This window comes from Chelonus insularis, unplaced genomic scaffold (genome assembly GCF_013357705.1).
Source record: "Chelonus insularis isolate UGA/USDA-ARS -01 unplaced genomic scaffold, ASM1335770v1 contig_330_pilon, whole genome shotgun sequence".
Classification (NCBI taxonomy): Eukaryota; Metazoa; Arthropoda; class Insecta; order Hymenoptera; family Braconidae; genus Chelonus; species Chelonus insularis.
Genome location: NW_023276499.1, coordinates 12,647 through 156,825, shown reverse-complemented (window position 1 = coordinate 156,825; position 144,179 = coordinate 12,647). Strand labels below are relative to the sequence as shown.

The following is a 144,179-nucleotide window of genomic DNA, read 5'->3' as shown; positions in this document are numbered from 1 at the left end:
TATACAATTTGCAATAGTGCGAAAGAAGCGTGGTGATATTAAATCTATCTTTTATCTTTCCGGTTGAATTATCAGAATTTTCGTTTCATCCCTTGGATATATTCACGAGAGCAGGAGCTGACTACAAAAGAGCAGTCTATTTAGCTTAACGAGTTATTAATCGATGATTTAACGCCAGTAAGTTCAATCATGCGAGGAGATATGGTTTCTTCTTCTTATGTATGCTATATCTACTCTCTTCTCCACTAAGAATACTCCAGCGTCATCTGGTCACCCTTGTCGTAACTTTTTTTCCCCCTTTCCACCCTTTTTACTGCCTCTTATTCACCAACCTCCTCATTATCTCTTCTCGAAAGTCTACATGCTGCTTCAATTCGTATACTAATGAGGGTTTTCACTCAAGTTAAAAGTTAAAAAAAATCATTACTATAAGTTTTTATCCTCTCCTGGCAATTTGTGAGAGTTTAATGTTGAATATTATTTTTTTTTCTAATTTTTATTTACCATTGAAAGTAGTATTTAAATTAGTTTTAATTATTTGTAGTCAGTTATTATTTGTATCCTTTTTTTATGAATATCAGGAATTTAATTTATTCAGTTGATGTTATATTTGGGAAGAAGAAATAATAGAGAAGTAAATAGAGTTTCTTTTATAGTCAAGTGACACATTTCGCGAAAATTCTAAAGGTGTCGTTTCCTTATCAATATACAGCTTTAGTGAACTCATAAAAACTATTTTTGCTTGAAGAAATGTATTGTAAATATATAATATCAGAAAATGTAAAAGATATAAATCCGAATGGGTTTGATATTTTTATAGGTAGTTTTTATGTGACTTTTATATTGAAACCATTGTTGTGTATCAGTAAAAAAATGAATTTGATCAAAATGGTTGTTTTATTATTAGAAGATCAATAAAAAATTTCAAAAATTATTATTGGTGCACTAGATATTATCTTCTATGAAATATTTACAATGTTTTCATTTATGATATTGAGTGTTGCAATTTTTTTTATTACTTTTTTGCGTACTCTTACTGTAATATTATTTTTCAAAAATGTATGATTACTGTTTTTATGTTGCCATGGTAACTAGACTATATTAAGATTTATTTGCTTAAAAATAACACAGTTTTTAAAAATGAAATATTTACTTACTTTATTGTACATATAAAGATAAATATTTTAATTTTTAAAAACGAATAAATTGATAACTAACAAAAATTATTGATTGTATGAACTAATTTTAAACTATTAAAGCAAACATGTATTTTTTATTATATGCAATAATTTTTCTTATGAGTGTAGTTTTTTAAAACAAATTTAAGTTGATTAATCTTGCCTGAAAACTTATACATCAAGTTCTCAATTTTTTTTATTTTAAAAAGCGTTTTATGGTTATTTATTCATGACTAATTGAGACAAACTAGGTAGACCATTTCGGCTGTAAATAAAAATAATTAAGTGAGAAGCTTTAAATATTTTTTTAAGAGTAACTTTGAGTCTTCTCAAGTTAATTTCGACAAAAAAGAAAATTTGAAGAGTTAAGATGCTTTTATTTTTGTTCATTTTTTATTCTTGAGAATTTTTTTTTATATTCAATGTATTTTTGTTACTTGGAAGTTTTTTTATCTCGAATATTAAAAAGCAATAAACTTTTTGATCAATCAAAAACTTGATAAAAATTCATTTACCATATTTTTATATTCTGAAAAAGTTGGCTTGATAGTAAAATACCTTATTGTTCGATAACTGACAGCATTAGAATTTGCACACGACAGAGTGATCCAAATGATGTATAAAAAGTTGTTTGAAAACTTATCGAAGGTTTCAAACTATGCTACAACATCCAGAATTCTCACTTCTACTTGTTCGTCATTCTTCCGTGTACCTCGTGAGTCCAAGCGTCAACACTACCTTCTTGCTCTCCTTTCGTACCTCGTTGTCTTTGTCTTCTCTTCACGTATGTATAGTCTATAAACTTTAACCTCCACATAAAGAGATTCTAGACCTCTACGACCTATTGTTGTATCAAAGTAACCTTAGACCGATGCATCTGTTCTCAAGCTGCTGAAACAGTTTGAATTTATATTTAGATTTGATGAAAAGTTTTTTCAAAACTTTTATATTCTTTCATTTTTATCTTTTGTTGCTTCGTTGAAAACCTTGGATATAGAATGATAAAAATTATGGTGAGAATAAAAATCTTGGAAAAAGAATTTTCCTCTTAAGAGGTGCAAAAATATTTTACTTAGCCAAGATATTAATTTAAAATGCATAAAAACATTAAATAACTCTTTTCTCAGTTGTTTGTTTCATTTTTTCTTTTTTTATTTATATTCCATTTTGATAATAAATGTTTATTCTAGAAAGCAGAAATTAATATAAAAATGTATAAAAATGATTTTTAAAAAGATTTAAATTTATCTAATTTAAAACTTTAATTGAAGAATTGAAGTTACGATGTTATATGTGGAGGAGGGAGTGTTGGTGTTTGCTCGAAGCCTAGGATCGAGTGTCAAGCAAAAAAAAATCTAGCACGTATGAAATCGGATGCTCTCGCATTACAAAGTATTCCATATCTTGAAGTTGGAATGAAGGTTACCTATATATTTTTCTTTGGCTGCACTCCAACTTGAGATATTGATGATAGTTTGTATCCTTGAAAGCACAAATGAGAGGGTATTATTGTCTTGTTTATTTTTGGTATTGATGTTTATCATTCCTTGATCGGATGTTAAGTACGTACATGAACAACGAAGGGTTAGATAATGACCTTTTTATTTATATTCCGTGACATTTTGAGTTTGTATGAAAAATTTTACAAGGTTAAAACATTATTGGCTGCTAAATCGAAGAAATAATTCTCCAAAAGCCTTGAAATCTTTCCAAATCCATGTTTTTTTTTTTTATTTTTTCGATAAAATGAAAATTTTTCTAGTCTGGCTGCATTACGATATGTAAATTTGGAATATAAATTACATCTAAAAGATCAGCGGTTTTCTTTACTAGTGATAAAAGATGTTATTGATCAGACATATTTATTCCTGTACGTTAGCCACAGGAAACTTAATCATGTAATATTTTTTTCAAGTACTTAGAGTTTCTATTGTTGGTAAAACAATAACAAATAGGAAAAAAAATGATATTCAAGATGAATTGAGGTAAATCATCAATAATTGGAATTTCTCTAAGGATGGGTTCTGAGATAGTCTTTCAATCATTTGTCCTCTCAATTTAGGAAAAATCATTTGTATCAACATCGTAGCGATTGATATTTACAAGCAAAAGGCGTTCTAGACGATAGTCAATTAATATGAAAAAAATATTCGTATGTTATTTTATAGGTCTAAAAAAATTTAATAGACAGTGATACATTTTTTAAATACTTTGAGAAAATTTTTATGAGAGTATACATCATAAAATTATACGTGACAGCCAATAATGAATCTTATTAAAAATACAAATATTCATAAAGATTATTTACCAGAATATTACAGTTTTAATTTAAAAAAAAGAAGATCAAGTTTAATTATTACATTCGTCTCATTATCATATTATGGAAATACTTTCTGTGTGATAAATTTAAATTTTAAAAATTCTGTTAAACACTATTTGAGTAAGTATAATTAGTGAAATAAAGTTAACTGAAAAAACTGAATACAAAATGTTTGTTATGAAATTTTCTTGACAATTTAGTAAATTAGTATACAATAATGAAATAATAAAGTGTTGAGTATATATTTTACCCAAGTATTATTAGCTAATTTGACTACCATCCAGTTTCTCACTAGATTAGAAAAAACAAAAAGACTATTTGAGAGCACTCGCTCCAAATGTCTACCACCTTGTCAAGTAGTTTGTCTACGTGAGCACTTTCGTTTTCTACCTTCTTGGTGGTTGAGCAACTGGAAACTCCACCAAAGCCTCATCTAAATCGAAAGAACACGACTTAACCTATCTCATGGTCTTCAACTCTGACCTCAAACTTATCTCTCTCGTTACTCTTTTACTCCTCCTTCATCTGACTAATTGAGTTTAGTTCTACAACTACTAACAAACCTCTCGAGTCTTTCGCGATCCTCTTAACTCTCCTCAAAGAGAAGAAAATTTACTTATTCTTATGAATTGTTGAAATTCCACAAATAAATCCTTTTTTATTTTTACAAAATGGACAACAGATCTCATAAATATTTTTTTTTAGTTTGAAGATAAAATAATATTTATCTTGTAAAAATACTATTATAAATATTGCTTCAAAGTGAAATAAATATTTTTTATTGCATTAGAGAGAAATTCATTAACAAATTAATTTTACCTGAATTACATTATTAAAGTTATAAAAAAATTTACTATGTTCAATAGTTTATTTTTAGTCTTAGATAATATTTTTTTTTCATCTTAAACAATACACTGATTAATAAAGTTTTATTATTTTCAGATTCTAGTGGACTCATTGGCGAGAGTACTGTTGAGGTAAGTGGATAAATCAAATTTGTTGCGGTTATTTTGTTCAAAATAACGAAAATTCATCAAAATAAAATGATCAAACTCGAAATTATCAAGTATTTGTTGACGGGAGATATCAATTTCGTGGATGTGCATTGGCCGAGAGTGCTATGTACGCCTCGGTGATTATGGATTACCTAGTGGACGATAGTCACCGGCAGAGATAACTTGGGTTAGTGGTAAATACATATACAACAATATCTCCGTGTTGTATATGCTATTGTGTCGGGCAATCTCTATATAATAGAGAGAATATACGTAACCTCCTGAGGGTTTTAAGCAGCAATTAAATTAAAATATATCCTAGTTATATTTTCATATGGTCAACAAACAGCATATGATATGATAGACAATATTCCTGTTGGATAGATTATTATTCAATCCATTAGCTGTATCTAGGATTTATTGTTGATTTATTTTGTTTTCTACAGTTATTAATAACTATTATAAAAATTAAAGAGGATAAATTGGAGTGATAAACGATTGTTTTTTGAAAATAATTCGGTGTTGAACAAAAAATCTTTCATAACAATTTCACAATTATTTTGATTTTATTTTTTACTAATAATTGATAGTGATATTTACTTGTAAATTCTGTAAAACTCGAGTATTAATAATTTTTACTGTTTTTTACTTACGTAGAGTTCGTTATTTCGAGCTTTCTTTGTTTTAATACAATGAGACTGTTTCTGATGCAGTGTAAAGATGGGTATATTATGCATTTAAATAGAGAACAGCAGATAATAATATTTCTATTGTTTATGAAATTACACATGATCAAAATACTAGTTTTTAAAAATTTCTTTCTCATATAAATTATAAGTGGAACAAAAATATATACATTATGTGTTATTGAAAAGACTATTTAATTTATTTAAAAAAATATTTCTTTCAAATTTATGCTTTTAATGATTTTTTATAATAAAAAGAAGCTAGAAATGATTGAAAAAGAGTTATTTATAGATCGAAGTTTCCTCAAAAGCAGATAAAAAAAAATAAAAAAGACTGAAGATACAACTTTTGTCGGAAATACCACATTAAGTGAATAAAAAAATGAATAATTTTCCTTATAAAAAGAAGTAAATGTCAGGGTATATTAATCCATAATGGCGAAACGATTAGTCAAGGTTGGTGAAACTGGTGTGGAAGCCACTAGTGCTGTGCTGACAGTCACACGCGGGACCTGCGAGTGATTAATAATCATCCCTGCACTGGTATCAGTTGTCTTCCGGTTCCCATTTCCATCCCATCCCCTCTCTTTCCCTTTCAGCAATTGTCGTAGTCACCGAAAAAATTTCATATTTATATCTTTCCCACTGGTAGCAAAATTTTTTAAATTATTTTTCATCAACAATTAATAACAATTTAAATGATTAAACAAGCTAATAATATTGTCACTTAAGAAAGCTTTTAGTAGGTTTGAAAGGTCATCGATATTTAGCTGATATTTTTACTTGATTTTGGGAAAGAGTTTAACCGTAAAAACTGCCTCCATTGTACACAATCTAAATCGTGTTGGTTCGACCATATGTGAAAGGTGTACGAGGGCGGTAGTATCATATAGGGATGAATTATTTCGTGTCTCTTGCACTCTGCACCTCGACACTGACGCCTCTCTCGTTGTCTGCTGTTCCTCTTGGACCCTCTGCCGTTGACAATGTCATCTATAATGTTTGCGTCCAGTTTGTGTCATATTCGTATCTTTTTTGAACCTCCTGTGATAATATTTACTTACGCACCTTCATCAAGCTAATTTTAAATAATAATTTATTGAATATCAACAAATATCAAAATTCCAGTTGAATTAGTTTGTTAGTAGAATTATGTATGACTTTTAAAATTAATATATAAAAATAATCTGATGAAATAGAATCTCTTGAAAATGTATAGATATACTGAATGCATTGTTAAGTGAGATTACTGAATCAAATAATCCACATTTTATGGAATACGAGTGATTAAAGTGTTGGTGGTGTGTAGGGCGATATGAACGTAGGTGATACTTAAATAGAACAGTGTGGAGGTGTGTAGTTATTTCAATATTATTTTTTAATTTTTAATGTGAAAAAATTTTACTTATGAAAAAGTTACAGTTTTTTGAAAGTTCATTGTTGTTGTAACACTTAAAAAATTATAAAAAGCTTTCAGGATTAATTAAATATTATTCTAAATAAAATATATAATAAAAATGATGATTTATAGCATAAAATATCATAGTGTATGATAATAGAAGCGTAATAATAATCACAAATATATCAATTGTTTTCCATGAATTATAATTCTGTCGTATGAAGATTTTGTAGATGATTTAATTAATGACACATATATGTCCGTAATCATATCAATAATGGAAAATAACAACCAAATTAACGTTCCAATAATTTATAAATTATTTCATTGAACTTCGATGTATTAACTGCAAATTTGAAAAATTAAAGTGTTCAGTAATAAATCAGTTAAAGTGTTCAATAATTAAACACCTAAGTGTTTACAATGTTGACCACCATAAATAAACTATAGCATTTTGGTAAATGCCTAAAACATTTAAAATTTATCTTCAAACACTGCTAATCAAAAGTGTTTCGTTTCAATATACTTTATGTGTTTCAATGTAATGTCATCTATTTGATGAATTCCAATGCATTAATAGTGCATGTAATGTAAATCGAATGCACTTTAAGTGCATTTTAGTCCAAGTGTTGAATTTTTGAGATGCCTTGCCTAATATGGGACTTATAAAGGAGTCATTTAGTAATTATTTATGTAATTGGTAACTCATGGTATTTCCGAATTATAATTAAATATTCCAATAATATTACGGTACTTATACGTGGCTATATTTAATTGCTGCCCTGAAAATAATTTAATTCTTGATTAAAAAAAAATGGAAATAACTATGAAATACCTTCTGTAACTTTCTCATAACTGATGTTAACATATTTCTGTGAATATAGAATTTAATAGTGAAAGGAGGCACTAAAGCGTCCCAAAATACCTCATAGATCAAAGAAATATTCTTATGTCGCAAGCCGCATACTCCAATGACCGTGATTTCACGTGGGAATCCATTCGCGGATACCAACGACTAATTTACGAGCCAATTAATTCGCGTGCGAACCACCGAGAAGCTCAAACCCTCTATAGTCCAGGCCATTGGCTAAGTCTGTTGGAATTTCGGGGATGAATACATTTAGGGTTTGAGAGAAAGTCTTTATCTATTTTCGTAAACCGAGTAGTAATTCAAGCCTTAGTCAGACAATGATGTATTTACTAGTTCTTTAATTATTCATCTTATATATATATATAATTCAGGAGATTTGATTTGATTGTTCTAATCATTATTCTATCATGTCTGTTAAGTGATTGAGCTAACGTTTATGCACTTTGCTGGTTAGAATAGATCGACACGTCCTCGTAGAATTAAAGAAGCTTTTACTTAGGCAAGCAAAACATTTTCTTTTCATTAAATTTTATTATTTTTTATTTGTAGTCATTTTTCAATCAATCCTCAGATTTTTTTGGAAAATAACTTTTGTCACGTCATGTGGCACTTCGCGTCGATGCGTTTTTTATTTAAAAATAAAATTAAGAAATAATATTATAATAAATCAAGAGCAATAGAGTTCTTAAATTTAAATTGGCTTTTTAATTCTTTTTTTTGAAGTTACAAATAATCTTATTAATGCTATCCCATCATCAATTTATATTTAAATTAAAGAATAATCCATTATTATTCAAAATACACTTTTCTCTCAAAATTTTTGGAATGTCACATTAGTGGTCGTGGTCATTTGTTTCAAAAAGTAAAGTAGAGTTGGAAGTGAATTTCATCAAGTAAAATAATATCTAATAGTTGAATTCTAGGAGTAGTGTTAATTAATGGTAATGGATGCTCACTTTGTAGACTATTTTATTGTCACTTGAACCACCATGTGAGTATTTTACATTACATCACTGTAACTCTATTGAAAGCTTCGATAAAGTCTTGATGGGATAATTTATGCTCTAATTATGCTTTAATTAGGGCTCAGTGAAAATTGAAAAAAATTTTCTGGTCAACATAGTAACTGTGATCATTTGAGGGAAAATAATCTAGGGATCATTAAACCTACATGGTGTCCATAATAATCCGTTGATTAACTTTGTTGAAAAATAACGAAAAATCTTCTTAAAATGAATTTACCATAATGTCCAACGAAAATGATATCTATATTTTTCAATAAAATAAATATAACTGATAAGATAATTTAAAACGGTTAAATATTTCTATTTAAAAATGTTTTATAGCAACATATTTATGTACTACGAAAAATATGTTTTCCGTTGTTGGTTAAAAGGATTGAATTCACACAAGAGAATAGAGAAAACTATGAGGGAGGAGTCAGGTTTTGTTGTTTTTATTTTAAACTCTCATTTCTTTACTTTACGGTGAGAGGACGCGGTTTCACGAATTACGCTAGAACTACTCTCTGCAGCGTCTGCTTGTTTTATATAAAAGGTCGTCTCGTGGTATCTTTAATCTTACGATGTACGCAGCTACAATAAAAAAAAAACCAAAATTTTTCATGAAAAAAAAATCTGGATATGCATTATTTAAATATTTCTCTCAATTCAGTATTTACCTAGTTATCATTTTCATTAGCATTCCAATTTTATTCACTGAAAAATAAATATTTATTTAAATAATATCAGCTTTCTAGTAATTTTAAATGTATCAATTGATTTTTAATTTTTGTATTTAATTCATTACACTGGACAACATCAATGCTGAGATGTCATATTTTCCATAGCAGAAGTAATAAAATAAATAAATAAAAGTAAGAAATAATTGTTACATTGGAATGAAAGTATTTTCCCAGGTGATATCATGCAATTTCTTCGATCAATTTTAGTGTTCACTTTTTCTGATAGAATAAGTCCCTGTAGCAGAAGCCAATTCAATCTCCAGTGTGGTTTTGGTCACGAGTTTGGTCACGAAAGCCCCTGTTCAATTATCTCGGGCAGTGACCACGTACTCATGCTCGATTTCTTCGACTATTAAGCGACAAACCACCGAGTTCTTTCTTCACTATATTTTTACTACTTCTTACTTCTGTATCCTCGTATCTTACCAAATCCACCAGAAACTCTGCCAATGACAACCGTATAATTTTTACTACAACTCGACTGGAATATTTTGCCATTTTTTGTTGATAGTAAGTTTAGATGGAGTTTTTTCATAATATTTAAATGTCGATTATATTTTATTCCATCTTACTTGATAAAACTGTGAAAGAAGATGAAATAAATGGAAGTGAAAAAAGAAATTTTGCAGGGGAAACTTTGACGAGTATTTGAACCTGGAATGAACTCAGTATAGCTGTACCAATCTTGGAGACAATCACATTCAGTTTAAACATCGTTTTCCTGGCTATTTTATTTCATTGTTAGTATGTTGAATTGCATTGAGTGAAATGAGGCAATTCACTTTATTTAGTTGCATACGACCATTATTACTAAATAGAAATTGGTGAGTTAAATTTTTGTTTTATTTTGATTTTTAAAAAAAAATTTATTTCTCTGAACTATTTACTTTGTATTGATGTTATCTTTTTTGGCTTCCTATTTCATGCAAATGTGAATAGATACGGTATTCCGTTTGGAAAAGTTTTAATAGAAGAGTATCTTCAATTCATCAAAAAGTAAATCTCAAGTTATTTGCATGTTTTCATGCTGCAGTAAAAATTCTTTATTATAAAAAAAAGCTTAAAAAAGCAGTTTGAAAAATGGGCATTGTCATCAGTATCTTGGAAATTTCTCTTATAAATAATTGAAACTATTTCTCATCACTAATGTACTTATATATAATATTCAACCCCATCTATTTTATTTTAATCTTCATTTCAAAATCATTTTAATTTGAGTATTCCCTTTCCCAAATGGTTGGCACGCTTTTACTTTCCCAAATGTGTCTATCGAGTCCACTTCTTCCATGATCCTAAAAATAAATGTCGCAGCTCATCAATTTCCAGAAGACGTTACACGCGCAATTAGGGTAACTCTACTAACACCTGCCACCCTAGTTTGCTTCGGGTGTATTTCAAGTTTTTCCGTGATACAGTTACTTCAGTATACACACCTTATTTATAGTCTACCTGAATTTCTAACTAGTAAAATTTTGCAACTCTTGAAGCGGAAGTATCGTTTGCATTACGTCGTCAGTGTGACGGCTGAGTCGACATTTGTATACTTGTCTATGTTGAAAGATAGACACATATGCTGGTGGCATTGAATCGCATCCAGTTACGGAGGCGAAAACATCTTCACTTTATCACATTTTATTACCTCTGATTCACTGCATACTTAGTTTATTCTAATTCTAGTATTATAAATGATTAATTTTTTCATTTATTATAAAATTTTGCTCAACTTTATTTTTAATTTTCCAGCATATTTAAGAAATAATTCAATCATTTTATTGTATAGTTAGGAAATAAAATTTTAGTTTGCTCTAGTATATGCTTGAAAAAAAGTGAATTTTTATAATATTCCAAACGCATTTCTTTCTATATACCAAAAATGAACGACCTCAGATTTTTCGCGTCCCAGCCACTTGTTTTCTGGCGTTGACGGTTCCGTACGGCCGATTAATTCACAACCGAGACATTTCCTCGGTAGAGTTGGTTTAGGATAAAAAAAGATAAAAAAAATTGCTATACTACGATAAAACAAAAAAATAGAAATAGAAATGAAACTAGAAGTTACTGAGAAAAGTAGTAAAAACCTTGCTACTGTGAATAATGGAAAAACTCGATACTCAAGTCGTCAGTAATTTCATCAGTGGTAGAATTCCATTGGAATTTGTTGACAATACTTTTTATGAACTTCAAACCAAATTGAAATATTAAATAACACAAGAAACTGGATATTTTCTAATTTATTTTGAATAAAAAATATTTTATTAAATATCAAATTTAACTTATGAATAAAGCAAAAAATGATTAAGAATAAAACACCGACATAAATGATTTAATGTTTAAGCAAAGTCACTTTTAATATTAAATAATACTTTTCAATTAAATTATTCAATAGCCAGAGTGTTTCTAAAGCTGTGATTGTTATGCAATTTAGATAATTAAAATTGGAGTAATAAAACCTAATTATTTTTAAATTAAATAAAAATTCAAAATACTAGAAAGTTTAATAGATTCAAGAAGTATGAATATTAATTCATAAGAAGCAGAATTTTCATTGACGATTTATTGATTTTTAAACTAATTTACAGTTTTGTATTGATGAATACAGAACTAAAAATATACATCATGATAGAATATCATGTTTTTCTTCTTCTTTATTTCCAATGCAGAACTTTATGCAAAATGCATTTCCATTTTACAAGGTAGAAGAGTCATTGATACTTCCGTTATGGCACTTAATGCCTCTAGGATATTTCAATGTTCTAGAAATCCATCTGTAAACCAGGAAAATCCTAGTATACGGCTTATTCTATCCTCCTCAGTCTATGTTCTTGCGACTAATGTAGCAATAAACATGCATCTGGCTGAAACATAGCTGGATGAGACATAAAAGACACCCAAACCATATTCTATAAACTTCATTCTGGCTTCTGAATTTTCGCCAAAAGTATTTGGTTTCATAAATATAATCAAATGATGCCACATTTTTTTTATGAATAAATACATAAATTTAATTGTCAATAGAATATTTTAGTGAAGATTAATAGATGCCGATATGCAATGAATATCAATGACTGGAAAAAATTTTTATAATTAATGTAATAATCAAGAGAGAAATGCAGATTAATTGATACATCAATTCACCAACATTGAGGTCGAAATATAGATTCAGTTTACATTTTAGATTTTTTTGTTTATCAGTTAAATTAGTAATATAATAAAATCAACATGATATATCTGTAATTTTATGAGTTTATGTTGGTAACAAAAGAAGAATTATTTGGAGTATTATTAATATATATAATCTATTATAGAATATGATAATTTTAGTTATTTTCAGATGTTTGTTTAGTATGAGTTGATTAACATAACTCTGTAATTGATATTGATTGCAATATTAATGTAAATTAATTGGATTCTACAATAAATATACCTAAAGCCCCAGTATGAATTCAAGTAATTCGTATAGTAGTTTTGATAAAGTTAATATTCAGAAAAAAATAGAAGTCAATAAATAAAAAAAAAACTGACGTGAATTTTTAAAGTTTCTATAGGCTAGATAATGAAGGTTTGAAATTTGAAATTTCATAGAAACTTTGTTTGAGTTTTTCCATTCCTTCTTGATTGGAGTGTAGAGAAAAAATCAATAATTTTTCAAATTCTTCATTTTCTTTAGCTTTTGATTAATAAATCCAGTAGTTTATTAATGTAATTGCATATTGTTTTACAAATTCATCAAATAAATACCTCTATTGCCTGATAAAAAAGTCACTGAAACATAGCTAAGTAAAATCAATTATTTGGTTCAGTTATCAATTTAGTCATGTCTTTTTTCACATTGCTATTTTTCATCAGAGCAAAACGTAGATTTCTTTTTATGTTTTATGTAAAGTGTTGATATTCCATCAGAGAAAGTGATTCTAAAACATGGAACTAAAATGAAAAGGTTCTGATGAATTTCAATTGAACTTTTCAATTTATCAATAACATTAAAAATTGACTGATTAACTGGAAACTCCGACAAAACTACAGTATTTATTGTTCGATAAATGAACCAAAAGTTAAATTTCCATAATACCCAGTACTACAGGAAATAATTAAACAAGTACAAATGATTTTTTATCAAGTTTGAATATCGATGATCAAAGTTTTCATGACAGTATGAGGTAAAGATCCAATAATTTGTCCAATTTAAATTCAGCCGAGTACTTATTAAAACATCAGATGCAAGTTGATCATAAGTCTGGGTCGGGAATTGATTCAGAGTAAGCCACAGGTTTCCATTTGGATGAAACTTGTCGTAGCAAATGCAGATACTCCGTTCTAGTTTCTAGGCAAATAGATACGTCTGGTGGCTGGTATCCTCTATGTTAGCAGTGTATATCTGGTTTGGTGTAGCTGAAGGAACCTTCGAGTTTGGTATACGGCTAGTGTATAGAACAGTAGACTAGTGAGACTACGAAATGAGAAAATGGAGGATTTGGGATAGAAGGAGATGAGAATCAGGACAAGATAGACTGAAGGCAATACCTTCAAATGGGAAACTAAACACGTACCAACCTCGACAGCGTGTTGGGTAATTATGGAAGCTATACCCATCCTCTACTCACTCTTTGCCAGCTCACAGACTCGGTAATGATAGTAATGACCGAAACGTGCAAGTCCGATGGAGAAGAGTGATGAGTAAGGCAAAAGGATCTCGTGTTTCGTATCATTAAATCCCATAGTTGTACTACAATGGTGGTGAATGAGTTTAGAATGAGGATTTTTAGGAAATTTCTAGGTGATACAGTTTATTTCTCTATTTAATCAAGCGAATCGTATTCGTTGGCCGGGGTGATGTAAGGTAAATCGACCAGTAAATAGATGACGCAGGTCGGGTGATGAATGAACTAAATATATAATTAGAGGATAAATTTAATATCATCTTATATATCATAATTAATCTTCAAACTTCTCTTGTTTTATTTTTATATATTTTCTTTTCAACTGAAAAAGTGTTTTTCTTTATAAACAATTTTTTTTGTCAATAAATAAATAAGTAAATTCAAAGAAGGATCGAGTGGATTTGAAAGGATAATATTAATTTCAACTATTAATAATATTAGTATTAATTCAAAGATTAATTGAGGATATCTCAATCATCCCTTAATATATTAATATCAAATACATCATTATCAGGGTTGATTTGAAAACCTAATCCCTTCGGATTTATGTTGTTCAATTGTGATTTGATTTACGAAATTAGCTCAGTGATTTATTAACAGTTTTTCTCATTTTATCATTTTTTATATAAATAAACACAAGAATCACTTCAACTATCTGAAGCATTAAAAATATTTCGTTAATATTTGGATGTTTTAAAGGATGAAAAATGACTCTAGAATGCGTCAAAGAAATGTCTAGAGGGGTGGCAGACAAAGTGCACGTAAATATGGACGTGAATGTGTGTTTTATTTAAAATATATTCTGAATGATTAAAGGGTATTAATTATTTTTTTTTAAATAAGAATGTTTGCTCGGGATACGAAATGTTTAAATAATTTTTTCCTCTATTGATATTCTTGTTAGCCTAGTATATCTACATGAAAAAATGAATTGCTCAATTGGTATAATTAACTCATTGATCATTTGGAAGAAAAAAAAATGCAAACCACGAATTTACAGTATTCAGACCTTTAAAAAATAATTTATTCTATTTCTTGATCAATTTACATTTAAAAATAATTATTAAATAAATAATAGCTTCAATAAATGCATTATAATTAAAATCTTTGAGTATTAAATAAAATAAATATATTTTATATGCAGCATTTATAAATGATAATAGTTCGTTATCTAGTGTAGCATACTATTTGTAGACAGAGGGTAAAAGAAGAACAAGCAGAATATCGTAACGAGTTCGTTAGATGTTGGGTATTTTACGGAAATTCGCCCCTGGCTTCGCTCCTCTTTTCCTCTTCTCTTTTTAACGACTCTAGAGGATCTCACGAGTCTTGATTTTCTCTGCACCTGTTGCAATCCCAACGTACACGTCTTCCCTGAGCTTTTTCCCACTTTTCTGATGTGTTACTAACACTAGAAATAAAAGTATTATACTGTCTAATATTTACAGTTTTATACTTTTTTTCCGTTGCTGTGCAAATCCTCTTCGGATGTGATTTTCACAAGTTTAAGTTTTTTTTTGTCATTTTTGTGGCTATAGTTAGTAGAGGTATTCATTTGGGTTAAAATTAAATAACTACACTGTAAAATTTTTACAAAAGATTGTTACAATTGTTTTAATAATTAATTTAACATTTTTGAATGCTAATGACATTTGAGCTGAAAAAATTCAATTAAAATTTATTTATATTTTATATTAATTGATTCTTTTTATACCAAGTGTATAAAAAAATAAGGAAAAGTTTGATTGAGAATATTTTTTTTTAGTTAAAATAAAATGAACTGTTGAAATCTCTTTTTACATGACAGTTGGTACTAGCAAAAACATTTTCTGCAACTACGATATAGTTTGTCCGGGACAACGAGCTCAACGTTATCAGACTTCCGCGTAATAACACTCGTACATTGCAAGAGTATAGATGCTGTACGGCTAAACGGCTTATCTGTAGACCAATGACTGCGTATACCACCCTCGAAAGGCTGTCGGTATTCATCATCCCTTCTCTTTATGTAATAGTCATTGACAATGGCCGCAATCTCACTCGGATTTTGTTGACATGAATTTTCTTGGAGGAAAATAATCTCGAGATTAATAATCGTTTCTTTTAATATTTACTAGTAATACTGAAACACTAAAGAAAGAGTTTGGATATAGTGGGAGAGTAAGGGGATGTAGAATAGGTAAAAGAAAAGCTAGAAGAGATATTGAACGTGAGAACAATACCGCGTGGTCTGAATTTTAAATTAAAAAAATATAAAAAAATGAAAATATAGTGTATAAAATGTAAATTCTCGGAAAATATGATGGAGGTGGCATTGAAAAATATTTCTTGACAAGAGTATACAAAAAAAAAGAAGTTAACAATAAAAAATGGATACATCTGTACTAACCTAGGATAATATGCACTGCTTTTGTAGTATTCTTTTACTCACCGCATGAATTTGCTATAATTTATAATTACCACACATTATGACAATTGTGATAGTCATTTTTCAAACATAATACGGAGATATGAAAAATAAGCTTATTTATGAGTCAAGAATAATCTTAAATAAGTCGTGTATATAAAATTTTTATCATTACAAATAGTATACATATTTATACTCATCAGAGAAGAAATAATAGTTTTTTCACTTATTTTGAATTATTTATTGACACGAAAATTTTTGTAGTAATTTTAAATTTAATTTCTTCCGAAATTTAAATTAAAGGAAATATCCATTTGATTTGATCCAACATTAATTTACAAAATTCTGTGCAATTTGAAACCAATATATCCAGGGTTTATACACTGAATGAAATTTTAAGTGAAATTTAGTATGTTGACGTCGTAAATGGAGGTCATATCGAAATTGCAACAAAATTCATTTGACTGTACCATAAATTTTAGTGTCTATTACAATTTTTTTTTTAATGTTCTCAATCAAAATAATGGTAACCAATATGATAAATTTTATATAATAACTAATAATAAAATTAAAATATCAAAAGAAAATACCAAAAAATTTTTAAAATAAACCAAATTAAATAATATAATTTTTAAAATGATCGTAAACCTCTCGAGTATATGTGATGTTTTATTAAGTAAATTTTCCTATTAGTAAAACATGCAAATATCTTCCATTTAAGTGTAGATAAAAAATAATAAATATCATTTTATCATGTAAATATCTCTCTTGAAAATCTAAAAACGCATCAGAATAAATCAGTCTATGTTTCAATCTATTTTGCTAAATAAATTCAAGGATTTTAATAGTTTAAATTTCCAATAATTTAACGTCATGTCGAGCGTGTAGATAATAATATAACGATCGAAGATAATTATTCTACTTAACATGACGTGACGTGCACAAATTTTTGGGAATGTTGGTGTTAAAATATCTTCTACTATTAAAATACACAGCAGACAAAAAATTGATTCTTTTCTAACTGTTTGATTTTTCATAATAATTATTAATTATTGATCATTTATTTCTCTCAATACGAAAAACTTCAATTACTATCAAGAGAAATTATTTTCAATGCAATTATTATGATCAATCAAATCCAATACTATTGAAGTAAATAAAAGCTTGACAAAATGGAGCAATTATGATTTTTATCGAATGAAAATGAATGAGTATGAAAAGTGAAAAAAAATTCTCTTGCAATTAAAGAAAATTGTATACAGGTGGGACGAGGGATGAGAGATAGTTTTTGAAAGAGGGAAAAGATACATCTACCGATTGAGCGACCCTTATCTCGATGATACGCGGATATTCCTGGAATCATTATCTCCTCGCGTACACTGGTGGAAATGAGCAAAAAAACTTGGGGAATGAGGAAAGAGTATGACTAAAAGAGGGTTGGATGCAAGGAAACACGCTAATGGCCAGACAATGACCGGTGTTGCAAGCTTTCCGGAGCTACAACTTTAACGATGCGTTTTCGTTCAAAGCTTGCTTGAATGGAAATTTCTAGAAGGCCTCCAGCTACTGTGGGATCAGATAAAAAATCCGGAACTTTGTTTTTTTCTAATGCCTAGAAGTATTTGAATACTGATACCTTTATTTTAGTTTGTTGTGCGTCAATACATTATTATAATGGCCAGGCCTTTCATTTTGTAAGTTTCATTTAGTTTATCTTGTATTAATGCATGCGCCAAATGTGCTCACAAAGTAATGGTATTTAAAAATAAACTTCTGTTAGAGGGAGAAGTTTTTAAATACCTCAAATACAACTTTATCTTTTAAATTTTGTTGGATAGCTTTAAAGTACTTAGAAAAAAAATTGGGTTGAAGTGGGATTAATTGATTCTAAGAATTTTTTTTTCTTAAAGAAAATTTATATAAAGAATTTTGAAGATGTCATCAAATAATAGCTGTTAGCTACATTTTATTATGTTGTTTGCTTCATAATATTATGTAATTATTAAATACATTTAAAATGTCTTTCCAACGTTTCTCTCTCTCTCTCTCTCTGCTGGTATTAAATTTAAACTCCTCGAAAAAATTATTTCATATTTATTTTTTAACTTTAGAAAATCTCGACATGTATGAAAACAACCCTCTACATTGAAATATTCATTACTCACTTTGACTATTTGCATGACTTTAATTCCGCAGTTTTTCTCAACGGCAATAGAAGATTCATGCAAACTCAATTATTAAAAGCTTCAAGAATATAAAATATAAAATCACAGCATATTGCTAGGGATTTTTATTTACATACATTTTTAAAATAAAAATGATTTAAAAGAACATAAACAAGGAGGATTGATCAAAATGTCAAAATGGAAAATAAGCTAAATTATTAAAATTCCATATTTCATATTTTATAGCCATATTTTACATTCTTTTGACTATTCAGTAATATCACAAACTAGTAAATTATATCAAAACTTCTTGAAAAAAAAATAGATTAATTTTTAGATAATTCAATTTACAAGTATTAATTGTATTTATTCAGTTACAATTATTATTCTAGTCATCATGAAATAAAATCCACAAAATTATCATAAATCAGTAATAAAAATAAAATCATGGGTTAGCCCTGTTGTAATATAATCAATTTTACACAAAGAAAAATGCATAGTAACGATTTCTATGCTCTTGGCATTCTCTGCCAGTCATTAGATGACAGCTCCATATGCCTTTGAATCCCATTACATCTGTCTCCTCTCCACTATATGAATGAGTCTCATCACTATTCACATTTGCAGTATAATCATGTAACATAGTGATATCGATTACGTCAGTAGTCAATGTCACAGCTGTAAAATTTTTATTTAACTTATAATTGCTTTTTTTTAAAGTGTATTGAACTCTCATCAATCAATGAATGAACAATCGAAAAATGATCAACTTAATTTTTATTTCAAAAATAAATAAATAATCAATTATTGAGGTAAAAAAACTTGCTTGAAAATTCATAATTAATGCAGAAAAATACTTAAAATGGGGATATTTAAAAATTTTCAATTTTACTAATGAATTACAATAGAATTCGAAGAGATTTATTATTTAGTTCAGTCAATAAGATTTTTTTACAATCATGATCATATTCCTTTTATATTATTTTAATTCATCTGGTACAACGGACTGTTATTTTCCATTGTTAAATTCACCTCATAATTACAGAATAGTTTTTACTACAATATTAATTATATTTTCTATGGAAATAATTTTGTATAGCGAACAATAATGCAAATAAAAATATTCTCATAAAAATAGATCATTGAAAATAAATATGAATGATTTTTTAGTGAAAAACTTGTAATGACAACTATTCTGTTGGTCAGGTGATTAACAAGTAGTCTCTAGTGTTAATTGCAACAAAAATCAGGCGATCAATCATAATTGTAACAAAAAAAAACAAAAAAAAATTCATTAACAAGTAGAAAAATATTTTTATTTTGTTTTTTCATGGAAAAAATTGATTAGAAAATGGTTAGAAGCGATTAATAAGTTGTCTAGTGTGCAACCTACCTAAAAATAAATAGCACCATTGCCACCGGTTGCCGGGACGTGTTTGCAAGTTTTTAAGCGCATGCGTGGCCCAAGTGACTGAGAAAATATCGTCATATCCTACTTGCACCCTCGCGAGTACCTATACCACCCTCTGATAGCACCCTCTACATTAATCTATCTTCTTTGTCTTGCGTTCATGCCCTTTATGTAAGTTTTCTCAATGTTTCCTTGTCTGGCTTCTACATACCAACGTTGAGCGTCGTCGTCGGGGCTTCCCCGCGAGTGAATCGACGCAAGTCGCTCAGTTACTGGTCGAGCGCGACGCGAAAGAGACGCCAAACTACCCTTCATAGTGATCGCAATCGACTGAAAATTTTTTTCTACTATTTAAATAAATTTAAATACAATTTAAATGTCAATTATCGTCAAATCGAATAAATAATTCATTAAAGAATTAAGTGAATAATAATAATAACACATAAGTAGTTATATTGTTAGCTATTTTATTTCATGACTGTTGGAGGTTATGTATAGCCATGTGGAAGGGTTGGAAATAATTGAATTACATCATTTTTTCACAAACATCTAAATAATTGTTTATAAAATAACAATAACCAGTGTACTTATTAATTAATGAATATTATTATTCATTGATAATTTGGTGGCCACCTGTGAATCATTCACGTGATCAGTCATTTTCTTGTGCATATCAGCTATATGAAAAGTAGACTATAAGTGAAATATTTAAGCAATCAATTTGTTTATTAACTCAAGACTTACTGATATGAATAAGCAATTATTGCAATTAAAGTATTTACGTACATACTTATAGTTCATGATTATAAATAATTAGAGTGAAAAAAATTTATCAGAGCATATAATAAATAAAGGGTTGAATTATCAGTGAATCGACATTCTTGCATATTATACTGTTGAAAATCCTCCTTGCCCCTCATCATATTTGCGTTTTTTTTGTGCTTTATCTCTTTCTCTCTCTTTCGAATTATACATGAATGTTTTTCCGATTCATATTACATCGTGATGTCAACCGTTAATGTCACGCAAATGTACTTAGTATAAAGTGATAACTAAGTGTAGTGATAGTAAAGAGTAATTAATTCATCACAATCATTTGTTTTATTTGTTAAAAGTACGTAATATATTTGGAATTGACGTCAATTAAAAGGTATGTCTAATTATTCAAAAATTATTTTAATAATTTATTTTTTAATATACAATTAATTATAGATTTTTAATTATTAATTATTAATGAGCAATAATTAGGCTAGAATGGCAATTGGATTTGAAGATTTGTTTTTTAAACTGTTAATTAACATAAATATGAATAAAGTCTAAATGAATGAAATAAATACCACGAATGTGTACATGTTGATTATATTTTATATCAAAAAAGCAACAGAAATTTCCCTAGAGCATTACAGTAAATGTGAGTTTTCTACTTCATTTTAAATTACATATGTATCTGAATGTTTTGTGGTGTAGTTGACGTTGAAAGCGCAGACAAACACCGGGTGAATCATATAGAAATATTGTTCATAAGAATACTCGTCGTGTCTCGTATCATGCTTGTATTGCAGTTTGAGAGAATTTTATATTGACGTTAAGAGTTTATATTATGTTGAAGTCAAAGCAGGGGAAATGTTCGTTTTCAGGCGGAGCGGAAATACAAAATTTTTTTTTTATTTTATCCGAAAAATACTAAAATTTTATTTTGTCCTTTTTTTTCCTATTTATGTCTGGAAAAATTCCAATATAAGAATTCTCAGCCAATTTTACTTCAATAATTACTGTTATTTTTAGCAACAATTTATTAAAAAAAAATAATTGACTATATTTTTTTCTCATTCTAATTACATGTAATGGAATATTAATTACTAATTGTTTAATTAAAGTTTAACTGAAAAATTTTATCATTTAGTAAGTAGTGTTTTATGATATATTTATTTTCAAGTCAAGGAAAAAGAAAGCATTAGTGTGACTTCTATACCAACTTACTAAAGATATACATTGTTTAACAACAGATATTTATCTTTGAGAAAAGTTTTTAGTTAAATACAAAAAAGAGAAAAAATAAAAAAGGAGAAGGAGGAGGAGGAAGTAGAGCAAACTGATGGAAAGTAGCTGAGACAGAGAATGATTATGGCACTTTCTCGACGACATTCGTTCGAGAAGATACAAGCACTAGACTGAGGTACAAATCCGTGAATCGGTCGCAAGGTATGAGAGCTATAAAGAAGCAATGCAGTAGCACTACAAGTCCGCGTACAAATTTAGCTAACATCTGGTTCAGTCTATTTCGCCTTTAGTTCAACCATCAGATTGGAATGACCTTTTCTATTTATCTTCTTTTCTACCAAAAAATTAGTATCCTTTCTTATCTGTCTTAACGTTTTAAAAAATTATTACCAGTGTTTTCTTCTCTCATTTTTCAGCCACGTTTTTTTCATCAGATCTATTTTTCAAGACCTTTTTATCCAAATTACTTCTTCTAGAAAAATAAACAATTAAATTTTTTTAATCTTGATTCAGCAATTATGCACTTTTCTGCATACACTGTTTTAGTAATATTCAAAATTTAATTTATTTAAATAAATAATTCACCATTTATCTTTTGCGAATAATTTAATTATAAATATTAGTAATGACTGCATCGAAAATATTAAAATATAGATGAGAGAAGTTATTCAAGAGATTTAAATTCACCTCTTAATTATTATGATTCCAATAAATACAATCTTTTGAAATTATTTTTATGATGATATAAATTATGCTATTATATTTGATCATTTATTGTAATTATTAGTAATTAAAATATAGAGTAAAATAGTAAAACATATATTGATCTTGTTTAAAAGGTCCATTCAACCGAAGAGTTATATATATTGTTAGTATGAACACGGTTGAAAATTTCCGTTTGTTATTTCTACGATTAAGTAGATCAAGAATTCTACCGTGAAAAGTCACGAAAAGGGTAGTCGAAAATGTAGTTTCCAATAAAATACATTAAATCTCGTTTAAGAGTTAATCCACTTTAGCATAAACCTCTATGTTGTTTGGTCACACGACGGGATTTTAATTTGAATTTTTTCACTCTATTCAAATAATCTGAAGGAAAGAAAGATTTTTTTTTTTCTAAAGAGCTCAGAAATTCTAGTATATGTAAATGCACTAGGATAAATATATATTTAACTTGCGCCTGCGTCAACTAATCGAACTAATCGAATATGAAGACGTGGGGTTTGAAAAAGTTAGGCCTCTTGAGGTATTGAAATGTAGGAGGCGAAGTCGGAAAAAAAGGAAAGAAGAATGATGAGGAGTGAATTGAGGATGCAGTAAATGAAATAGAGAAAAACTTAGGAAGGTTGGAATGGCAAGAGAAAGCACAAATAGTTGAAGAGAGATGAGGAGTTGTGAACTCTCTGTATAGTCAAACTCAAGAGGATGAATTAATTGCTGGACTACAGGAGGTTCAAATTTTCACTGCAAGGATTAGTTTGAAGCATTCAAACTACTTGAAAAAAAACAATCAGACTTTTATCCATTTATGATTTCATAGTTCTAATGTGTGGGCTTGATTCGTTTTTTTTTTACTTCTGAATAAATAAAAAATATTCATATATATATTTTTTGTTGGTGAATTATTTATCTAAACATCAAAGTATTGCTTGAGGACGTTAGTTAATGGATAAAAAAAACGTTGTAAAAATCTGGAAAATATTCTTGGGCTCAAGGAGGATACACTGAGAGAGGAAGACTATTTTCTTAGGATTTTGCTTCCCTAGGGAATGGCCCAAGAGTCCATGAAAGACTGCTGGCACAATTTGGAAACAAGAACGGGATTTTCTTAGATAAATAGCTATCTTAGATACTTTTTTATCACTATGGCTTTCGATACATTATGCTTTAGGAATAGAAAAAAATGAATTTCTCAAAATTTCTAGATGAACTGTCAACTTTAATTTGATATTAACACGTTGTTCGCCAATATTTCATCATTTGAATATCTAAATAAATAAATGATTGAAGATAACAGCTGGAGTTGAATCAATTTTTTTTTTAATAATTGGTTGAAAATTTCAAACGGAATAAAATAAGAAATTGATAAAAGAAATAATTTTCCTTTATTTGCACTTTTCGTCAGAGGCGTTTATCGAAATCCAATAGAAAGGGCTGATGGTTTCGTCTAGCTGCGGGTCGTTAATCGCAATACATTTATTCGTACATGACCTTCTCGTTTTACATCTCTCAATCCTATCGTGACACTTTTCCCGGCGATAGATCTTGCTATTTTAGCGTCTAAAATGAGTCTAGTAAATTTATTGTTAACACTAGTATGATTAATTTATCTTTACTTCAATGTTGATTGATGTTTATCGTATCCATGCATATGTTAATTATTCTCACAAACTTATCATGAAGATTTATTACTTTTATGCTACATTTGTATAGTAGTGAATATTCTATTTGAATATTATTTTCCCTCTTAAACTCTTAAAAACCCTTTGCTGTCAAATATCTTCAAGTAGAAGTTTCATTTTCATTTGAATTGAAATGTTGTGGATTGGATTTCAAACACACTCTGTCGTTAAAACTTTTGTCGCAAACAATTAACCGATTTTGATATTTGAATTTAGTACAAATATTTTCAATAATTTGATAACAGTTTCAACTGGTATAAATAACTAAATTAACTTTGATTTTTAATCAACATACTTGGAATAAAGTTTTTTTTTTTTTTCAAAATCATTCGATCCATGATATAAATTAATTATTTTTATAATAAATAATATGATGGATAAAAAAAAAAATTTTTTTTATAAAAATATTTTACGATACTTTTATTTGTCTCAATTAAAAATAAATAGCTTAAAAACTACACTTATTAATTAATCATTAATCAATCTAATTAAAAGACTTGATTTAGAAAAAATATTTATAAAAATTGAGGACAGAAAACCACAATAAAAATTAATTAAATAAAAGAGTACTTTAAAATGAAACTAAATGCTTATTTATACCGCAGTTTTATTAATTTCTCGTTTAATTGAACGATAAAAAAATTTAATAAAATTCATTCATCTTCTTTTATAAAGTAATTTAATTAAACATTAATTATTTTAACCACTTGAATGGTAACATTGTTATTTTACTTTATTATTAATGACATGAATGTTTTTACACCACCGTTGCATCGTCTAATCCATTCTCACTACATCATTGTAATTCAACGATGAGAAACAGAGACAACTTAGCCAATGGAAAGTCAGGTAAAGCTCCCAAGTGAGATACTAAATGCTGTTTCCAACTCAAGACATGTACAGTGAAAGGTTACTGGTAACACTGCAAAGGTTGTTTCGTCAGAAAGAAAAAGACAAAAAGAGCAGAGCAAGCAAGAGACGAAAAAGCGTAGACAAGAGAAACAAGAGGAGGAGAAAGGGTTGGTGGTGGTGAAAAGGAAAAAGATAAAAAAGGAAGAGAGAAAACAGAGTGCATCGATTTATGTATATACAGTAAACTTGGAGAAAAACCATTGGATTTCATTCCTATCTACCCTCTCTCCAACATATAGTACTCATCTTCAGTCCTATTTTATCCTTATCTTTCTCACATTCTCCTCAGACTTTACCAATCGATGAGAATAAAATACCTACACTGTTTCGTTATGTTTTGGATCATTTTATTATGTAAAAATTGCTTTTTCTATTAATTAAAAAATAACGTCAATTAATTATTAAAAGTTTTTTTTAATATGTTTATTAGATAGTTTTATTGGTATTGAATTGAGAATAAATTTTATTCGAGTGCTTCAAAATTATTGTGATATTGTTATAGGAAGAGAGAAAGAGAGAGAAAATGAAATATTGGAATCAATATCCAAGTTGCATAAAATGTGATAAATTATTTACTGAATTGTTTCTGTTCAGTGTATCATAATAATTAATTCACAAAAATATTTTCATTGCATTCATTAATTTAATTTAATTTTAGTGATATTATTTTTAATTATTCTTTTTACAATTAATAAACATCATATTATTGAAATTGAAAATTAATTTTTATTCAAACAACTTTTTTACTTGAGGATGAGTCTTTGTCTATTGGTTGATTATTTTTTAACTTTATCTTACAAACTTGAATTTGGGAAAACTTTCGAGCATAAATTTTGGCACAAATTTATTTTCTAAAGACATATGGAGTTTGTAAAAACATTGGAGAAAATGATAATGATAAGAATAGAAGGAATATCTGCAGGGATTTGTGTATGTGTGTATCAAAGAGGTCGGGAAGAAACAAAATGTCGAAATGCCAAAGTGAAGGACTACATATTCCTGTTTTTACTCAACCTTACTCTCCCGGACTCATCCTCTCTTATATTCACCACCCCCTTTTTTTATCCTACCCATTTTTTATATCCTACACTTCAGAGACACCAAGTGTATTGCATTGTTGAAAAAGCCACAACGAATCGTGAAAAATATCGTGAAGGGAAATACCAAGACACTTGAGAAAAGAACAAGGGTGTGCTAGAGAGAAAAGAGGAAACGACGGATGAGAATCTCGAGGGGATGAGATGCTTCTCGGTCTCAACAACTTCCCGGGATACAATGGGCTACGGTTTACCGCATTTACTTCAACCTCTTTATTTTCTCACCTTCCTCAGACCAGCTCGGACACGTTCAATCGTGTGATCCACCTTTTATCTGGGTGGAAATTTTCATCTATGAATTCTTAATTTAATACATTAAACCATTAGAGTAAAGCAAATTGCCATTCTTATCTTTCTATAATCAGTGATTTCGAATGGCATTTTATTAATCATTGTTTCTTAGGAAATCATTTATTATTTCAAGCTAGCTTTTACGTCTGTAAAAACGTTCAAGAATATTGGTTTAGCAATTGAAAATCATTTCACCAGTTAGATTAAACTGTCTCGAAAGTTTTATTTGTAAAACGAATAAAAAAAAGATAATTTTTTTTGCTGCTTTTATGGTATTATTTTACACAAGAATTTTTTTTTAAGTATAAAAAATTCGTTGGCCGACAAAAGTTTGGAATTTCTACTTCCTTACTTCAGCACTTTACTTATTTTTTAGAGATTATCTTGGCTCGAAAAATAATATTGACATTTCCAACTATCATTTTTATGCAGTAACATAAATTACTAAATTTATACTTCAATATGCATTATCTTTTCAAAACTTGAGCTCTCATAAATTACAATTTGATTTCTTGCAACCACAAAGTCAAAAAATGTAATATATTTATTCCACGGTATTTTTAGAGAAAGGAAAATATTTAAATCATTATCTCGATTGTTTGGAAACTCAATTTGCATAGTATGTTATAAATCATCCGCGAAAATCAGTTCGAAATGTCGAAGAGCGTTGTGACAATGTCAATTGGCTATCTATTAGTTAACACAATCTATTCTAGCAACGTTCAAAGCCACTTGTGTCAATACCGAAACGTGGTACACATATGTAAATTGAGGATAGTAGTAGTCTATATTCTGTCTGCGCCCTGAGTCCATTTAGGTAGTTAAACAAGCGTTAGGACTTAAATCCAGTTATGGAGAACAGAAAATAGATCGGTTATCAAATAGGTTGCAGAGAAGGATTAGATCAGGTCTGTTCCAACAACTTTCTGTAAGAGAATCCAGTTGAGAGATAACGGGAAGTGAAAAACCGGATGACCAAGTCAAGAAACTATATGAGTAGGTGGATTGATATTTCTTAGAACATAATGCTAATAAATATTTGATTTATTTACAAGTTTGGCCAAATGAGGAAACGTATAAAATTTATAATACATAAACAATTTTACTTATAAGGTCCATTGATTAAAAAAAAAATTTCCTTTTTCAGCAAACTGATAACATTCTTTGATAAAATAACATTTTTTCATTATTATTTTTTTACAAAAGAGAAATTTTCATTGTTTATCACTTTCATAAATTGCTTTTATCTCTATTAAAGAGGTGAGATTAATAATAATAATTAATATTTATTGAAAAGTTGATGTAAATAAAGTTTTGAAAAAATTTTAAAAATAACTAGACTATTGTGATAACTTTGTCTCATAAAAAATACGTTTTTACGTGGAAGTATGTTAAAAAATCATTATATATCTATATATAAATTTATTTAAATGAAGCTTAATGAACAAAACTTACAAAGGTCGCTCACTACAGTGAAAAATATTTGTAAACAAGTTTGAAACTTTTGGTGTGCAAAAAGCTTTTAAACGATTTAGAAACATCCATTCGGGAGTGCCAGTCGATAAGTAATATTTAGTGACTAACAAAATGGAATATAAAATTAAATGGCATACATTAATTTTGTAAAATACTTCATAAAAACACTAATCTAAATTATTCTTCATTTTATTTCCATTAATAAGGGATTTCTTTTTTCAAATAATTTATTTCTGTAGACATATTAATATTATCAGCATTTACAAGTGTACCTTTTACTCCTATATTACACTTATTGAAACGGTTTAGGTACGTGAATTTGTTGGAATTTATTACAAAAACATTACGAGGTACGTGACGCTAAGGCTTTTAGACTGTCTCATCTCGAGGAATTTATATTTTTCTTTAGCTCTGAGCTTTAGTTTATCTCCGTTCTCTTCTACTGCCACTTACTCGAGTTACGATCTGACGACGAGACGTCAGGGTTAATTTTCTTCCTCTTCTGGGATCCTTCATACAGTCTAGATCTTCCTAAAGCGTTTTCTCGTCAAAATGTTTATAGTTTTTCTACTAAGCGTTTTCATTACCATTGTGAATTCATGAATACAAAACACTTTAATTCTCAATAATAAAAATAAAAAATAAATTAATTCGATTTTGAATATTTATTTATTTTACATCAAAGAATATTCAGTTGGAGAAGAAAAAGTTGAATGAAAAAAAAAGAAACTTAAAAATAAAAAAGTTTTGAGTGGGTAGAGAAAAAAAAAACAAGGGAAGAATGGAATTTCATTTCATGGTACGTAGCTCTATTAAATCTTGTAAGTTTCTTAATTGGATTATTCTCGAATTAATTAGCTTTGTTTGAGTATTTTTTTCATAATTATTAATATTGTAAGACAATAAGAACATCATAACGATAAGATTTTAAAGAAACACATTAGTATTTTGAATGAGGAATATCACTGTTTTATTTTAATATTTTTTGAATTTAAAAATATCAGTTATTATTTATTATTCATATTTACTTTTGTGATTTTTCTCTCAATATTTATACACAGTTTCATCTTATGTTTACGAGCATCAGTTCTTCAGCTTGTATTTAGTTTAGTTTGCCGATAGAGTTTCTCATGGGAAGTATTGATGCAAAGTTCACTCACATAGTTGAAATAATGCTTCAAATAATGGTGTGTGACGCAACACTAATGCGTCAGTATGTACTAAAGTTTGTTGGGTCTTCGATCTATGTATATATGTCTATATATAATCTATTATGTTTGATATAATAACGTCTAACTTATAATAGTTATCAAATACTCTCATAAAAACAACTATGATAATAGTATTTAAATTTAAACTTCTTAGTTTAATGAGGAAATTTGTGAATATCTCTATCTACGGTTGATCATGGAAATTTGGAGTACTAAATAATTTTGCAAAACAAATAATTAGTAGAGGATTGTTGGATAATTGTTGAAATTTAACTAGTGAAAAATTATTTTTAACACTCACCTCAATAAGATAGAGTGATGAAAAAAATTTATATATTATTGTTAGCGTGGAGATCAATGACCTGTGTGATATTGATTATTTTATTTTGCACTGTGATTTTGGCAATTTTATAAAATCAATTCGTATGTATGATTTGTACAATCAGTATAAATGTCAAAGTAACTTTTTTTCAATTTTTCATTTAACTTTTAATTATTAATAAACAGAACAATAGTTGGTATAGAAAAAATTTTTGTAACGAGAAACATTCTCTCAATGAAATTTTTTCTATTGTATTACACATTTATATAAGAGTAGAAATACAACTACTGATGCTAATTAAGCTTATATTTTTTTTTAAAATAAAAATCATAAAAAATACCACATTGTGTTTGGAATAAAAAAATGTAAAACTTTTATTTACAAAAGTAAATTCATTTTCTATCATGGTTTGATTTACTTGATAAATATATCCTCTTAAATATTTAAACTCTTCAACCCTCACTTTTCTTTATCGCGAATGTCGGTTGCATCAATGGCGTCGCATCAGACTCGTTGCCAAATGGACCGCGAATTCATCGATCCTTGTCTGTATACCCTTTAGCTGTCTAGAGATATACAAGAAATGTAAGGAGAGCATAACTAAAAAAATTGACGGTAAAAATGAATTTAAAAAAGTGTAAAAGGAAGACGATTGTATCAAGCGACGTAAATTAAAGTTTGTCCTGAATAAGATGCTTGAAAAAATATGATATTTCCATAATGACATTTCTATTAAGAAGGGCGTTGCTGATGCAAATTTTTCTCCAGATTTCTTCCTCTCCTGCAGTCATTATACCAAGTAGAAATGCTACGGCGCCTGGTTTTGTTGGCAGATCTTTCTTTTCTTCTTCCTCTTGTCATTCCCCTCGCCATCTTCCTTTGGTAACCTTCCAAACGGACTTTTGGCTCGTCTTGGAAACGATTCAAAGCATTCGGGCCATCGATTCTCGTTTAATTCTCAAACTGCCTTCCGTTAATTGTCACTCTAAATTTTACATTATTTAAATTATTTAAATTCGAATTAGACAAGACCGTTTTATATTTGAAGAATTTAACTTCTAAATAATATTCAACCAAAATAAATATTCCTTCTATTTAATTATCCTGTTATTAACAATATTAATAACAGCCTATTAAATTATATTTTACATTACTTTATTATTGATTTGATAAAGTTTATAAAAAATAACTTTTTTTGTTTATTGCAGTAATTATTCGCGATAAAAAATTTTTATAACAAATTTATCATAAATAAGTTTGATTGATTGTCACTTAAATATGTCATGATACGACCATAAAGATAAATAGATGAGATTAACTAAGGATAATAAAAATGATTTATTAATGATTAACTTGTATTATGCAATGTACATATAATTACTAAAAAAGATTTAGTAGTTTATTGTGAAGATGTCAACTGAAATACATCTTATATATTTTCGATCTATAAATTTTATTTTCATAAAAGAAAATTTGTTTATCGTAATCAAAACTTCAATTTAAAATTATATTGTGTAATATCAAGTTATGAATCATTTTCGTTATTTGACTTATTGAAATAAATAAAATTCATTAGTTTATTCTAAAGTTGTAGAATCAAGATATGTGAATTCATTGTTATGCATGATACATATTCTAATCAAAGTCGAAAAACTAATTTTCAGAAACGTATGATTACAGTGTGAGAATTAATTATTTCGAGCTGATTGTAGTCGAGAAGTGAATTCTAAGCAAATGATGAAAACATTTAATTAAAATATATATGTACATATATATTAAGATTTTAACAAAGAAATATATCTATAGATAAAAATGGTTAATGTAGTGATAATGAGGTGACAACAGTGACCCAATACACAATACCCTCATAAACATCAATAATCCATTGTACAAAGTTGTATGAAAATCTTTTGGTGAAGAATCAATTTTTTTTTCTTTAATCCCTGTTTGATGTTCTCTAGAATGCCTTAGGGGCATTTGAAACAAATTCTTCTGTGTTGGTTTTATTAATAAAATTTACTACTTGCTATGAGGTCTGAATGGTTATAAATCAATTTTATTTATTTTAAATCTTGAAAAAAAACTTTTTCCACGTATGTGCTATAAATTGAGCTATAGAATGTCACCAATGCAGTGCTAGAAATCTAGTTTTACAAGTAACAACATTGCTATTATCAATTACTACTTTTTTTTATTCTAGTTTGACTATTATTTATTAATAAATTTTTTTCATTCATCTATATATATTTTGGATATCATTGATAATATCTATTATTAGAATTTTCAATCTTGAACGAAAAAAGCTTCAGCCTAGAAAAAAATGATTGGAAAAAAAATTTACATTCAAGATATTTACGTAAATCTGTTCATTTACTGCTTTGAAATCACAAATAACTATTATCATTATTTCTATTCTAAAAATTCCTTTATTCAGCAAACTATTGCTTGCTAGCATGTTTATGCAATGACGCCATTGATCCACATAATATCACATAACTTATATTAAGCTCTTTCATTTGTTGGTTGCATAAGCATCTAAATAGAATAACGTTCAAAAAGATCACGGACCACTGATAATGGAGTTGTTGGTTTGTTACAGTGGTGAAAACTGGCGAAAACCGGAAGTGAGGGAGCAAGTAAAATTACGCCGCGACCACCGATGGCGGCCGCGAGCTTTCCACCAAACTTTTCCAACGTCGGCGTAATCGAGAACTGGTGAGTCATTTATTAGTATTTTTATCCATTTTCATACAATGAAAATTTTCTCATCATTCTTCCTCGTATGTTCAATATTTGTTCGAAAATAATTAAAATATTCTATTTTTAAGTATATTTAGCTTCGTATAGTTTATTAGTTTTCCTTCACGTTCATTTACTTGTTCATAATAATTTTTTAAATATTTCATTTCATATTAAAGCAAATAAACATAAGCTTATATTCTAGTTTAATCGACGTTTGTGAGTTAGAATAGAGCATAGTATAGATTTAGGCGCCGGCGCACTTTATTTTATCAATTTTCGTCGAGTACTCTTTTAGATATAGATTAGGCAGTGAGCGTGTTTCTAAAGGATAGTATAGACATCTTTCGAGCTTTCGATACAGATAAGCTTTTGTATAAACAAAAAAAAAACAATTATATTTCGAATCAAAGATATACTGAAATATAAAACGTTTTTTTTAGATTAATAATGGACTGTAATTATTATTATAATCGTTTTGGTAGATTATTTCATGTGATTTAATTTTTTTGAAGTATGCAAATAGGCTGAGAAGATTTTTATAAATATTCTCCAAGTGTGGAGCATAAAAAATTTCAACTTATTATCGTAACGATATTTTAGATTCCATGCACGCTTTTAAGCTTTTTCATTGCGCGCGTGCAGTCGAAGATAAGCCGTACTTATTTTCATTCGAATTCGTTGGGAGTTTCTTGGATTATTGTGAACAGTTTCGAATTTTATCTTTTTTTTCGTAATGCTTACATGATGTCGACACACATTGGAATTGTCAATTAATAATAACAATAAAATTATAATTAATCTTTTCAAAGCTTTATGTATTTTTTATTGACATTAAAAATGCTATGATAATAAATAAAAATACATATTCGATTGATGAAACATTTACGAGTAATAAATTGAGAAAAAATACTGAAGAGATAAAGAATGAAAATTTGAAAAAAAAAATGAGGTAAATCAGCATAAATGATGAAATTAGAAAAATAAATTTGCACATGATGAGATATACTTGACGTATTTAGAACTCTTTTCACAAGTCTAAAATATCAGAGTGTGTAATAGCTACGTTATTTTTTTTTCTTATAATGTTACCGAGTTCTTTTAAAAATTAATAACAATAAAGTCCAAAGAATATACTGAGCACATTGTAATCCTTGACAAAAAGAAAGACATTTTATGTATCAACCCCTTGAAAGTCACCTTTCATAAATGAAAAGTAGGTCCTTTTTAGTTTCTGATTAAAGCCTTTTTGCTTTCTACATCATACTCTACTCCATTTTTTTCTACTTCACCATCATTTTTCTTCTTTCATTCCAAGTTCACTCTTTGTTTCAAATCACTCTTTAACGTATACTCCGCTTTATTCTTACACTCAACATTTTTGTTAATTTAAACAAAAAAATTAATCATAAAACTACATGAAAAATCTGTTTGTCTGAAAATTGTATAGTTATTTTATTAAAACAAAATTAATTTATAGAAGGAAATTAAAACAAACAACATTTTATTGTACTTGAATGGTTCAATAGTAATAGATTATTTTTTGGTATAAATAAATTTAAAAAATGAATTTTTTTGATTTGAAAAAAATGTATATGAAGTTATGAAGCGAAGTTGTTGTTTGCTGTCAAAATTTAACCATGAATTGCACTTCCGGTTCGGCCGGAAGTGGGATTTAAACCGACAAGAGAGATTATAGACACATGCATTTTTATACAACTCGATGAAATCTCGGTGTGTTATCCAGTCATTTCTATTGCACTGTTAGCAATAGTTTTCATCGATCCTCAAAAAAAAAAATACATCAATATATCACTGCTAGTACTTTTGAAGATTTGTTCAAAAATATGGACCATGGAAAAATTAAAAATAATTTGAATAAATAAATTCAGAATTACCAGCTATAAATTCATTTTAAAAAATTCTGCCAATTGCTTGATGAAAAGTACATATATTTGATTGATCAAATAAATATTATCTTTCTTTTAAATGTCATTTAACAGAAAAAAGTACTTCCAGCTTCAAATCACGTTGAAAGAAATTTTTTCCAACAAAACGTCAATTAGTTCAAAAGTTTATTGATTAAAAACAAAAGAAAAAAGGATTCAATATAAACCTCAAATTGGATGAATGATTGGTTTAACCAGTAAAAAGCCATTTGTAGCCTCAAGTGGTTAAAAAAAGTTCATATGATCAGACATATCAGCCAATGAACTGAATGCTTCTTCATTCTTATACCAATAAATAAAATAGAATATGTAATAAAAAGGGAGTAAATAAAAAAAAGAACTAAAGTTTAAAGGAAGTTGATGAACGGAATAAAATAAATAATAAAGTAACCTTTAAATGGGATAATGTAGCAAGAAGAGTTGACAGTAAATGTGGAAAATTAGTAGATGAGCTTGACAGTGACAGTGACGGCATATAGAGTAGGATAATTTGGACAGTTCCACAGAGACAGCAGAGTAGCCGTTAGCATTAGCGTGTATACTAACTATGAGTACAGAACTATGGTATAAAGTGTAGGTGGTGGCCACAACTATGCGATGCTTGGGGTATAATAAATTGACATTGTGCCAACGTGAAATTAGCGGTATCAGTTTCTTTACTATATGTATACTTATTTTCAGTTATTCATGGAATGTTTTCCTATTAAAATCATTTGGCATCTGTTTGTTACAATTGTGTTTATTTATTTTCATTTCATTTACTGAATTGATCTATTTTATGTCTATAGTACTTTTTATCCAATCTACGAGTACATTGAAAGAACGAATAATTATTTATTAACATATAATTAAATAAATTCACGGAAATAAATTTATTTTATGAATACTATGAAAAAAATGATTGAATCTTAATAGAAATATTTGACAGCTGTTGGAATAAAACTTTACTATTTCAATAAAGAATCGTGTATCAACTCTTGACAGTTATTAATATTTTTTGTTATAAAAACTAAGCGTGTGTTTATGAAGTTTACAATATTAACGATAAACCAACAAAATAATGTGTACAAAAGCCCCCCTTTTTAATTGTCTTCATTTAGACTTCTTGTTAATTAAAATCGTCGAAAATTTAATTAATTTTATAATGCTATTATTTAAAATTTTATTTAATTAGATTTACTGTTTGTCTAATTTTTGTTAGGATGCAAATTACTATTAGAGATCATTAACGGGTCATTCATGACTCATAGAAAGGTCAATTTATTGTTGGTTAATTTATTTGACGTTGGAATAATTAATCTAACAATTCAACAGTCGTTATCCAATAATTATCATCATCAACTAAAATAGATATATATTTTTGAATGATAAAAAAATAGTTATACATCGTTATTGTTTAAATAAAGAAATTGTTCTTTTTTATTCTTATTCTTCATGAAAAATATTGTAGTTGAAATTTTTATTCTACTCGACTGCAAATATAATTACATTTTTTCTGGATAGAAAGTATCTGTATGAAATTAAATTATTTTATTTTCTGAAAAGTTCTTAAAAAGTTTTTCCTTTTTTTTGTTAAAAATTTTTCAAAGTTTCATTACTATGCCATTGATTTAACATTCTATCATTCATAGAAAAAAATATTCTTTAAACAGTTTATTGCATCTTTAAAAAACCATGAGGTTAATGATGAAATGAACCATTATTAGTTTTTAATTAATTTGAATAATTAGTTTAATATATTAATTTATCATTAAAAAAGAATACTAGTCTTTTTTTTAAATTCATCATGTATTGAATGAAATTATTATTTCATAAAATAAAAGAAAATTATTATTAATAACAAACGAATCATTAAACTTATACCAATTTTATTTTAAGGTTTAATTTCAATTTCTAATGAGATGAATAATAGAATATACGTCTTGGTAAAAGGATAAAATATTGATCAAAAAGGATTAAAAAAAAAATTAAGAAAGATTTCAATTCATACTGAATTTCAATTAATGAATTATTTTTTAAATAACCAGAAAGTCAATATGGATGAAGAATCTGTAATTTGCACTGAGATAAAAGAATTAATCAACAACCTCAATATCACCGCAAAAAAACATTGAAAGAATCAATAATTAATATGTAATGATAATTAATGACAAACATCAACATTAATGAGAATTTAAATAGATTATTTTGAGTAGATTCACGATAAATACATACGTATATGTGTATCATTGAATGTAACAGAATATTTTACGTATGAAGTAAACAGTGTACTATGATGATACGTTAAATAAAATCTCTACACACTTTCATGTGTATGCATAGTTCTTGTTGGATGTATCATCCAGATTTATTTAAAGAGAGAATGGTGGTAGTTGATGGACAATTATTTATTTAATTTTATTGCACAATGTAATTGAACATTCCACATTACCGAATGCTAATTCAAGGGATTACCATGACTAAACTCTCCACTGTCTGAAATTTCACATTTAGCAGTAATGCGATGGAATTTTTTTTTTTTTTCATCCCTTATAATTCACTCCATTAACGATATCTGTTATCACTGTTATCGGATTAGTATTATCCACCTATTAGTTTTTTCATTGAAATTAGATTCAATCGATTTACTAATTTTGTTGAAGATATCGGAAACACCTTAATGCTTTCTTGTTTTTTCTTTTTTTCAAACTATTAATTTTTATTAAAAGAGAAAAATAAAAATGACTGGATTTAAAACTAATTTATCAAGTTTTCTCCATTCTAAACTTAATATAATTTATCAAGAAAAGTTAAACTGTTGGTACTATTTTCACTTTTCTTTAATTAATTTAAAAAATAATTAAATAATGCAGGATTTTTTTTCTATTTTTGTTATTTTTCTGAGTGATGGGTAGTTTTCTTATTGTTCAGAAAACCATAAACAATAACTTTATCTCGAATTTGACAATGTGCAATTGATTTTATTATATCTATATTGATTCTTTTTTATATACGACAAAGTGGTGTCATAAGTTGAATAACTTTGTCGATTTTTTGTAAACTGACAATAAAAATGTAAGTTCTACTTCCCTGAGAATCAATCTTTCTGACTTTTCTGGCAGTTTTTGTATTACTCTACAGATGAAGCTATTCAGTAGTGATGTCATTGTCCAGAGAACCAATAAAAAATGACCAAATTCGATGGAATTCGATAGCTTAAGGAATAGCATTGTCGAATAGGTCATTAATCATAGTTATTATCAACTAAAATACTCACTATTACTTAATAAAACTTTTTTCTCTCCAACACAAATAATTCATAATTTATCACTACCAACAATTAAAGAAACATTACTGTGATATTGATGTTGTAAAATAAAAAAAATTTGATTGAGTATTTTACTGAGTAATTAAAATTCTCAAGTGCATAAATGAGTGATAAAAAATTGATAGCTTCCAAAAGAGAAATAAATTCCAGCTAGTTAGTGGTATAAATGACGAGAAATTAAAAATCACTATCAAATTTAATCCCCAAATGATCGATTAAGCAGGAAACAATGAGACACGAGCTAAGTTTACAGGTAAATTGACTGAAATAATTATTCCACTAATTCCACCCTATACCTGTCGAATCCCATGTACCTGTATGTTACCCCATCTATTTCTTGGCCCCTCGGTTGGCGCAAATGTCCGAAATGGCGACATGAGAGCACATCGGTCGTTACCAGGAACTCTCTCGGTAAGCATTACGCCGACCAGAGCACGAGCAAGTGGGTGGAGATGTCATTATAGCTACCACTACCGATTCCCCTCTTGTCCGAATGCCGAATAGACGCCATTGGTTTCAGGAAACATTCACCGGTGGTTTTGCGATCCTAGTACCACTCAACCCAAGCCTTCTCTTCTTTAATATGCCCTTAAAGATTACTAAATGCACACTTGATCATTTTTATTATCATCTGGTCGTAGTTAAAATTATTATTTTTCTTTTTAAACATTGCTCTGATTTCAAGCAGATTTAGTGTTATTGTTGGAAATACAAAACCAAATTTATTCTCATGTTTTAAAATAGGTGGTCATCGGAATAAATTCATAGTTAAATTAATAAACATTTTTGTATGTTGAAATATATTTTTAAATACTAAAAGAGGATTTTTTTCACTTCACTGAGATATTTTTTAGTTACTTAGCTGGCTATAAAAAGAAAATTTATCGAATGACATTTTTTTGAAATAATAGAATAATAAATAAAAAGATAAACCTTTTAAAAATGATTAAACTATAATTTTAGATGGAAATTTAATAATCGCTAATCTCGAATCGACACCGATTTCATAAAGACTTTATAAATGAAATACCAACTGTTAATTCTTTAATCGATATTAATTAATCACTCCATAAAAAAAGCAATTAATTAAAAAAAATTCAAAAAGAAAAAAGATTTACATGTCAAATTTATGAAGTAACAATTTTTTAATATTATGGAAATATTTTCGATAATTATCGCTGTATCGATCGATACATAAAGGAAATTATGTAGAAAATGTTAAGTGGTAAACGTCAAATAGTAAACGTCGTTATGTATACGATCGAAATCTCTATCGGACACGCATTCCGGCATCACGCAGAGTGCACCACCTGGTACGATGTCTGACACGAGTCAGTATTTTACTACTACTCCGGTTTTATAGTCGGTTTTTTTTTCGTTCTTTTATGACTATCGAATTTGTATAACTATTTTTAAATTAATATAATCATTGAGTTTCGTCATTCCATAAATTCGAATTGTCTAATTTTCTCACTGGGAATTAATTTTTTAATTAGGTTTATAATAGAATTAAATCTAGAAAGAGTGGAAGTTTTAAGGAAAATAAGTTAAGAACCCTTTAGCAGTTAGTTTGAATTTTTTCCGCGTTCAGCATGAAATTGAATGAGAGAAAAAGAGTGGAAAAAAAGAGAAAAAAGGTAGCTTCAGGTCTTACTGGTCGTTCTTTCTCTCTTTCTTTTCGTTATTTTCACATTCATCTACTGAGAATTCTCTCTGGTCCACTTGATTTTCCTTCACCCTGTTCCTCTCTCTCTCTCATTCTTTCTCCCTCTCTCTTTTTTTTTATTCTATTGAAAATAAAAGAAAAAGAAAGATTTAGTTTACATTCGTAGAAACGATTTATGTTTACAGAAATTTATCGCTTCAATTTCCGCGATATTTAAAACCTGGGGATATGGCTTTTGGAGTTGATAAAAAAGCACTCGGGTGTGAATGAAGTTCACACAATAGAGGGGTTAGAAAATGATTATTTGGGGACATTAGTAGAATGATTAATTAAGACTGATTATTATTGTCTCATAAAATATAGGCGAAATTGTGTTAGTAATTTTATTACACCAACTTTCGCACACAATTAATGCTCCATTTCTCAATAATAAAATGGAAAAGTTTTGTATATTTTTAAAATTTTTCACTGAAATAAAATAAATCTTGAAATTATTCTTTATTTATTAATTTTCGTTTTTTCGAGCAGATATTCAAATATTTTACATGGCTTTTCACTTTTCTTTATAGCTGATGTGAAAATAACTTTTTCCTATTTGAAAAAAAAAATTACAAAGTGATATTTTAAGCAAGATTGATTTTCAAACATTAAATGTTTAAAAAGAAAGACTAAATAGAGCAACCTTATTCATCGCTTTTGAAAGGGTAAATTATAGAAAATAGTTTATTGCAATTTTTAATCAAAAACAAAAAGACCAAAAATGGAATTATTAATTGCTAGCTACATTTTATCATCACTTGATGTAAATAAAACTTGTATCTTTTATAATAATTTAATATTTTACATCCATTATTATAATGAAAGTATATTAATCTCATTTCTCGATGAAATTGAGTTTAGTCAAACTCAATAAAAATAAAATATCTAAAAATATACATACATTAAGTATATCAAAGCTTCTTTTACTAATTAATACCACAAATAGATTTTTTTTATATGATGACTCCAGTCACTTATACATTCAAAAAATGTTTTATTTAAATAATAATTAAAAATCTTTATTCGTATTTATTTACTTATCTTGTTCAAGATCATTAATTTCTAATAAAATTCTCGATATATTCCATACGTTTAGAATGAATCATCCGGAACAAGTCAGTCAATTGGACAGTAAAAAAATTGTTAATCATTAGAAACGTTGGTAATGGTGAAGAGAAGGCTGGGAAGGTTAATTTGTCTATTAACGAAACTCAACTCCATATGTAAATGACTTTAATGAACTAATAAAGTTATGTAAATTAGAATTAGAAAGGTCACTTTAGAATATTTATTTGCAGTTAAGGATATTGTTTAAATAATACCAACTCTACTTGTAACAATAAAAATGCGTTAAATGTATTAACATTGATGATAAAGTAAAAGTCAACTTGGTTGTGTACAAATAATGTCAGTATGCAGAGAAAGGGGTTGTTGTAACATCACACAATTCCAAGCAACGAAACATGATGTTAATTTAATGTAGTGCTTCCGTCTCTCTTGAAAACTAAAGCGGTACTTGAGAGAAATGTTTAAGAGAGTTAAAATATCAATGTAAGAAAGGGTTAAAATTTCTTGCGAATCTTTTCTATAAGTCAGTAATCAATAAAATATGTCTGTCGATTACTTTCTTGGATATTTTTTTTCCCAATCGTCTAGTTTCTTATCAAAATTTATGCAAATGTCTACTTCAAATTTTCTGAAATAGTTTCAAAGATTTAATTAAACATTCTTGATAAGTGTAGTGGTGAGTTTAATTAACATTTTTCAAATTTTTGATTCACTTAACATTTTTGATGACGTATTGAAAGTTTTTAACTTTTAAAATTCTAAAGGAATTTTTTTGTATTCAATTTCGAAAATATTGGCAATTTTTTTCATTAATGTTCCATTACATAAATAAAAAAAAACTATTTTATCTTAATAAAAAATATATTGATCCTTTAAAAGTCGTGCTGACCTCGGAAGAAAATAAATTTTTCAAGTTAAAAGTGTAAAAGTTATTGCAAAAATCATTTTTATTGCATACTTTATTATTTATTTTATTATTTATAAATAAGAATTTCTGTATATCTCCAGTATAAATTTATTGGCTGAGTAATTGTAGATACTGATAGCCATATCACAGAGATTAAAGAAAGGCAACCCACCTGTTAAAATTAAATACTTTAATTTGTCCTGATCAAGATGTTACTTTGATTTCTTCTTGTTTCCTTAATTAAATTCTACTTAAGCTGGAAAAAAAAATTCATTCTTTTTTTCCCTCACAAAATAATCTACTTTACTATTAATTTTGTCAAGAGAAAAAGAACACAAGGTTATCAAACCAGAGATTGAATTGTAAATAATTATTTTCTTGTTATAAATAAATCTAATTTTAATCGCATATAAATTTATACTTTGACGTGAACATTAGTCAATGTTGAATTATTTAGTACGGTTTTTAATCAAAATGATGAGCAATATTATCAATATACATAAAAGTTACTTTCAAAATATTACAAAATATTTAAAGAACTTAAATCAATACAAAAATGATCCAAGTAATGGCATAATATAGATTTTATTCTGAGTACTAACATTTATGTATTTCTAACGGATGCACTTACATATATAGATCTTTACCATGTTCTCTCGTTCCTTCCTGTTCAATTTCTCGGAAACTCAAAATCTTTGAATCCGATAATACCAGGTCAGAGAGTTTGTACAAGAAAAAAAACCAAATGCAAATCTACGGAATTAAATTCTATCGAAAGATTAAGGTCCATTACTTATTCAACTGAAAATTACTAAAAAAGTAATTACTGAATAAATTAAATTTTTAATAAACATTATCTATAAATATTTGAGAGTAAAAAAAAAACAATAGTTTTTATATGAAAACAATAAATAAAAGGAATAAGTCGAGACACTTGAAAAACCGGATTTCTGCATGGAACGAGCGAGTTGTCTTAGCTTTCTTGTTCTATTCGTTCTCTGTCTCCAGTCTCAACTCATTCTCCAAACCGGACATTGGACGTACAGACGCAATTCAATACAAAGAGACGTGGGCTAGAAGCCTTTAGAGTCTTTAGAGTTAAGTTTCGCAAGAGAACAACGAGAAACTGCACTTCAGACATCATGACGCCCACTGATGTAACAATCAAGTTTTCCCGTTTATTTCTCATTGACCTAATTGATTTGTGTTCTTTAAAACTGACCCGGAAGTCAAATTCACCTTTCAGTTTGCTACGAGATATCTCATGTCAAGAAAACGTTTGTTACTTGTTCATAACTTGTTTTACATTGCAAAGATGAAAATATTTAATTGTGTTTTATTGAAAGAAAAGATCAAAATCTTATTTGCTGAAAAAAAAATCCAATCGAATAAAGAATTAATTCCAATGACTTTGAATAAATTATCGATAAAATAATTGATCGTTAATATATTTTTAAAATTAAGAATTTGATTCGATTGATTTCATTGTGAGAGTGAATTTATTAATTAAATCGGATATTGTAAATAGATTCATTGTGTCATCGAGCTTGAGTTTATCAATCACTATTAGTAGGTTAAAATAATTACTATTTTCTAATTAGTACCTGATAACTTTCATTGTAAAGTCAATTTATTATATTTATATTATCAAGGGATCTAAAAAAAACAACAACAAAGCTTTAATGACATTGATAGAATCATTTTTTTTTATTATTTTTGACATTAAATACAATTTTCAACTGATAATAAATAATTATTATTGTTAATTACACGAATGATTAGTATAATGACTGTTTTTAATATATAACATGTTAATAATTAATTGGTGTTCTAATTCTAATCATGATTCACCAGGTCTCCTTCACTGAGACTTTTTCGATTCCTTAATTGCGTTAATATTTCATGAAATGTCACATGAGTACTCAGAGGAAATAAATCAATAAATAAACATCAATTGGCTTGAAACAAATGTTCGAATGTGATGAGATAATCTACATATAAAATAGATAAGAAATAATGAGAATGAGAATCCCTGTAAGGACTCGCATTAGTACCAAAGGGTACGGATTGTAACCGTAACATCCGTAGCGTCGCTGGTATCACCTTTCCGTTCTTCCTCTTTTCTTTTATCCATTCTGTGCAATAAAATACAACTAAATAAAACCAACTCTGTGACCACTACACAACTACAAAACTCTATCACTATCTCCTTACATCACTATCCTTACCAATCTCTTCGTCATTCCATCTTATTCACCATCTCTGTCTTGATACTCTCCCTCTAGTTCTCCAGCCTTCTTTTCTTTCACTACTTCCCTTCTCTTTCTCTTTCTCCCTCTCCACCGATACCCCTCCCCTCGATGAGTCCTAGTGTAGGGGCTGAGGCACAGCTGCAACACAAACCAATCCGAGACACCGACTGGCAGCCGAGAGAGACGCAACCGACGCCGTCCGCTCTCGACTGCTTCCGAGTTTCTCATCAGGAACTTGCTCCAAGAACGTCAATAATAACGTTAATTATTTGTGTACGAATTACTCAGTGTCTTAATTAAATCCCATCATTTGTCAGACTGTCAAATAACATTGACATTCAAGCAAAAACGTCATCATTTATTACAGTTTGTCTTAAATCAGTGGAATCTAATCCTTTGTTTCAACTGATCGCGCTCAAGAAGAAGAAGTTTTCAGATAGATCGCATGCGCAGTTTTAGTTAGTCGGTTGCTCACCCCCAGTGTGTCAGGCCGCCGGTTCAAAGCATTTTCATCAGAGATTGTTGTTGTTTCTGAGTGTACATATAGTGGCAGGAGCTGTGAGTAACCTTGAACCTGTGTTTATGACCCGTGGAATTTAGTGTTTTATTATTAAGCATCAGTGATTACATTTAAGTTTTATCACACGGATATGTTTCCCTACACGACATTTCCAGCTGTAGGGTAAGCTATATAATTATTCTATTTTTTGTTCCGTCAATTATTTATTCATTTGATTGACAATTGTTTGATGTTGGTTATTGAATAATTATACACGTGATGATAACAATTGTGCATGAGTCAGTGAGAGAAATTAAGACGTAGTGTGGGTATACGAGTAATATAAAGCCTTCTTGTGACCATGGCAACGCGAAACAAGCGGCCAAACTCCCGGTCAAGCTGACTAGACATGAAGACAGCGAAAATACACGCTTCCTTCGTTGCTTAGTAACGCATTTGTCCTTTTTTTCAATTCCTCTTCTTCATTTTCTCTCCTTCACGTTCTCTGTTTTTTCTCGAATGAAGGACAAACGTAGAAATAAAAACGACATTGTTTTCGAGCTCAAATAAAAGTCGAAAGAATATATTGGAAACAAGAAGAATCAAGTGGAGAAGGTAGTAGGTTGAGTTAGGTTATTGGAGAGTTTTGGTGAGTTAGGTAAGGTTGGGGAGTTGAATGATCATTCGGCAGACATCAAAGATTACAATTAATACTCAGTAGTTGATTAAAAATTATCTTCATTAGTGATATACATATAACTAATATTCATTTGCATTCTCACTATTTTATATTGAATGCTTTGCTACGAATTCAAGCTGAAATGTTCACTGGTTTAGGTCAGGAACTGACAACTTCAAAACCGGTTCATAAACGGTTATAATAAATATAAAGATTTGTAGAGTGCATATCGTTCGAACAAAACCTATCTTAAAGTCATTAATATGTTAAGTATTTTATTATCATCTTTTAAAATTATTAATAAAAATATATGTTGAATTTAAATTATTAGTAATTATGATTTTTTCAGTTATTGAAACAAAAAATATAAGCAAAAAAACTCATTCGTTTTGTGAACAAAAAAATATTTTTTCATCGTTTTAAAATCCGTGAAAAAATTTTATTAGATTATATTCCATCTTCCATTGATCCTCAGAAAAAAATGAAAGAAGCTATAAGCCAGGAGTAGAATCCAGGATTTTAGAGGCCAATAAAAGACATGCAGCTTTATGGAATTTCTATTCAGATTTTGGTGGAGTATTCGAAAAAATTTTTTTTCTTTATATTCAGAATTCTAGAATAAATTCCATCATATGACGTATTTCTCATTAGTTTACTAAATCCACTTGTAATAAATTAGCAAAAAATCTCTGCATAATTCATTAAAGTAAAGTCAGATAAATATTTTAGTTAGCTTTAATATAAACCACATTTCCATTTAAAGTTTGACTTTTCAAGCAAAAGAATATTTTATTGAAGCATAATGCACATGTTATTGCATGTAATAATAACGTGACTCAAGAAAACATTTTCACAGCTTATTAAAAATAATAATGTCTATGATTATTGTTTTTATCACTTTAATATTTTTGTCTGAAATTGTTTATTGTTCGATAAAAATGCACTGAATGTTTGTAATTTGCCAACAAAATATTTATTATCAGTATGCAATATTAACAGAATAATTTTTTGTATGCCGCAATGCATATAAATGGAGGTTCTAAAAAAAAAGAAGAGTTGGCAATAAATAGAGCGAATCGCTAAAATTGGCCAATTTGATTAATCTTGCTTCACACAAAAATAAATGACTTGTACATACTATAAATGTTAAGGTTTTAACATTGATCTATTATATGAATATCGTCACAGTGATTTATACCCATTATATTACAAATTTGACATTCGCGTGACGTCCGAAATTTTCGTGTTATGCTTTTCTCGTTCCAACATTATTTTTTTTAATGTATTATAGCAAATTGAAAATTCATCGATTTTACGAATATTTTGAATTTGATTCGACAATTTACATTATAATTGAAGTTAAATAAAAAAGTTCTAGTAAACACTAGAAAATGAGCAACAATTTAAATAAACTGAATTCAAAAAATTTGTTTTTATCTATTATTATTATAATGTTTTGAAGAACAATTTAGTAACAGATTTTTTTATAATAAAAATTAATAAAATTTTATGAATATTCTTTATTTAGGCATTTTATTGCCATTTTCTTTGTTTGAATTCCCTGATCATTTAATTTCTATCTTTATTTATAATTTTTTTCTCTTACTAATGAATTTCCGATGGCGAACCTTGAGTTTCTGTCTCACTTCCATTCTCTTCAAGTCATTCACCTCAGTCCTTTGTAATTAGTTTCTCCATTGAATTGTAGTATTGATTTTAAATGGAAATAAAATCCCATGACTAGACATATTTTCATATTTTTTTCATTACTATTTTTCGTCATCATGCTCATCATTTATATTTTAATTCTTTTTATTGTATATAAATTTAGACTATAGGTGAAAGTTATCATGATAAATTAATCGTCTTTAGCTTGGAATAATTTCTAAGACGAAGTTGGAGTGTAGTGTATAAAGATAAAACGATGTGAAATCTCTTGGAAAACTTAGTCTGCAGTTCACAGGCAATTTTATTTGTCTATTGGAACTTCCGCGTCTTTCTTGTTTTATCTAGAAAAAAATTAGAGATCGTTATGCTTCGTTGATCCACGTGGTTTTCTTAGTCAGCTATTTTTTTTATACATTGTCCGTTTTATCACAAATTTTGATTGGTCAAAAGAGATGTTAGTACTAATGTTACACGTTAAAAAACATCAAATAGAAATGAGGGAAGATTTGTTTTTTCTTTTTCTGTTTGTTTTACTATGAAAAGTTGTCAAATTCTTTATTCACATTTCAAAGTATTAAAGGAGAACAAATTGTAAGAAAGAAAGATTGAATGAGAAAAAGAAAAAAAACGACGTCAGTCGTGGTCTGAAGAAACCGAAGCCAAGGCCGAGCATTCGTTTACCTTCACTTAATTCTTTTTATTTGCTATAAGAAGAAAAAATTAATATTTTAAAGTACTTCAAGTTAAGCATAATCCAGTATGTTCTAACTATTTTATCACTAACAACAATCTTCAAAGAAATTAAAAAAAAAAAATTTTCATCAATACTTTTCCAAGATTCCTTTCCCCAAGAGGTTTATTTCATAGAATATATTTTTTTTACTGCTATGATGCTGATCGAGTTAGCAAAGAATAACGATACAAAGGCATCTTTATTGACAAGTCTCGAGTAAAATTTTTTTCAAAGTTGAAGTTAATAATCCCGGACCTGGATAGCACCGTGTTGAAGACTGTCTTAATCAATTTCTACTTATGATAGAAATATTACATCATTGTTTTTGCTGTTATTATCTTTCATCTATGTATTGATAGATTTTCTAAAAAAATAAAACAACTATAAAATTGTCGTAATTACATAACAACCGAATCGAATTGTCTATTCCAGCTGAACAATTTGATGCCTATTAAATCTTTACAATGTCAGTAGGAATGTTTGAATCTTTCATGCTCATAGAAATCATTTTATACCTCCAGTCAAAAAGGCATTTTTTCTAGTCGAAATCCTTTTCACTTTATATTCAAAAAAGACTCGCTACTTTGTATTAATTCTAGTGGTTTTCAACACGAAAATGTCCGCCAGGTGGTTGTAACAGCTGCGAAGCATTGCGAATGGTTTTCGCCTCTTTTTCGTTCGGTATAGTGTGTATACTATAACTAGAGTATGGATATATAATTGCGTGTTTTCAAACCCTAAAAGTTGCTTTTATAAATTCGTTGCTTACATTGCTTATATTTTTAATTTATATTGCAATCGATAAAATTTTCATTCGTATAGTTTTATTGACTTTTAATAGAATATTTTATATAGATCGTGTATTTTTAGTTACAAAATATTTTTGTATTAATTAATCGGAGCGTGGAATAGTTGAAGAAGTGAAGATACTTACCCTGGACTCTAGTACTCCAGAAATAGACGAGAACATAGCGATGTAATCAGCTCTCGTATTGCTTTCACTCGAATCACGTACCAGGAGGCTGGTACATATGTCTTCTCTATCTGCTCCAATTTTTATTGCCCTTTGAGTAAGCTAAAAAAATTCCGTAAATTCATCGACTCGGAGAGAAAAGTCTATTTTTCATTTGAATGTTTTATTTTTCAATTACTTTCTTTACTATAAATTTATTTTTACTTTTTATTTAAAACATTTAAGGCCTTTTTTTTAATCAATGCTATTGATCAAATCAATCGTTAAAAAATATACTTGATATGAAACTCGTTTAAAAAGCCCCCCATGTATAGTAAATGACCTTTTAACGTACCAACGTTCAGGGAATAATTTGAAACAATGAAAAATATGTTGTTTTATTTTACTGCAGTATCGTGAGAACTCTAGGACCTCGTTATAATTTCCTGACGTCTATTTTGCTATCTCTGTCTTGTACCATGTCTCTTGGGTGCAGCCTAGCTACTTGATAGCGTTCGTATAGAAGAGTTAAGTACTACTTTCGCATTACATAACGGTATTCAGGGATCCAATACATATTACGATACTGTGTATTAAAAGTGTTCATAATTTCACAGAATATTGTAATCCTTTTTCAATATTTATTTTTCTGTCAATATTAATTAACCATTTTTAGAATAATTATTATCCTTTTTTTTATAGACTGAAGAAATACTTTTCCTTTTTACCAATATTTTTTTTTCCTTCTAAATAATTATTTTTGCTTCACTTTAATGACTGATTTTTATTATTTTACTGATACTTTAATTTTTTCTGAGTAAACTAATAAAATAACTGTCTTCAAATTTACCCTATAATTATATTCCGATTAACTCCAAAAAAGTGATTAATAAAAAAACATTCCTTCTACCTAATTAATTTTTTTAAGACATTGTTATATCATTTTTTAATAATATAGAACTAGCAATAAATTTTTTACGCACTATTTTTAAAAATTGTTGATGGATTTATTTTTTAAAATAACAAATTAAGTCTGGAGTAATTTGAAAAAATTTATTTTCAGTGCATAAATTTGAATATAAGTTTTTGAATCATATTACTTAGTTGTTTTTAGTTGAATGTAAATCAATTTGTGAATTATTTTTAATTAAAATTCTCTATCATGTAAAAACATTTAATTAATAGTAAAATTAACTTTATCATAACTATAGTTACTTGGCAGTAATTCACCTACTCTACATCAGTTTATTGATTTTTTATAATAAATGATTCATCATTTCTTGGTACGAATACTTTTCAGTAAACCGATAGCTTGATTATTATTTTTATTGTATTGTTCAATGTTTGAATAGATATTAAAATATTTTATTTTTATTTTTTGTAGAAAAAATTCATCATAATTAAGAACAATAAACTTATGAGAACTAATAAAATATAACTCTAGTAATGATTAAATTTATGTATGACGAAATTAAATTTAACTTTTAACAGCTTTTGTCTTAATTGAAATATAGTCTATAAAGTGATGTCTCCATTTTCTTTATTACTTTATTTAATCGATATTACAATAGAGCTCGGACGAGTTTCGCAATAACTACGGGATTTTTTATCTCTTGTAAAGCCACAATGTAAAGTATTATACATTAATCCCACAAGACAATACGAAATGCGAAATAAATATTTGAATATCTACTTTGAATAAACATAAATAAAAAATAAATGCATTAATCCTGCATCTCTACATGTTAAATTACATTCTTATTTAATATGTACATTCAAAATAAATAAAAGGAATTATTTTCAATGAAGCTAATGGGTGAGAGAGGATGAAAAAATCAGAAAAATTTGATGAAAAATAGTTACTTTTTTTTATCACGACAAAATGTTATTTTCATGAATGTTATTGTAATCTAAATTAGCATCTTTCAAAGTCTACGTACATCCAGGACTAGGATAAATGCCATGTTTAGTAATCGAGAGTATACAGATCGTTAGTGTTGGATAGGAGAGACTAAACCCCTCACTGCATTGTCCATCGAATGCTTTTGTTGAGGAATAAAAGCCAACGGGTGGTTTAGTTTCATGACCCCCTCCCTACCTTCACTGTTGGCTTCCTCCTACCTTTTTTTGCTTCTCTTTTTCTCTTGAAATCCGTGGATACACATTGGTTCACCCCCTGACTATTTTCCCTCTCCCTTAGATTTTTTTTTTTTTTCGGTGATTTTTTGAACGTACAAGTCGTGACACGAGACCTATGCCAACGATTCGAGAACCAGCTGCCAGCATTTTGGGATCATGATCATTTCCAGGATGTCTGGCACCTGGTACTTTGCTCCGGATCTGGGTTTTCTATCGCTTGCTGTATTATAGGGCTTGGAGTTGGAGTAGATAACTTTTTTATAAGGTTTCCGCATGTTTTTTAGCTGGAAATAAGGTAGGAACATGTACGGAAGATGGGGAAAATACGAATATGCTGATAAAAATAATAAATATGAGTGAATAAAAAAGCAGGAATATAAAGTTTTATTTACTTTGTGTATAAAAAAATTTTTGTATCATAAATAGGTGTAAAATTTATATCGTACAATTTGGATAGAGATATAAATTTATTTAATAAATCTAGAACGTACTGTAAATTTTGCAATGGGCAAAGTATGATGTATTGCACTTCATTGAGGAAATATGATATAGAAGTTCACCACATTAATAGACATATTTTTTTTAACCATGAATAAAAGATCTAGATGAATTTAGCTCATATTCTACAAATACTTATTAAACTTTCAGAGCATATTAATTAATTAAAAAAATAACCCTGAACCTTCACCTCGCAAAGGTCATATATTTTAAAAAATCCTAGAAGAGTATCCTTGAAACATTCCTAAGTGTAGCAGAGAGTGCAATTTCTACCTTACACTTAAAAAAATCAATAATAATTTTAGTGTAATATGAAAGGCATAATATTACGAGTTGGAGTTGAGACATAATAATATTATGAGCAGCAATCAATTTGGATACACTATCAGGATTAATCATAACTCTAGTATTTTCTGAGATGGAAATTCTGATGTGATACATTATTCAAGACAATTTCCACCAATATTATAATCTGTTCACATTCTCTATGTTTATCAATCCAAATTAATTAAGAATATTCTATGAAAATTCTCTAGGGAAATAAATGTTTAATTTAATAATAAGACACATGCAATAATTGACAAAGACATATTAAATTTATCTTGGATTGTTGAAGTACTTATTTTCTAAGTAAAATTTATTGGCTTCTTCTTTGAACAGTAGATTTGTGACTATAAAAACTACGTTATATTATGAAATATATTATCTTTGGTGCATCCATTAAAGAAAACTCACCAAATACATCTACGATAGAGAAATGTATATAAAAAAAAACTGGAAGAATAAAGTAAGTTGTTATTTTGTAAAATTATACGTTTTCATATTCTTCAAAAATTTTCTTTAAAATCAGCTACATTTGAAGCATCTATCGTCTGAAAGTGAAATTATCTTTTTCACCGGAAAAAAACAGAATTAGTTTAAAAGAAATATAGATCTGATGACTTGGTATATTTTACATAAAAATATAGTGTGTAATTTTTATCAACTTGGAATAAGTGGAGGAAAAAATTTCATTTAAACATCAACTTGGTTTATGAAAATTCAGTTTCACTAATGTAAACAGTTATGTTAATTGTTATTTTGTTTGATAGAAAAAAAATGAAATCTTTTGTAGACTGCTACATGGATAATTATAAATTAAAATTAGATGATTCTTGAAATAACTCGAGATCATATTGTTTGTTTTTCGAGAGATTTAATTTTTGTGCATTCCTCATTTTAATAAAAGCAGTGAACCTTTGTAGTAGATTTCTACACAAAGATTTTTATATTTCAGTTAACACAATATTCTGCAACTGGCATCCTTTGCTAGTTATGATTATCATTTTTTCTATATTTTTTATTTACTATTTAAAAGAGTTCAAAATATTTATAATAAATGGTTTTTAAATATCACAAATAATTTTTTGCATACATAATTTTCAAGAGAACTCGAGTGAATAAAAATATTTCCGCAAATAAAATACTTCGAATATTTGAATTTCATGAAAGAAGTTATCAAAAGATATTTTTATCCGGCTTCTTGATTATTTAATTGCACACTTCATTTAAAAATGATTTTAAAAAAATATAAATGATTAAATAGATAAGTTATCTAAAATGGTTGATGCGATTATAAATTATATATTGTGGTGCTGTAGAATTTGTTTTCTTTTTTCTTCTAGACTGTGAAAGACAAATTAACACTTCATAAGAATGATTAAATAGAGTTTTATATCATAAAGCATCCTTAACTAAAATCACGTAATTACTGCAGCTGAAGTCAACTAAATAATTTACATTAAATTAATCTTAATACTATTTTGAAGATAAATGAATTATTCAGGTCATAGTAAATATATTTATATCTATCCTGTACTCATTTCTATGCATTTTAATTGAAACTGCAACAGACAACATAAAATTCTAATTATAATGATAACATAGCTTTCATGAAACTTTGAAATAAGTAATATTTTTTTTTTAAGAAATATTCTAAATGAAAATGATTTCAATCGTAATTAAAAATTTTCAATTATTGAAAATAATATAAAAATGAATTTTCTTAGACTGTGAGAAAATATCCAAGATTAATAGACCAAAAGCACATGAAGATTCATTGTGCTCAAGAATTTACCCAAGTTCTTTAGGCTTTAAGAATAAAGAAAAATAGAGAAGAAAAAATTTATTCTCTTAACTAGAATATTTTTAAAAATATTATTTATTCATCATCTTGATAATTATTCACAAAGATCTGATTGTGTGAAGAATATTATTGTAATTTTTAATTAATTTTTTTTAAATTACTTGATAATTAGACAGTTTATTATATTCAACTTGAATTTACTTATTAAAAGACTTTTATATTTTAATATGAAAATGTTGATGAGCAGAGGAGGTCAATGAGTAACAGAGTGAAGTACTGATAATGTCTTAAGAATCTGAAGCTAGAATACAACGAGCTCTCTGTTTAATGAGGAATCATTCTGCAGTCTCCGATTACCATGTCAACTCTCGACAGACTTTACTTCCATTTACTTCCAAAATAGCTTGAGAGCTCCATTACATGCATATTCAAGAATCTCAGCTGTATTTATTCACATTTAAAATTAATGCTTTCACTAATTATTAATTAATCGTTCGCTCAATTTATTTTTCATTCCATTCTTCCAAATAAATTGTTTTCTTCTCCATCATCTTCTTCTTTTTTTTTCTACAATTGTTGAATTTAATTTATGTATAAAGAGTTTTATGTTTTTTATTATTTAAATTAAACTTTAGATGTTCTTCATCCGAGACTTGTTGAATTCTTCAAGAGTCATTCTATCAAATTCCTTAAACTTTTCCAATGGACATCCTTCTGGGCTTAACGGTTTTTCTCCACGCATGAGACGATATCGATTGTCAAGATCAATCATCGGTTCAGGAAATATGCCCCAAAGCTGAAATAAAATTCAAGATTATTTTTATTTTGTTTCATTTATTTATAAAAATGCTGATAAATAGTTTTTGAGGAGGTTGCATCTTGAAAAGAGTTTTTATGTTTACCAATTGCTGTATTAACTTTAGATAGGTCTGAGATAGCTTTACAAAGAGGGGAGGCATTTGATATATAACCGAGGAAAATTCTGTTGCATTTTTTTTAAAATATGTAAACCACATAATCCTGTTTTATATCATTTGTCAAGAATTATTTTATACATTTTTTTTTATTAGACATGAAATGAAATAAAATGTCATAAAAACTTGAAAACAAATTCTCAATTGCTGACTATGTCTTAAAAGCTTACACTTAGCTTCCATAATTCCACCTTAATCGTTTAAATCAAACATTCTAAGCTATTTCATATTCCAACAAATGACTGGAGAAGTAGGTCAAAACTGTAAATGCAACCTGATTTTTATAAAATTTTATTTAATGTACATCATATATTTTATTTTTTTATCTGAAATCTATTTGATCAGTTAAAAATACTTTGATACTTTTACGAGTTTTTTATTGGTCTCAGAGGGCTAAACAATCACCGGAGAATATTTTTTACAATATTTCTCATCGTCAATTTAGAGTGAAAACTTGAAGGAGTCTGTAAGTTACATGTTGGTATGAATTATTTATAAAGATTATTCTGTAGCTCGTAGTATAAGACGTGAGAAAAATATCAAGAAATACAGAAAGATGAAAAACGACTGACGTATGGCGCTTATGCGTAAGTGCCGGATTTCATCGATCGTTTCTCTCTGCTGGTGGAGCTTAAAAATTTTTTTTTTTTTATTCTTTCATATTGTTCGACTTTATTCTCACTACATTATATACCATCTAAGTTCATTCAAAAGCTTTTTCAAGCTTTTAAATCTTTACATCATTCGCGACAAAATCAATTCTATATTTTTCAAAATCAATATTGATCCTATAATGGAGCTTTTACAAAATCCTATTTTTAAAAGCTCAAAACTTCAAAGGAAAAACTACATTCATTTGTTTTTGTTTAATTTATTTTCATTCAAACTGTGTGGATCTGTGATCAAATATTCTTGAGATAGATAGACTTTTTTTTTGTTAGAGTTTTTGTTTCTATTCGAATCAGCTGTATTTTTCCAATAAGAGCTTTTAAAGTCAATACTTGTCTGTATTTTTTTTATCTTCATCTTAAAATTAAAACAGCTGTATTCCTAAAAATTCAACTCACTAGTGAATAATGGAAAATAGTTTTTAACTTAAAATTATCCAACATTGAAATTAATCATTATATGACACGTGTTTTCATTAAAACTTTATTGTATAGCTGTTTTAGAAAAAAAAGCAATTTATTAATGTAAAAATCTGAAGATACAGTTTTAAAAATTTCCAACAATGAATTTTTTTATCATAAATCTCAAGTAAATATGTTTTTATTCAACGAATAGTCTAGAAAATTTTTAATTCATATTTTTTTTGTCTATAGTTCAATTCATTTTAATTAATGCCACTAAGACAAATACCACATACATGAGTGTTATATATTACTCTGCAATGATATCAAGCATTGATGCTTAAAACTGGTTTAGTAATTAACTTTTTTGGTGCTTTAGATATTAATGGTCATTTAACAATCATAAAAAAAATAATTATTGAAAAAAAACTTTATGAAAAACATTATTTACAACTGATCTAAACCTGTATTCTAATGCATCAAAAATAAATGAATAGTGATGGGTAGTTAATAAATTTGAAAATACAGCGAATGTTGAAAAAAAAATATTCACCGTACACAAATTTATAAATAAATTGTGCACATTGTATTTGAAAAAGTAGAAAGAGGAGAAGTAATAAATAAAAATAATCATAATAAAAAAAAAATGCAAACTAAAACGAAGAAAATAATGATTCTGGAATGAGCGAAATATTTCTTGAAATTAAATAGTCATGGAAATATTAAGTTTTCTTTTGTTTAATAATTGACGTCAACGTTGGTAGAACTGACGTTGAACGTTAGGTAACATTCAAACATCTATAAGCGGCTTACTAAAATTCCCTAGTTTCTCCTTTTTATCCCCAAGTATTGAGGCCACCCATTTTGAAGTGCTCTCTTAACTGCTTTTTTCTATTTATTGGTGGCCTGAATCGATTGAAGCTATTGTGATAAGCTTTGCGAAATATTATTATATTCATATGGAGGTTAAATTTAACAATATACATAATAATTTTCTTCACTTCTCATATGCACAATAGAGCTATATTTCTAATGGAAGCAATTGAACTAATTTTTTTTTCCTTTTTTTTTTTTAAATTGAAGTAAAAGAGAGAAAAAAGTGGATTATGAAGCTAAAAATAATTTTTTGTTTAATTAATGGTCGGTGATTTTATTATGCAAATATCACAAAAACAAGTCGATTTGCATGGCGTCAAAAACACCAAGAGTCAAACACTCAAAATTGAATTATGTTATTAGAAGCCACAGGACAAGCAAGACGACATGAAGAGGAAAGCCCGCAAGCTTTGAAAGCTGAGAACAGAAATAAAATATAGGTAGGGCTTTTACCTACCAATTGTAAAGCTCTAATGTGACCTGTATATATAAGTCTTCATATCCATTTTTCCACTATTTTTTTTGTAGGTTTCCTGCTTATTTTTTTTCTGGTTTATTAAATTATTGGTATAAAAATAAAACAATACAAAGTTCTTTTTTTTCTTTAGTTATTTGCTCATCTGCATTCCTTCTGCAGTGTTATATTTTTTTTATTATTCAGATTACTTGCGTGATAATAAAATCTTTTCTATACTTTTGAAGGGTTTATTTGCAACATATTGATTTTTTCATTATTACTCAAGAAATATGAAGCCTTAAACTTTAAGTTAATTTAACGTCAAATATTTGTCTTTTTCTTTTTTTACGGCTGAGAAAAAGAATTTATGCTACAATTTTATTACAAAATATATTATAAAAAAGATTTTTTTAATAATAAATATCATTTTTTATAATATATATATATATTAATTAGTTTAATTTTTTATGAAAGATTTTTAAGAAAATTCATAAATTACTTTCGACGTCTAGTCAAAATAACAAATATTAAATCGATTGGTTGCTACAGGAATTTTATCGTTAGGGTAGTAAATAGATGAGAGCTTTTCACAGTTGAGAAGTAAATTGTTAAACTTAATGGTAGATAATTTATCGATTTTGAAATGTCCGTTAGTTGTCAACGTTTGTTAATGAGTCAGACGTCGAACGAAGAACAAATCGGCTTGAGGGTAAATTCTTTATCGATTTTCCTAGTGCAGAAGGGCGAGAGTTTCCTGTTAACTTTGAAGAAGCTTCAGATGTACGTAGACGGAAAATAGTAGATAGTATAAAAGAAGAGAGAAAAAAGCAAGCATAGGAAAGGGGTTGAATGGGGAATGGTAAGGGGTGAAGAAAAGGTGAGAAAAAGAAAAAAGATGCCTTTGGGTATGTTCTTGCACTCTCTGCAGGCCTCATCGTCTGGTCGCGGTGAGTATTGATCCGGAGGGATGATTTTTAAGACCAAGTTCACACAAACTAGTATAGGTGGCTCCACAGAGCAAGTCGTTAGCCGTTGCATTTTCTCTTCAGGGCCGTAAAATTAAATGTTTAATTAGTCCTTGTAATTTTATACTATTTATTCACATATTTTCATCACTTTCTACTTAGAAAAAAAAAGCTCAAATATTCTATTAATTTTATTTAAATGATTTTCAGATAAAATATTTATCTATTGAAAATTAATTTATTAAAACCTCGTTTTTATTCATTAAATTATTCCTTTAAATCTTAATTTAATATAACATTCTATCTCAGCAAGAAAATGAAATTATCGACAGGATATCCAAGTAATGGAATATTGAATTTCCTTAAATATCCTGGGGCTCTAGTTATTTCTATGACACGCCTGGTAGAATGCTTCGAAACCCAGACCCGATTTGCTACGTGCCATTCCAACTACACTAACAAAGTTTACGTCTCCAGCATTCTATGCCTATTAGCTATATATGTTATCTATACTACAAGAAAAAAAACAAATTACGATACTGATAACGAAAGTTTAAAGTAGAATTATGTTTGAATTCTTTAAAATCCAAGCCTTGTTAATTCGCTAGTCGAATAAAAAAAAAGTTTCCTAGATTCATTTTATTTTTTTTTTGCTAAATTCCTCGCGAATGGTCAGCTTTAATGAAATTATCCACAGTTTTGGTTGGAATTTATTGATAAAACATTCAAAAAGAACATTGAATAACAAGTTGTAAAGAATTTATGCAAAACATTCCATAAAAATGGTAACAAAATGAGAGACAATAGTTGAAGTTAGTAGCACTGGGAGACAATAAACAATAGCAAACGACAGTGCGTTGACTTCTTGGACATAAGGAAGGGAATTGGTGAAGAGGTAGAATCTATTTGAGTTCACGAAAACATGGGGGATTGACAGGAGGGAGAGAGTAAGTTGAATGCAAAGTTAGACAGAAAGGAGACGTAGGACAAGGGAAAAGGGGTTGGATGTAAAGTAAGGGTAGATCAGACGCTTCCGCAGGTGGTTCTCAAACTTATTTCAACCAACTCAATTGAAGCAGTTCTAGCATAAGCGAATTCTGATAATTGAGTATATGCTATACAGTTTGGAAGACTTGGAGAGATAACATTAAAGCATTACAAAACTGTACTGATAGAGAGTCTAAATAAAAACAAGTTGTTTGAGTTTATTTTTATTTATTTTTAATGAATTGATTAAATGGTTTTGTACTTTTGTGTTTATATGCTCAGAGCTATTTGAGACTGATCTTTATCAACAATTAACTTAAAGCATGGATAACATAAATACATCATGCTGGCGTATCAAATATTTAATCGTTGACATTTTAACAGGTGATTATAAGTGTGTACAAATGTTCATGATCTTTTATCATGTAACGTCTTTATATTCATTTAATACAGTATAAGATTAGATTTTTTTTTTATTTCATTTCCTAGACAGAAAATATTGAATACAAATTTTGTTGTGATTTTTTTTATTGGAAAAATAATGGTAGTGGATTTATAGAAGAAAAAAAGTAAAAGATAATCGATGAATATTTAATTTGAAATAGTTTTTTTTTGTTCTTTCGAGTTAACGCGTCTCGTTTTTAATTTGAAATGTTTATGCACTCCCTAAAAGAAACAAAATTCATGATGATAGTCGTGTATGCAAATTCTTGCTCGTGTTCCTTTGATAAAGATGAAAAATATGAGTAGACTTTGTATTCGGTTTAATATCAAAAAAAAATTCTAGTGAACAACAATGATGTAAAAACGATGTAGATACATTTTTATTTAAAGAAAATAACGCTACATAAATTGAAAAGAAATCATTGTTTTTTTATTTTCATGAAGAATAAATATTTGTTGTTTTTATGAATAAATTGATGAATTTATTGTTTTTCTGTTAAAAATTAAAATAGTAAATTAGTGTTTTAAATTGATATCTATTATTGTTTGGATGATAAAATAATATAAATAATTGAGTGAAAACTACAAAAAGAAACCTGCCTTAACCATAAACTATTTTTTGGTAAATTTTTCAGGGTCTAGGATGTCAAGCTCCCCTTAATCCAATCAGTCGAGTTCTGTGCGTGGTTAAATATTCCCAGGGGTAAGAATATGGGGAATTTAATAGAAAAATGAATTTGGCTTTAGTGTTTATATCATAGAATAGCAATTATTACGCACAATAGATTTTTTAACTGTTACCCAATTAACCATATCACACAGTTTTCTAATATTTAAGACTGTTTTCTTCATGTTTAGTCGTAATTTCGATGTTTAGTGTGATTTAGATGTATACAACTAAATATTTCCGTTTATAATATTTTAAACACCAGGGATTTATATAATGGTATATTTACTTAATAAAAATTGTAGCTGAAAATGCATCATTAACCCTTTTAGCCTTTATGGGAAATAAAAAAGAACAAATTTTATTTTATCAGTGGAAAGAAAATTCTATTTGGGAAATGATGATTTTTTTTATTCAACTATCCAAGATTTTTCCTCTTCAAATTTAACCTTATCTCTATCTACGCTTCTGTCACTGCCTTTATTTTATCCTTAATCTCTTATAGAGCACGTAGTATAAAAATTATACGTGATCAGTATTTTTTCGTAGATCTTAACGTCGCAAATGAGTCGTCCTGGAGATTGTTTAAAACGTATAATAATTTGTTAGGTTGTATTTAGTTGCACTGTAGACTTGGAAAACTAATCAAGTAATCAATTAAATAATCATATTAATTAATGCAAGATTTATTCGAATTCGGTAGTTTGTGGGAGTTTTTTTTTCGAGCATTAATTAATAAATTGTAAACCTTGATTTTACAGGAATACAGGCGACTCTCGGCGGCAGAGATTTATTGAGATTCAAAATTTACTGTTGAATTAATATTATTTATTGAAGAATATAATAATAAATAAATAAATAAACAAAATAATCACAATCTATGAATATTTTCTAACATAAATTATCACTTAGTTTCATAAATATATTTCAATATCATTTCAGTGGATTTTTGTTCAATAAATGAATGAAAATACTTGAATAAACAAATACGAGAATTATTTTTGAGTAATAAACAAAGAAAGACAAAGTACGGTATTTTTTCAAGGAGACAAGGCACACAGCAATGGGCGCGAATGAGGTGGAGCAACGTCAAATCTTCATTCCTTGAAACGCGTATAAGTTTCCAGGTAAAAAAAATATAGTCAAGAAAACTAATTAATTAATCATTTAGTTAGTGAATGGAATAAAAGGATAACTCAATTGTAGAAAAATATCAAAAAGTAAGGTGGAATGTATTTAAGTAGTTAGGATTTTTTTCGTTTTTTTATAACAAAAAACGTCAACGTATAATTTTCAGTCTAAAACTTTTAAACTTGATTTTATTTCTTTTACTCTATTAACTTCCTACCTGTCTCTATCATCTTTTTTACATCTTCAGTGTTACCTTTAAATTAAAATGATGAACTTCAACAGTTGACTTGTTGAAAGAACATGTAATTATTAATTAGTGTTCATTAATCAATTATAGATTACTTTTAATTCAAATATTTTTTTTTTGTCAAAGTTGTTAGTGATAAATTTGAAATTTATATTCAATGCCAAAAGATTATATGGCGATAATATTTTATGAAGCTGCTTTAATCTGAATCATAAAATAATCAATAGAAAAATATACTTTATTCGCAGGAATGAGTGTACTTTTAATTAATACAATTATTAATCTCATAATTTATGGTAGAACAATTATTTATGAAGAATACTTTTATAGTTATAAGAGGAATAAAATTTTTGAAAAATCTTCAATTTTATTATATTCAAATTATTACATATGATTTATTATATTATCTAAAGTCATGTATCATTTTTGAGTGGGTGAATTTTCATTTATAAGTCAATTAATTATTTTAAAAATAATTTCATCTCATTATTCAAAGTTGTTAAATATCTTAAAAAATACATAGACCTGTGAGAAATTGATAAGACAAAAATTGATCTCTAAATTCATGGAGCAAAAAAAATTTATGCCAAAACACTGAATTTTATAACTTTACACAAATTATTCATCAGCACGTTTTTTCATAATAATTAAGATAGATATAATCGATTCATAAAGATAAACACAACGAATTTATTGCACTTTAAATGTCTACTCGAGCTCCATATTGATCTCTTGTCTCCTCAACATGTTTAGAAGTTCATAAAATAAACATGTTTTCACCCCTTATTCTGCGGAAATGATGAATCACAATACAAAAAGGAATAAAATCCATAACAAATGAGGATTTTAGTTACCCTCTCTTGTGAAGATAATAAAGACAGAAATTGTAGACACGAACCCAAGCGAAAAAGATCATGTGATAAGTCAGGTTTCTCGAAGCTTCTCCACTTATTGCTATTGAATCTCAAAGATTGTTGATTGAGCATACGCCAATTCTAGATAATGAATGTTCGCTTTCGCAATATTGAATATTGAAAATTTATTAAAACTACTTGAATCTAATCAGTAGAATTCATCTATCAAGTAGTGTCTTTTATGTAGAAGACTCATGAATACTGTTGTACGTAGACAAAAATTTAATGAACAAAAAAATGTGTACTTAGTTTAAAAGAAGTATCCAATTAATTTTTTTGCAACCGTTATTTTATTTGCCATAAAACTAAATTAGTGTCAAGCATTTAAGAAATATCGAAAAACAGTGACAAGATGAGATTTTCAGGTTGAAATTTGTGGGCGAGAAACATTTGAAAATGGGTGAAGAAAGAAGACCAAATATCGTAGTGGAGTTGATTGAAGTGGAATCAATAAAGCAGGCAAGAAATAGTAAAAAGAAAAAATTAAGAGTAACATTTGAATTACAGTTGGCATGTGTAACTTTTATATTATATTATTTATATAAACACATCAATATATCTGACTTTTTAATCATCAATAAATAATAATCACTATGATTATAATTAATTTACAACACAATATAACAGTTGATGATAATCGTTGATTGGTTGGTAGAATAAATAATTTAGTACAATGATAAATAAATAATTCAGGTGTAATGGTAAATGTATTCAATTTTTAATGACAATACGGTTAAATTTTGGAATATGTATTTTTAGTTATTTTTTTTTAAAATATATTTATATTAAATATAGATAAATTAGAAATACAGAGTGACTTAGATGTTATATTTGTTTAATCGAATCAAACTGAAATATTTATTCGTATTTTTTTTGTATCGATCGTAGCATTTATTGCGCGATAGAACCGTAGATATTTCAGCAACTTAAACTGAGAGAAATGTTTTTTAAAGTACTCTATTTTTAAAACAATTTACTTTAGTATTTTTTTCATAGTTTAAAGTTTTTTTTAAGCTTAGAATAAACTGGTTTCATATTTAAATTAAAAAAATTTATCCTAGTTTGTTTGGAATTCTGTTTATGAACATGATATCAAAAACATTTATTATATTTAGTAGTCGTTACTTTGGAGAAAATTAATAGATTAACATTAAAGTTATTTGTTTTTATCAGATATTAGTAAGAGAAACTCAACCTAAATTTGTTAGTTAAACTAACAATGCTATTTCAATTCAGAAATTTGGTTCAAACTCGGTATAAACCACAAAGCCGCGGAATTTTTTACTATACAATTGAAATTCCTGGTTCATGGTATTCTCTAGATGAAAATAATTATTACTCATAAACGGTTTGACATTGTTAAATTTAGCCTTCATCGATAAAGAAGGTCCGTGGCCGGTAAAAATAGATTTCGTCTGATAACATAGTTCTCTATTCGTCGACTCTTTTACCGACAGTTGAGTCGATAACTCTTTTTGATTCTGTTGCATAGAAGTTCAGAGGACGGTTTAAAGATTTTCTGCAAGTTTGACATCATTTTGAATAATTAATATGCTCCGGACGTAATTAATCATCAATTTCCAACATTCATTAATTATGCCATGAATTAATAATTGTTTTTAACAATAAGAGTACCATGAATATTTATTGATCATTAAAATTTATATATAAATTTCAATCGATTGGTTAATTAGTTTAAACTAAAATACGAATGCATTTGAGTATTCACAATAATAATGATAAAATAATCAGCTCTTTTGTATTATTTTGTTATTTTAACGAAACAGATGTTTTTATAGCGTCAATTTTGATAACAGGGATTTGATTAAGTTGGATTATTTATGATAGATAAATTAGAGAATGTTTATGCGTGGGTGAGGTTGTATATTCAGATGGGTTAACAGGGCATAGTGGACTTTCTCTCGGCCATCTGTCGAGGGTGGAACCCCCATAGATTAATTGGAGCCCCTTGTATTGATCCGATAACGTTGCCACGGTTAAAAGATAGAGGGAGAATAATGGCTCGGAGCGGAAATAAATTTGAAAAAAGTAAATACAGCAGAAACACAAAAAAAATGAATAAAGACTTTATTTTATCGATAAAAGATTGTCAATAAGTTTCTAGGCGAAATTCTTTTTGCATTCGATTTGTTAAAATTGATATTTTCTAAAATGGAATTTTAAAACAATTTTTACTGAGAATAAAAAGGGGAAACTTTTTCGTAAGTTCATTGACCGCAATCCGTCTTAATGAGATTTTTTCTCCTCATTTTCATGAACATGTTGTGCGTGTTAATTGTGCGGTTGATAATTAAAAGTAATGTGGAGAGGAATTGAAATAAATGACTGAAAAAAAATAATTAAAAAATGATAGATATATGAAAAGTGATGGTATTTAATATCCTACGGTGGGTATATATTTTTAATGAAAAAAATTGAGATATACAAGCACAAAAAATCTTGTGAATATTTTTGCATGAAATAAAGAATCTAATATATTTATCTACAACTATAGAGAAATCGAAAAAGAAAATATTTTTGTTCTCTAAAAGAGCCGAGACAACAAACAGTACACATTCTCGTTCTCTAGATGCTATTTTTTTAACATTAACATATATTAATATCAATTTACAAAAGTGCTTGAAAAGAAAAAACAAGAAAAACAACTATTTTAATTACCACAAATCTATATTGTATAATTCTATTTATTTTTCTACACAGATAGTACTCTCACGTTTTGTAATTTGTTATAAGAAATCCCATCCGTCTTGACAATAATTTGGCACACTTGATACAAAGAATAAATGTTATTCAATTTGGTCATTTTATTAATTTTTACACTGAATAAATAGGCAAGGTAGAGTTGCGTATTGTGTCGCCACCTAGTGTACGTGCCCTCAACATGAACCAAGGGTTGCTTCTTCTCCCTCTCACCCTCTCTATCGACGAATCTGGCCAACCCCTTTTCTGAATCCTCGCAGGAGCCTCGCCCGATCTGCTAATCAATTCATCCCTCCACGACTTTCACTTTAGAAAATTTACCAAATTTTCACTTAATTCTCCCAAACATCATTTACCAATGAACACAATAAATCAACGATCATTGATCAAATTCATGGACAATTTATAATTTCACATATCCACCAACAACATCTAGGAATATTTAATAACCTGGGGACGCTTCCATATTGAACGAAAGTGACTGAAATCGTTAATCAGAATATAATAATATTCATCAGCATGATATTTTTTGAATGTACACTCCTCCCACCCATGAGGGAGTCGTCCTTATTATGAACCCTCTCACTTAGGATATACATTCGCTTGTTCACTATTACATCCATTTAATTTGCGTGGGTGGAGCGCGTGCTCGGCGAATGTCGTGCTTTTCCGTTAGGGTGGCGACAGGAAGGATTTTTTTTTGCCAAGTACAAATTTTTCATATTTACTTAGTTTTTATTGTTTTACATTATCTTCTCTTTCTCTCGCTCTCTCTCTCTCCCTTTCTCTCATGCATTCAATATGTTACTAATAAAATGTCTTTAGACTTTGACTCAGGCAAATGGTTTGCTCGTATCAAATATCACTGAAACATGGTCACTTGCCACTCATCTGCCAAACAGTGAAATTGGACTTGAAAGCTCTTGGGTTTGATGATAATGATGAATCGCGGACAATGTCCCATCACACCAGTATCTTAAATGTGTACTGCTGTGACAGGACAATATCCACGACGCCATCACGTTTTTTTGATGAAAGCTCCAAGATGTCGCGCAAAGTCCACGAAAGTCATGATTCGCGGAAGGTTCGATTTCTGAAGCGACCCGGTCAAGTGTTCCGACGGCACTGCGTCGCTCGCTGGCGATGTTGCCCCTGCGCACCCTTCTATCATCCCCACTTTGGATTCTCGCCGTCCTGGCAACGCAAAGGGAGCGCCACTGCTCTCGATAGGGGTGTAAAGGAGGGTAAAACGGAACGCAACACCCCCAAGCGGCCAACGAGATATAGCAACTGAAGACCAGAGGGTCGAGGGTGCTGGAGGGTGTATTGATCCACCAGCTGCGTACTCTCTCACCCTCTCTGACTCTGCCCATAAGCACAAGCCGCAGTGACTTGGCCATACCGGCCTTCATTCCTTCAAGACGTTTTCTACGACTTTCTTAGACACCTTTGCTTCCTTTCCACATCACCATGTCCATCGATTTTTAACTATCTGTCCAAAATTATTTCTCCTAGCTCCACCTTCATTATTAAATCATTACTTTTCCCCATTAATGCCATTGGAAGATGATGGATTATAAAAAAGTAACGACTGGTCTAGTTAATTATTCACCAACTATTGAATCACACGACAAAGAAAAGTAGAACCTTGTTTGATTATTATTTTACAGTTTTTTCTGTTTGTTAATTTGGTATATTCATATAACTAAACATAGTTATTATGCTGATAAAAAACTACCAATGTCTGACCTACTAACTATGATACATTCTTGTGTAGTTTTTGTATTTTTTAATTAGAGAGTTTGCTAGTTAGCAAATAAGGTCTTAAAACAGTTTCAGAGTTAATAGAGGGTGATAATTAATAAAAACTTTTTTTTATTTCTCCACCTACTTCTGTCATCTAGGAAGATAACGGATGCCCGTTGGTGAAGGAGGAAACGGCACTCGGTGGTGTGATTCGATTATCCTCGTCTATCTCTCACCCCTTACTGTATTTATTCAACTTCTCTTTCAAAGCTTCTCGGATTTAAGGACCATCCATTTCCGCAAATCGAAACGCACACCCGTCGTCTTTCTATTTCTCTTTTACACGCTCATAACGCGTAGAAATACTCTAGCATAAAAATAAAAGCACATACCTTTAGTCTCCGTGGGCATCTGAGATCAATGAACGTTGGTTTGGATGTCATTTCAAATCGATGACGACCAATCCTATTGATAAATTTTATTTTATTTTTTGACCTTTGCATTTTAAAACCATCTGTGATTTGACACATAAAATACATATTTACTGAACGTCAATAGTAGTGACAAAAAGCCGTTGATATCCAGCATACATTGCCCATGCAGCAGCAGCGAGTTTGATAATTGGAAGTGGTAGAACCTATGAAAATAATTTTAGATTTTAGATTTATTATATGATGAAAATAATTGTATTATCAACTTTGATGAATTATAATAATACCTTGAACAAATGTTAGATTAGTAAAGCTGCGCTTGGATTTGCAGTTAAAAGTAAAAATAGTGCATTCTATGATCACTAATTAAATCGAACCAAAAGCAAAAGTTAGTTTGAAAATAAAAATGAAAAGTTGTAAATTGATTTTGTGTTTTAGCGCCGGCATGGAGGCAGCGAATGGAGCAATAGACCACGACTTTCACAATGCATTAGTTCCAATCAACGGTAGCCATTCAGGGAGCTCCGGAAGGAGTACTCCAAATAGTGGAGATCCAGCACCGGGAAAACTCTTTGTTGGTGGGCTTTCATGGCAAACTAGTAGTGAAAAGCTGAGAGAATACTTTGGAATGTTTGGTACAGTTACGGATGTACTAATTATGAAGGATCCAGTCACACAGGTAGGATATTATTCAAGATAATAGATTTATAATGAATTGCATGGAATTAGAATTGATTTGTATGTTCAAATGGGGGTTGAATATTTCAGCGAAGTCGCGGATTTGGATTCATCACATTTGCCGAACCTGGAAGTGTCGACAAGGTTCTCAAGTGTCCAATTCACACTTTGGATGGTAAGAAGATTGACCCGAAGCACGCGACTCCTAAGAATCGAGCTAAACAAGCGAATCGAACGAAAAAGATATTCGTTGGTGGTGTAAGTCAGGATACCAGTAGTGATGAAGTTAAAGCTTATTTCAATCAATTTGGTAAAGTTGAGGAAACCGTAATGTTAATGGATCAGCAAACTAAACGACATCGGGGTTTTGGTTTTGTTACGTTTGAGAATGAAGATGTTGTTGACCGAGTTTGTGAGATACATTTTCACACGATCAAGAATAAAAAAGTTGAATGTAAAAAAGCTCAACCTAAGGAAGCTGTTCAACAAAGTGCGCTGGCTCTTGGCAAAAGGGTAGTTCTGGGAGCTTTAGGAGTACGTTTAGCACCCCAACCACCTCTTCAAGTTGCAACGGCATCACAAATCGTTGCTGCACAAGCTCAAGCTCAAGTACAAGCTGCAGCAGCTGCAGCTGCTGCTGCACAAGTTCAAAGTGCCGTTGCGGGCTATGGAAAGCTTTTTGCCTCAAGCTACCCAGCGCTTTCTGCATATCGATATGCACCATATCCTATTCCAGCGGCTGCTGTAGCAGCACCTCCTGCTGCTGCTGCACCACCGGCTGCTGCCACGACTGCGGCACCAACAGCTGCAGGTGCTCCTGGAAATCCGTATCAAGGCTACTCCCTCACTAATGTCGATATGTCAAGTTTCCAAGGTGTAGATTGGGGTTCCATGTATGGTATGGGCATGTACGTCTAAATTTGTTTCAACTTCCAATTTCTGCTCATCAATTTTTGGACCAATTACCGCAATTCGGGCAGAACTGATTATAGATCTCAGATTCGGATTCAAGTCTGATTTTTTTTTCGTCTTTCTTCGATATAATTAATTAATTTTCATATCAACGAGGCTTGATTTTAAATTCCTAAATTTTACTCTCATTTAAATCATAACAGTTTCTTTTTTTTTCTTTATCTGGAGAATTTTTAATTATTATTTTTTTTTCTTTTCCACAAAGAAATTCTCCAATTTGTCGTATTAAATATCACTTGAAAAAAACCATTAAGCAATACATTCTGATAATTAAAGAGAAGAAAAAGAGAAAGAAAATTAAAAAAAAGAAGGTTGAATAATTGAATAAAGTGGCGCAGTAAATCGACTGTCAATATTTATGAATAAGTAATAATAATTATATGAATAATAGTATTATATATTTTTTCTTTCGAAAAAATGGAAGACAATATTTCTCTGCTCTCCATCACGTTAGGGTCTTAATAACGTTATAATTATTAAATAAATAATTAATTAAATAATAATGAATAACAATAAACAGTACTAATAGTAATAACAATAAACAATAATCAATGATATTAATTGAAAATAAACAAATCAAACGGCGGCAGGTCGCGCACGAATACAATTATTAATAAAAATTAAGACACAGTAGAATGATTAAATTGTATTGTTACACTCTACAATTTGTTCTATTTTTATTAATAGTTAAGATCAAATTGTTGAGTGTAATAAACATTCTATTCGACTAATCGAAGGTGAGATATTTCGAGCAATAAGCAAGTTACTCAACTATTTATCTATTATTAATTATTAAGTAAAAATTAAAAAATGATGCATTAGCTGTATTCAAACAATATAAATAATGGCAATTAATTGTCAAAATAATTAATAATAATAATTTAATCGAGTAAAAAAAAAGGAATACAAGACGAAAATACAATATGGAAAATCATTTTTTCCAAACAAATAATATCGCTAGTGATATATAATTAATAATTGATCGTTTGATTGATAAAATAATTGAATAGGATTATCTAATTAAAAAATAATGATAATTGAATAAACAACAAGTGCGAGTGATATATACTATAGGTATTTAATATACATAAGTTATTAATAATAATTATTATTATTACTCGCAACTCGAGTATTATTAATTTATAATTAACTAATTAATTCATTGATTGTATACATATTCTCAAAGTCATCACTAACTATACGTACTTATGATTGGCTTGAAAGGCCACTATGAGTGAGATTAATGTGGAGAAAATCAATTTGTAAAATCGAATGAGTGTTTCTGTGTGCTCTTTTTTCATGTCTTGGTATTAAAAATATCGATTATCGATCAATAATACCTTAACTCCCAATATCCACATGACTGAAATCGACATGACGGACTATTATTTATGAAAATTAAATTATTTTTTTATATACATAATGAAACGAAAAAAAAAAAAAAATGAAATTTAAATTATCTTATTATTTCTTTGTTATTTTTTTGTAATTTCTTTAATTTAAAACAAAATTTTTCTTTGTTTTTCAACAATTATCTCCCGCAATACTATCCTCTCCATTCATCTGTTATTCTTTAGTTTTTGACAGTAATATGTAGATTAGAGCTAACAATTTTAGAGCGATGCGTAAAAAAATATGATACATATTAATATTAAATATAAACTATTTTTTTGGTATGCAATGAAAGTAGCATGCTAAATTTATCCATCGATTATCTGGTTTTCCGATTCTTTCTTTATTTAATTTATTGTATTTTTATTTTCATTATTATTATTATTATTATTTTGATTTTTTCTTTACTATTCTTTTTTTCCAGTAATCACGTTTTGATTTAATACTTTTCTATTACACTTCTTTTATTTACTATTGTAATTAAAACCTGTAAAAGTAAAACTTTTGTGGACGTGGAGATTGCAGAATTATTTGTATTGTAAAAAAATTGTACTTTGCTAGATATTAGTATTATTTTCTAAAATTGTGCATTAGTACCATTATTAATATTATGTTATTGTCATTATAATTATCATAATTATTATTACTATCAGTTATATTATTATCGTATTATCATTATTATACTTATTATTATATTATTATTAATATTGTTATTGTAGCTACACAAACACTTAAATGCAGACATTAGACATTATACATTGACAATAAAAATTAAAAATTTTTTAATTTATTTGTCAAAAGTCAACACACGTTCTCGAAAAAAACAAACTCTAAAGTTAAATAAGTCTTTGTTTAATTTTTTTTTTCATTAAAATATTTATTTTTTAAACACGATCGATCGTATAGGGTGTCCCTTGTGAGCAAAGGGGAATTGTTAAGTATCATTCCCTATTTGATGCGCGCGTCGAGTTTCTTGTAGACACCCAGAAAAAATTCCTGTATTAAAGCTTCCATCTAAGTATCTTCCATATTGTCTTTAAAAAAGAAAATAAATCTAAGTAGGGAAGAAAGAAGAATGGATTTTTAATAATCTTCAATGTAAACTGAATATTATCATTTTCAATTGTTTCGATTTCTTGTATATAAATGGTAAAAGAATATGACAGGAGGGGAAAGAGAGAGAAAGTAACATAAGAAAAATGGAGGACGTGGGTTGACTTGATCTAAAAATGTTATTGAATTATTTAACAGTCTTCTGAGTCTACTAGAGAGTATCATGACAACACATACGACACGATACGATACATAACGTAAAGTACAGTAGATAGTATAGTCTCTAACACTTTACAATGACACGAAGCAGTAAATTTAGGTCGATGCCTAGTGAAATTGCCAATAAAGTAGTTTACTAGTAGCTAACCTCTGTGTATCATCCCTTGTATCATCTTTACCCCGAATACATTGATGCATTCTTCAATTTGATATTTCTGTATTTAGTAATTTAGACCTAACTCTTTCTTTTTTCCTATAGTTGATCTTTTAAACGTTGATTAAACATTGCATGCAAAAATTTATCTTTTTATTTACTCACTAAAAAAATGTTTGTGTCATCATGAAAATTTTTTATGATATTTTATAAGATTTATTAGTTAATAATAATTCTTATCGATAACAAAAAAAACATGATGATAACAACTATCAAATATTGAAACAAATTTGATGTTTAATGAACGATTAAGGGATAAATAGTTTTTTTTACTAAATTTTTTTTTAATTAGAGAATAGTAATAAAGACTATTTGATGTATTGAAAAAATGTCTAAGGTAAAAATATCGCAATTTAGCCAATTTTATGGGTTATTTTGGTAATTTTATTTTAGAAAGAGATTTTTTTTTATTCGTTTTTGGGTGCTGTGTTTGCGACATTGGCCTGTGTTTCGATGCCGAGTAGACTGTGTTACATTCCAAGCTAATTGGCTTATCAATATTAATTCCAATTAGCTTGGTTCAACCCTACAAAATTCGTTCTACGCTTTCTGGTTAGTTAAACTAACCAAAAAAAAGTAACTTTACATTAGAAAAATTTTCTTTTTTTCTTTATTTTTATTTACTTTCTTGTTTAATCAATTTATATCTTTTTTTTTTTTGTGTATTATTAAGTGCGGTAAGGCGTTTAAGAACAGCAGGAATTGTGTAGAGCATGCATTAGATTCTAGACTTTTTAACAAAAATAAGATAAAATTATTTTCTTTTGCTATATAAAATACCCTAGACCAATAAAAAAAAACTAACGTTAAATTTAAAAATGTGATTGAAAAGAAAAGATCTAAAGCTCTTAATATTTTATTTAAAAAAGAATATTATAATTTTATTAAAAGTTGACAAAAATTTAATTCAAACTCTTTAAAAAGAAAAAGGAACAACTTTTAAAATTAATTATATAAATTAAATATTGAACAAAGGATATTTTTTTAACTCTTTTCTAGAAAGAAAAACTTTGCTTTAAAATAATTCTCTAACTTCATTAAACAGTTAAGTAGTTATTTAACTTATTGAATAATTAAATTTCGAATTGGATAAACAAAAAAGAAAATATCATTTTAATTCAAATTTCTAAAAATAATTCTTGTAAATACATATCTAAATGTGAAGAACAAAAAAAAAGAGAGAGAAAAGTGATGAAATCTCTCTTAATTTATCATATTTACACAACCTAGACTCTAAAAAAGCTTGGAGGCAAAGTAGATAAAAAAGCTCTTTAAAAAGTTGGTAAACTGTTTGATTCTTACGTCTCTGTTTGGACACACTACCCGAGTGCCTTAACTATTCTTTTACAAAATTTTCTTCATTAATAATAACTAAAAAGAGTATTTAAAGAAAAAACAAAAAACTCAATGAAAAGAACAATGCAACCAATTAGATCATCAACCTTAGTATGAAAAAACAAAAAACGAGAATCTCATAATTAATCAGGTAAGAGTTAAATTTTCCTGTAGAAAATGTAGATTATTAGTTAATTAGATGTAGAAATGGCTTTTATAGCAGTAATCATGAGTCTGTGTCTTATTCCTCACGTAGTGTGTCTATGCTGCTCGAAGTATGGGTTAGGACCCTTCATCGTTGGATATTATTGCAGAACATGAAACGTGGATGGTCAAAAATGCAAGAAGAAGTGGGAAAAAAAATTGACAAAAAATCTTCTCAATGCGGATTTTTTTAGCACCAAAATATTATAGACAATGGCGTCTTTCTCATGAACAGCACGATTTTAATTAATTAAATTTGTAAATGAAATATTCCCAAACTTATTACATATATTTTTTGATTTTTTCACGAGATGTGTTAATTTATGTGTGGTTTATGTACTAGAAAAGACGCCAACGATCGAAATCATTGGGAAATTTATTTTCCTGGATGAATGCCAGGTATTTCTGAGTAGATTAAACCACCGAGGGTGCACTTTGCATGTGTAAAGGAACGCTGCACTAACTGACGGCATCCCTTGCCTGATTGTAAGCCACTTTGGCATTTAGCATGGTAATTAATGTCGAGGGAAAGAGTTGTAATTAGTCGTTTTGCTAGAGTATTTATCAGGATTGCATTATCAATATTATTATCATTGACGTTTGTATTTTACTGACAATGAGAGTGAGAAATTCATATTTCGGTCAATTTCAATGAATGGAGAGAAAATGTTAGGGAAATAGTCAGGGGTGAGATTAATGTTCTAAGTTTGTTTTCAATCATCAACAACAAAAAATTCATTTTTCCTATCATCTTCTAGTCATTATTTATTTATTTATGATAAACAATGAATACAGTTTCTAGGTAATATTAAATAACTTTTTAATAAATAACATAATTATTTTAGAACATTTATCTGCCCCTTAAAAAAATATAGTAAGTGTTTTTGATCAACAGTAGACTTGGGACCGCAATCCTACATTTAATATAAAATAATTAAACATTTCTACAAACTCGTCAAATAGTAAATGAAAAAAAAAAAAAAATTACTATTAAAACCGGTAATAAATCCGGGGATTGTTCTTCCAGTACGATTATATTTAAAGAAAAAAAATTACTTAATAATAACGGGTTTTACGATCTAGTCGTTAAGAAAAGTTTCAATGGTGCGGATTCTACGGATTTTGTGGCTTATGGGATATATTACACGCACCAATCAAGCAGGAGGAAATTTAATCAGGTAAAATTTTTATTCGTGTCAATTCACTTTGTGGAGTAGTGTAGAATTTGAAAAAGTTAAAATTTTGATATAGACTTGAGTCAATTTTAAAACAAAAAAAATTAAATATTAACAACAAACCTACAAATAAAATTAAATGAATGAATTATCATTAATTATAATAAATAGTGTATTAGTGGTGCGGTATAACTTGTACACAAATCCGTTGTGTTTCGTATCTTGAAAATTAAATATCCTGCTCCATTTTTTCGTCCCCAATTTTTTTTCATCACTCTGTACTTCCTCCCCTTAAAAGTAGATGTATTTGTAAATAAATATTTCACGTAAACGTGCGATCATATCATTTTTTATTTTTTTTATTTTTAGTTGAGATAATAGAAGAAAGGGAGATTATAAGTGTTCGAATATTTTGTTTTATATTCTTAAAAAAATACTTTTTATTCAATTAACTAATAAATTATTTATTTATATTTTAATAGATGTCTAGTCATTACTAATGAAACTCAAAAACATTCCACTAAAACTTGGAACTAATAAATATGAGCATAGTCATTAACTGCTCTCCTTTTCTCTAATTCTCAACTAGTCACGTGATTGTAAATAATCTAAACAATGGTATATCAATAAAATATGACATAATATATTTTTTCAATCTTATCGAAACACTCGTTGAGAATCGAAAAAAAAAACCCCTATTTGATTTACCCCTCATGTGATTCTCAACTTCAAAAAACAAACTTTTTCTGATGGAAACAAGTGAGAAAGAAAAAAGATTTGATAAAAGTATTTATTTCTTTTCATAAATCCTGTTCCCATGTGCCTAGGAGCATAAAAAAAATTTTCTTTGTATATAAATTTATTCAGAGAAAAAGTCAAATATAGTGAAAATGTTTTAGTGTATTCACGAAAAATGATAAAAAAAATAATAATGACACTTAACAATAATAACTATGTCTAGATTAATTTAATATCGTATCTAGAATGAATATGTTGATGTTCAAAAAATAAACTTTACAAAAAATTCATAAATAAATGAAAGGATAATAATTAAAATATGAACAATAATAAATGATAATCATCACATTATTATATAAACATTTTGAATAATAATAAATACAAAAGAAAAAAAAATTACTAAAAAGTGGGAATTTTTTGTAAAGACAAATTTTTCGTAACTTCAAATTAGCTTAAATAGCATAGCAAAATCATAATACGTGATAAGAAGATAATTTACCACTAATATCATTAGCTTGTACGTAAAAATAATCCATTGTAGTATTTTTTGAGTTATCATATGCCATGTTTTAGTGTGAAAATTGTCCAGTTTTACCAAAGAAAATAATAAAAAAAAAAAAAAATAATAACAACTAAGCACTAATAATAAATGTTCTAAATAATATTACTTTAAAGAATAAAAACTAATTCTAGTCATTTATAACAAAGTGAGGATTACTTGTCAGAATAAAAAATATTAAGACAGGGCAATTTTCTCACTGTAGTCATTATTTGAATAATTTGTATAACAAGTCGATCATTATTATTATTCTTATTAATTATGTACTGTAATTAATTAATTATTAATTAATTAGTAAACTGTGTAAAAGGTTGATCTGTGTATTATATGTTATTTGTATGTGCAAAAAGCTTCGATTTTAGCACACACCAAGCCCGCCTTTAAAAGCATTAACCACGAGCAACGACTAATTTATTAATCGTGATATTGTGATTGACGAACAATTTTTATTTTCGTTGCTCTATGGTCAATCTTATGTTCGCAGCTAGATAGTCAGTCGAAAAATAGTGATGTACGTAGTTTATAATCGTAATTTATTTTATGGGTTATATAAGAATACATTAATTAATTAATTAATTAAGCATAGTAATATGAAAAATGCTAGAATGTTTCTACGGTGGAATGGTGTTGATTTGATGAGATAATGAGAATGGAATTAAATGAAAAGAGGGAGAGAAAGAAGAAAATTGAGCGAGAGAGAGGGAGAGAAAGGGATAATAGAGCGAGAGAAAATAAAAGGATAAATAGTAGTAGAAAGTGGGAACAAGCGAAAGAGAGATGCCGAGACCACCGTCTTTTCTACAGGTAAACTGGTTTATTGTACCTGTTGTTGTTGAAAACATATTAAAAATACTCTTATTCCATGCTAATATTGCTTCATATATTTCATAATACCTCGTTTATATCCTTTTTAACATTTTTATCCTTCACTAAAATCATCAACTGGCACACAAATTGTCAATCATCTGTTATCATTTCATTTTTTCATCAATTAATAAGGTGCTTTATCCATGTGGAATTGAATTAAATTTAAGATAGATTTATTTGTTAATACTATTTGATGACTATTCTCAATGTGATTCAAAAGAAATATTGTTTGCTAGTTGAGTGATTTTAAAGTGTATTTTTTAGAGTTGAAGAAATTTTTTATTTATATATATAATTGATCCTTTATTTATATAATTAATCATCAAGTTTTAGATTGGCTTATTCCTGAAGAGTATTCAACACATAGTCAAGTAGAAGTTCGTAATAAAAGCAGAATAGACTCTGCTGTATTATATACATATGCCTTTCATTTTTCTACCTACATTCTTCCTACTGCTCCTTTTTCCACTTATTGATTTTTACTTGATACCTTTTAATTAATTAATATTAAAACCAATTCGAACAGAGAACAGACATTAAATGAATCTACACCATGAAATAATAATGACTAGTCCAAGGAGAAGAGGAAAAAAAACCCCAAATTTAATGGTGAGACTGTAAAAAAAAATTACTAAGATTTGGAAAACTGCCTAGAACGTTTAAAAAAATATATTATAGTAGTTAGATAAAACCAGACATACTTGAAATTAAATTAAATTTCTTATGTATTTCTATTACTCTTATTATTATTATTATTAATGTTAGTAATGATGATGAAAATAGATATGTAAAGTATCTAGTGATTATTCTTAGTGATTTTGGGCTATTTTTTTGTCTATAATTATTGCAAGTATTTACTAAGCTAATCTTAATCTATTACCTTATCCATGACCTAAAAATATCTTCAACGAATTACAACGACATTTAGTACTTGAGTACTGAACAAAAAAAAATTAATTGAAGAAAGAAAATTAAAATGTCGACTTTATGACCAAGAAATGATCAAAGACTTATTTTATTACGTCAGGTTGGACTTTTAGTAAAGATAAAAAATAATAAATAAAACAGAAAATAAAAAAAAAAGAAACTAAACAATCAAAATGATATTTGATGAAGTTAAATAAAATTTATATGTATAAATAAAATAAATTATAGGAATGAATATAAATAATGAAATAAAAAATATATGTTATAATGAATATTTATCATAAGTTATAGGAATGAAAAATTTGGCGACATGTAAGTGCTTTTATATATGTTTAATCAAGTACAAATTGTACATAAAAGTAAAATACAATTAAGTAAAAATATTAAAAGTAATTATTGGGTGATTTAACTTTAGTAGTTTTGAGGTCAAGAGATGAAACAACAAAAAAAAAATTTACATTCCAAAGTAAATGCAAATGTAGTTATTTTGATGTCTCTTTAAGTCGTTTGATACTTCAGACCTTAGAGACTCTTAACGTCACCTGAGTGATTGTCAACTCAATTGGTCTTGGTCGGAAGAAGACAAAAGTGGGTGTGACTACTATGTGGATCTGAGAAATAATATCAAGATGACTCGACAGGGGGCGTACGATCGATATTATGAACCCCTGGGGCACCGATATCATCCCTCAATGGATTTAAGTTTTTCCCTCCATCAACCCCTCACCAAATGTCCCAAATTTCCCACTCCTTCTCTTATCATAATGTTACGATTATGCTATGCAATATTGAACTCATTAGATTTTTTTTCCTTCTCTACTAAATTTTGAATAAATTGCTCACATAGAGGGTAAGTACAATTTTTTTATAGAACGTTAGATTTTCATAAGTAATCATTTATAATAAAAAAACACTACTTGGGATTGATTGTTGAAATAGAAAAGATCATTTTGTTGATACATTGATAGTGAAAAGTATGAGTTTAGATACATAATAGTATTTTTGAGTAGATTATTGGATAAACTTGGAGAAAATATAGATTAAAAATGATTGATGTATTATAGAAAAGTACATCAACGGTGATTGAATAATATTTTATTAACAATAAATGATGAATTTATTAAGCTACACATATCTTTTGATATTCACATATAAACTTTGCTGGAAAATGTTTTGAATTTATTATTATTAAATAAATGAACTTAATCACAGTATATTCATCATAATGACATTAAAGTTAGATTAATGAAAATATTGATTAACTACTTGATACTTAAATCAATACTAAAAATGTCAAAGAATTTTCCTGAACAACAAAACACACCCTCATTTTATATAAAATAGAATGCAATAGTTTTTTTACATAAGCAAAGTGAAAGATTTGAGAGAAAAAGGTATATCTTTTGATAAACGAGTTTTGTGAAATAGCAAAAAAGAAAATATTCTTTAAACTAAAAATTATGTAAAAGACTGCACAAGTATTTACAGAGAAAAATTATAATGACAATGGGGTATTTTAAACATTTAATTTTTCGTGTAATTTAAATTCTTTATACTTGAATATTTGATGAATAAAATATGAGACTTGACTATTTTATTTTGAACTTTAGATTTAAATTACTTACATAAAAATCTTTTATCAAAATTACAACTCTTTAAAAACCTTTAAGTATAAATCTTTGTAAACTAGAGTTACCAAATGATTGAAAAAAATGTGTTTCATAATATTTCCTTTTAAACAGACGAACAAAAAGCAGCATCTCTTTCATGAGAATTCTATAAATAAAAAAGGAAATAACAGCTTGATGAATCCATCTGTTTATTTGCGAAGACACGGAAGCTTTCATGCTATAGATCGGCATGTAATTCTGTGGATAGCGTGATCTAAAAGCATCTCAATAGTGTTTTATTATCTATAGGTCCTAAAGAGAAATATATTTTTTTATAAGAATGCATATCTTAGATATTCAAAAAGAAACAAAAGGAATACAATAAAAAAGTAAAAAAGTAAAAAAGTAAAAAAACATGAATTTACGATTGAAAAGAATGACATGGAAAAATTAATAAAATTTAATTAAGATCAAGCTTTTAAGAAGTTGTTTTAGCTTTTGATCCATGAGTTTTTTTTTCTACTGAATAACTTACTTGGAATGCGAGGAACAACCTGAGTACTTTACTGGCGTCTCAACTTTTTCCACTTCACCCTCAACTCATCCCCTATACCTGTGCTTTCAAGTTCCCTCAGCCGCGGTCCGAGTTACATAATGCAGTCGGCCGTATTGAATATTTTTCCCAGGTAAAGTAAAGTGATAAAGAAATCCTCCGGAAGCTTCTCAGGCCTCTAACATTTTTATAAAAAAATATTGAAACTAACATAATCTAAAAAAGACCAGCATTCTTATATTCCTCTGTTGAATTTTTTCACATAAAAAAAATTATTATCCGGATGAATTTCTTTACAGAAAAGCTACATGATTAAAAACCCATGCAATTGTATAAGAATATTGTGCTTTTACACTAAAAGAATTTTATTTAATTTTCATTAAAGAAAATGATAAAATATCTGTCTTTTAGAATATCATTTTTTCTATTTAATTTCAGTTCTTATTAAAAAAACAATGACATTTTTAATATTGAAATTAAATATGTAATTAATTTTTAATTATTAACGAATTTAATTAAAAATTGCAATGATTATTTATTATGAATAAAGATGATGTAGATTTATCGTGATGAATATTTATTAGCAATATTTTTTGTGGATAAATATTACTTATAACCATCAAGAATTAAATGCGAAATAGAGACGAGAAAATGTATGTGGATATTCAATATTACTTTAGAAAGCTCATAGGACATATAGGTGATGCTTTTCCAGTGAATCTGCAGTCTTCCAACGTCGGAATTTACGAAATTTACTGGCCTGTCGTTTCCAGACAGGTTATAAAATTGCATTCGCCACAGGGGATAGGCACAGACCATGCAACTTTCATCTCCCGAGTGTATGTGCCTAGCTAAATAAAATATTGTTTCAGAAAATAGTCTACGAACATTTCAGACAGTTGCTAAATTTTTTTCACTATTTTCGACCATTTTTCTCTTATTTTTTTTTGTTTCAAAAAGCAAAACTTTTTCTACACTGAAGTTTATGCCCTTTTTTTTTTTTAGTTTTCCTTCCATTCTACTGATGACGGAGGGTTGTAAACAGCCCTTCATTAGCCTCATCATGTCGTCCCCAGCCTCTTGAATCTCAAGAAAACATGACTCAGTCGATAATAGGAATTTAGATAGTCTATTATCAGCTCTTGAGGTATCGATTTAGCAGATAGTTTTTGTTTCTGTGCACGAACTGTCTTCCTTCTTTTCTTTCTTTTTTTTTTATCATAGACTTTCTGAGGGGAAGAATAAATTTCTTTTCATTTTCGCTGAGAGAATGAGAGAGCAGATGGTAGACAAAAATAATCTCGGGTGTGGTTATTTGCTTGTTATGTAGTATATGTTTGCACTCACAGGATTTTTGAGGTACACAAATGATAAACTGCCAGTCAAGGGTTTCTAACTTTTGAACAATTGGAGATAAGGAATGATATATTTTCTGAAAAGATGCATACTTTTAAAAATATTCAACTTTATGAACTAAAAGGGGAATATATTTCTCACGAAGATTATTATTTCTCGGCTATAGACTCAGCAGGGTTACTTTCGGAGGGTAGTTTATGATATTCATAAAAGGTATCAACTCTTTTCCAATTAAAACTATTATTCACAGATATCTAGGTTATTGATTCTTAAATAAATTTCTTTAATTTATAGACACTGAAATTTCTGCTTTTTTTTTATAATGATAACAAATCAGAGTTTTATACAATAATTGTATAATAAGATATTATTTAGTTGAATAATAAAGATAAATAATGAATTAATAAATGAAAACACGATTCATGCAGACATGTCATAAATTGGCTTGGGAACAATAGATCACTTAATATTGTTCCCTAAATGGAAACAAATTTATTTGAATACTGATATCAAATTTAAATTTATCAATTAATATTCAACAGTTTTTTATTTGATTAAATTAAAGTTTACTTTTTAGTTGGAAATTTTGAAATAAAATTGGATTATTTTTATGAGGAATATTTTTGAGTATCCTCTTGAAATAAATCAGTAATTGCATTCGGCATTAATAGTTAGTGAATAGTCACTGACTTTCTATACTTTTCATTGACCTATTTTAGAAGAATACCTACATACTTTACAATGAAAAACAAGGTTTAATTTTAATAATAAAGAAGATGAAATTTATCTAAAATAAAAAATATGCAAATGTTGTTATCAAGAATAAAAATTGCTGAGTTTTTTCCAAGCCAAAAACGCATTTCCAAAAATATTATCACGGCTACGAAGATTCACAAGATTTATTATAGACATTGGAATACACGAATCTCTACTGCATATTAAAACACAGTCATAAATTTTAGAGACTACAATTCCGCATTTATTTTACACAATGACAGTAGTACAGACAAGGATTTGGTCAGACAGGTAAAAAAATAATCTCCTGTTTTAACCGACGAATGGTATATCCTTATCTCGAAAATAACCTCACTCAATTTCAATTCAAAAGTCCAAAAATGCTACGAGAAGCTGGCAAGTAGAAGAGCAGAGAAAGTGTTGATACAAAAATCCATGTAACGTGAAATAACTCCTCAACTCTCGTGTTCACCCATTCATGGTGCGTTACGATTGGGTTTCATCCAACTGTTTTATTATAATATATATATTTTAAAACCTTTTCTATCAAGAAAAAAATCCCTCATAATAGACAATTGATTCAACCTTCAGAAGTAAGTAGAAACCGTAATATGAGCGATTTATTAATAAAAGATATATGAAGTAAAATCTATCTTTAAATTTTTAGATGAAAAGTATATTTACTAAATGCTGAATAAAGTTAAAAAACTTATAAATAAATATACGAGAAAATTGAGTTTATATGAATATAATAGCATAATAAAGCACAAAAAAATCACTTTCCAACTCCTTCTGATATCCTAATAACGAAACGCGCAGTCGAGATTTCTTCGTAATGAAAATTAGAATTCTTTTACTTTGGAGGTTGTCACATTCATTTTTTACTCAACGATGATTCTTATTTCATATTTTTTTTATACCTTTCTATACAGTTTTTTTCACTAAATAATAAATAAAATCAATATTTCAACAATACTATATCACGAATCAGCTTTGAAGCTGCATTTGGGTGAAAAAATAAATATAAAAAATGGGAAGTTTAGATTTTTGTAAATTTTATCGCAATTATTATTATTTTTTTGTCTTTGTTTATAATGTTAAAATATTCATTTTTAAGCCCTTATTAATTATTAAATTAATTATTAAAACTCACCTCCCAGTGTTTCATCAATTTCTTTCTAGTATAAAGACCATATTTAAATAGTTTTATTACATCAAAGAAACTATTTAGTGGAACATCGTCATAAGGAATCGTTTTTTTAAACTTTGACATTGTTAATAATTTTTTTTTACTTCAAAGATTATTTATAACAAACTTATTTGGTACTTATTTGATTATATGATAGTGAATAATTAATAAAACTTAAAACAAATTTTTGAATATTTTTGTTAGGTTGCCAAGAGAAAGTAACAACTTTTTTTTATTATTTTGACACATCTTTGAGTTCTACCTTCAATTTTTTCTGAATATATTAAGCATTATTTGAGTTCTAAGACGGATTAGTTTTGGTCTTATCAGGAGAACAGATATAAAGAGAATTAAATTAGAGAATAAATGAAATACTTCTTCGATCATCGAAGAACTGATATTCAACCAGAATTCATTCTATTATTCATTTTAAAAATATTTGCGCCTCTTTTTAGTTAGCCTGATTGCCACGGTGATGACATTTTCGTCGCTAGCATCACTGGAAACGAGGTTACCGAAGAAGCCCCTTCGCCATCCTGTTCAGTTATTTTTAACATTAGATTTCACAAGGTAATGAAATGAACTTGAAAAAGTTATTTACTCTCTTTTTTTAAATAATAATATATTGATAATGATAAAAAATATATTTCTTCATTCAATCTTTCCATTTTCACTCCGAAATAGGTTTGTTAATGGTAGAGTAGAGCTTTTAAATGACTCCATAAGCCGCCAGAAAATCAAGTTGTCATGTTGTTCTGTTGTGACGGTTCTATGTGACAGTTTTTGCATTAAGTTTAAGAATTTAAAGTTTGAGTTAATAAATTTATACAAAACATAAACTTTTATCTACAATACAATTAATGTACTTGATAAAGAGTTATTATAATTTATGAGAAATAAGTTTAAAAAAACATTATCATGAAATGTAGAAAGTGGTTGAATATTATAACCTAGAAGATTTCAACTTCTTAGTTTAATAATTAATTTGTTATTACTCAACAAATGAAATAGAAGAAAAAAATTAGTGGTAAATTCAATAAATCAAACAGTGACCTACTTTTCAAAAAAACTTTAATTCATGATATTTAGAATTAATATAAAATAAATATCTAACAATTTAACTTAGACCATTACATTAATTTCAAATTCAATATTTCTTATGTTTTCAGGTCGATTAAACCTATATATATACACATATATATATCTCTATATTTGTATACACGTCTACATAAATAAAGTAAAAATTGAACTTTTAGAAACATTTTTTAACAAATTTCAAGAAGTAATGGAGTCTTGTAAAGAGAGTGCAGATCAAACAACTCCAGATACAAATAAGCAAACAAAAAAATCTTGGTCAGAATTGAGAGGAGTAGTAAGTGAATTTCGTAGAAAATTATCGGGAGTATCAGATGGATCTGTCCCGGATGCAATAACATTTAGATCATTACCTGATGGCCGGTAAGATTTATATTGTGTTCAATGATACTTAAGATTGACATGATTTATATTTTTGCTATGAAAAAAATATATCTGATTTTTTGGTCGATTTTCCAGAACAAGAATATATTTTTTGGGTACTCCAAGTAACGGATGGGAAACAACACTCCTTTACGTTGATATAGGACAATATGAACAGTTTAATGGATGTAAACTTCATTGGCAACCAATAATTGAAGCTAATTTTCAAAGGTGAGAAATTAAATGATAATAACTAAAAGAAAAATAATTAAAAATTCAACTTAAAACTGGAAGACAAATTTTAGAGTATTTAACGCTGTGTTTTAATTTACCATTCAGTGTTTCAAGTGCAAATAGACTCTCAAGAGAAGAACAGTTACTGTGGGAGAGGAAAAGACTGACAACTTGGGGAATAACAAGCTACGAGATTCATTTGGAAAGTGGAAAACTTGTTTTCCCAGCTGCCAGTAGTCTTTATCAATGTATAGACACAGGATTTTCGGTATTTATTCAAGTCTATTGCAATTTTTCTATGTTTTGCATTATATAATTGCTTTAAATAATTTTTTTCCAGTCAGGACCCTTATTTCCTTCAGAACTGAGAATTTCAACGTCTGGTGCTAAGCTTTGTCCACAAATATGTCCATGGAATAGTGCTTTAGTTGCTCACACGTGTTCTGGAGATTTATATTTATCTCACAGTATAACTGGATCTTCTGTTCGATTAACACATGCCAGAAAAGGGGTAAAGAATCTTGCAGAAGATCCTCTTACAGCTGGAACGCCTTCTTATGTGATGCAAGAAGAATTTATGAGGTTTGTCATCAGTAGAAAGAATAAATTTTTTTTTTAAATAAAACCATTGATAATTTCTTTTATAATTATAATTTTGCATTTAGATATGTTGGTTATTGGTGGCAGCCTAAATCAACTGATGGAATATATCGAATAGTCTATGAAGAAGTAGATGAGAGTGATGTTAAAATATTTTGTTTTCCTTCGTCAACTCAAAATTCTGGTGAAGTCGATGAATTTAGATTCCCCCGAGCCGGTGCACCAAATGCACAAAGCAATTTAAAAATGGTGCAGTTCAAGTTGACTGAAAGTCAACAGATAGTTGATATCGAGATTTTAGAACTTCAATACCCGCTTCATTACATGTTTCCTTGGATGGAATATCTAGTCAGAGTGGGTTGGACGCCAGATGCAATGAATGTTTGGGTACAGTTATTAGATCGAGAGCAAAAACGATTAGAGTTGGTTTTATTATCATTAGACAATTTTTGTGACCCACCACCTAATGTGTATAACTCAGAAAATCATTTTACACCATCGTCAGCAAGTGTTCAAGTGATTTATTCAGAAGAGAGCTCGATATGGATTAATGTCAATGATTTATTATATTTTTTACCTTCTGATGACCATACAGAAGTCAAGTTTTTATGGGGAAGTGAAGAGTCTAAATTTTTGCATTTGTATTTAATTACTTCTAGTATAGCAGGTATAATGTTAATATACATTTTTATTTGTCAAAAAATTTATCTTACATAAATTTATGGCTTTTAAATTCAAACTAGGCCTAAGCAATGGAGTGGAAGAGCCATTAGATCGAATGGGTAGTGTCTATTTCCAACCACGAGTAATTTCTAAAGTTGCAATCACTCAAGGAGATTGGCCAGTACTTGGAAAAAAATTATGGGTCGACACGGCAAATTCTATCGTTTACTTTATGGGTCTAAGAGAAGGTCCTTTAGAGCAACATGCTTATGCAGTATCTTTACGAAGACCTCTAGAAATAAGATTATTGACGAGACCCGGCCATAGTTATAACAGTATATATTTTAATAAAGAATGTACAATGATGGTTGCTGTCTACAGTTCTATTAAGACTTTACCAACTTGCCAGGTAATTAAAGCTAACTATATCTCTACTTATTACAACAATATTCAAAAAGTTCCATTTAATAATAATCTTAACATCTTTATTTATATAACAAAGGTATTTAGAATATCTCAAACAGATTGGACAGTAGAAAGTATAAGTCTAACACCTGTTGGATATTTATTAGAACCAGTAAGTTCAGAAATAGATCTTCTAGCGCCAACCATTCACTCTCACAAAATATCATCAGGTGATACGATATATTCTATGGTATTTAAACCTCACAATTTTAAACCCGGAGTCAAATATCCTACAATTTTGCAAGTTTACGGTGGTCCTGAAGTTCAATTAGTTTCTAATACATTCAAAGTGAGTTAATATTCAAGTTATCATAAAAAATTTACTTACCAAAATATTTGTCGACTTCTGTGTTCACGAGAAACTTTGAAGGTATTGTCTTCCACTGAATCATTTTGTCTTACATTTTTTGCAGGGAATGCGACATCTTCGAATGCACATGCTAGCTTCTCAAGGATATTGTGTGATCTTAATAGACAACCGGGGTTCACACTATAGAGGATTGCTCTTTGAAAGTCATCTGAAAAGGAGAATGGGAACAGTGGAGTTAAGTGATCAAGTAGAGGTTCTAAAATTATTATCAGAAAAGCTAGGATATATCGATTTAAATCGGGTGGCTCTTCATGGGTGGTCATATGGTGGATATTTAAGTCTCATGGGCTTAATTCAATATCCAGAAGTGTTCAAGGTAAGAAAGAATTATTTATAGATTAAAATATATTAATTAATTAGTCTTTTTTCGCTTCCGCGTTGACTAACATTTTCTTTCTTTACTTATTTAGTGTTGATTATGTTGTGATCTTCTGAATATTCAATGTATTGTTTTTAACTAATTATGTGAGCAATTAAATTGTTAATTGCGATTGGATGAATGTTTATAATGGAATAATCTAATTAACCTGTAAAGATAGCTAATTAAACACTTTATTGCAGTTTTCAATTGAGTTTTAATTTTTAATTATTTTCAAAATATTAGTTGGCGATAGCGGGAGCACCAGTTACATGTTGGAACCTTTATGATACTGGATATACTGAGAGATACATGGATCTCCCTCAAAATAACTATTATGGCTATGCTAACAGCTCTGTGTTGACGTATGCTAACAAATTCCCAGATGAAGAAAACCGTCTGTTAATTATCCACGGATTAATCGATGAAAATGTGCATTTTTTCCATACAAGTGAACTTATTAATGCCTTAGTTAAAACGGGGAAACCGTATCAATTACAGGTATATCCAACCGAAAGGCACAGTCTTCGAAGTTTGGATGCTACTAGGCATTATGAAACAACCTTGTTATCTTTTCTACAGAATTATTTATAATCTATTGATTAATGAACCATGTGATTAATTAATTAATTAATTAATTGAAAAATTGATAAATTAACTGTTTAAGTAACGAATTAGAATCTATCTTGGTAATTTTAAAATATTTCTCTCGATGAGAAATATTTAAAATAAAATGAAATACTGCCAATTAAATGTAGGTAAAAGGCTACAAAAGTTAAAAAATATTACTTGAATTTTTTTTTCTCTTTTTTTTGGTACTTTCTCATTTATACTGACAGTTTATCACAATTTGAGATTTTATTAAACCAAAAACATTCTAGAAATTTCGTATAATCATGTCATTTATAAGAGAAACCAGTATTATAACCACACAATGTTGCCATAATTTAAACTAAAAAAAAGATACGCAAAAAGAGGAAAAAAGAATTATTTGAATAAATGAAATTTATCAATATTTATAATAATAGTAATATCGATAATTGAAGTACTAGTGATTTTTTAAGATTCCCAATGAAATTGGGTTATTTTGTTATTAATTATTGATTATTAGTTAAGAACGATAAAGAGTAACTTGGAATGCGAAAGTCATAGAAAATAGTAATGAAATAGTGTTAAATTTTTTATCATTTTTTTCAAGCTTTATTATATTTTTCGACCTGATGATTTTTTTGTTTAATTTTAAATAAATTTGAACTAAATAATAATGTAAAGTTATTGCAAAGAGATAAAAAATATGAAAAAAGAAATAAAATGTGACTATCAATCGTACAGATAATAATTCTAATGAAAATATTTGATGATAGTAACTAAAAAAAATTAATGTTAATTATAATACTCATAAATATCATAAGGAAATATCAAGATGAATTAAATTTTCTGAACATATTATCTTATCCGTACTTATATAAAATAACCTTATATTATTATTAACTACTGTTTAAAATTAATATTATAACAAAGAACGATTCTCATTTTTTTATGAAGATAACAAATATTATATAAATTGTTTTTATCATAAAATAAAATGTATTGTAAATAGACTCATATGAAAAACTATTATGAGAAAAATTAAATAGCAATGAGTATTAAATATAAATATCAAGTATAACTATTACAGTGATATTGATAATGATAACTATTAATTATTTATGGTTATCATTATGAAATAATATTGACCATTTATAGATATTTAGTTCATTGTCAATAAATAAATAAATTTACTATTTTATATTCGCATTTCACTGGTTTTTTTTTATTACGAATCAATATTGCTTAAACAGTAAAGTACTTTTTATGAAGTAAAATATTTTTTACAAACATTTGTAGGGATTTTAAGAATTTTTTTATTTCACATCTTGATCAATAACATTTTTCTCTCTTTTCTCATGGTATAATAATATAATTTATCAATATAAGTATTCACAATATAATTTAATTTTTATTAATAACTATTCACTGAAATAAAAAAAGATATCAATTATTAAGTGCTAAGTTTCTACCATCTATTATTCAATCCTGTTTTTGTCTTATTATTTAAGAATTTATGTAAATATTTGATTCTCTTTTTAATGTCTCTCCATCTTGCAGGTCTTGCAAAAGGAAAGATTCCTTTAGACCAAATTTTTTCTTTTCTAAGAAGGACATGATACTCATCACCTCTAACACCTCTTAACCAAGATGGAACGTTATACAAAACTCTTGTTGGATGAAGATTATCATTGCCTAGAATGTCAATGTAATCATTTTGACCAAACAAAGCTCGTCTTGGAGCCCAAACATTTCTAGGCCGATAAATAGGTAACTGTCGTATTGGACGTGTATCTTCTCGAGGTAAAAGTCCCCGAGCATCTACTGGATCATCATATCCAAATCTACGGAGAACTGGTCCGTTTTCACGTCTTTCTTTCCAGTAGTGATAACGAGTGTGTCTGACCTGAGTTACTTGTGGAGCCCAAAATTTAATTGACGAAGTTAGGGACGTGATTCCTTTACCAATCCACGACATTTCTACTAAAATAACCCTGAAGGTTACATCTTTATTAATTGATTAAATTATTTATAACTTATGATTATTATCTAATAATTTATTGAGATAAAAATAATGTGAAGTGTGGTTATATGAAATATGTAACAAAAAATAAATACAAATTCGAACTAAGAAATTCATGTAAACTTATTTTAAAATAATTTAAGTAATCAATAATGACGTATTTTATATTGCAAATTGAAGAGTTGTATCTGAATTTTATGTATAAAATAGTAATAATACTCAACGTTACCGGTGTAATTTCAAAAATGGAGTATGAGTATAAATAATAAAAAGATTAAATAATTTGGAATTAATATGGATAAATTTAATACTTACTTTTAAGTTGAGAAGAGATCTAATATATTTATGGTCATTAAGTGTTTTAAACCAATGATTATTATTTATTGTTATGCAAAAAATATTAAACAACACCAATTAATTATTCTATGATAGACCGGCCATCTTACATTTAACGCCACTAGTATCAATGTGAAGAACTACACAAAAAAATGAAGATTGAGTATTGAGGTTTATTTAGGATTATTTAATTATTATTAAAAATACTTTATAACACGTGTTGATTTGAATGGAAATATTTAATTAATAAATGGCAAGTTTCTGTAGACTTGTGAGAAGTATTAGAATATCAAAAGTGGGATTAACAAAAAGAAGTATCATGACAACTTCTACAAATGCAAAAAAATTTTTGGATGCACTCAAAGATAACCCATATTTCGATAAATATGCAGGAGCAATTGCTAAATTACAGCAAACTAATCCTGAAGAATTTTTATCAAAGATTGAAGAAAATGAAAAAAAGAAAAAACGTGTAAATAAAAATGGTAAGCTTGATGATTATTCTCATTATTAATTATTTCTAAACATTTTTTGAGTCACTAAAGTAGATTAAGATATATTAAATCTACTTTTTTCATATAATTTGATTATTAATATTTATAAAGAAGATTTATAATCCTAAATACCTAAAACAAGATTTTGATGAAAATTTTGAGTTAATTGGAATTTTTAAATAATGGGAGACAATTTTCCAAGTGAAACAAATATAGGCCTGTGGATTATGTGAATTACATTTGAAGCTGAATAAAAAATATCTTTTTTAGTCTCCTAATTTATTTGTATTATTTATTTAAGACATAAATCTTCGTAATAATATAAATATATGAGAGAGACTTTATTTTAATTTATTATAAGCTGTTAAATTTACTGATTATTAAGATTAATATAAATGTATGATTTAAATCAATGCTTTAAATACTAAAATAAATAATTAACTTACAGATACTCCCCAAGGAAAATCATTTAGCACAGAATTTCCAGCAAAACCATCTTTATCTTCATCATTACAAACAAATACTGCCCGTTTGTCTGATGTGATGAAAATGGAGCTTCTGGAAGATAAAGGCAAGGATGAGATTGCTGAAATTTGGTTAAATTATCATAAACAAAAAGATTGTATTAGTAGTGTTATGGATAGAAAAACATTTGAAACGATGTCCGAAGTTGCATCAAAATATCCAATCTTTTTATTACCTCTTCCTCGAGAAAATGGATATGAATTTATTTTAAGTCAATTTTATGGCAATGAAGTCCATATGACCCCTTTATTATGGTACCAAACCCATCACGAAAATGCTCCTGAATGTTTGAAGATCGTTCACTACATTGATTTGATGGAATCGAAAGAAATAGTTTTGATGAAAGGAGAGTTCGATTCTAAATCTTTGAATGTTCAGGAAGCTCAGTGTCTTGCTAATGAACTGCAATTGTATTATGCTAAAAATAACAAAGAGAGATTGAATTTGTTAGAAATATTTACTAAAAAACCTGACGAATTCAAACACATGGATTTAATTAAGCAGTTGGAAACTATATCATTGATTGCAGAAGATAGAAAAAAGTCAGAAGCTAAAGAGTAAAAAATAGGTTGATAAAATAATTTTAAATAAATTAGTTTCAAAATAAATGCAATAATTTATCATTAATACACTACTAGAGAGTAGTTTTTGATTTAATTCAATTTGTTTCTATGTAAGATTTAAATAAGAAATTAAATAAAATTTATAATAAACTTAATTCTTTTCATTTCTTTTGAGTTTTATGGAATAAACAATTTATTTTTCATTCTAGTGAACAAGATTGTTTTCAAGAATTGGAGAACTTTCTGTGGTGTAGATAAAGTGCGAGCAAACATAAATCAGAACTTTGTGAGAAACTTTAGTGATTATCAAAGGAAAAGCGTCTATGTCACTACTCCAATTTTCTATGTGAATTCTGGTAAAAAATTATTACTCAATGAATATTACAATTTGTTGATGCTTTTTTTCATACTTTGAAGATAAATTAATTCTATAATCAATTTTGTAAAACTTTTATCGTTATCTGTAATAAGCATTCCATTTGTTCACAAGAACTTAAAATGATACTTTTGTATATTTATTGCTATTTTAGGTCCTCATATTGGTCATTTATATACTGCTGCTCTTGCGGATACTTTCACACGTTACAATTTCATGCTTGGTCACGAAGTTTTCTTTATTACTGGAACTGATGAGCATGGTAATAAAGTTCGTAATGCTGCTATAAAAAATGGGGTTTCAGAAAAAGATTACTGTGACAACATATCAAATTTATTTAAGGATATGTGCCATGAGTTTGACATTGATTATTCGAAATTTATTCGAACTACAGATCTTGACCATGAAAAGTCTGTTCATCATTTCTGGGTATGATCATTTATTCGATTGGTTTTATTAATAAAAGAGATTACAATTTTCTTTCAATTGTAATTTTCTTTTATTTGAAACTGTTTCTATAGATGAAGGTTTTTTTTTTAATTCAATTATTGCAGAATACACTTGAGAAGAACGGTCACATTTACTTAGGAAAGTACTCAGGATGGTATTGTACAGAAGATGAAGCCTTCGTACCAGAAACAGAAATAGAAGAGAAAAAATTTGAAAATGGTACGAGTATCAAAATTTCAAATAGTTCAGGAAACACAGTTGAGTGGATGGAAGAAGAAAATTACAAATTTCGCTTGAGTTCATTTCGAAATGACTTAAAATATTGGCTTAAAGATGGTATGGATATAAATTAAGAAAATAAAAAGATAATGTATTCATTATTAATAAGTGAAATATTTTTATAATTTATTACAATAGAAAAGTCAGTTCAACCGTTAAAATATCATAAAATTTTATCATCGTGGATCGAAGAAGGAAGCTGTTTACAAGATTTGAGTGTATCCAGACCTTCTTTTCGATCACCGTGGGGTATTAAAGTTCCCCGTAATGATTCTCAAACAATTTATGTGTGGCTTGATGCTTTAGTAAATTATCTAACTGGTATTGGTTATTCATCGGATCATAAATTGTCCAAATTTTGGCCACCGAGTTTGCAAGTAAACTATCATATTAAATAAATTTAATTGCTAAAAAATCAATTTATATTTTAAATTTATTATTGTAGGTCATCGGAAAAGATATATTAAAATTCCATGGGGTTTATTGGCCAGCATTTTTAATTGCTGCTAATCTAGAACCACCGAGGACATTATTATGTCATTCACATTGGACAGTGGATGATAAAAAAATGTCTAAGTCGAAAGGGAATGTCGTTTCTCCAAGTGATGCTGCTAAAATATTTACTCGTGATGGTCTAAGGTATTTTTTACTTCGTGAAGCTGTTCCTCACAGTGATGCAAGTAAGCTTCAAGTTACTCAAAAACCAATAAATTAATAAGTATTAAACAAGAAAATATTGAAGCGAAGTATTTTTTAAAATTTATCTCTTGAGATTGATAAATGTTCTTGAGTCTTACCAATAGCTTTTATTTTGTAATTATTGTCTTTCAGATTATAATGAAGATAAAATTCGAGTAATATTGAATACTGAATTAGCAGACACTCTTGGAAATTTAGTTAGTAGGTGTATGGGAAAAGCAGTAAATCCGCAAAAAATTGTTCCAGAACCACACATTGATCACATCAACATTTTAAATTCAGATGAAGCTAAAAAACTAGCTGAAAGTTTACACTTGCTATCATCAACTGCTCAACATCACTACGAAGATTTCAACCTCCACCGAGTTGTTGACTCTGTGATGCAAACCTTATTTTTAGCCAACAAAATGATTGAATGTCAGAAACCTTGGGTTCTAGCAAAAGAAAAGTTATCAAACAATCAAGATAGCAGCCGAAAACTAGAAGCGGCTTTAGCACTTGGTTTAGAAGCCGCGAGAATTGCCTCGCTTGTGTTACTTCCCATTATTCCACGGTTGAGTTCTGAACTTTTAAACTTTTTAGATGTTCCAAACTCTGCACGTATGTGGGATAACTGTAAATATTTGAATACGGGACGTAAAAATGTTTGTGAAAATGACAAGCAGGAAAATTTTGCATTTTTTGCAAAACTTAAATAAATAAAATAATTTCTGAGTGCATTTTATTAACTTGTATAGAATTTATAAAGCTCAAATATTGATTTTTTATAAAGATATGATAAACATTTGATATACAAATAAACAATGTTTATAACTCGAAATAAGTTTCTATTTGATTGTGTGCTATTCGAAAACTTATTTTTGTGTTTGAGTAGACTCCTTTATCTAGATACACTGTTTATCTTTAATTCGTCTCATACTATCAGTTATTTCGTTCACACAAATAAGATTTATTATTCTAAATTTTAAAAAATCGTTTTAGTATAAAATCTTACATTTTTTCAACAAAACTAATTAAATTACAATAGATGCAAAGCAGATTCAAATAAAATAACATTTTGCAGTATCGATTTACATTTCTAGTAATCAAGAAAATCAAATTTCCTACTCCCCGTTCAATTTCTAATAGATCTAATCTAAGATAGAGATGATAATGATAAGAACTTCAATAGTCTTTTATACGCGAAATGAAGTTATCTTATATAGTCTTAATTGATCGAAAGAATTAAAGAAGAAATTAATTAATCAGAGTCTCCACTTACATCTTCCGAAGAAAATACTTTTTTTTGTAACTCAGATAAGCTTACTGGAGTGTCAATATTAACAATATTTTCAGTATCCTTCGGGTTATCAATTATTGAAGATTTTCTCCGAGATCTATACAAAGGATTTTCAAATCTCTTGCCTCTACCCACGTTATCATTGTCTTCATTATCTATCTCCAGCATTTCATTTTCCGCTGTTATAGCTCTTGCAAGCTGAACATCACCCTCAGCTAAGTTTTCAAAGCGCGCAAAACCAAAAGAGCTACCGGTATTTGGCGTTCCATCGGCTCTTATTCCGTCCCTTATTGAACTAAAGGCTTCTCTCCCAATTGATATAATGCTGTAAATATTGAAAAATACAATTTAAATTATATTTATTTCTGTTTCACGAATGGTTGTTTGACTGTCAAACGGTGATAATAAATGTCTTATAAATAAAATATTAAGCATTAAAATTTTAAAATAGATTCTCTGGTTTAATACCCACTATTTGAGAGACAAAACTAGATATAAATTTTTAAGTGGTAGTAAACAACATGGTCAAGACGTTTATAGGGAGTTTTATCATCATATTTTTGATGTGATATTTCATTTTAATGAATATTAATATTATTTTTAAATTTAAATTGAAAAATTTCAATTAATTATACATTATTTTTTTTCGTACTTAAATTCATGTATTTATTCATAACTTTAATTTTATATTTATTGGTGGATATTTTTAAAATTTACTTTACTTCATTTTTACTTTGATCTTCTTAAAAATCAGCTACTGAATGATTAAAGACTGGGCAAAATTTAGCGGGCGGGAATGAAGCCCGAGAGATTGTCCAGTAGAGAAATGAGAGACATTCGCAAGTTAAAAGCTAGCTAAATTAATACCTTGACATTTACATTATTGAAGGGATACTTTCTGCATGCTACTCTATTTTTCAGTGTAAAAAATAATATCTACACCTACTTGGCACCTTTCAGAGTTTATTTTACACTCGAGGTTTCTGGGAAACTTATTCAAAGAAAGAAACTAAATAAAACGAGTTTTTTGTTTGATAAGTGCTACAGGTGCTTGCTCATAGTCCTGCGCAACAGCCACATACCTCACTATATAAGAGCCTCATATTCATATAATTGCTTTCATAGTATGAAGTAAGAATGGCTTTAGGGTGTTTGGTGATACACCATAGCATATGTAAAGAGCAGAAAAGCATATGAGTTAAGAATATTAGAGAGAAAGCAAGTTAATCTTGCCAAGTAAGGCGAAAATATTAAGTACCAGCTGTTGCGAGAATTCTAATGAAATTACGAATAGAGAGAATTAGTAGTAGGTGCCAGTCTCTGAAATTAAATCGAATGAGAGGTTCAGGAAAGCGTAGGATTTCATTTTTTCATCTGTTTTTTTATTCAGAAAGATTGATGAGCTCATTTGATGAAGTTTGATTGCTTCGATATTTCCCTCAAAATATTTTACATCGTAACTAGTTCTAGACTTACTGGCGTTATTACTTATCATTCAAAAACTATTAATTCACAATTTAAATGAACTTTTTATTGGCATAAAAAATTGTTCAATTTCAATAAAATCAGTTATAAATTTAATTGGAAACTTGAATGTATATCATAACAATTTTCTATTTAAAGTGTCAAAAACATTTACATTTTATTTTTACTAAACTTTCCATTTTATAAGTAATTAATAATACGACATCAAAATTATATTGTGTTACTTAAAAAAGTAATTATATTGTTTGTCAAAACCTAATTGTCTCAACAACTTGCTCATAACTATTACATGTAACATTAAAAGTTTACTTAATTTATTGAAGACTTAAAAGATAACTTTCTGATGCTTTAAAAAATTTATTAACATTAAAAAAAAAATTATCCGATAAGAAAATAGTTTCCCAGATGCAGACTAAATTTTTTAAAAAGAAAATCAATTCAAAGCGTAGTACTTGAAGAGTTTGTTAAAGTTAATATTAAAAAATGTTCTATTCTTTAGTAAACTAAGAAAAACATTTGTTGGTTTCCACGTCAAATAATTTTTCTTCGAAGTACAATTAATAAAATATTGAACACATGATTACTTACTAATTATATGAATACCCATAATATGGCAATGCTATCAGCATCAAGATGAAGAGAATAATAGGAGTTCCAAAAAACAGTCCAAGTGCAGTTGCAAGCACTGATCCACTCATTGATGCACCCGTGGTCTCAGAATAAATTATAGGAATTCTGTGAGCTATAGAAATCAATATCTTTTGTTAAATCATTTACAACTATTTGAAAAAATATATAAATACAAAAACAGTAAATAAAAGCAACCCATCAATACTCCGGTGAGTTTATCAACGGCTTCCTGACTTTTTATTCCCGAATAAATTCCATTCTCAATAATCAGAACTTCAGACTTTTCACCATCCCAAGATGCTCGAGTATGCAATGATATACTTCCGTAAAAATTTTCAAGTGCTTCCTCTGCTATTTCTTGCAGAGCTGCTATACTAAGTGACTTTGATGAAACTATAACACGTCCTCCACAATAGTCACAACAATGACCTTCAACCTAGATCAATGATATTTTTAAATATTATTATGAATAAATTATCATCAAAATTATTAGCAATTACATTTGTTCACTCCAACAGTTTATTGATTCACTTATCTGACAGCAAAAATTATAATGACCTGTATTGGATATTCACATCCGGGTCTCCCACATTTAGGACGCGCAATTTGACAAATTTCATCCAAAAGATCAACATTGTCTGGTTTGCATAAACAATCAGTTCCACAATATTGAAGTCCACTTAAACTAGACTCATCAAATAATAATATAATGTACTTAATAGAACCTGTGTTTAATTTAGTTAAAAAAAAAACTCACCTTACAGAAATAGGACTTTTTTTAAATTCTCTTCCATGAATCATTGATTTCCAACGCCATTCATCGATTGTTTCTCTTTCACCTATTCTCAATTCCATCACCTTCACTCTAGTATTCGGCAAGCGGATATTCAATGAATGATTCTTATCAGGCAATATAACTGTATCCATACTGCATGGAATTCTTTCTAAATGTGGTGTTGCTGATGATGAATTCCAGTTATCTGGATCTGCCCAATAAAATGGACCTTTCAACTTCCATTTTTTTATCTTTAATTTATTATTCGTGTTTACCAACTGTAATAAAAAAATAACAGAAAAACTGTCATCGTTTCTAGATAAAATATTTTTTATTCACAAACATCAGTTACTTACTTGAAGACTTCCATCTCGTGCTAAAAGTAATCCTCCATCTCTAGGTAATTCAATGCCAGAAACTAGTAAATTATCTGATGGAAGTCCAACAGAATGAAAAAGTTCTAATGGAAAAGATATGCGAGATTTGGATTCTGGAAAGGAATTATCCTCCCAATTTTGACTTGTTGACCACTCAAGATCAGGTAACCATTTCTTAGTTTGTCCAATTCTCCAGGAAGTACACTTATCAGTCAATATTAATTGAATGAAGGTAACGTAAATGATCAAGAAATTCATTTTATTGAGATTTTTTATTTATTTTTGATAATATATATATTATAGACATTTCATTTAATATTCAATTTACATTAAAGTTTAACTAAACAGAAGCTTCTGATGGTGAGTAAAATGAAATACGGAAAAGTTTCAAGATTGTTATGACATAAGGGGGCGTTCTTATCATTAATCTCTAGCGTATTTAAGTTTTATCTGGTCATCCAATTACTGTTATATGTTGTATTCTGATATTAATACAGTTGGTACATTCTTTTCAATGTATTTTCTAATATGTAGTAACAATTAATAACAAAAGAGTCAATGTTAGCTTGATTAATTCATCAAAAAGATGTAGCCACTGTGAAGAAGATTATACTGAATAATAATTTAATTTAAATATGACTTTAACTCTAAAGACTTTCAACTACTTTGTAAAGTCATTTATTACTTTTTTTCTTAATGATTACATCTTTTCAAGAATTACTAATAAATTTTTTAATAACTCTAATGTTCCATTGAAGCTTTTAAATCTCTCAAGACAGGCATTACACATTGATGTTAGAAGAATGAATAACTTATAAAATCTACAAATCCTGTCAATATTTTCTAAGAGTTACAATAGATGTCATTTTATACTTAATGAAAAAATAAAGCAAATGAAGTGATTGTTATTAATACTGATCCCAAGTGTGATCTTCATTTGAGTTCAGAGCATTTGTATTAAAGACATCTAAGTGACCTTTATCTTGATCATGATTATGCATTATTTGACTGCTGTCATCTGTGTTGTCTTTAAGCATATGTCGATCTTCATCAATGACATCAAAGATTTTAGAGCGTTTTCCAATTCCAAAATCATAAGAACGTGATGGTGCACCTCTTTTCATTCCATAATCATCGACTTCATCGTTTTTTAAGTAACTGTTGAATCTGTCACCATTTGATAAGCCAGTTAAAAATCGTAGTGGATGTATTTTCTCGACAAGCCTTTTACCAACTCCAAAAGAATAGGGTGAGTTCCTCTGTGGGAGAAAAGAGAATTTTTACGTTTGTGGTTGTTTTCATTCAATGATGAAGGATTGGATTTTATGTTGATTGATGAATTAAATATTGATTTATGGAATATTCTCTCTGTCATCTTTGTTATGTTTGCAAAAGTTTCATAATTTTCGTCTATTTTGGTCTATATTAATTCTGAGTTCATAAAATCAATAACATAATTACGAAATAATTACTCCTACGCCTACTGGTTTAATTTTATTGGATAAAATTATTGTCTTTTCAAAAATTAGTCTTGTAATAGGAAACAGTGTTCAAGTTTTTTGTTAAATAAAAGATAAATTTTCATTCTGTTGATACGCAACAGACTTGTTATAGTGTAAATTGTTATTTATCACCAAATTTTTGTAACATAAAAATAATTTTTTGGAATGTACTACAAGTCAATTTTAGTGTTCATGAGTTGATTTATGATTCTAGTCGGTTGGCTGTGTTTTGAAAAATATCTGTTGCAAGTTGTTTTGTTGCTCTAAATAAAGCACGAATGCACTAATTAATAGCCCTCCATTCATTTATAGTCATTAAGCTATTATATAACAATGATTTAATAAAGATAATGACCTTATAGTTGGATGAAAGATCAATGATAAGATCATGATGATATTTTTATTGAAAAATTACGATGAAAATATTTTTCTCCTTCTGCTTTAATTAACATTCTAACACAGTTCATTAACTACTCTTAAATAATTATTCAAAAAAACCAAAGGAATAAAATTTTCTTAAAGTATTGATGTAATTGAAACATTAAGGAAATAAGTGAATATTTATACATGTATCACTTTATGGATATTTTGTATAATATTGTATAATAAAATATTGGAAGAGACTATGCTATTGCAAGGAATGCCTGTATATATATATATATCTATTCTTATCACATTGAATAAAAAATTTTTTATAATATGCAACTGTCTGACTACTGTTTGCACTTGTCAAGTGATGTTCAGATACTTGCATTAATTTTTTTTTCGTATCGCATGCCATGTCAAACAATAGATAATAGAGTGCAATAGACTATTTGTTGAGAAGTTCTATATTTTAAAATTGAAATCAGTCGTGTCTTTGATGATCCTCCAAATATTATTCACTTCAATATACTCGTTGTAATATCAGGTATTATGAAGGGTCATGATTGAACTTTCATGCATAGTAAAAAAAAAAATTACCCCGGCATACATATTATTTATTAATAAATAAGCGGTGTTTATGCATAAGCATGACAAAATATTAATTATTTTCATTTTTTACTCGAGTTGATTTATTTCTTTGCAAATAATACAACGATATGGAAAACAAACTTCTTTCATTAAATCAACTGGTTTTTTTTACTCAACACTTTAATATATAAAGCCATGCCATTCTTTATAAATAATAAATAAATGATAAAAAATCTAAATAAATGTATTTTTGATTGTTCTAGTTTTAAAGTTCACTATTTGTGTATTCATTATTAATCATGATAACATCAATAAACTAATAGAAAAAAGTTAAAACACTAATTAATTAATTCATTTATGTTGAACTTTAACAAATCTTTCAAAATCTTTTCATTAACAAAATCACTCTCATTCAACTTTTAGTAACCTAAATAATTAATATTGTCATAAACATTATGTACACTTTTTGATAAATTACTGGTTAATATTAATGATAACTCTTTCCATATTTATATAAACATTATTTATTCCAATTATTTTAATTAAATAATAACTAGTCATATTCATCTGTCAGAAAAGAGCTGATTTCACTTCCTAAAACTCCAGGATATTTTTTTCACAATAAAAATGTCAAATTATTGAGGGAAATCAATTAAAGTGGCTCAACAAAGGAAAATGTGTCTAATTCAACATGCCAGCTTATCGCTATCACAATGCGTATTAACTGAACAAGGAAATAGTTAAATTAAACGTAAAAGTCGAGGGATGATAGTGAATAAATAATGAATATAATAAAAAAATAAATGGTTGGATATAAGTGGATTTTTGGGAATATGTGTTATATAGGAAGAGAATGTGTGGGCTTATATAAGTTTAGTTTTCACTGAGCTTGACTGCCTTATCAACGTCATTGTTACACGTAAATCCTAGGGGTTCTAGGGATTGCGTTTTAGAAGACAATCACTTTATCGAGTCACAGAAAAGATCCTTTGTAAGTGTCAAGTTTATTACTGTGGTTTTTAGGTTGCAATAACAAAGTTGCATTTCTCATGAAAACCAGTACATAGCTTTTGTATTGTCAACGTTGACGTCAATGTCATTCATTTTGATGTTATTAAAATTGGGAAAATACCACATAATACTGCTGGGAATCTATTTATGATGATTGATAAGAATCAATAGCTATGTAGTACATCAGAAATTATAATTAATGTACAACTTGAATTTTTATTGTTATAGATATTATTAAAAAATGATAAGATCTTTAGAAATTAATTATAATTTATTGTTATAAAATTTTAATCATGTCTACGATATATAAATAATAGAAAATGTAGGAATTTAATGAAAAAAAAACTACTCTAATATGAATTCAATGAAAGAAAACTTATTAAAATGATTAAAAAAGCAATACATTATTGTCCTGTTTAGTTGAAAATATTATTGTACGATAAATAAATAAAAAAAATATATAAAAAATTCTGAGAAATGTATCAGTCAAGTTCTTTTTATAAAAATCATAAAAAAAGTAGCAATAATAACTCGTTGAATTTTTTTTTTTATCACAAACTGAATAAAACGTTACTGTTTTCGTGCTGATGCTGAGAAAAATGCATCAGGAGCATAAAATAAACTGCGTTCGCGCTTTAATTGCTACAGATATATCGATGGAAGTGTTCGATAAAAAATTGTTTTCATTCAATTTATTTTCTTAATGTTTTTATATCTATATTTGAATAATTAAAAGGCTCGTGGAATTATTTAAAATGATACTTTCGAGTAATATTTCATGAAAATGTATAATATTGTATTTCAAATGTGCATTTAATGCTCTATTTGTACAATTAGGATAAAAATAAATGTATATGTTTTGTAAAATAATTGTTTCAGTGTACTTTACCTTTATGTTAGTGTCATCGAACCACCTTTTTCCAATGCCAAAGCTATATCGATATTCAGGAAACCGTTTGTATTCAGCGACGTAACGATTTTCAGGTAGACGTTTATATTCCGTGATAAAATCGTAATCCTTTTTCGCTGCACATCCCAAACGCTGCGAAATATCTCTTGCCGACCTTTCAAAAACATTTCTGGAATCTTCCATTAAACCAGTCACAAAACCCAGATAACATATCAGCAGGACGTTAACAAATCTTGTCTTGTTCATTCTTATCACACGTTTGCCTTCTGAAAGACAAAAAAAAAATATATGTATGAATGACAACACACGGAGAAGAAAAGAAGTCTAAAGAGACACAAAGAATATAGGAAATGACCAAATCGAATTTTATATTTGTATCTCTAAAGGTTTACAACAGTCATTAATTTGCACAAATTGAATTTCTCAATAGTATAGTGAACTTAATTAACGCATTCTTATGGCTTTCAAGGGTTTTTCCGTTATTTTTTTATTTTATTTAATATCCTATTGAGTTGATGAACACAATCAACACATTTGTTGGTGTTGATACATTTTTTACTTCAAGTTTATTAGCTTTTTGTCTTTTTGTACTAAAAATGATGACTTTTAAGAACATTCAACAGTTGAAGTAATTAAATTAAAGAGAAAATTCACTCTACAATATATTCTTATTTGTTGACATAATCTTGCTTAACGTGGATGCACTTGTTTCCATTTTGTATTCAATACCATGATCTCATTTATCTTCTGAACATTAGTATTAACGTTCAATACATGAGTTTTCTAAACTATTTCAAACCACCATTTTACTAAAGTGTTTGTATTATTTATCATTCTAACAAATTTTGAGATAATTTTATTTTTTAATTATAGTTGGATTCTTCCTTTAGTAGTATAATCTTTAATACAATTCTTTTGTCTCAAGCTAAAAATTACATATAAAAAAGATCTACAGAGGATAAAGTATCATGTTTGAAATTTCTTTATAATAGGAAGAGTAAAGTTACTCAGAAAAAGAGTATAATATTTCTAATTATATTGTCAAATGAAAATAATTGAATTCAAGATAAAATGAAATTCTTGTTTAATGGCATCAGGACTACTTTGATTCACATGCTGGATAGCAGCCATCATCAAGATTATGTAGTTATCAGTGATGTGTCATTGTCAGCTCTTCTGAGAAACGTTGTTATTGTATCTATTTGTAAGCTGGGCAATCATCATATAATTAATATCAATTGTTGCTATAAATAGACAGGTAAATGATGAGAACTGATGGATATTTTTGATCAACCTTCATACCTGAGGGTGATTGGATAACTTGGTCTTGGAAGGTAGGAACAATGATTTAAAGCTGGTACCATCATAGAACACGCAACGAACTTGACTGTGTGGCATTTTATTGATTTATGCATTTAAATAATTTTTGGAATGAAGAGTACCCCAACTGTTAAACAAGTGACCCTAAATGATTATAATGCAGAAAAAAATTATTCTTAAGCTAGGGTAACATCTGTTGGGAGTAGTTTAATTGAACTTGTATAAAGAAAAAATTATTTTGTGGAAAATAAATTTTATTCCACCATAGAAATAATGTTTCTCTTCAATCAAGAATATCTTGGGTTTGCTCAAGAATTAGGGTAATTTTTTCAATGTATATTTTGAAGTTGAATATTTTTTTTTACTCAAAAAATAAAATTTTATTTTAGAAATTGTGCTTTCTGAAGAAGTTTGGACAAAGAAAAAAAGACATTTGATTAGATCAAACAGAATTAGATCAAAAGTAAACAAAAATGACTAAGCTTATGTATTTTCGTTGTATTTTTTTTATCTCCAATTTTAATCATTATATTTAGTTAAAATTCTATTTAACATATAATTTTATTGTTAGATGTATTTTTTAGATATTTTTTTTTGATATTTTTCCTCAAATTGAATTTCTCCAAATCAGAAACTCATTGATATAACTGATAGTTCTGCTCGAATAAGTTGAAAAAACTTTCACTTTCTATTTTTTATGCCATCAGGTTATTTTTAAAAAAAAAAATTTAATGAATGAATGAATGAATCTTTTATGTTGATAAAGTTGCCCTAATTCGATGTACCTTTGAACAAAATAATTTGAGAGAATAATTTTTTTGTCAAATTCTAATTAGCAAACTTTTCTTTTTAGCTATTCAAATGAATCCTAAATATCAATCAAAACTGATCTTTTATTCTTGAATAGTAAACAAGCGAAAGCTTTTAATTCTTTCCTTCGGAGCAAAGTCTTGCTGATTTTATGAAATTTTATATTTCAAAATTTACATGAAAAATTAATTTCCAAGAGTGGGAGAATAGGTGGAAAAGGGATATGGAGATTGAAGCTTTTAACAACACAATCGAAGCTGTTAATCTCTAAGAATACGGTCTTTCTGGTGGGTTCGTAAATACTTCGAGACACTGAGAGAACCCTTCTATTGCTGTCAAGGGGTTTCATAATTGCCAAGGGAAAGATGTAATCTTCTGGGTGGTCGTTGGAAATATTTTATGGTTTAACTGTCAAGAATTTTACACATCTTATTCAATTATTTTATTAAGCTCATTTATATTTTATTTTTAATTTTTCAAAACAAATTAATTTATGCTTCAATATTCATTTAAATGTATTACTTCCACTTGTCGAGCAAGAATTCCTTTAAAATTAGGGTGGCATTTTAATGAAGTCGAATAATTTATAAGCAATAAGTAAGTTACTTTTATAGAATAAAAAAAAAAAAGAGAAAACTCATGAATTCTATTTCTTGAAATTCTTTTCTTCAGTAGATATGATTAAGTGATTTTTTCCAAGTATTTTTATTATTCGGTTATTTTACTCTTCTATTTTCTCATCTTATATTGGATATGAGATTAACGTCACTTCAATATTCCGTGACACTTGCACATGTCAACTGATGATTTTTATAGATACAAAAAATTGTCGATATCTCAATCTCTTTTAATGTTTCATAAATTAGCAATTTCCAGTTAAAAATTCTTCGACTTATTGTATGTCATTATATTGCATGACGAGAAAAAAATATCAGAGAAGAAAAAAAAATATTTTTAGATAATTATTGTATATTATAAAATTTATTCATTGTCAAATGAAATAAGAATTTTCAAATCAACAAGATTTCTTGTTTTTTTTTTTTTTTAATTTCCCTTGCGTTTAAATTTCGAAAAAAATATTATATTTAAACTTTAATTTTATAAAACACATAAGATTTATATGAATGAATTTTTTTAATTATATTTTTGGATTAAAATAGCTCCGAAAACATAACATAATTTCTAATTAAAATACGATAGAAAATGTCAGATTAATTTGGTACAATAGAGAAATGAATTTGTACAATAAATAAAGAACAAAACTAGGTGATGTATATTTTAGAAGTTAAATTCATACTGTGAACAAATTTGATAAAAAAAGTGGAAAATATGTCAGACAATCTGAATTTTAATTTATAAATCAAATTATATCTGAAGAAAATAAATTTATTTTTTAATGAAAAACAAAGTAAAAGAATCTCGGTTTTTTTCTGTTCTTGAAGCTTGAATTAACTTTAAAGAAAAATAATCTCTTAAAATGATAAAATAACAAAAAATGAAATAATACGTACCTTTAATAAAATAATTAGTACAAAATTATTTTGAGTAATTAAATAACCGAAACAATGATGATAGCATTTCAATAATTTATTCAATCAACCAATAAATAACTGAATTCTGGTACTGCTTTGTCACGGATTATTTTAGTCACGCCGTAGATTAATTATAGCGCGAAAATTTTAAATTAATGAACTGAAAGTAATAAATATACTAATGTGACTATTAATCAGTAAATATAATCTGATAAAATCATCAATCATTTTAAAAATACAAGACATTTTGTTTATTCACTCAATACTGATCGCACTAATTTTTATGTTTGTGAAATAAAACAATTAACTAAGCGATTAAGCGTGAAAATGAATGTCTAAGAATTTAAAAGTTGATCAAACAAATTAAGTGTGCCATAGAAGAACTTTAAGATAAAATAAAATGCTCACCTGTTGCTAGTGCCAACACTGAAGTTGAAATGTCGCGTGTTGCTACTTCGGTAGAAGTACTGAAATTTTTATTATATAATATACGAAATATATTTATTTTGACAGAAAGATCTCTGTATATTATTTTTCGTTTCTTATTTACTTTAAACTGACGTAAATATCAACCGGTAAACAAATCTTTTTATTTCTATAAATTTTTCAGAAACTCACAAAAAGATGATAAAGTGGAGGATGAAACAAATTTGAGTTTAAAATAAAATATTAAAATTTTTTAAGACAACTGAATTCGTTAGTTAATAAGGATTATAAGAATAAGAACTTCGTATCGACGGCCTCTTCCGGGCAAGAATGACGCTGAGGGCGAGTTGGTTTCGCTTCTATATAACAGCAAATCGTCGGCGTCAACGGCGACGGCGTCGTCACCATCACCATTGCTATCACCGTCGTCATGGAATTGAGTCAAAGAATCAGAGCATTCACACAATTTTGTGCAATCTTTATTAAGTCAGCACCAAAATGGGATTGTAAAAATAAGTATCTAAGACTTTTAGGTCAAAACGTACATTTTTTGTGTTATTATCTTCTTTTTTTTTTTAAATAATAAGTTTTAAATATTTTTCGTCAATAGTAATAGTATCATAATAAAAGGGTAGTATTATCATTATTGAAATAATCCCAAAGTATCATTTGATCATTGATAAAAACTTCTTTCTTAGTAATTTTTTGTTGACTATGAACAAATCGTATTAATTTTACTCTCAATAAAATTCTATTTGATTAAATAATTTTTTGTTTTCTATTTTTAGATTCTTTAGAAAAGAATAGACCATTCAAATATGATTTTATTCAATATTTACCTTCCAAAATAATTTACTTCAAAGGGATTTGTTCGTTACTAATAGGATGACTAGACTAATAAATGAACACCACCTACAAGATAAAAAAATTATAAAAAACTAAAAATTAAAATGAACTAGTTAAAAACTACTCAATTATTCTTTTTTATATATTTCTTTTATTAATAAGAATAGTAACTGTTTGTTTTTAATAAACTTTTCTTAATATATGAATGTTAATGGTAATGACAATTAACGATTACTCGAATCACTGAATATCCTAATGACATTCTTTTAATTCAAATTGATATTAGTTTCTCTAGTATTGCTGTACTTTGATTCGATAAAATAGTCGATAATAGCAAAGTAAAAAACATAATGTTGAAAAAAAGTAATATAAAAATTTCAAAAGAAAGGTAAAATAGTGAAAATGATTATGGAAAGATAATGAAATTGTTATTGGATAGTACTAGAGAATTTGTTGCAAATTGCTCATAAAAAATCCTTCATATCTGATTACATGAATTCTGATCTACTCATAAAAGGGTGAGATTCAAGTAGTAAAAAAAAATGTAGTATGTCTGACCGAAACGGGACGTAACTACTGCGGGGAAAAGATTTTATTATCGGCAGGCAGGATGAAATTTTTTTTTCGATACTCTAGAAAGGACATGGATCATTAGAACAGACGATGTTCTCTGTTTTTAACTAAATTTCATGTCTCAGAGATATTAATTAATTTAAATTTTATCGTAGGATCACTCGTCATAGATAATGTTTGTTAATTTATTAATAAAATATGAGAATAAATTATAATTACTTTCATTTTTAAATGAATGCAGATCAAATTAAATAAAATAATTCACCTAATTTAGACATTACTGAATAATAATAATTATTATTTATAAGTTATATCACTAGTCAGTCCATTTATAATATTACATAAATAATTACTTTATTTCGATTTATAAATTCGCTAGAATATTTGTAACTCTTTGTATCGTTCAACATCAATAATAATTCAAATTTATCCCTCTATCACTAATAATAGCTTTAATTAAACATATTTTAAGCATAATTATCTATATGTAACGATTTAATCTCCGTTTGCACTTAATTAATAATTATTACCATTCAATTGTACTTCAAAAGCTCCCAATTCATAAAATGTCAAACTGAATCCTAGTCAGAGAACAAAAAATTGAGGGAGAAAAAAATTGATCAGACAGAAACTTTTAGTTTCTTTTGACCCTTTAAAAAATATTCCATTCTTTTAGTCCCTTGTTGTTCTTCTATAGACAATAAATATAACTAACAATATATTTACACGTGTGAAAGCTTATGGACCTCATGAGAATTCCCAATTGACACTTTCCAGTTTTCCTACCTCATGAATTTGTTTCATAAAACTTAAGTTTATCCCATAGAGAGTTTGATATCTGTATCGATCGATATCCAAAGTTTTAGGTCTCGTCGTTTTATTATTTATCATATTTTTAACATTAATTTATGCTTTTTTCTATCACAATCCATTGTTATGTAAACAGAAATATTATAAAAAATTCTTCATTGAATTCAATCAAATATTTAATCTTTTCCCCTGTTGAACACAAATATAAATATTCAAAAGTAAGGTTTTCCCTTTTTCTAATATTTTCAATTGATTCTCACCATTTTTTAAACCTTTACTATTTCAATTCATTCAACAACAAAAAATACTCTGCTCAAAATTATCAGGAAATGTTGCTTTAGAAATTATTAAAATTATAAATTAATTTTTTATATAGAAGTTAGTTAAAATAATAATATTAAATATTCCATTAAAAGCCAATATATAATGACTCAAATAATAATCTTTTGATGTTAATGTAAACATAACTCGTTAATTTATCTAATCTACAATTTATTTATTACTATTTAAACTACATCATTTTCTCCAGGGAGATCATGATAAATGGAATTAAAATGCGATAAGTTCACATAAGTACAACAAGTGTTCAATTCTCACACAGAGCTTAAGACTATAGTGATGATTAGCATTCGATTAAACTCATATACTGGCAATAATTCAATCACTTTATCTCTTTAAAAAACTATTATTCATTATTTACCATACATTTCTCCGGTAAATTAATAATCATATTACATACTTTCTCTTTGAAATTAAATGCAAATGAATGAATATTTTGGGAATCAAAAATGCAAGAATAATTTTATCAGATATTTCCAATATAAATGCAGTTGTTTTTATGAATTAGCTTTAAAATCAACCGAGTAAATTTCGATTTATAATCCGTGGGCAGTTAGAGAATATATATAACATGTTTTTTTAATAAAATAATACATCATCGCTCATTACTATTCAGTATTATCAGTCATTATTGAACTTTTTGAAATGCAATAATTCATTTATTACCACAGCATATAAGTTAATTGATCAATATTTAATCATTTCAATGAAATATTTCAGGTCACTTGGAGTTTTTATTAATTGAAATAATATGATAGTGAATGTTAAAAAATTGAATGAAAAACATTTTAGTGTAATAATAATTATTATACTAATGTAATGGAGCTTCATTATCTCAAGTTTCATTTCATAACATCAACTACTGATTCAAAAATTGTTCGACAATAATAAATTTTAATAAAAATAAAAAAACTATTTTGCAATGATTTAGTTAGTAATAACGATATACTGTTTTATATGATAATAAAAACAAGTTTAATAGCCAGAGTAAAATGACATTTCAAAAGAGTTAATTGTTTAGTTAAAACAGAACTAGAAACATCCGTAGAACATTTTATTTATATAATGTTTGTAAAGAGGATATGGGCTTTGAATTGATATTAAGGTGAACAAAAAAATAAATTCACGTCGTTGAAATAAATTAGTTTACTTAGATTGCAACTTAATCTTCAGCTACAAACTTCTCTCTTTGTATCTTTGTATCTTAAACAAATACCAAAACGTGAGTAAATAAAAATGCTTTTTACAGCATGTTCTTTAATCTTGAAGATATTATTTTTGTATTAATCTACTGATACTATGACTATATATGGGTCAGGTTTCTCCCTATTACTCTCCCATGGACTTCCTGGTAAATATTTACCCTTTTATTTGTTTGTTTATTTTATTTAAAAATTTTTGATTCATAAAATTCAATAATTAAAATTGGAGGGTGTTGATCAACATGAGGAAATATTCAAAACTTCTAACTCCACTGTAGTCTACAGGCCTCTTATCACTACATGGTATAGTCAATTTGATAACAGATTACCGACATTCCGTAAACACTTTATCTATTATTTCTCTTTGTGATAACTATTTTTGAATTTAAATAAAATTCTTTGATTTGCACAAAGAAATGTAATAGAAGAAAATTATTTTGTTCGTTTATTATGTGCTCAAACAATTGTAGGTGCTTATTGTTATGAAAAAATTACATTATTATTTAAAATAACTTCAACAAGAAATTTATAAATAAATAAATTGAATTTTGCAGGTATTAAAACTTTTCATTGTCATTATTGATTTTTTATTAAAATAAAATAAGATTACTAGATATTTTCTCAAATAAAAATAATCTTATTTAGACACTAAATAAAAAAATAAAAAAATCTAGTTGGTATATTGACATCAAGTTCACCAATAAGAATTTAGTGACAAACAAAATTATTTATTTAAAAAAATTCTCGTAGAAAAGTTACACTTTCTGTTAATAAAAACAAATTCTCTTGAAGCTTTAATAAACAATCCTTGAAAAATATTTTTTTTTTAAATTAATTGATAAGAATGACCGTGAATAGAACAACATCGACGTGGACAATAGAGCTTGACTAAAGACTTAATGTATTTATAAAAGAGAAGCTGGGGCTAGCGGCAGTGGTGCGGCTTCAAAATGGTTGTCAAAGGCTTGAGAATAAAGTCGTTAAAGTAGTTAAACTCTACACAAATTCATTGTTTCAAGTGTTCCACAATGAAAGTGTTTTTATTATGTTCTGTTTGACTAAACAAAAGCTCAGCATATCTTTTGATTCCATGTGTAAAATTTATCTTTGATACATCAAGTGACAATGTTTGGTTTTTGGATTTTTTTAGCTGTTGGAACTTTGGCATTTGATGATGGAACTTGTGTTAAAAATCAAACCTTACTCGAAATTCCAGGAGAAGCTGTTTTTAGAGGTATATGATTCTTTTCATTTTTTGGTTATTCGAAACAAGTTTGTTTCCATTGATCTTTGATGATCAGAAAATCCTCGATTAAAAAAAAAGAATAAATTACATTAAATAAATAGTGAATTATTTCATGAATTGTCTATATCTATCTATTAACAGAAGACCTCATAAACGAGGGATATTTGAAGAAATATATTAAAAAAAAGTTGGTTTCAGTCTTCTTCAGAAAACCATTCAATCCGAAGTCAATTTCTGGAGAAAATTGATTCCATCAAAATAGCCTGAATAACTTCAATAATCTTGTGTCATATTTTAGTATTCGCCGATCTCAATTATGGTCCTTATTGTAATGCAACATCATCTAAAGGCTTCCAAGAATTGACGACAGCATTTTATATAATATCTACCTTAAGTAAGAACGATTACATTTCTGGAATTACACTAGGTATTTACTCTCTTAAGCTATTCTTTATTTATTTTCCATTAAACGTATCGTTCAACTGGCTTATCTAATAACTCAATATGTATATTTAATATATCATAGGTTTCAAAAATAATCGATACTTGTCAAGATTCAGCATTAGTCTTCAAACAATCCGTATCACTATCATCTGAATTAGAATGTGCAGATCAAACCTATTCTCTTGGAATTCTCGCTTCATCATCTTACACTTCAGTTCTTCAGCCATTCAAAGATTTTACTGATATTCCAATCATGTTCTATTCTCCTCAATATATGACTCAAACTTTGATAACAATTGCAGTTTCTTTTATAAGTTCAAGATTTAAATCTATCGATCTTCTGTTGACTGACTCTAAAACGACATTTGAAATATTTGGAAACGAAAGTGCAAAAGCTGGAGTCTGTATTAAGAGTTTAGTTGATTTAGAAGACAAAGATAGTGATCAAGAATCCCTGGTTGTTATTGCTGGTGATGAATTTTATATCAGATATTGGATGCAACGTGAAGAAGTCAAATCTATTCAAAAGACTTGGATCTTTATTCCTCTAGATTTTTCGGATATTCAGGGTAAGATTTTAATTATTTGTTCTAGAATTGAATCGAATAGAAAATAAATAGCTTTGACTTTTGGATGTATGTAATGCAGATAGTTGGTTCAATAGTAGTGAGTGAAAAGCTAATTAACCAGTCCAGTATTTAATCACAATAAGTATGGTAAAGATAGATAAACTCTTGCTATAGGTATTTCTATCTATTGATTAAATACTGATGTATGATCAACTACTGATAAAATTAAATATAATTGAGTCACTTATTAATTCATTATTAATTGAATATCAAAGTCAAAGAATAAGACTTTTTATTGAACCAAAGTTTAAGAAAATATTAAAGTCAGATCTATGAATATTTTATTTAAATGCTGTATTATTTCCATTATTGAATCGTTAATTTTAAATGTAATAAATATTTACAGATGTCATACCCTATGGTTCATTCGTTTTATCAACTGAAACAATTTCTGCTAAGTTGGGAAATCAATCGTGGGAAGGCACAGAACTGGAAGCTATTAAAATTTCACTGCCTTACTTACTTAGCATGGGGAAACCAATCATATCGATCTTTAATTTGTTTGCCAACTTTCAAAACCATAACTGTTCTTATGAATCATGTTCGTCATCATTTTTTGATTATCAAGCTCTGAAAGATGTCTCAGATTCCAGAGTACTTGAAATCCTAGGAATCCCACGTAAATCAAATAAAATTCGTGTTTCTATGATGGGAAAACTCGATCCAGAGGTTGAAAATGTTGAAGAAATAGCTTTTTATGAAGTTGATATGAACTCTTTAGAAATTTTCATTGATGAAAATAGACCTAAACTAAATTATTGTAATGAAAATGAAGCATGCAATGACTGTATTAATTTACAACATTCTGGAAACAAGATAAAAAATATTTCTAATCTAGATCCTAAAGACAAAATAATTGAAGGCATATACTTAATTAGAAGAGCATGGGTCTTTATATTACTAGTACTTATTGCATGTGGAACTATCATTTGTCTTGGAGTGAGTGCTTACATCTTATACAGATTTTTTACTGAAGAGTTTTTAGATGGAAACCCAATTTTAACATATTTTCTGATTCTTGAAGACATCTTTGTACTGTACTCAGTGATTCCATTCTGCTTAAATGGGCATGATCATGAAGAATATCTAAGTTCAATCAAGATATTTATATCAACTCTCTCGACAGCCAGTGTCTTTTCCACCATGTTAGCTAGGTCATTTTTCTTAGCCTTCTCAACTAAAGGGGTGTTTTCCAGCCACATAAATGGATTTTTGGAGGGTCTTATGGTATTTTTTGTTGTTGGTGTACAACTGGCAATGTCCACTATGTTTTTTGTTGTGAATTCAACAGCATCTGGAGATGTTTTGAGAAGTTCAGGATTTATTGCTTTGTTAAGTGAGTAAAAAATTGGTCAAAAATTATCAGATAACATAATTAATAATAAGTAGTGACAGATGAATGGTACTTGAGTAAAAAGTGATAATTAAATTTAATTAGTTTGTAGTTGTAGTCAACCAGTTGTGCGTTGAAACATAGTTTTCCATTAAAAACTCTTCAGTATAATTTTATTTCGGTTAGCTTGATTCAATGTTGTTTATTTTAATTTCGTAATCATGCAGAAGTTAAACAAATATAAGCGATAATAAATTACAATTTTAACATAAAATGAAATAACAATAAGATAAATAGAATGAAATAATATTTATCAATTAATTAATCAAAAGCTGTGGAGTATTTAATTATTCATATTCAAATTATTATCAAAACTATCGGATAAAAGCCAGTTGAAAAAAAAATTTGTTTTTATCTCTCCAGTTATAATGTAAATATAAATAATATAGATGTAACTGCAGCAAAGCACGTAATATTGATTATAAGTTCATTGCCACCCATTATAGTACTAACTTTAATCGTGATTTGTTTTCCAGGCTACAATATTCTACTTTTATTTATGCTCCTTGGAATGTCAAGTCTGGTTTGGAAAATCCCAAGAAATTATTGTGAAGGAAAATGTTTCTTCTTCACAACAATCGCACTTTTAGTGGACTGGTTGATATGGATTGGAACATTTTTGCTAGTTAGAGCAGATTGGAGGGACATCATTGTAGCATTTGGACTAGTGTCAACTGGGTACGTGATAATTGGAGGGCTTTTTATCACAAGAGTTTATTACATGGTGACACATTTGGAGAGAAAAAATACTGTAAGGACTCATTTTGAAAATGCTGATTTAAGAACAGAGCCTCGAAGACGTTCATTTAGACAAGTGAGTGATTGTGGGTTTATAATAAAAGTACCTAATTTGATAATAAATTTATTTTAGAATGAAGAGTATCAATAGTTAATAGACAAAATAGAATAAATATCCATGTATATACCCAATTAGAATTTCCTCCCATTGACCTCGTGAATCTTGGGGCTTCTTTCATATAATAGGGGATTTAAAGTACTTGCTACAGTCAAGGTTAGAAGCTTCAATGTTCTTATGCAGCATGAGCTTTACTTAGTTCGTAGTCTTCCGCATTACAGACGACACGACGGCCTTTTCACGACTACGTGTTACCGATGGAAGGTGTTAGAAATTCATCGGGGAGATTTCCAACAGCGAATCCTAATTTCTACGGTAGTTCTAGTCCTCAACCTCATGAACAACCAGACAAGATTTTAGGCTTTAATAACTATGGATACCATTCTGATATTCATGAAGAGAATCACTATGTTGTTCCAAATGTTCGTGTTAATACTTTAAATGTAAGTAATTTCATTACTGAACTACGTATATTTGAGAAGCATGAAAAAAGTTAAGAAATCATTTCTTAATATTTAAATTAAGAATTTAAAAGTTTTAACCATCATAAATATAAATTGTTAATGATGTTCTGAAGGCAGTGAAAAAGTACCGTAAAAATTTGAAATCAGTTATAAGTTAAATTTACTTTTAAACAATTCCAGAAGTTTCTTGTTAATTAATTCTAAGAAGTTAATACTATTAAGTGGGAATTGATTTTTTAAACCTCTTCAAACAAACGTAGTTCACTTATTTGATCACTAAGTAAAAAATATTTTAATTAATTTTTTTATTATTTACTAGTCTCAGAAAAAACGAGTAAAGATCGAGTCTGATTACGCACAGCCAACATATCCTATTCACGATGAGGAAGATTTTGATCGTCGAAATGATAGAGATTGTATTGAGACTGAAATATATGTTGAAGGAAATCGTCTTTCACCTTATAAAAAAGGACCAAATGAATCATACCCATCACGATGTTCAAGTCCAAGGCTTCATCCAACAGAAGCGACAATTAATGAAGAGGAAGAGGAAATTGAAGAGATGACTAAAGTAACTCGCTTTTAATATAAAATAACATCTTTTAATAAATATAAAACATTTTAAATAGACTTGCAATCAATATAAGTGGCTATATTGCAATGGTTCTTGTCTTTAATGTAAACGAGAATAAAAGGACTTTTCTCTAACAATGATTGAAAGTGATGATTTAACGCGATTGAGAAATTGTGTTACATTGTAATTGAGCAATCAGGACGCAGGTGCAAATATCTGATCGTTAGATATGTGTGAACGGTGAAAAACGTTTTCTACATTTTTGCAAATTATTTTGAAATATCTTCGAATATTGCAAATATTTCTTTTAAATAAAATTAATAACTCTATTTTTGTTTTGTTTAAGAGTTATTTCAATTTTAGCAGTATTAGAAATGTAAAAACATTTTCACTGAATTATAATAATATATTTTGCAAAACTGAATGGAAATATTTACAAATAAAAAATTATAAATATTCAATTTATTTTCATAAAAAAAGTACTTGTACTTATTGTTAGATATATAGTTAAAATAGTTTATAAAGAGTATATCTGATGCTTGATGCTTTCTTCTGTTAAGATATTATATTTAAGTAATATTTAGAAATATTATTTTATTGAAGGAATATATAAACTTAGATATGAAAGCAACAAATAAAATTATAATTTTTTCAAAGAAATAAAAAGTATTATTAAAATTAATAAATGATGTTATAATTTTTTTTTCCAAATATTAGCTGAAACTCATGATCTAAATGATGTGGAAATTCTCCAGTGATGAAAGAATATGATTTGTGGATGCATTACTTCACACTGAGAATTGAATGCGTCAAAAATGTTTTTCCAAACGATGGCTTTGAAGAAATATATACGGCCTTGAGGCAACTTAGTATCCTCATGTGGCTGTAAAAGATAGATAAGTTTTAGATCATGAAATAAATCGAAAAGCCCGCTGATTCGTGAAACTCTTCTTTTCCCTTAACACTCATGGTTTCAAGAGTGTCTATGGTTTTTGCGAGTCTGCGCAAAACTAAGCCCTATAAAAGGATATAAAGGATGTTCACATCACAAATTCTTTCAGTTTAAATGAACTTTTAAAACGACTGTAAAGTTTTTTTCATTCCCTGATGATTTGACAATTTTTTCTAATTTTTTGTATTATGATAGAAAAACCGACAAAAATGCGGATGGTGTTGGTGATTGTGGTGTACCTCAGTCTTTTTTTGGATAACGTTTTATTAACAGTAGTTGGTGAGCCGGAATCTCATCTATTTTATGTCGCATAATATGATAAAAAAATAAAAGATTACTTTTTGAAAACTTTTTTTTCAGTACCAATCATCCCAGATTATCTTTGTAATATTTATAATTATAATAATTCAACTTCTAATAAAGAAGACGATGAAAATGAACGTGTTGGTTGGCTACTTAGTTCTAAAGCTTTGATCCAGCTGATTTTAAATCCAGTGGTTGGAACTTTTACCGAAAAGATTGGATATGCTAAGCCACTTTTATTTGGGAACCTTAGTTTACTTTTAGCTGCATTAAGTAGGCATTACTTACATACTAATAATAATAAGTAATCTTAAAGTAGTTTAAATAGTTGGAAATATTTATGTTCATATTGGGGATAAAGTTAGGGAAGATATTTAAAATAATGATCACCAACATAATTGAATATATTCCTTTATAGTTTTCGCTTTTGGCAGAACCTATGAATTGTTATTTATGGCACGAAGTATTCAAGGAGTATCCTCTGCATGTATTGGAGTATCCGGAATGTCGTTAGTAGCGTCGCAATATCCCGATGAAGAAGAAAGATCTAAAATTATGGGATTTGTTCTGGGTAGTATTGCCCTGGGCGTTCTTGTTGGTTATCCAATTGGATCTATTTTATATGACATTGAAGGCAAAGAAGCTCCTTTTCTACTGATTGCATTATTAATTTTTTTGCCAATCTGTAAGTACTATATTTTTTACAATTAATCTATAAAGAATAATTTTAAATGATTCATTAACGTTTTGAATTTTTTCTCTTTATTTATGAAAAAAAATTAATTTACTTTACTTTGATTCATTATTATGAATTTTTATTAATGAAGCAATTTAAAATCCTTTTTAATTCACTCAATAGCAATAAACATAACGTGTGTAATAGTGTGTTGTAAGTAATCTTCTCGTGACACTTTTTTATAACTTATTTAAGCTGTTTCCATATCACCCCAGGATCTCTTTCATATTTCATTATTATTTAAGTTCCAAGAACTTCCCCTTATTTTCCTATCTTGCTTTTGATTGGTACAATAACACTACTCCAAAGTATCGCTTGCTAACTTCATTTAGTTATCTACACTTGTCACGTAAAAATAATTTAAGCTCATCTATAATGCATTTTATATATTTTTGCCATTAATTATGAATTAAATCTACGTTTAAATCACAATGAATAGTTTTTACTTTTGTCATTTTTGTTTTATATATTTATATATAAATTCATGTGATGATGTCGATTAATAAATAGCAAATTTAATATATATGAAACAAAATAGTCAATTGTGATGATTTTTACAATATTTATTCAACTATTTGATGATAATTTTATTGATTAATACAAAAATAGATAATTAATAGTTGTTCTATTTTTTTACTATTAGGTTTACAAATGTTGAATGTAAATATAGATTTAAATTCATCAACCATCGAAAATACTTCTCATGAAACTCACTGGAGATCACTTCTGACTCGAGGAAGCATTATCATTGTCGCAGGAGCTATTTTATCATCGACCATACCTATAGCAATTTTAGAGTCTTGCCTACCAATTTGGTTACGATCACATATCAAGCCTAAGGTAATGAAATCCCTGTGGTATTCATGTATAGCCATTATTGAAGGTAGTTAACACCACACAATATTGACTTTCTGATGAAAGCTTGAGAGAAGTTTAAGTTAAAAATGCTTAAGTATTTACTGGAAATTATTTCTGAAAAATTATTAATTAACATTATGTGATTTTATTAGTGAATTGTTGATGTTAATAATATTAATTATTCATTGGCAAAGTTTTAATAAACTAATATAAATTCCATTCATTTGCTTAGAAATGGCAACTGGGAATAGTTTTCATCCCAGACAGCATTGGATACCTTTTAGGAACAAATTTCTTTGGCATGATTGCTTTTCGTTATGGTAGATGTAAAACTGCAGTGTTTGCAATGATGCTCATCAGCATTAGTGTGATCATCTTACCATCAGCAATGACAATGTCTCAACTAATTTTTCCTCATCTAGGAATGGGTCTAGGCATAGGCATTGCTGATGCTGCATTAGTACCGCTTTTAGCAAGTTTTGTCGACCAAGATGGCAACTATGGACCTGTTTATTCGATACAGCAGATTGCAGTTAGTCTTGCTTACTCTCTGGGTAATTTTATATTTAATCAGATTTGTTTTTTGCATATCCTGAATAATGACAGTTGATTACAACATACGTACTAATCAATGCCAGGAGATTGAATTCATTTGATAAAATTTATCGAGAGTCTTATTGATTTGTTTCAGGTCCCATTGTTGGGAGTGAATTGGTGAGAGCAATCGGTTTCCAATGGGTAATGAGAAGCGTTGGACTGATCAACCTTCTCTACTGTCCTTTCTTGATTTATTTAGCACTGACAAGAAAAAATGTCTTTTTGAATACTAACAATGATAATAATAAAAAAGAATATGACTCGATTAAGACTGGGTTTGAGTATAATAGGTTTCATGATTCTGATGATGATCTTTGAATAGGTTATTTATTTTATGCTTCTATTGTTCATTTTGTTTTTAATAAATGAATACATTTAATTTTATCAGTTATTTAATAAACAACTTTTGTTTTCTATTATAAAAATTCCAGCTTTTCAAAATAAAGTTGAATTTAAAATATACATTACATTCATTAAAATGAATATTCATTAATTATAACTGAATATAACTGTTCACTCTATAAATCCAATTAATATTAGTTGGGTAAGTTCTGAGGTTGTTAAAAAGCTTGTTCATTATGTTGAAAAGATTACTTTCCTCTACTTTTTGTGAATAAATGTACATATACACCAAAATTTTTGATAATTTTTTTTTGCTTATAAGATTATTAAATAGCAATTGTGCTTTAGTTGGTAAAAATATTATAGGTAGAAACTAGAATTGATTATTTAGTATCACGATAAATTTTAAAAATAGCTTTTACATAAAAAAGACTTCCAGGCACTTAACTTTTTTTTTTTAAATATGATAGTGCCTGGCTTAACATTGAGGTCATTACAATTTTTAATTTGAAATTAGAATCAATTAATGATGGCGCGTGACAAGTTGCATTTAAGAAAGTATTGTGTAGGTTAGGAATAATTTAAGGAAATCGTCTTTAGCAAATTCAAAGAGTAGGGAAGAAGTAGAAGTGGGGCCAAAGGGAAATAGTGGTTTGAGTGAAGCTACAGTAGTGGTTTCTAATAAGTAGTAAAGTGGCCAGAACACAATTTCAAAGTTTATGAGGTCACAGACCACGCAGTGGAATTACTGATCTCAGTATATTATTACAGAACCTGACTTTCTTTATTGACAATCTAATTTTAGAATGCATTTGGAATACTGATAAAGTTTTTTGGAAATTTTAAACTGAGTTTCAAGTACCTACAAAAATTGCAGATAGGAGTTTACCTTCAGTCTTATCATTGTTAGTGTTTTCTTCAAAGAGCTTCATTAAGTGTTCATATAACAAAGTGAGATGAAGATACTTAAGGGGATAAAAGCAGCGTTATTAAAAGTGGAATTTAATTTATGATAATAGTTCTTATATAATATTCTGTAAAATCATAGACAATAAAAATTAATAAATGAATTGTATAATCGATTGAGATTAGATATTTATATTAAGAATAGTGATTGTGATTTTGAGCTTGCCTTCAATCAATAACTCATTTGTTATGTAATTAAATTAAGAGAAAAGATTACACGACATTCCAATAAGACGATCGATAATGAAATTACTATTTTTTATTGCTTCCCAATAAATTTCAGTATATCAATAAATTTCGCAAAAATTATGAAAATAATGTTTTATGGACAAACATTAATCTAGATGATTTATGAATATAGAAAGATAACAATAACAGTTGTATGAAATAATTATATGAATTTCCTCCTTTAACAATACCCCTACCCTATGATATAGATTCTTAATGGAAGTTTATTTATATTTTTTTTTATGAAAAGAACAAATAAAAAAAAATTATCCCTAGAGTTGTCAAGAGAAGATGAGAAAAAAAAATCATCATAATCACAATCTCAACAGAGAGTAAAAAAAATATCAGCTGATCTATTGTAGATATTTCTTTTGTAGTTTAAACAAATACAGTAAAAGCTCAAGAAATATTCAGAATTTTTGTCATTCAAGGTAAGTTTATATTCTGCATCACATACATTTCACACAGAACTATGATGGTCTTCCACAGGTGGAATATAAAAAAGGACGGATCTTACACACTTGTTAAATTTTATATGACAGAACATAAAAAATACTTAGTTATAAAAATAATTATAAAAACTTAATAGTTCCTGATATTATTGAATAATGTTTAATGAAAGTGTAAAAAATCGATCAATGTCAATTCATTTTCTTTTGTGATTTTCCAAGTGTTGACAATCATAATTTAAAAGTTTGACGACACTTTAATAGGCAATTTTTTTTTTTTTAAATAAAAAATAAAATCAGTTGATCCTCAATTGTCCCAATTAAATGAATGATTAATTGATACTCCCTCTTTTCCTGAACAAACAAATAAAAAGAATTTTTTTTTATTTTAGATGAATGTGCATTCTGACAGACTCAATGAAAAAAGAACACACTCAGTAGAATGTACAATATATCAGTATCAGCAAAAGTAAAAAAACATGATGATAAAAAAAACTACGCCACAAAATAATATTAACATTATCAGCGAGTTAATAATATAATAAATTTATTTTTGATTTTCACAAAAAAAATAAAAGATATTTTTTTATATAAAAAGCTTTTTTTCGCTTATTGAAACACCTTCAAAGCCGCTACTACTATTAGAGGTGACCAAGCCATGTAAGAATAAGCATCCTCGTTGAAAATTCAAGTAAATAGTTCGCTCTCTCTTCTATCTACCATTTCTCATCATCCCTTTTCCCTTCCTCTTTTCCGTTAGCCTTCTGTTCCTCTTTCCCTCCAAAACTACCACATCAGCACACACTAGGGGATGCTGGCTGGTCCGGGACCACACTTCACCGTATCGATCTTTACCCTACCAACGTACTCCGAACCAGCCAAGACAACACAGTGCCACAGTCGATTCCACACACACATATACATACTTCCACTAGTAGAACGACAACGAAAGCTCTCGGGCTTGCTCTCTGTCTCTCAGCCCCCATCGCATCGCAGCCTGGCTTTAGTAAGCTCACAGCTTTCATTCAGTGCACAAGTGTTGAATGTGCTTTTCTGTATCATCAACATCCAACCCAACTACGGAGTTGCTGCATTTCAGACTTGGCTTTCTTTAATCAATTGCTCTAAAATAACTTTAAATATTAAAAAGCTAACTTCTTCCAGCTAAATTGAACGATAAGTTGAAAGCAATGTTGAAATTATTGCAGAAGAATCCATTGAAAATGAAATAAATTCAATAAAATGAACCGTGTATTTAGAATCAGTATCAAATGTGATGATTCTAACAATTGATGAAATGATCCAGAGTGTTAGAACACGATGTAATATCCCCAAGGTCATACGAATCAGACCGGAAATGATGGAAATTGATAGTCTACTATGGTAGTGTTTTAAATTACATGCTGGATTGATATTTATATTAGCTCTTATGAGAAAAAGCTTACTTTCATCACTTTAGTGTTGTTGATGCTGCAAAAACGGTACTTTCTGAGTAGCCTCCACTTGACATTTTTTTATCTTCAAGATCTGCTTTGTCTGTGTAGAAGCATGGGTGAGTAGCTTTTATCAAACCAAAATGCCAAGCCTAATTACCTGATGTGAAGTGATGATGATGTAAAATGCAAGTTGGTCAATATTTATTTACCAAATTGCTATTACAAAAATATGTTTCGGATATATAATAATTCTGCATCATCAGGATTCAAGCTTTTTTTTGAGCTCAAGTTATTTCTTTACGTGAAAAATTTCATTAAGAGATGATATGGAAGCTGAAAGTGAGGTTGATGAAGATCTAGATCCGGATCAAGAGGTAATAAAGTCTTTATTTAATGTCCCTCATAAAATATTGATGAGTATTATTATTTTATTTTATTACTTGTTATTTAAATAGAATTCTGTTTTAGAGTAATCACAAAAATTCAAATTGGAACTGCACGATGAAGATTTCGATAAATCCACGGTCTTTAGAAGCGTCGGAAAAGAAAGAATGCACTTTAGTGCAATCATCAAACGACTTGAAGGATTCAACTAGTTCAGAATTGATTTCTGGGTCTCCAAAATGTGAATCAAATGTAAATTTAAGTGGAAACATTAAGACTGAACTGCACGACAATGAGATGTTTAAATTTTCTAAAAATAAAAAATCACCCTGTCCTGATACAATTCATGAATTCGAAGAAGATGGTCTTACTATGGATAGAGTTTGCAAGTAAGTCGAATGTTTTATTGAAAATAAATTTACAATAACTTTTTAACATAAAAATATACCATTACAGATATCTAGAATCTAACCCTGCTGTAGTAGAAGCTTGGTTTCGAGAAAAAGCCAGTCCTGAATTGAAAATGAAACTTTTAAATTTAAATCCACCACAAAAATCAACTCTAAATGTTCAACCCAACGTACCGGAGCATGCTCTTGTTCGCACTAAACGCAATAGTGTGACCTCTGACCTCTTCCAATCGTGGTTAGCATCAAACTCCCCTATCAAAAGAAATAGAAGCCCTAACCGATTTCCAATGTCTCTATCTGGTCGAAGAGAGGAATTAAATCAACTAGATGAAGGTGAACTGTTCATGGAACTTATTAGAGATGTAGCTAATGAACTTGACATTAATGTACTTTGTCATAAAATACTCGTCAATGTGGGACTCTTAACCCACGCAGATCGTGGTAGTCTTTTTTTGGCTAAAGGGCCCTTAGAAGATCGGTATTTAGTGGCAAAACTCTTTGACGTTACTCAAGATACTGAACTTGATGAAGCTATGAAAAAAGCTAAGAATGAGGAGATTAAAATACCATTTGGTGTTGGAATAGCTGGATATGTTGCACAAACCAAAGAAGCTATCAATATCAAAGATGCTTATAAAGATCCAAGATTTAATAGTGCAATTGATATGAGAACTGGATATAGAACCAACTTAATCCTTTCAATGCCTATTTGTAATTATGAGGGTGATGTGATTGGCGTAGCACAAATCATCAATAAAACTAATGGCAGTAATGAATTCACTGAACGAGATGTTGAAGTATTTCAGAGATATTTAACATTTTGTGGAATTGGGATACAAAATGCACAATTATTTGAACTTTCTGTCCAAGAGTATCGTAGAAATCAGATTCTGCTGAATTTAGCAAGAAGTATTTTTGAAGAGCAAAATAATTTAGAGTGTTTAGTAACAAAAATAATGACTGAAGCTAAAGAATTACTTAAATGCGAACGCTGTGCAGTTTATTTGCTAGATTTAGATTGTGGTGAAGCAGGACATTTGGAGAAAATTGTTGAAAGACCTGGGAAATTTATTCAAGAAGCTAGAAAACCTCTATCAAGGAGAGAAGTAAGTTGAAGAATAAATTATTCAAAACTTCTTCAACTTGACAAATCTGTTTTTGTTTATAGAGCAACAATATTGATATGGAAGATATCTTGATGAAACAGGTAAGTAAAAACAACAAAACAATTGATGATAAGTTTTTGAGTTTATCATTAATGTATAATTCCTTTAAATTAAGATATTACTATGATTGTTAACACCACTGCTAACAGAAATGCATTTGAATTTATGAGATAATGAATTATTAATTTCACAGAATGGTTAGATTTCGAGAATTATGAAAATCAAGAGAAATTATTAATTTAGAGTACTTTAATAGTAATATTTTTGAAAGGACATTTAGATGATGATATTTGCATCCTAAGTTTTTAAGGGCAACCTTTATTTCTTTTTTTTTATGAGTAATTATCAAAGTTTGATATTTAAATTTACAAGCATCTCATGTTTTAAATGATTCAAAACAAATGAAATTCCATCAATCATTTGCCACAATTCAATAACCAAAAGATCAACTGTAGTCGAACAATAGCAGAAGAACTAACAAAACATTTAATCGAATAAATGGGATTTTTCATGCTTAACAGGTTGGGTGTTTTATCAAGGGATAGAAATATTTAGTATCAAATAACAGAACTTTTTGCTTTAGTAATTTGATATTATGTTTCAACAAACAAGTCTAAACATTCGATTATTAGATTGGCAAATAAATTCTTTTGTTTTCATAATCATTTTTTCTTTTAATTTTCTATTTTCACTCAATTTTCTTTGATTGGACAATTATTTTCTCTTTTTTTCCTATGAATAATTCTGATTGCCAAAAAATTCCAAGATTAATTGTAAAAATTTTGTTATCTTTAATAGTTTATCCTAAAATAAATTTTATAAGAATCTTTATTAGTCATTTAATACAAGATTAAACACTCTCACTTTAAAATTAGTCGTTTAAACTCTCTCATGTCTCATGAGGGTTTAAAGTATAGATGAAACTTAGTTACGTGGGTGATGAGGAAGAGGGGAATACTTCTTACTTTGAAATGAAATTCAATCATGTAAAATATAATATTTCTTGAAATGTGCAAGTATAATACATCCGGCAAATAATTATACGAGCTCTCAATTTTCTATTCGCTCTTGAAAAACAATAGAATGTAAAATAAATCAATAAATATAAATACAAAGCTATTAGTAGTAATAATATACTATTGAAAAATGATTTATTATTTAAATAACTATTAAATATTATCAAGTCTGTCGTAAAAATAAATACTGTAAAATAATAGCATTTTTTGTGCTTTTTCGGTTAATTGGAATTTTTTTAATGAATTACTTTACATTATAAAATATAAAAAATTACTTTTATTTTTTCTAACAGCTTCAAAATGCGAGTTAAATAAAAATAATAATTATTCAGAGTGAATATAATTTTAATCCAAATATTTAAGAAAAAGCTTTTTTATACTTCTTACTAAAAAAATTTCTTAACATTTTTTAATGATCAAAATAAAATTCTTTTATCGTCTTTGAGTGATAATTATGTCACTTTAGTAGAGACTAATGAAAAGACGGACCAAGAGACAATCCCATTATTCTAAATAATATAATTTTAGACTACTAATGATGGAAGTGCCAAGTTCACGATGATCTTTGAGATGGAAAATGGAACACAGGAAGCCCGAGTAAGCAGGCTGACTACAACTGACTTATCTAGTCCTTTAGGAAGGATAGCAAGGTACGTTGCTAGCACGGGTCAAATTCTGAATATTGGAGATGTGGAAATGTGGTTGAAGAAAGGAGTCTTAGACACCGGAAAGGATCCAATCAAGAGTATCCTCTGTATGCCTATAGTGAATGGTCAAAGGAGTGTAATAGGAGTTGCTCAGCTCATCAACAAGGTCAGTGAAACAAACAATCAAATAGTATTTACTATTCTTAAGATAGAATCAACTATTTAATAAACTATTTCATCACTAGGATAATGGAAGTTCTTTCACTGATCCGGATGTCTCAATTTTTGAGGCATTCGCAATCTTTTGTGGCCTGGGAATTCACAATACTCAGATGTATGAATCCGCGTGCAAGTTGATGGCAAAGCAAAAAGTTGCACTTGAATGTTTAAGTTATCATGCAACAGCTAGTAACGAAGATGCATTGAAATTGACAACTGATGTGATTCCCTCAGCAGAAAAATACAATTTGTACAGCTTCACATTCACAGATTTTGATTTGAATGATGAGGACACTTGTCGTGCTACTATCAGGATGTTTCAAGCATGTGATCTCATTCACAGGTTTCATATACCTTATGATGTCCTTTGTCGATGGACTCTGAGTGTTAAAAAAAATTATCGGTGAGTTTTTTGTTAATATTAAATATTCTATTTAATAATTAATTTAGAAGTAAGAAAGCCTAGTATAACACTTAGATAAATAAATCAATAGATGCCAATATAATAGACAATATAATATAATACCATTATCATTGTAAACGAATGGTGTGGGTTATCTTCTCTGAACTCACTTTGTAGTTAAAAGCAATAAATTTTATTAAAAAATTATATAAATCCATTCTATCATGAAAGCTTCATAGTCAATGACGTACTAGTTTCGATTAAGTTATTTTTTGAAAAAAAGCTTTCCATTATATTTTGCTAAAAATAGCTTAAAAATATTATGTTAAAGCACATAAAATGACTTTTTTCTCTATTGATTTATTTTATCCACAGTTTACAATAAATTTCATGTAATTACCAATGCATTACATCATTTATTAAAACACTTTGTTATAATAGATTTTTACAAACAGCTTTTGTTGCAATAAACCATTGCATGATTCTAGTTGGGTAACAATAAATATCAAAACCTCAAATGTCAAATGGAATTTTTAATTTCTTTGTTACCAATAAATAATGTTTGCAAAATAAATATTGATATCAAATTCCATATCCTTTTAGAGTATGAAACGTTGAAATATACTTCAAATTTATAAATGTCAGTGACATTTAAAAATGATAAAATCACTCTCATTTTAAAACTGTCATATTAATCTGTCTAATATTTGTCCATTCATTAGATTTATAATGCCTGTGGAATTTTCATGAACGATTTGAGATTGTTGAATGAAACGAACATTCATCTCGAGAGATGTTGAAAAAGTATTCAAGATCATTTTTACACGAATTACAGGGGTGGAAATGTAAAAAAATTTCGTTTTTTAAACTAAAAGTGTTCTTTCATGTGTAAATGACCTATTGAAAAACAAACAAATTGTCTGATTATTTTTTTCTCAATTATTCTTCTGAGTTGTTTTTTTCGATTATATAATTGTTGTGCATCCAGCAATAGAACATCCGAATGATGTGACATATAATTTTTTTTGTAATTTCACCGGAGTTTTTTTTGCAAAAATAATTTTTTCGTGTTAAAGTACACGTATAAAAAATTTACAACTCTAAAAAAAGACCTTTTATTCACTCTATCAAAAGCACTTTTCATAAAGTATGTTTATTTATACGTGAAAATTCACAAAGAATGAGATGAATGAAGTTGACATAATTTTTTTCCTACCATAAAAAATCCTAGCTAAAGTCATGTAGGATTAATTATATTCCACTTAATGTCATTGCAAACGATTTTTGTCAAGTAATGAAACTTGACTGAAATAGTAAATAGGAAGAAGGAGGTATGTCGATACGACTAAACCGTATTAAACGTAATTAAAATTCTCTTTAATAGCGATGCAAAAATTTCCATGTTAAATTATAATTGAATGAAAAATAATATAGATAAGAATTCTTTTATATTTTTATCAGTTGTTTGCTCTTTGCGAGAAACTTTATCATGATAAACATAATTTACGAATAAATAACAATCATAAAATACAAGTTTGATTAGTTAGTGGGTTGTGCTTTAAAGTTTTGCTCTAACTTACCTCTCGTAGAATGGAAACTTAATCAAGTCTTTCACCAACTCCCTTCGTTGTAATAAGTATCATATTCAGATTTATTTCATTGATCTTGTCTTCGTAAGAAATTTATTATTATTTAACTTGTCTGAAAATGAGAAAATTATAAATTTAATTAAAGATAAATTTTGTAGGGGTGCTTTTATTTCTTTTTTTTTGATCATTTTCAATGAAACTATTTTTAAACAAAGGTAAAGTTTTAAAAATAAAAATTCCATAGCTTTAGGAAGCTTCTAATCAATGTAAATTTTTTAAATATTCGAAGGGATTGTAAATTTTTGTATAAAAATACTCAGTATTTTCTTTCTTCTCATGAAAGTCAATTAAATATTTTTTTTATCTTAAAGCATTTATTCCAAATGAAATCACATAGCTCAATAATGATTCACTAAAAAAAATAAATTGGAATCCACTGATAAAATGTTCAAATGATGGTAGTTTTACCCATCACATATATTTACGAGAACAAAGAAAAATAAAATAATTTACGTTTGACAAGTTATGTCAAGTTAACAAAAAAGTAATTTATATGATGTGTATGCGACACAATACGTCTTGTCGTAGCAAAAAAATTAAAAACAATCTCCATTTAAATCAGTTGACTTTTTTTAATCTCTAAAAAACGTGAATTAACAAATAATAATAATAATAATATAAAAATTTTTATTTTATTAGAAATAATAAAAATAATAAACTAATGGCATGATAATTTTTTTCTAGACCAGTAAAATATCACAACTGGAGGCATGCTTTAAATGTAGCACAGACGATGTTTGCAATGCTGAAGACCGGAAAAATGGAGCAGTTCATGACAGATCTTGAAATTCTAGGACTTTTAGTTGCATGTTTATGCCACGATCTTGATCATAGGGGAACTAATAATGCATTTCAAACTAAAACTGAATCACCGTTAGCAATATTATATTCAACGAGTACAATGGAGCATCACCATTTTGATCAATGTGTGATGATCTTAAATTCAGATAGTAATAATATTTTTCAAACTCTCTCTATGGAAGACTACAGAAGAGTTATGAAAGTAGTAGAAAGTGCAATTTTATCGACAGACTTAGCTGTTTACTTTAAGAAAAAAAATAAATTTATGGAGTTGATTGAAGAAGGAGAATTTGATTGGCAGAGTGAAGAGAAAAAAGAGCGTAAGTAGTTTCAGTTGAATCTGTTGTCCAATATCGAGAATCTATTGTTTGTCAATAACTAAAAATATCACGTTACAAAGTGAATTTTTAATTGGAAAAAATAAAGAAAACTACTTAGATAATTTATTAAAATGATAGAATATTGATAAAAATTTTTTACTTAAGAACTAAAAATCAACTTTAAAATTTTCCCATTTTAGTACTTTGTGGGATGATGATGACTGCTTGTGATGTCAGCGCTATTGCAAAACCCTGGGAAGTTCAACATCGAGTAGCAAAACTAGTTGCTGATGAATTCTTTGATCAAGGAGACTTGGAGAAGCTTCAATTAAACCAACAACCTGTCGCAATGATGGATCGAGAACGTCGCGATGAGCTTCCACAGATGCAAGTTGGATTTATTGATGTCATTTGTCTCCCTCTATATAAAGTTTTGTCAGAAACTTTTCCTTGGATGAAGCCACTTTATGAAGGCACAGCAGAAAATCGAAGACATTGGCAGGACTTGGCAGAAAAAGTTGAAATGGGTCTTACCTGGATCGATCGTGATACTATTGAAGAGCCAGTTGAAGAATTTGTTTCTCAAGAACCTAAAGATATTGAATTTACTGTCACAACTTTAAATTGTGCTCATGAAAAGAAAGATATCTCTGGTTTAGCTAAAATTTCATCAGATTGTCCTAAAAATTCTCTTGGACGATTTGCTTCACTTAGAAAGGGTGGTAGATCACTTGGAAAAGGTGTCAGACATCGACTTAGTAGATCTCTGTATGCTAGAAGTAGCTCTGAAGATACTGGTAAAGTTAAAGTCATGTTGCCGGAAAGAAAGAATAAAAACAAATTATGCCAGCTTATTTGACGGCTCACGACTTCGAGTACTCTTGAAAGTATTCCCGAGTAACTCACTAAGAAATTATCGGTAAACTTTTTTAACTAAAAAAAATGATAAACACTGATAGTAAAAATGAGTTTAGGGAGGTCTAAGGGAAAACAATCGTAGAAAACGGAAATGAAAATTGATGAATTATTTGTTTGGAGAAATATCTGCTAGTTTTACTGTTGTTTACATATTTAAGAATGGTGACTTACTGTTGATAGTAGAAAAGAAATATTTTTAAATCAGAATAAATTGTTAAATGATAATGAGTTTTATTCCAAATCAAAATCATATTATTAGTGATGTTGATCTGAATAACTATTTGGAGATTTTTTTCAATTAATGATTTAAAACTATAAATAATAAATTTTATTCATGGAAATAATCCATTAGAGTGAAAATATTTTTAATTAAATTTATTTTTTAAAATCTCATGAACATCAAAGAAAAATCAAGTGGAAAAATGTAAATAGGAAGAGTGTAGAAAATGAAGAAAAGGACTGTTGACTACAATGTTGAATAGATTATTTTAATGCTTGTACCGTAAAAAAATTGGTGCATAAAGTTTGAAATAATACGCTATATTTTTAAAAGTGTAAAATATAAATTAGCGTTTGCATTCAAAAGATATACTTTGTAGGATATAAAAATGCCAGTAAAATTAATTTTTAAATGAAAAATGCTTTTAGTGACTACTATGGTTGTTTCCCCAAAAGGACCTTTGATGGATTAAAAAAAAAGACTTTGTGTATAGATAATTAGCTGGAATTTGTGATCTCAAAATGAAATTTTGACAAAAGAAAATGAAAAATAATTGTATCTTTGATAATGAAAATGTAAATTTCATTTTTTTTAGATTATAGAGAAAAATGGGACGTTGCAAAGATAATCTCTTAGATTTTAAAAGAGATCAAAAATATGAAATTATTGTATAGTCAATTTAGAAAGAAATTTTTCTAGATTGGTTATGGGTTTTTATTGTGAAGATCAAGATTTTGAATTTATGTATAAAGAAATTAACGTATTTAAAGGGGATTCAGGACTTCTATGAAGAAAAAATTCATATGATGATAATAATAAAGGAGAAAATTAATTCAAGTACACTTGAAACGAAGAAGTAATACTATTAATAATAAACAATAAGAAATTAAAATAATAATAAAAAATAAATAAAAACCAAGCAAGTAAATTAATGAATAAATACAATGGGTGAATAAGTGAAAAGATTTCTAGTCTTTTGATATAAGTAGAAAATAGAAATAATAAAAATGCTATTGTCAGTAAATAAAAGAACATTACTGCATGAAATTAAAATGAACACTTTGATGTAAAAATTGTAATTAATTTAAGACAAAATAACTATGGTAATTGATTAATGTTATTCAATTTCATTGATTGTTTCTTTACACAATAGTTATTAGCTTGTTTTTAATTTTAGTTCATTTTTTTATTAATAAAACATTTAAAAATTACAGAAGTATGAATGACTGATGGTCATTCTATTTTCAATAGTCACATTTTGCTTTGTTTTTACTTAAGTGTATATATATATAATATTTTTCATATATAGATAATTTTTGTTCCTCAAGTTTTCTCTACTAATTCATTACATTAAGTATAACAAATCATTCCTCTTGTAATTCACTTTATCATCATTGCATTATTTACATCGTTCCCAATCCTACCTTACATACCGAAAAATTTAGATAAATTTTAAAATTGATTTAAACATCGTTTTTTCAAAGAAGTTTTCCAACATTCATTCACTGAGAAAAATTTACATTTATCGTAAAACCGAAATATCATTCTCAGACTTATATATTGCAGCTAGAAAGACTACTGCGTCATGTTTAACGCATATTTGTTAATTTTTGTTGAATTACTTCAAGTTAAAAAAATCTCATTCACTTTATTCCTTAAATTATTTTACTCTTACGCTTTACCATCACTGCGCAATTTTTTAAACATTTCCTACAAACCAATCCAGGGAATTTTCCTTTTAAAACGAAAACATAATAAGAATATTAACACCGAAGTAAATTTCTATAAAAGAAAAGAAACGTCGCAACTTCATTTCATCATTTATTTACGGCCAGTTAACCTTGCTCTAATGAAGAGAATAGTTGGAAGTAAGTTGTTTTTTTTTTCATGTCATAACATGAAAAAAATGGAAGAATTATTTTCAATTATGTATTTACTTTAATGTCATGCCCTTTATAAATATAAAAAAACAACCTATTTTGCCTTTTTTTCTCATTGCACCTAAATAAATTATAAATGCATATTATTTCCATCTTTATCAACAACTATACTTGAAATTGTTGCGAGTAATAGAAATAAAAAAAATCACCTGAATATTCCTTCTGCTACAAAAAACAAAAAGATACAAGTATAGATGTACTCATAACATCAAAGATAATTATGCGAAATCAAATTTTTTACTGAAGTCATAAAAAAAAATATTGAACGGTAAAAAATTGAAAAATAAATTTGGGTCACATGAAAAATTCCGTGGATCGGCTTACATGCAGTCACGATGGTGGTCTATCTAATATTGAAATTTCTATAAGTCTTAAACCTCGAGTAGTTGGATCTGTCAATAAAAGTCCACGAGGCCTATATACTCTATCATTTTGTTCGCAAATAAATTTAGCTACTTTTCTCAAACACTTTTCATAGTGAGTTTCAGTGCAAATATAAATTAAATAACCTGTCAAACAAGCAAGACAACCTTCACAGTAAGTTGAACAGCTAGCTCTTTCTGCTTCAGCAAAATAATTATTCAGTTGATTGATTGTGTACTCAAAAGAATCTACATCAAGCTAAAAAAAATTTTTTTGATCAATTATTGGCTTTAAAAATATCAATCAATAAATAATTTATCGAGTAAATAATAACACATACTCTGTCACCTAATTCTGGAGGAAATCGAGTCTGAAATTTTACCATAGTGCCTTGGCTGTAGTCGCGTTGGATAAAAACCTTCATACAATTTTGTGGTGGCCCACCACCACCACCAGCTTGACCACGTCCAGCAGACATGTCATCTAATGGTCTTAAGGCAACGTGATTACCCTAAAAAAGACGATTTTTAGAATTCTCATTCATCAAAATGTAGTTGATAGTACGTCTATATATTGTAGACTATGAACAATACAAAATTAAATGTTGCAATAATTTTCTCTGAAAAATATTCATTGGAAAATAATCATAAACAAAACTAAATCTACTTACGAGAGGCATTTTGAGCTTCGTCTTGGTGTCGTGGGTGGGCCAATTGTCAAGATAAAGCACTAATGTTTAATGATAATTAATCCACATTAGTCATTTAATTACAATAATTGTGAGTTACTATATTTGGAGCTGTACACCCTGTCAAATCTCAATCGAATTAGATTTTTTTTATATGAATAACTGACAATAATTCGCAAATTGTGAAACGCGCGATTACAAGAATAGCGTCAGCAGAAACACGAGCTGGAAGCCATTAATTTGTTACTTGCGTGCCCGAGAACAAAGATGGCTATAGAAACTCAATACATAGACACATGAAAACAGAATTATAATCGGCTCCAAAAAGAAACGCGTGATGGCGCAGTTTGAATTGTCGCGCGCGTATTTTAGAAAATAAAAATGACTTATTAACCAATTATTAACACCATAGCCAGTTTTATGAATTTATTTATCCTTCACAAAAAATTTTTCTTAAACTGATATTCATTAATTGAATATTCACAAACTTATGTTATGATTGATCTTGAAAAATGTTAGCTAATCGTAAACTTTTGCTTTGAAAATTAATTATTTATTCGCATATTGATTATAAAAATAATCATTCTCTAACAATTCACAATCATTCCTAAAAATAAAAAAATTCAACCTATTTCCAATTGTCGGCCTTTTCCGTTTGAAAAATTTTACGAATCCTATTTTATCAATTGTTACACTTACCTTTTAATATTTATCGACTGAGCAGTACAATCGATAGAATTGCTAGTTATTGAAGAACCAAATTTTGAAAACAATTTTAAAATAATAATTGATCATGATGCGCAGTAATTTATTATTGTGCAATAAATTACTATTATATGTTCTTGTAGAAATAAATTTAAGGATGAAAAAAGATAAAAAGATTATTAAAAATTTATTTCGACAGTGAAGTATCAGGTCCAATTTAAATTCATAGATAATAGGATATTAAGTAAACATTAATTAGATCCCATATTATATTTGTTTGAAATAAGCACGATTCTGATAAATATTCATTTATATCATAAATAACCTTAAATATATTCATTGTATTAATAAAATTTGATTCAAATTTTCCTTACTTATTTATCTTGATTCTTATCTCAAGCTTTTCATTATTGAAATAAACAGTATACATATATCACTCGTTCTCAATAATATTCAATTTTAAAGACATTACAAAAAAACTATTACAAAAAAAAATCCGTACAATTTATCCAAATAACTTGATTACCATAAAAAAAATAATCAATACAAATAAAATACTGCACTTGTAATTGATTGGAGTTATTCAGAGAAATCGAATTATTTCTTTTTTTTTATCTTCTTCAATAGATATTGGCTTTTATAACATCAGTTATATTAATTTTACTTCTCTATTTACAATACTCTATTTTTTTGTACGTATCATTGAATGAAATTCAGATGTAACTTCATTAACGTGAATTTTTATGTATATATTTCCTATTTATAACATTTACTTATTGATTTTTGTGTGTATATTTAGATTTCATTAATGACAGAATTTTAGATAGAAAGATAATTATAGCTTTTTATAGTTCAAGTACAGACATGATAAACAATAAGTATAGAAAACAATAACTTGATTCTTTCAAATAATGTGTTATCATTATTTAAATATTTGATAAATTATTTTAATTAATTATCTATCTATATTGATTTTTGTTTTTTTTTTCTTTCATTTTCTAAAAGTAAGTAAAATTTCTTATTCGATTAATTTATTCCTCTAAATTGTTTATTTGATGTAGTTGGTTATTGAAACCCGGAAAATTCAACTGTAATAGTTACGGATGAGAATACAATGAAGAATGAGATGGAATCTTTGCAACAAAAAAGAAGGAAAAAAGTACTTTTCTATATATACGAAAGAATCTTAGATAACGTTAGAACGATCGATTGATTCTCTTCCTCTTCTTTTTTCTTTTCGTCCAAGTTTTAATTTTTTTTTCTTTTTTTGTTTAAAACAAACTTAGGTTTACCATCTAGGAAATAACTCCAAAAAAGCTCAAGTGTCTTATAATATAAAAAATTCCTACCTAGACATTGACAAATATTTTGTCAAAAGATTGATAAAAGTATAGAAATTGCAACTGAAAGTTTCTGAGTAAAGAATAAACTTTTAAAAAGCTCAATATTAGACAATCGATTATTCTGACATGTGAGATATTCCATTTTTGACAAGTAATAATGAATGTTTTGTCATCTAAATCACACCTGAGTCTTATGTCAACCTTTCTTTGTCTGTCATTGACGAAAATACTCCTCATGAGATACAATGTAGAATGAACCATGATTGAATGTATTGTTTTAGAACTACTATTGTTCTCTCATTGGAACGTGCACCGAATACGAATAAATTCAGAAACGATACTGGACATGAAATAAAAAGGATAAAATAAATTTAAACCAATTAATTTCTCTAGGGGAATAGTGTTGAAGAAAAAAAAGCTGATACATCTGAATTTAATAAGCACAAATAACATTTAATTAATTAAGACATCAAACTTTAATCTAAATTACGAAAAAAATTTTTTCAACATAAATATAATGAAAGTAAAACTGTAATACTTCACTTTGAATCGTCTGTAAAATTTTCTTGTAATTAATAGTCTGTTTAATATTTCCAGATGTAGAACATTAAAGCTTTAGCCTTGAAAGGTTTAAGAATTTTATGAAAATAGAATGAAGTAGGTTGAGATCAAAGTACCTTAAAAAGCCACGACATAATTGAGAGAGAATTGGATTAAAAAAAAACTTTACAATATTAATCTTTTAAGATTTTTACTTACTTAAAGTATTGTTTAAATAAAAAAAAGCAAAGAAATAGATGAAAAAAATTTTTTTTTTTAATGTTATACATTTTTTGGAAACATTGTAATGTCTTAAAGTTAAATAATACGCGCAGACGCCTTTCAAAGGATGCTGGAAGGGGTATGTATGGGTTTTCTAATCCTTGGGTGTGGTAGAGAGGGAGATGTGTGGGGGTAGAGAGACTGACAAGGGCTGCTGCGCGCAAAAGTATAAACCCCCTCGTCGTCAGCGTGACACGAGAACCGGCAGATTGTTTAGTGATTCACATTGGACCGTGACACGTGCGTAATATAAATTATTAAAATTTAAAAAAAAAAACACCGAAAACAAGGGTGTAATTTATGGAATAATTTAAAATTAAATGAAATGATTAAATAACAATAAATTAAGATAATTAAGGACAGTGATGAAAAATAAATTAATTGTTGTGTGAAGACAGCAATTTAATGAATTGTTCATTAATTACTATAATTATAATGGTAGTGTTTTGACAAGAATTTCCGGTAGTGATATTAATTGAGGAAGTGAAACGAAAAAGTGATTTAAGAGAATTAAAAAAACATTGTTGATGAGAAATTTAACAAAGTAAATAAATAAATAATTGTAACGTGGAAGTACATATTGATATGAAATTCAATTTTGAACTTGTGGATAAACAAATATATCATCAAATAAATAGCAAATAGGGATATTGTAAACATTTTGAATTTTTTTTTATGAGTATAGTGATAAAATCGCCGAAAATCAAATTTTATTTATTTCCTTTATCTGATTCCCTTTTGTCATTCTTCTGCTGACGATACAGATTCCATAATTAATCCCTGTGATTCCCCTAGATGTCTTGAAAATTTATTAATCCACCCCAACGAGTTTACTACATTTAGTACCTATTTCTACAAACGAATTTCAAACGAAAAAGTCTTGACCGAGTTTATGATAATATTTAATCCAGTTATAACTTAAGGGTGGTAGTTTATGTAGATGTGAGGTCGAGGGCTAAGGAGATAGAAGAGTGGAGGGAGAATTGAACCTCGTGGTTGTTGGTATCTCAATATGTACTCAGGCCATTGGTCACGCTAATCCAGTTAAACATCAACTCTTCAAGCTTGACAGTCTACTTCGGCTTCTCTTCATTTCTCTCAACTTTTTACCTTTCTAGTATTTTTTTTTGTCTTTACTTCGAGTGTGAAGATAACAAGACCTGTTTTCAAGTGCCAGTGCTAGTGTAGCGGTTTCCTCAAGTGAACTCAATTTTAGAAAGAAAATTTATTTTCATGACTCCACATGGTATTTTGGTGCTACTACGATACTCTAGTGTTTGGAAGGATAGGTGGAGAAAAAACATACATTGGTGCTTCTACATGAATTAAAAGTGTTCTGTTTTATTATTCAAAATCAAGTAGAAAATTTTAACAAAAGTCCCATCAATTTAGTTGTAATCCACCAATTTAGATAGAATCTTTCAATTCTCCGGGTATTCCTGAACTAGAATGTGAATAAGTAGACTTATTTAGGTGGATTAATGTCTTAGAATCAAGATCCAACGAAAAACCAAGAGGAATTAAATGAAAACGTTCTTTCATGTTAAAGTGTTTTATCTATCAACTGGATTCTCTCGTAGAATAATGTATCATCATTATCATCATCACTGTTATTATTATTATTAATCTGAATAATATCATCAAGAACAATCATCAAAAGATGGAACATCAAATGAAAAAAAGAAAAATCTGCACAAATAAAAGAGACCAGTTTTAAGTAATTCTAATTAACAGTTTCAAAGCCTGAAGGTGGCGAAAATCTACATTGAATTGAAGGAATAAGGATGATGGTGAGAAGGTGTGTCTGGGTGATTAGACCCTTTGACGTTAAAAAGAAGAAATGAAGTTATCAGTGTCGGCTTACAGAGCCCAGGCCAGCGCCCATAAAAAGATCCTCAGCAGCTATCAGCATCAACTTAGTTACGGTGCTACTACACATCAGAGTTCCTCAGCCCGGACCCCCTCAGATACCGCAGCGGTCCTCTCTGGTCTTAAGGTAAGATTTTTAAATACATTTACCCATTTATTGCATTTTTTTGTGGCTTAGCTTGGTGTATTATCATTCATCCTTAAATCACACAAGACTATCCAAGGATCAATCTGTTCTAGTTGTCTACCCCAATTCGCGAATTCGTTTCCAATTATAACTGACCCACATGATGATAAGATTTAAAAAATACTCATCCAACATCACTGACATTTCTATTGACAAGTGTATAGAGGATATAATAACCACCAAAATATATTTAGCTTTCCTAAATTTATACCAATATGTCTGTCATATCTTATAACCAATTCTGACGTCAACAGACTCCAATTCCCATTCAATAGTATTTCTCATGGATAACCATGGACAGAATACTTCTTTTTTCTAGTCTTTTTACCCTTCTCTGCTGTTCACTTCTTCTGTGTCTATACTCTGAAAGATGTTTGTTCTCTCAACCTGATCGATCTGCTTCAAGAGAGTGAGAGAGACATGTCAATCGCAAGATCAATTTTCATTTCATTATTCTCATCCATCTCTTTGTACAGAAAGCATCGAAGTTCACAACATTTTAAATAATCTTTTTTCTATTTTTATGCTAAATAAAAAACATTAATAATAAATAATCTTTGAAAGGAAATATTCTTTTGCTAATTCTTTACATTTATGCACTGACAAAGTATACATTTGAGTTGGTAGATAGGATTTTCAATTTAATCCAGTTTATTTATCAATGATAATTGTTGTAGACGTAGTATTGAAGTTAAAATAATAATCACCTTCTATGATCTTTTTCTATGTTTTATCTTCTTGTTAATTCGCTGATTTTTATTAAACTTATTGCATTTAATTGATGTTGAATTCTTCACGTAATTATTTAATCTCTATTATCAAAGTTGGTAATCAATAATTTAAATATTATTTGACAACCTTTAAATTGCTTTTAAATTCTTCATTTTATCATGGACGCAGCTGCGAGTCTGGATGACCCAACTCACACCGAGGGCACGAAATCGTAGAAAATGCAAAATAATCGGCCATTGGTTCGTATACATATTTTTTATTTTTTTATTTTTCCACAATTTGTTGGATTATTATCGAACAGATTAAATCCTTTAATTCATCAATGTATACTTCTGATAAAATTAGACTGACTATGAACGAAAGAACGGTGACATTTATCATTTTTATACTACAGTAGAGTGACAAAAAAGGAAATGTATCAAAATGTATTGAAATCTGTCATGTTTTGTGTGAAACCGATCGGCTGTGACTTTTATACGCTTCGGTTACGATTTTTATTTTATCGTAATGTTTTTTTTTCTTTTATTCCGAATGAACGGGGGGTGGCTATCAGAAACAGTATAAACATAGACTCTTGTTTTTTTCTGGTATCTATAAAATATTAGACAATTCTGAATTTTTTACCATCGAGTAGACTCTGTGAATTTGTTTATTTATGATCCGATTAATTTGTTTAAATTCTCCAATCAAAAATTCAAAAGCTTTGATTTATTTGAGACAAATTATCGAATAAAATATAAAAGCTACATTTTAACAACAGTCTAGGTAGAGTCAGAAGTGCTTCAAGCTTTAGTACTTTAGTTCTTGAATCTATCCTTCATTTAAGACAAGTCAAATTTTCGTAAAACATTCTACTTAATTCATTATTATAGCTAACTTTAGGTATTTGAATAGATATCAGTAAGTTAGAATTTTTTTGTAATTCTTCAACTTGATGTAAATGCTATTCATCTCTTTCAGACTTTATTTATTATTTATCATTAGAATAATAATTATTTAAAAATAATAAGCAAAAGGATTTTTACTTCACAGTAGATAACAAAAGGTCTTAAGCTTCTGCTAGCAAACTTAAAGTTGGAAAAATACCTGTAGTTCTAATTACTATTAGAACATCTTCATTCAATACTAGAAAAAAAGTACATCATAAAAATAAATCAATAGGGCCATTAAATTAAATGGATCTTTTTATCCAATTCAAAATCAATTAACTCCAGTTTAAGTAAAACAGCTCTTTGGCACGAGTTCGAATCTTTCCGGGTTCGTTGAGGGACCACTAACTCGATCCACCGAGATCCTTTCCCTGATGTCACATTGCGTGACCCATACTACTACCGCACCACTATTCTAATTATCTTTGAGCTGTTGTACTAACAATTCAAAACTACTTCTTCACTACTGCTCAAGTTATAAACCTTTAATCTACATCTTATTATAATATCTCCATTCAAAACAGCTATATTATGGACACACTAAGCTGTGCTAGTTACAGTATCAATTAGTGTCAGAACATTTCCTGATTCTATCACTTAAATGAAATTGTTCAATTAAGAATATTGCCTAAGATCGTTTATTGCAATCAATTGGTAAAAGACTATAAATGCTATTGATCAATAATATGCATTCCTTAAATGAGACTCTTAATCCTTTACTTTATGGACACACTTAAGAACTTTTGATTCAATAGGAACTCACATTACGAACAATAAATGTGCCAAATCCGATTAGTTTTATTATTGTTATCATTTTTATGGCAATTATTTTTATTTTTTATCGTTATTATTATTATTACGACCATTATCAGAAATGTTTTGATGATATATCTGTATAATGAAACGTTTGCTACTTTGATGCTATAGAGTTATTTTTTTTTGCTTAATTTTATTTTTATAGAGATGAAGGAAATGAGTGAATGGATGTCACCTGTTTTTTGTTCATCTTTTTATTTCACCTTTATTAGATTCAACCAGTTGCAAAAATAGAAAGTGACTCATTTAACTGGCTAAAAAAAGAACTTTTGTAGTGTACGTATACCCTTCCTTAAAATAAAAAAAAAGGTTGGAAAAAATTAGAAAGCTAAAAGAGTGAACTTTATTTGTAAATGTTCTGTCCTAATTGAAGATGTCCTCGTTAAAAGAGTTAGCTTTGCATACTAAAAAGTTTCTTTAAACTAATTTTCATATATTCATTGGCGTTAATGATTTTTATTATTTTAAGTAGTATAGCTGAGAGTTGAATCATCCATATTTAAAGAATAAAATTTTCTCATGATTTATTTAGAAAAATTTTAAAATGTTTAAGAGATGTATTTAGAGGTTTATTCTTAACATAGAAGAAGGTAGGATAATCTCTAGAGTAGGGTAATTACTAATGTAGTTGATGCAATACGTTAGGAAGAAATACCCTAGAGAAAAACAACTTGACACAAAAAATATAATAAATTCATACTTAGAGCAAAAAAAAAAAATTTGAACTCCAATGGAATGAAGAAAATTAATTTTTTTTTAATTAGAGAACTTTCAGAATCTACTTCAAAACCAATTATCAGGTGTTAGAAATTTACTTTGGTGATCAAGAGCTATTATTCATTTTTTTAATCAACCTTATTTGTTGTTCAATTCCAATTAACATATTTTTATACACGTTAAATAAGAAATTCAAGTGTAATTACAACTAATAAACAAATCTGTTTATCTCTTTTTATCATTAGGTAAAAGTAATTGCTTTAATATTTTCAATTACTTTACTTTTCTAGATGAATCGAATTATATTTTTAAATGAATTTATTGCAATTTTTTATCAGAGAGATGGGCAAATATTAGTTCTGTAAGTATACATTTTCTACCAACCAGAGTAAAAGATTGAAAAAAAAGAAGAATTTTGATAAAAAAAAGTTGAAGTATAGATTAATAGAAAGTTGAAATTTATAGAAGACGTTCAAATCCAATCACTTCAAGACACCCAAGTTTCAGTGGAATTTGTTCTTTGACTTTTTATATCATAAGCAAAGTAACCTAGTGCTCTAGGTCCTCATAAAAATTTAATAAATATCAAGTAGCTTAATACCGAAGGACGGTGCAGTTCAGAAACTTAGTAAAATATCTATCCATTCAAAAAATATAGAGTCATGTCAATCATCATCATCAAGTTAAAATTCAATTTTTCAATATCATTAGTTGTTCTGTCAAAGTTTTTTTTAGTTTGAATAAAAAAAGTTTTAATTAACAAACTAATGATAAATTTTATATTCTTTGCATTCGGACTACTTACAAATTTTCTGTTTGATAATTATCTTAAAATCCTACGAAAAATTCAGTGTATATAACCACTGCTAAAACCATTATGATCGCTTTTGTCACCTATATGAAGATAAATTAGTTTAGAAACTTCATCGTACCGTAAATTGCCACTGCGGAGATGCAAAAGATGAAAGTATTATCTGGAGACTAGATGCTTGAGGGCATCGAATGGAATCACGTACTTTTGATGAAATTCTTTGGCAAGCATGCAGCAAGTGAAAAGGAATTCTCGAAGCAAAACAAAATTTTCTTTTTGGTAGACATTAATTTTTATTACTTATTAATCTTAATGAAAATTCGCACGTAACTTGTTATTTAGGTGCTAACTTTTGCATAATTTATATTCCAAATATAATTACGTGTTGCTGAATTTAATTAATTTACTATAAATTAGTTTTATTAATATTTAAATTTATTAAGATGAAGGAAGGATATTTATGATGGTAAAAATAACGTGAACCTGCTTCTTTTTTAACAATAAATTCCATTAACAATTAAATTTGAAGTGAAAACATTGATAAATGAAGTATAAATCAAAATAAATATTATCATTTAATCTAAGATAGCAGAAAAAAAAATAATCTTGAATAATTAAATTGATAAATATTCAAACTATTTATTTCTGATGAAAAAATACGGATAATTTAATTTAAATTAAAGATCAATTCATGTTGACATTGATGTATATTTATCAAGTGGTTTACTTATCCAAAAAATCAAATTTTCTCTTTATTCTCAAAATATTTAATCAATATGTTATGATAAAAAAGATTGTTTATTCTAAAAGCTATAAATTTTTATTGTCAATTTTACTATTAATCAAAATATCAACTAAAGTATCCTGAACAATTCTCCAACAAAAAAACCTCTAGTTTCATTTTATCCCTAATTAGCTAACAGAAAACATTTTCTCTTAACAACAACAAAAAATAAGATACAATAAAATACCATAAAAATGTAATAACAAAAACCATCACGTCTCAGTAATTGCAGCTCTTGATACACATGATAGTAGGATTTATCTGATATTTGATTGCATTCGAAAATAATATCATTAAAGAGAGTCTGGTTTGTAACATTGATGACGATGAAAAAATAAAGGAAAGTGAACTATATATCCTTTATACAAAAGAGATAAAAAACATATGAAGCGTAGAAAATATAATTGGACATATCTACCCTAGTTACAATCCAGCTGATGCAATGAAAAGGGAGAATGTAATCCGAGGTCGTAGAGAAAATCCTAGTGGCTTTTTTGGAATTGTTGTAGTTGCATTTCTATCGATTTTTCCTTAACTAGGGGGTTAATATGCTTTCAAGTTTAATACCCGAATTGTCACGAGTATTAAATATTGTTTAGTTATCATCATTAATGCTAGGTTTTTATTGTCCAATCCAATCATCAATAACGGCAATGAATAAGTCTGGAGAATGAATCAACATAAACGACTTTGTACAAGTGACAGTTGGAAGTGATACAATTTCATAGTACAGTCGATTAACTACTGCCAAACGTTTCTCATGATTTCCCGCTTGTGCACACGCGTTCAAGCTTAACATGGCAGCTGCTTTTGTGCTTGTTGGCCAGACTGGGATCCTGCTCATATCTATACACATCTAATAGAATCGAGAGTAATATTATAAATGTCACGACTTTCGATTCTGCTCTATATATACATCTTTATGTAGAGCTTTTGCAATTAGATCTCCGGAATTTATTGTGATGAAAGCTATTGCTGACCTGGAAAATATTCTGTACACGAAGGAATCTTTTTTATGAATTTATCGTAATAGCCTAGATTATTATAATTATTTGCTAAAATGATATTTGAACATTTTTAGAAGTGAAATATGACAGGAAAGAAAGCTTTCATTAATACTATTGTTAAAATATTGAGAATTTTTATTGTATCTTGAGGATTATAACGAGTTTTGATGATCAAATATTTATTTGTATTAGCACAATAAAATATTTTATTTATTTAATAGCTTTCTAAAGAAATAAAATAAAGCTTCAATTAATTAATTCTACCATTTTCTTATAAAGTGACAATTATTTTTTTTTGTTTCTAATGATAGTTAATTATCATAGTCATGTGTTATTGAAGTGAAGATTGATGAAAATTGTTGGTGATGATCAATGAGAAAAGAAAAAAAAATATTATTGACAAAAG

The 144,179-nt window shown here is 28.1% G+C and overlaps 10 protein-coding genes and 1 long non-coding RNA gene across 23 annotated transcripts in view; 7 read left to right on the top strand and 4 right to left on the bottom strand.

Moving 5' to 3' along the window:
• The window catches only part of msi (musashi), an 88,022-nt gene extending 18,520 nt beyond the window's left edge, over positions 1-69,502 (top strand). For 3 of the 7 annotated variants that reach the window (XM_035081959.1, XM_035081957.1, XM_035081958.1), the window contains exons 3-6: positions 4,441-4,475; positions 32,146-32,261; positions 66,835-67,075; positions 67,165-69,502. In XM_035081959.1, coding sequence (XP_034937850.1) covers positions 32,206-32,261; positions 66,835-67,075; positions 67,165-67,992 — 1,125 coding nt within the window. In that variant the 5' untranslated portion in view covers positions 4,441-4,475; positions 32,146-32,205 and the 3' untranslated portion in view covers positions 67,993-69,502. Of the gene's footprint in view, positions 1-4,440; positions 4,476-20,121; positions 20,985-32,145; positions 32,262-43,620; positions 44,156-59,174; positions 59,243-60,251; positions 60,334-66,834; positions 67,076-67,164 lie in introns of those variants that run through there. The other 4 variants (XM_035081964.1, XM_035081960.1, XM_035081962.1 and 1 more) reach the window with 4 other exon arrangements.
• Positions 69,503-71,942: 2,440 nt separating this feature from the next.
• LOC118066150 (uncharacterized) lies at positions 71,943-74,999 on the top strand. The gene is made up of 2 exons (XR_004690219.1): positions 71,943-72,410; positions 72,516-74,999. It is a non-coding gene; the product is annotated as an uncharacterized lncRNA (long non-coding RNA).
• A 7,719-nt stretch (positions 75,000-82,718) lies between these two features.
• Positions 82,719-87,597, top strand: LOC118066148 (dipeptidyl peptidase 9). 2 transcript variants are annotated; one of them, XM_035081955.1, is made up of 10 exons: positions 82,719-82,742; positions 83,342-83,630; positions 83,727-83,861; positions 83,970-84,132; positions 84,205-84,446; positions 84,530-85,131; positions 85,208-85,536; positions 85,630-85,881; positions 86,006-86,278; positions 86,567-87,597. In XM_035081955.1, the coding sequence occupies exons 2-10, from the start codon at positions 83,458-83,460 to the stop codon at positions 86,912-86,914; spliced, it is 2,517 nt and encodes an 838-aa protein (XP_034937846.1). In that variant the 5' UTR covers positions 82,719-82,742; positions 83,342-83,457; the 3' UTR covers positions 86,915-87,597. The 2 variants fall into 2 exon arrangements, with proteins under 2 accessions (XP_034937846.1, XP_034937847.1); XM_035081956.1 differs by lacking the exon at positions 82,719-82,742 and adding an exon at positions 83,093-83,199.
• Positions 87,598-88,236: 639 nt separating this feature from the next.
• mRpL51 (mitochondrial ribosomal protein L51) lies at positions 88,237-89,403 on the bottom strand. Of its 2 annotated transcripts, none has more exons than XM_035081942.1 (2): positions 89,247-89,402; positions 88,237-88,891 (listed from the first exon to the last, which is right to left on the bottom strand). In XM_035081942.1, the coding sequence occupies exon 2, from the start codon at positions 88,884-88,886 to the stop codon at positions 88,377-88,379; it is 510 nt and encodes a 169-aa protein (XP_034937833.1). In that variant the 5' UTR covers positions 88,887-88,891; positions 89,247-89,402; the 3' UTR covers positions 88,237-88,376. The 2 variants fall into 2 exon arrangements, with proteins under 2 accessions (XP_034937833.1, XP_034937832.1); XM_035081941.1 differs by having other exon boundaries at positions 88,238-88,902; positions 89,247-89,403.
• A 13-nt stretch (positions 89,404-89,416) lies between these two features.
• Positions 89,417-93,471, top strand: LOC118066134 (methionine--tRNA ligase, mitochondrial-like). The gene is made up of 8 exons (XM_035081933.1): positions 89,417-89,752; positions 90,210-90,332; positions 91,059-91,205; positions 91,380-91,654; positions 91,780-92,011; positions 92,093-92,331; positions 92,400-92,634; positions 92,786-93,471. The coding sequence occupies exons 1-8, from the start codon at positions 89,518-89,520 to the stop codon at positions 93,349-93,351; spliced, it is 2,052 nt and encodes a 683-aa protein (XP_034937824.1). The 5' UTR covers positions 89,417-89,517; the 3' UTR covers positions 93,352-93,471.
• Amnionless (amnion associated transmembrane protein) lies at positions 93,370-97,483 on the bottom strand. Its single transcript, XM_035081934.1, has 6 exons — positions 97,179-97,483; positions 96,805-97,100; positions 96,606-96,732; positions 96,243-96,483; positions 96,006-96,159; positions 93,370-94,257 (listed from the first exon to the last, which is right to left on the bottom strand). Exons 1-6 carry the CDS (start codon positions 97,455-97,457, stop codon positions 93,894-93,896), a joined length of 1,461 nt encoding a protein of 486 aa, XP_034937825.1. The 5' UTR covers positions 97,458-97,483; the 3' UTR covers positions 93,370-93,893.
• Positions 97,457-127,854, bottom strand: LOC118066137 (allatostatin A-like). Of its 4 annotated transcripts, XM_035081938.1 has the most exons (5): positions 127,733-127,854; positions 106,504-106,576; positions 105,647-105,705; positions 101,556-101,842; positions 97,457-98,458 (listed from the first exon to the last, which is right to left on the bottom strand). In XM_035081938.1, exons 4-5 carry the CDS (start codon positions 101,820-101,822, stop codon positions 98,108-98,110), a joined length of 618 nt encoding a protein of 205 aa, XP_034937829.1. In that variant the 5' UTR covers positions 101,823-101,842; positions 105,647-105,705; positions 106,504-106,576; positions 127,733-127,854; the 3' UTR covers positions 97,457-98,107. The 4 variants fall into 4 exon arrangements, with proteins under 4 accessions (XP_034937829.1, XP_034937831.1, XP_034937830.1 ...); XM_035081940.1 differs by lacking the exon at positions 106,504-106,576 and having other exon boundaries at positions 127,733-127,846; XM_035081939.1 differs by lacking the exons at positions 105,647-105,705; positions 106,504-106,576.
• boss (bride of sevenless) lies at positions 110,539-115,424 on the top strand. Its single transcript, XM_035081943.1, has 7 exons — positions 110,539-110,668; positions 110,979-111,111; positions 111,212-111,693; positions 112,100-113,089; positions 113,623-113,960; positions 114,224-114,445; positions 114,786-115,424. The coding sequence occupies exons 1-7, from the start codon at positions 110,560-110,562 to the stop codon at positions 115,050-115,052; spliced, it is 2,541 nt and encodes an 846-aa protein (XP_034937834.1). The 5' UTR covers positions 110,539-110,559; the 3' UTR covers positions 115,053-115,424.
• Positions 116,130-118,804, top strand: LOC118066136 (synaptic vesicular amine transporter-like). Its single transcript, XM_035081935.1, has 6 exons — positions 116,130-116,271; positions 116,353-116,568; positions 116,714-116,980; positions 117,675-117,871; positions 118,122-118,443; positions 118,581-118,804. Exons 1-6 carry the CDS (start codon positions 116,181-116,183, stop codon positions 118,802-118,804), a joined length of 1,317 nt encoding a protein of 438 aa, XP_034937826.1. The 5' UTR covers positions 116,130-116,180.
• On the top strand, positions 121,493-131,139 carry LOC118066132 (cGMP-specific 3',5'-cyclic phosphodiesterase-like). Of its 2 annotated transcripts, XM_035081931.1 has the most exons (9): positions 121,493-122,023; positions 122,171-122,281; positions 122,376-122,680; positions 122,748-123,807; positions 123,870-123,908; positions 125,412-125,696; positions 125,776-126,152; positions 128,486-128,922; positions 129,123-131,139. In XM_035081931.1, the coding sequence occupies exons 2-9, from the start codon at positions 122,234-122,236 to the stop codon at positions 129,779-129,781; spliced, it is 3,210 nt and encodes a 1,069-aa protein (XP_034937822.1). In that variant the 5' UTR covers positions 121,493-122,023; positions 122,171-122,233; the 3' UTR covers positions 129,782-131,139. The 2 variants fall into 2 exon arrangements, with proteins under 2 accessions (XP_034937822.1, XP_034937823.1); XM_035081932.1 differs by having other exon boundaries at positions 121,493-122,281; positions 122,363-122,680.
• Positions 131,140-131,438: 299 nt separating this feature from the next.
• Positions 131,439-133,310, bottom strand: LOC118066147 (golgin subfamily A member 7). Its single transcript, XM_035081954.1, has 3 exons — positions 133,034-133,310; positions 132,704-132,874; positions 131,439-132,621 (listed from the first exon to the last, which is right to left on the bottom strand). Exons 1-3 carry the CDS (start codon positions 133,040-133,042, stop codon positions 132,331-132,333), a joined length of 471 nt encoding a protein of 156 aa, XP_034937845.1. The 5' UTR covers positions 133,043-133,310; the 3' UTR covers positions 131,439-132,330.
• Between the last annotated feature and the right edge of the window lie 10,869 nt (positions 133,311-144,179).

What these genes read in the sequence shown, in the direction of transcription:
- LOC118066148 (XM_035081955.1), top strand. Translation starts at nt 83,458, where the DNA reads ATGGAGTCTTGTAAAGAGAGTGCAGATCAAACAACTCCAGATACAAAT. An exon ending in GTATAGACACAGGATTTTCG is followed by an intron (nt 84,133 to 84,204) that starts GTATTTATTCAA and finishes ATTTTTTTCCAG; the next exon opens with TCAGGACCCTTATTTCCTTC. An exon ending in TAGTTTCTAATACATTCAAA is followed by an intron (nt 85,882 to 86,005) that starts GTGAGTTAATAT and finishes CATTTTTTGCAG; the next exon opens with GGAATGCGACATCTTCGAAT.
- mRpL51 (XM_035081941.1), bottom strand. Translation starts at nt 88,886, where the DNA reads ATGTCGTGGATTGGTAAAGGAATCACGTCCCTAACTTCGTCAATTAAA.
- LOC118066134 (XM_035081933.1), top strand. Translation starts at nt 89,518, where the DNA reads ATGGCAAGTTTCTGTAGACTTGTGAGAAGTATTAGAATATCAAAAGTG. An exon ending in AGTCTGTTCATCATTTCTGG is followed by an intron (nt 91,655 to 91,779) that starts GTATGATCATTT and finishes CAATTATTGCAG; the next exon opens with AATACACTTGAGAAGAACGG. An exon ending in TTTGGCCACCGAGTTTGCAA is followed by an intron (nt 92,332 to 92,399) that starts GTAAACTATCAT and finishes TTATTATTGTAG; the next exon opens with GTCATCGGAAAAGATATATT.
- Amnionless (XM_035081934.1), bottom strand. Translation starts at nt 97,457, where the DNA reads ATGAATTTCTTGATCATTTACGTTACCTTCATTCAATTAATATTGACT. An exon ending in CACGAGATGGAAGTCTTCAA is followed by an intron (nt 97,101 to 97,178) that starts GTAAGTAACTGA and finishes TTTTTATTACAG; the next exon opens with TTGGTAAACACGAATAATAA. An exon ending in TATGGGTATTCATATAATTA is followed by an intron (nt 94,258 to 96,005) that starts GTAAGTAATCAT and finishes CAATATTTACAG; the next exon opens with CATTATATCAATTGGGAGAG.
- LOC118066137 (XM_035081938.1), bottom strand. Translation starts at nt 101,822, where the DNA reads ATGAACAAGACAAGATTTGTTAACGTCCTGCTGATATGTTATCTGGGT. An exon ending in TCGATGACACTAACATAAAG is followed by an intron (nt 98,459 to 101,555) that starts GTAAAGTACACT and finishes TTTCTCCCACAG; the next exon opens with AGGAACTCACCCTATTCTTT.
- boss (XM_035081943.1), top strand. Translation starts at nt 110,560, where the DNA reads ATGTTTGGTTTTTGGATTTTTTTAGCTGTTGGAACTTTGGCATTTGAT. An exon ending in AGATTTTTCGGATATTCAGG is followed by an intron (nt 111,694 to 112,099) that starts GTAAGATTTTAA and finishes AAATATTTACAG; the next exon opens with ATGTCATACCCTATGGTTCA. An exon ending in AGGATTTATTGCTTTGTTAA is followed by an intron (nt 113,090 to 113,622) that starts GTGAGTAAAAAA and finishes TTTGTTTTCCAG; the next exon opens with GCTACAATATTCTACTTTTA.
- LOC118066136 (XM_035081935.1), top strand. Translation starts at nt 116,181, where the DNA reads ATGATAGAAAAACCGACAAAAATGCGGATGGTGTTGGTGATTGTGGTG. An exon ending in TTTACTTTTAGCTGCATTAA is followed by an intron (nt 116,569 to 116,713) that starts GTAGGCATTACT and finishes ATTCCTTTATAG; the next exon opens with TTTTCGCTTTTGGCAGAACC. An exon ending in GATCACATATCAAGCCTAAG is followed by an intron (nt 117,872 to 118,121) that starts GTAATGAAATCC and finishes TCATTTGCTTAG; the next exon opens with AAATGGCAACTGGGAATAGT.
- LOC118066132 (XM_035081931.1), top strand. Translation starts at nt 122,234, where the DNA reads ATGGAAGCTGAAAGTGAGGTTGATGAAGATCTAGATCCGGATCAAGAG. An exon ending in ACTATGGATAGAGTTTGCAA is followed by an intron (nt 122,681 to 122,747) that starts GTAAGTCGAATG and finishes ATACCATTACAG; the next exon opens with ATATCTAGAATCTAACCCTG. An exon ending in GAGTGAAGAGAAAAAAGAGC is followed by an intron (nt 128,923 to 129,122) that starts GTAAGTAGTTTC and finishes TTCCCATTTTAG; the next exon opens with TACTTTGTGGGATGATGATG.
- LOC118066147 (XM_035081954.1), bottom strand. An exon ending in CTCCAGAATTAGGTGACAGA is followed by an intron (nt 132,622 to 132,703) that starts GTATGTGTTATT and finishes AATTTTTTTTAG; the next exon opens with CTTGATGTAGATTCTTTTGA.